Genomic DNA, 144,179 nt, shown 5'->3' on the forward strand with positions numbered 1-144,179 from the left:
AAAACGTGTTGAACAACATTTTCTTCCTCTTGGTGGGTAACTTTCCAAAATACAATTACTACTTTAAAAATTACTAATCAATACTTTTTCTTCATGAGAGATCCCTCCCCTTTGATACACAAAGGCAACCTCCTATATTTACTTCTTTCTTGGGACCCAAGTCAATCTCTAACAGTGAAAGTGTTTCTATTTTTACCTTTCTTCATCTTCATGAGCCCTCGCATCACCCTGACACACACCATGTGGTAAACAGCTCTAAAAAAACTTGTTAATCTTCCATACAAGCACCACATTTGGCATATATATAAACAAAAACTCCACAAAAGTTAAACCAAATGTGTAAACACTTTAACCTTGATATTTCACAATGTAGATCGAAGCATTACAAACATCCACCCCTCTAAACCTACACATCCTTTGGCATGTGGGAATCTATAAACACCCAATGTTGGTGATCTTGTAAACATATATTCCACCAAGATCATATGAGTAATGCAAAAAACTACTATTATCATAACATAACCTTCCAATAATCAATCAATCCTATGCATCACAATGCATAATGATAAGCTACCATAAATGGTGCACATAACAACATACTCCTTATCGCTTAAAAAGATACTACCCAACCTCTTGATCATCACGACACTCTTTTAACTTATGCGGCATCAAACACTCATAAATAGTTCTATCATGTATACTTCAAACAACATAGCACCATAGAAAACATCCAATATCTTGTAGCCATAATGAATATATGCTTCATGAGATCTTTGGATGATCCACTTGGTTTAAATGTCATAGACAATACATAGCATCGATGATCCATACAATGAATTAGAAATTTTCCTAAATCATATAACAACATCCATATCCCATTGATCTTTGACAACATTAGCTCTCTCTTAGCATGCATATAAGACATAAGACAACGTCCATATTCCATTGATATTTAATAACATTAGCTCTCTCTTAGCATGGATATAAGAGTATCCATTCCCTTATACTGGCAACCATAACATCATTGACACAATCCTTAATAGAGAAGGCACTATAAGACGACATCCATGTCGCATTGATATTTGAAAACATTAGCTCTCTCTTAGCATGCATAAAAGATTATTCATTCCCTTGTATTGGCCACCATAACATCATTGACGCAATCATTAATAGAGTAAGCCAACCATAGCTTGCATATTCTCCAAAAAGACTAGCAAATATCCACTTGTAGTTTCTCTCCCCTTGCAACATCAGTAGATGTGATAGTTTATCAACTTCACAATCATTCACCTTCTAGCAATCCATTTCCACACCATAGACATCTCCACTTGGTATTTAGAAATCGCCATGCAGAACCGCTTTAACTTCTGTATCTCCATACACACCATCACCATAAAGACATGCAAGGACAACAACATCCTCTTGAGTAGTAGAATCTTGCATATTATCATCATCTATCAAAAATCTTTGAGTGCTTGCTTTATATAACTCTACATAAGGCATAGGGGTAGAGCCCCCCTTGATATCTTCCACTACATCCATCACTCATCTATCCATAATTCCTCTATTTAGAATTCTTCAGAAATTTATGTGTCCCTTAGAGATCCATCTTTGCTTTGCAATAAGCTATCATGACCCTTCTAAATAGGCATTTTTGGTAGTAGGGGTATCCTCATACTGGTCAAATCATATGCATGATAGAAACCGGAGTAGCCAAAATTGCATATATCATAATATGTACATTGTTTCCTTTATTCTTGTGCATCAAAAAGTATAAAAATTGAGGTGAATAATTTTAGTTCCCTACGTGTACATAGCATGGCATGACAACACAATAGTGCATTGGTGGTCTTGAGAGATGCAAGGTGTATGCATTGCAAGCTCAACCATGTCTATTTCTAAACCTACTCAATTGGAATACTATGCGTACTCTTTCCTACAAGTGCACCATCAAATTCTCAATACCCCTCACTCAATGCAAGATAAAGTAATTTAGCTACTTCAAGCATGCACCAAGGAAGCAATGTGTGTGCACAAGTGATTAGACAAGTGGCTCACCGAGCACCACCATTCAACCAAATGGCACCACACAAAGATTAATCACTCAAATGAACAAGAAAACTTGATTAGATTTTTCAAATATTCTTGCACAAAGTAAAGGAGAGAGATTACTAGTTCTATTTATAATCTCAAGCATAATGTGTAAGGAAGCATGTGGGAGTAGAAGAATACAAGAGAAAAGCTCCTTAGAGAGGACGCGCAAGCTATGGATCTTCTTAGTGTTCAAAAATTTTAAGCTTAATGTGACTAGGTCCTTAACTTTTGAACCTTCAAAATAATCTAAAAGTAACTACTATCATAATGAGCTTATAAAAATAGCGTTTGCACTTGATTGTCCAAAGATTGCTTAATCAACGTCTCGCACCTAGGTTTAGGCTTTGTGAGTGTCACATAACTAAAGGAAACTTCACCAAGCTTCCCAATCAACTCCTATAATTTTCTATACCAAAAAATGGGGTTTACATATTCAAAGTTACATGGGGCTTTACTAAATGGGCTCTACTAGTTACCGCCACATAGTGGCTCGTGAGAAAGTGGGAGTGGAATTGGGGGGTTTGAGGGTAACATAATTCAAAATTAACTTCAAATTCTTAATGCACATAATCAAAATAAACCGAAATTGAGTTACACGCACTCAAAACCAATGGAATTAGTAGTGAGATTACTATAATTGTTGCATCCTCTACTCACTAGCTCAGGTTATCAATCCTCGACAATGGCACCAAATGTTGGGTACTGTAAGTCATAGCATAGGTAGGCCCGAAACCCAAGACCAACAAAATCATCAATCTATGGTGCAATAACCCAACTAGGGCTTGGAGGCACAAACATCATTGGATGCATTGTATGAGAGGATTCAAGGGATCCCTCTACTCCCATAGAGAGAATCCATGGAATGGGCTTCCTCTAATCAAGCTTTCATACCTACTCATCAACCTACATCTCATACATTATGCCATTGAAGTTAACCTCTACATTAATCCCCCTATCAATACTCTTAACCCTGGACACACAAGCATTGCAGTTAACATGCCTACATTGCATTAGCGTTGGTGCAACGGTCCAACCACTCAATGCACATGCATGCACAAATACACACACACTAGTGGAAACTAAAGATAGTAGGAAGTCATTGCCCTCACATACCACCGTTGATGTGGCTAGGTAAGATTAAATTATCAAAGATTAGAGATCTACAATCAATCAATACAACTTCACTTTTGCACAATTAAGCAGAAAGTAAATTAACAAGAAAGAAAGAGAATTTGATTAGAAGAATCAAGAGCTACATGGGCATGGAAATCCCAAGTACTTCATGACCATCAACCCTTCAAAGAGCATAGCTCACCCAAGAATACCTTATCTCTTAGCATATGCTACTTTTATGGGCATGGACTCCAAGACTTTCTACACTAGAATTGAATTGAGCCCTTTAGCCTATAGCTTAGTACAAATTGGAATTCAAATGAGCCCAAGAGCCTATACAAAATAAGTAGAAATATTATAGTGCACATCCTTTGCTTGTGCATAATTGGTGTACTTGTCAGCCATTGCCAGTACTCATCCTCTGTGTAATACTACCAACTTTTCAAATGACTCTTACCTATATAGAGTCACTTTGATGTGTGTCCCACTCTTCATTGATATTTTTGGCTCACCCACTTGAAAGTCTATCGATCAGGATGGTAGTTGGTAAAATTTAAAATGGTGAAGGGGTCCTAGGCATGGTGAGTGGTGAGAGAGGCCTAATAGGCTGGTACTAGTTACCAACAAAACTAGAAGAGCTCCCCAGGTTGAGGTACCTCAAATGGAGCATGAAGGCTATCAAGAGATACTAGGAGACTAGAGTGTGAAGACTATAAGAAATTCCATTATGATCGGGTGACTAAAGTGTGAGAGCTATCAAGAGTTACATCCTATGTGGTTGAGTGGAGTGTGAAGTCTCTTAGGAGGTATCAAATGGGAGGAAGGGATTGCTAAAAATTAGCACACTTGGATGCTAGGCTTGGAGATTGTTGGGGTAAAGGCGATGTGCCTCACCCCCGGCTGGGCGCCTAGTGCCCGACCGCCCACTGACACTGACCACTCGCACTAACCCTCATCTTATTCTTATGTACATATAGAGAATAAGGGGCTAAAGGGCATTGCCGCCTCCGAGAGCTCCACTGCATATTGTCTCCCTTGCACCTCACCCTGTCACGCTTGCACTCACCTCTCTCGCATGCACGCTTCACGGGCAACATGTGGCCTTTCAATTGGTATCAGAGCTACGGTGTAGCATCGCATGCGGACGCTCTACTGTGTTTCTTGGTGTGATGTGCAAGCTTGGTGTAAGCTCGAAGCTCTCGTGTTGAGCTTGGGGGAGAAGAAGGCAGATCAGTTCTCTGCAAGGCTCAGTGTGAGCTTGGGAGAGAGAAGTAGGTGTGCAAAGCAGGCCGCAAGCTGCATAGAAGCTCAGGAGTCGAAGCGACCATAGCCTACTGATTGACTTGGGTTAAGACTCAACACAAGAAGGAGACATCCTATGCAGGAAATGTGCCAAAAAGAAGCAACGTGCTTAACAATCAGCCAAAAAGGAGTAGTGTAGGCTTAAGCACCAAAGAGGAACCAAGGCGAGCAGGGCCAGGAGCCTCCAATCGGAGCTCGACCAGCCATAGTAGAAGCAATTCATACCATAGCCAAAGGCATAAGAAAATGAATTGCAACAGGCCGCTTTGCAGCAGGGGATTTATGCTTTATGCATGAGGAAGCCCTGCCCAACAGGTGTTGCAGCAGCAGCAGCATCATCGCTCAACGGCGGACTAGGCGGGCCAGATTGCAATACAGTAGCGTAGGAGCAGAGAAGCCAAAAGGAGCACTGTGCATCACAAGCACAAGGCAAAGGCTGAAAGCCGTAGAGGAGGGGCAGGTCTTGAGAAGGAAGCAAGAAGTACGTAAAGAGCAGCACCATTAGCGAGCAGGTGACCGCCATAGCGATGGCTCCAAAGCAAACAACGCCACACGCTGCCGGATAAGGCTCGAAGGCGTCAGACAAAGAATTATTTTTTGTTTTAATTGACTTAAACAATTCGATTACCCTGCAGATTCCATGGCATCCTGGAGAGAGAGAGAAAGTAAGAGAGCATTCATGCGTGTGTGTGTGTGTGTGTGTGTGTGTCAATTACATGTGTAAGTGAGAGAGCATTGATGCGTGTGTGTGTGTGTGTGTGTGTGTGTGTGTGTGTCAATTACATGTGTAAGTGTGTGTGTGTGTTTTACATGTATGCTATAGAGTGAAAGAGACTTACATTGTGTGTGTGAGTGAGTGTGTCTCATATACATTGTGAGTGTGTGAGTATTTTACAGTGTGTGTGCGCGTGCCCCACTATCGTGCGAACAGACATAGTGAGAGGAGAGAGAGCAACATTACCATACTGTGTGTGTGTGTGTGTGTTTGTCTCCTCGGATTTTGACACCGACGCGGCTACTCGGCTCCACGACCTCCTCCACCTACCTACATCGACACCATTTTGACCACTCTTATTTGCGAGACTGACTTTCTCGTTCGACGACGCCACTCTCTTACCGGCGATCTTTCCATTGATCCCGAGCTCCGACACACTTTTCCGGAGCGATCTCTCGACGATTGACATGATCCAGGCTTTCACGGATTTTTCCAGAGCCACTTCTCGACGATTTTCTCTGGACGGCAGCGTCACCATGCCGACTACTGAGCATGTATTATATTTGGACAGGTGCTCTTGGCATTTTAGTGGGAGTTTTGTCTTTCTCTCACGAGGTCTCTTGAGCGACTGTTCCTGAGTTTTCGACACTCAGAGGCGTAGTGTCTGCATCGACATTCACAGGTGGTGTGTTTGTTTTCTTAACGGTTCCAGCTGACGACATTTATTCCAGCTGAGGTGTATTTTTTCAACGACAACATCACAGGTGGTGTCTTCACAGTGACAGGCTTTATAGACATTGGTTTGTATGGTCTTATGTGGTGATGTATGCACTTTGTGGTTATAGTTCCAACTGACGGTTTTCCAGCTGATGATATGTATGTTGACTCTGTGGTTTAGCAGAGGATTCTAGCACAGGTTTTGTGCAGGTGAGCTTATGATAGCTCAGGATACAAGTTCACATGTATACTTGTTCAGGAGTGAGCAGTTTGCCAGGGTTTTGGTGTATGTATGCCTATTGTGGACTTGGTTGACAGGTTTTGTGCGTTTGTGACACTCCACAGGTTGTCTTGCCTCTATAGTCGTATAGAGAGCGTTTTGGTCGTGCTGACTTGATATTGGACACTTGGGAGTGCTAGACTTTGAGTCTGATTATGCGCATAGCCTCGCAGGGCTCACTTGAGTTGGATTACTACTTGTGTTGCCGGACTATGGCAGTTTTGGTTTGAATTTTCAATCATTTTTACAGGGGAGACTCTGCCGGATTTTCTCCAGGATTCTTGCCATAGTTTTTTGAGACAAGTTGTGATCGAGTTGGACTCTCACATTGACAGGTTTTTTGACAAATTTGGACAGTTTGGTCCATTGGTTCCCACTCTCGCAAGAGTGAGGTTTGGTTGGTATGCTCTAGTGGTTACAGGTGTTTACAAGTGACTTTGATTTTGCTGGACGTTCTCACGCGATGAGTTTTCCAAGCATGAGACCATAGCATGTGTGTTATGAGTATGCACTGTTGAGCCATTGGATGCATAGGGTTGATGCGTGATTTGTTTATGCATTGACATTATGATATGTGACAGTGTTGAGCCGACGCATGGGAGACGTAGATCTCGTTCTTCTAGGTATATGCGATGTTGGCATTGTGGTCACAGAGGACACATTAGAAGCTACTATTTTAGATGCATGAGACAGCAGTGGAGACAGATGCGTAATGCACAAACAGGTTTGTCAAATGCTAGAGAGATGGCTTCTTATGCCAGTGACGGTGATGTCACATTTACCTCTAGCTTACACCCAAGATATATGTCGTCCATAGGTGGCACCAGCTCTCGATGGTTGCTCGACTAGTTAGCACCATTTCATGTCACACCATGCCGTGACTGGTTCATCACATTTGCTAGTTGGAGTTATGGTCGTGTTCATTTGGTTGATGGTTCAGCGTATGACATAGAGGGTGCAAGAGATATATGTCTATTACTACCCAGTGGTGCATCTTATACGCTTACACATGTGCGCTATGTTCCTGGGATTGCACAGAGTTTGATCTCAGTGACATATTTGAGACAGCGTGGCTGTGAGGTACTGCTTCGAGAGGGGTCATTCCAGCTGCAGCTGGATCGCCTAGTCATTGCTCGAGGAGCTAGGTCTTCTGTGGTTTAACCACTGCATGTTTCTGATGTACAAGAGGGTAGAGTCTTAGTTACTACACTGACGTGTGATGAGCGAGAGACTAGGCGAGTCTCATTTGCGAGTGAGCTCCAGTATGCTCCAGAGACAGAGCATCTAGTTGTGCAAGACATGTGAGTAGACTCTGCAGCAGCAAAGGTGGAGCGGGTTTGCTTCAGTGAGTCACAACAGGTATTATCTCATTTTATGCAAAGAGAGGTAGAGCCGGTTTGCTCCCTAGAGGCATATGCAGAGATGACGGATATGGAGTTTTTTTATATGCTTATGCTAGATGTTGATGATGATTTGCCAGGACACAGGGTACCACCTATGGACGACAGAGACATGCATGTTCCAGTGTCAGATGAGACACACCCATATGTGATGAGTGTTCCTGATGATGCAGTGTATGCATATAGCGCGGAGGAAGCCAACAAAGCCAGGATTGCATAGATGTCATCAACATTCGGGTATCTCATGTACGACCTATTAGTGTCAAGGCCCGACTTAGCAGCTGCAATGGGAGCATCTGCAGTAGGGATTTCCAGTCTAGCGATGACTGATGCTAGCATGACGTTTCGTGGAGCATTGCAGACCATACAAAGATGTCTATAGGATTTTCATACAGGCTCTAGCGTTGATTCTCACGCTCGCCTAGAGCCGATGCGACTGCATGTAGATCGAGTGAGTGAGCCAGTGGACGTGGGTTGAGAGAGTCTCTTACCTATCATCTTGTATATACTAGTAAATAGCTAGTAGGGTCCACTTATCGGCACAGTTGCCTTTAACTAGGAGTATGTTGGGGTAAAGGCGATGTCTCACCCTGGGCTGGGCGCCTAGTGCCCGGCCGTCCACTGACACTAACCACTCACACTAACCCTCATCTTATTCTTATGTAGATATACAGAATAAGGGGCTAGAGGGCATTGCCGCCTCTGACAGCTCCACCACATATTGTCTCCCTTGTACCTCACCTTGTCACGCTTGCACTCACCTATCTCGCACGCAGGCTTGGCACACTGTACGCGCACTCTACAGAGATCTAGGGCCTAGTTGCATTACCTAGTGCACAGAGCGACTTGATGCTTTGCTCTGATTCTATCACCTGATTGTTGTAGCTTTAGCTTGCTAGATCTTTAGCTTGTAGATGGAGGGCCTAGATGCATTACCAAATGCACATACCTTAATGCTTTGGTATGATTCTATCACCTGATTCTTGTAGATTTATCTTGCTCCTTTTGATTGGTATCCTCCCTCTTCACCTATTGCATGAACTCTTTTTCATGCTTTGGGTATTTACAACATCCAGATCTTCATCAAAAGGATCCCCTTATTGTCATAGCTTTTCATGACCAAGATGGATTCCATCATTACTGGCTTTCCTTGGGGCTCCCACGTTAATGGATTCTACTTTTTTCATGATATTCAGCTTCTTTATCAGAAACTGATCCATGAATGGTAGCCTAAGCTCTCTTTGAACTCTTTTGTTCTGATCTTGGCTAACTCGGTGCACTAGTAAACTATGGCCATCCATCCTCTTTCTAATTTGTGACTATGGTGGATCGTACCATTAGAAAATTATGAGCCTCCCAAAAGACTGCACTGTCTATGGTAAATTTTTTTATTTTTTCATAGCCACACTCTATATCAACAATGTGTGTTGCATTAGATCATTGCACAAGCAAAGTAGGCATTGATGGCACTCTTTCCAGTCCATGAAGCTTTAGGACAATGCATCCACCATTCCTTACACTGCTTCCATGTCACCTGCTCGAGCCGTGGCTCTTGATTACCAAGAAACTTGGTCATTACCTTTTCATTTTCCTTCATTTGTACATGTCATTCTTTGAATCTTTCCACTGACTTGATGTAAGCTCTAGGATCAAGGGGCTCCAACCTATGTGGGAACAATGCTAGGTAAATGGCTTCTCTACCTCTTTGCTTGTGGAAAAATTTGAGGAAAGAATATTACTAGAGATTTCTCCAAACCTTGGATGCATCTTGGATTGAGCAATGGTGGACGGGGGGGGGGATTGGCATCTCTCATGATTGCATGGATATGCTCCTAGCCATTGAGGTGTTCTGAGGTGGGCAACAAGAGAGGCGACCTCTAAACACCCCTCAAGGCTCTCCAGTGGTGCTCAATTGGGGCTGGGACAACCACAGGCGCAACACAACAACAAACCTACAGCCAAACCCAAACAAGATTGAGGCACCACCTAGTTATGGTATGCGAACTAGGATGCAACAAAGATTTTGTCACAACCAAGAAAATACACCACAAAACACACACAAGCAACCTCACACCAAGACACACACAAAATGAACCAGAGAGAGCTAGAGCAAAAGAAAGAGAGAGAGGAATGGATCTTGCGTAATATCTTATTTGTGACTTACAAATGGAGATGGCTCGTTATGATACTATCGTAGAGCTTGTATAAAACTAACTCAATGCTTAGTGAATGCTAACCATTGCCAACACACACACACACACTGTCTTATGGTGTGGGAGACCTCTCACCACAATACCGTCTTACAATGGACACAAAATTGACACTGAAAACACACTAAAAACACTTTCTAAACCAATATCAAATCATAGAAACTCAAAATACACAAGTCACATGAATTCACCAAACCGTATTGCACAAATGGAAGGACCAAGATTTGAACGTCGAATCACGTCTTTCATGCAGCAAACCTCAATTTATTGATCATGGAGGAGCATATACAATAGTGGTTTTGAGATTTTTTGAACTCATGCTCTCTCACTTGCAATGTGTAACTTGAAAGCTTCTCTTACACCAAAAGTGAAGCTCACAAAGTGGTTGCTACGCCTAAGTTTCTCCTCACGCATAGAGTGTTGGGGTGATATGTGAGATATATGGAAGTTGTTTTACAAGAAGGTTGGAGACCCATCATTAAGATTATTTGGAAATCCTAATTTACAAGCTAACAAATCAGGATTATGATTTTTTCTGAACATCAAAACATTGCGGGCCTTCTTTGTCTGCTTGAGTCATGAATGTGGGCTCAAAAGTGAGCATTATTGATGGTAGATAAGGTGAAAGTAGAGTTTTAAGGAATGAGAGAGAGAGAGAGAGAGAGAGAGAGAGAGAGAGAGAGTTACTATGCACATGTCTTGAGGTGAGGTGTCTTTTATGGTTAGGTCAATGTCTATTTTCTGTTAGTATGTTAGTCGTTAGTGTTAGTAATCACTAGAAAGTTAATGTTATATTTACAATGGGTAGAATGAGATGGATGGTTAAATTAAGAGAGGGAATCCTTGTGATGGTGAAGTTTGAAGAAGGACTTACTTGTGTAGGTTCCCAAAATGACTATCGATCCTCTTCGTCTTCTTCTCTTCTTTATGCCACCGCCGCCAAGGTTGATTATCGCGATGAAAATGAAAATTCGATTGATGAGATCTCTTAATTTTCAGAGGTTAATCATGGTTTACATGCTGAATTTTATGTATATAGAGAAGTGTAAGATAGAATTGTACTTTGGAAGTAATAGAGAGAGACATAGAGATGGTGTATGTACATGTAGAGCTCATATGAAAGCTATGGAAGTAAGAGGGGAGGTTAATGGTGAAGAAGGTCAGAGAAACCATGGAAGGTGCAGGTTTGAGTGAGGGATTGAGAGGAATGAGTGTGTGTGTGTGTGTGTGTGTGTGTGTGTGTGTGTGTGTGTGTGTGTGTGTGTGTGTGGAAGTGGGAAAGGAGGTGAGAGAAGACTATGGGTTACTTTGTGAGAAAAGTGGGCAGATTGGGATCCACTCAAAAAATCATATCTCACCGGTGGTAGCTCCAAAAATCATGAAAAATTTTGAGGTGATTATTTAGCTTATGGCCTACATTTTCTCTGTTGACCACATATTTAAATTTCGAGCGGAGATAAGTGCCAAAAATCTCGCCAAAATTACCTGTTTTTTATATTGCAAAAGTCTTTTAGTGGCCCCCTCCTTTGTTGAATTTGCACAATGCATCCAAGATTGAGCCCCTCCTTTGCCATATCATGATACAAAGCATCCAAATTACCTTTACACATGCATGGAGGAGGATTATTGACGAAAGAAGAAATATATACATGGTGGGACTAGTATATGGACCATTCATGGATTTTAGCTCAATGAGCACATGGTGTTAGAATTATGAGTATATAATAAGAAAAAACATGGAAGAATTATGGATATGAAAAAAGATATTGGAATCATATAATATGGTCCCTCTTTTGTATTATTTTGGGTGAAATCGAAAAAGGTATGCAAGTAAATAAAAATAATATAATAAACGTGACTAAGAAAGTAGAAATCAATTTTTTGTTTTCTCGAGGGTGAAGGTGAAAATGTGGGGGTGATTTGTATTAAAAAAAATATGAGGTTAGAGTATGTACACATTGACAAAAAATATATTTATGGTGCAAGAGGATGAAAGAAGACATACATAGGTTTAATAAGACACACGCCTAGGTATAAATATTTAAATAAAATATCAGAATAATTTTAAAAATCCATATATTTAGGCCATATATACAATGAAATATTTACACACAAAAAAGGTCATAATATACTTTTTTTTTTTTTTGCTCAACTAGCCTAGTGATTAGCTAATTGAGGGTTTTTATGGAGACATGGGAAAAGTCCCCTAACTCACACGCGCCTATGTATAGTGAAAGGGTGGAGATAACCATAGTGTTTGAGTGATTTGATAGGGTGAAGTAGCTCACTATGACAATTTCGAATAGCCAAAAAACGGCTATCATTAGTCCTCCCCAGGATGGTGGTATATTCATGTACCATCATAGAGCATCTTTTTCAAAGAGAGTGCTTCAGAGTCCTTGACGAGATCTTCATTGTTTATCCCCTTAGCATTTTGGTTGGAGTTACACTCATGCTTCATGGAACAATACTTACATGATCATAGACCAATTGAAATGGTGTGAACTTCGTGGCTTCCCTATATGTGGTTCGATATGCCCACAAGGCACCATCCAAGAAGTCATCCCACAACTTTGTCTTGTTTTGCACCATCTTCCTAATGATGCCTGCAATGACACCATTAGCCTTCTCCACCAAACCATTTGACTATGGGTAGTAGGGTGTGCTATGACGATGTAGAATGTGAAGCTCTTCACAAACTTATGTGAGTAAACCCTTCTTGAAGCCTGGACCATTATCAAAAACAATCTCCAGAGGTGTGTCAAATCTACAACAAATATTAGTGTAGACACACTTGCTCACTATTTTCCCATTTACCCTTCCCACTCTTTGAGCCCTCCACCCACCTAGTCATGTAATCTACAGCCACTAGAATGTAGAGTTTACCATTTTTTGTTCTAGGAAGAGGACCCATAGCATCAATGCTCCACTTTTCCAAGGGTCCATTTGCAAGCACTATTTGCCTCGGACCATGCACCATCCTTTTATTTCCATTTACCTGACAGTTATGATCACCAATGTTGGACATCCACGTGCAGCCAAACATATCCCACAAGCAAAATCTTCTTCACGGTTAATTCTTGGGCAAAATGACCGCCACATGCCTCTTCATGCAAACCTTTTAGAATGGCTGGAATTTCCTTGATAGTTGGTACTCTTCTGCCCACTTGATCCTTCCCTCTTTGGTAGAGGGAGCCTTCTAGGAAGAGATAGAAACTTGCCTTCTTCATGAGTCTCCTCTTTTGCGCTTTTGTGAAGTCTTGTGGAAACTCGCCCTCCAAAATGTAGCCAATAATGGGAGCCAATGATTCCAATCCCTGGTATCTCGGTTGCTTGACAGCTGCTGCCACCATGATGATCTGCACTTCTTTCTCAACAGATATAACTGCTTGTTGTGCAAGTAAATCGGCATCTTTGTTTTGTTTCCTAGGGATATGATATAGTTTCACTTCTTTAAACTGATTAAACAACCTACAAATGGCATGAACTTTTGTCCTTAAGCTTTCATTCTTGCATGCCCAAATGCCCAAAATCTACTTCACAATGAGAAGTGCATCCTCCTTACCATGAGACGTTGTATACCTTGGCGAATGCACATCTTTAAGCCATGAAGTTGTGTGTCATATTCTGCTTCATTGTTGCTAGTTGAATCTGGTAGATTGATCTTCTCTTTCATGACCACCTCTCCACTTGGGTTGAGCAACACTAGCCCTCCCCCTGCTTTTCTTGTGGCTCGTCAAAAAGCTCCATCAAAGAACAAGGTAAAAGCATTAGGAATACTTTTAGGTGGTGGAAATGGTAGGGTTTTTATTTCAGGCACCTTAGTTTCCTTCTCATGTACCCTATAAGTGAGAATCCCTGCCAATTATGCACGCACATTATCTTCTACCTTGAAAGAGTATTGAAACTCTTTCAAATCCATAATCCACTTTGAGATCCTAGTACTAAGATTCACTTGAGATGACACCCAAGGGACTAAATTTTCTGCAGGGAGGATCACAAAAGGTTTTGGTAGCAAGTAGGATCTAAACTTTCTCACCGCAAACATGAGAGAAAGCATCATGAGTTCTACCTCCATGTAGCCTCTCTCCAAAGCATTCATGACCCTACTAGAAAAGTAGATATGTCGCATCCTGGTACTATGGGGATCTTGTTGTAGCAAAACAGCACCAATTGTTTCTTTCCCAACACTAGAGCTAACAAAGAATGTGTACTCCCAACAGGGAGGCATGAGTGTTGGTAGCTCTGACAGAATGACCTTTATGTTACAAAAATATACTTCAAGCTCATCAGACCATGCAAATTCTACTTGTTGTGTCAAATTTTGCAAAGGATGAAGCAACTCCGAAGCTAAGTGAATGGAGTCTTACCATACCCCAAGCAATCTTTTCCGAGCAAGCCCAAATCCGAGCAAAGTATGTGGGTTTGAGTGTACATGTAACCTATGTCTTTGATAACAAGGAAATAGAAAAATTAGCTTACATAACCAACACATCTAATACATAGTATAATGGAGAAAGCAATTCAGGTTGCCACGTGGTACCACTTTCTTCTTCTTCTATATTTTGTGCTACAAGTGCTGCCAGGTCTGCGTGGTGGGCATTGCCAGCGGTGCACACGTTGCCAATTGGTGCCTAAGCTAAAATATGCCGATTATATTTCTTTTAACGTAGACTCAATAGAAGCACTCAATTTTCAAAAAAAAAGAAAAGGGAGAATCTTTGGAGATACCTCTGAAGTCTATAGTTATAAATAAAGTTTTAGTGCACTAATTTTAGAGGCACAGCATCAATTTTTTAGTGCACTAATTTTAGAAGCACAGCATCAATTTTTTAGTGCACTAATTTTAGAAGCACGGCATCAATTTTTTAGGTGTTTTTTTTTTTGGAGAGAGTCTGTTTCGGTCTCTGTCACGAGTGGCCTCATCCTTTTCAATTAAGGTGTCATAGATGGGGGTGGCCATGGTGGATGGAGGTGCCTGTGTGTGTGTGTGTGTGTGTGTGTGTGTGTGTGTGTGTGTGGGTGTGGGTGTTAGTGGAGGCCTGACTTGGACAACGTTCCGTGTGTATGTGTGAGTGTGTGAGCGTGAGTGCAAGAGAGAAGAGTGGGATTATCATGCTTTGCAGCTAAAATGGGAGAGAGAAGGAAGCCGTTGCTTTGCGTGCAGTCAGATTTCTACGTGCAGTCTTGCGTATGTACCACTACGCTCTCTCCGCACCCTCTCTCTTCTGGCCACATGAGCCTGGGCACTGGACACTCTCTCTCTCATCAATGCATGATCAAGGCTCCTGGCTCTCTCGCCCGCTATCTCTGCATCAGTGAAGAGAGACAATAGTCTTTCTCTCTGATTTCTTTAGATCGGCACAGGAGAGAGGCAGCGTTGTTGTGTATGCCTAGAGGGCGAGGAGGCAGGGAGCGCAAGGACCGCACGTCGACGTCCATACCTACACCCCCCCTTTTTTTAAAATCATAGTAGCGATTAACTTAAAGATTTGTTGGTCTATATTTTTGACAATGGTGGGTATTTTTACAGCGCTTTAGTGAATAGATCGTCATCGTCCCTTCCTCTCCCTGTATTGTCCCTTCCTCCCCGTGTACCTGGGCTATAGTGTTGTTGCCATCGTTGCCATGGCAAAACACCATGCCTTGCTTGGGGTCAAATTTTACAATATTTAGTGTAAATACCGACAAAAGCTTCAAATTTTGACCTAAAAACCGATCAACTTTCAACTTTGCCCTTATTTCCTTTGGTTAGGAAAAATGTCTTAGGGCTTTAAAAAACCATTTTTCCTAACCAAAGGAAATAAGGGCAAAGTTGAAAGTTGACCTCTTGACACTCTTGTAGGTATGCACGTCAACGTGCATACGTACAAGAGTGTCAAGAGGTCAACTTTCAACTTTGCCCTTATTTCCTTTTCGCCCTTATTTCCTTTTCAACGTGCATACCTACAAGAGTGTGAAGAGGTCAACTTTCAACTTTGCCCTTATTTCCTTTGGTTAGGAAAAATGGTTTTTTTAAGCCCTAAGGTGCTCCTCTTGACCCTCTAGACGTGCATACCTACAAGAGGGTCAAGAGGAGCACCTTAGGGCTTAAAAAAACCATTTTTCCTAACCAAAGGAAATAAGGGCAAAGTTGAAAGTTGATCGGTTTTAGGTCAAAATCTGAAGCTTTTGCCCGTATGTACACTAAATATTGTAAAATTTGACCTATTTTTTCCAAGGCAAGCTCAACACTGAGCCGGGATTTTGCAACCTTAGCCGATTAAAAATACACTAAATCTCGGTTTTTTTCGAACACCGCTCAGCACCTCTCAAAAGTAGGTATGAGGACTTTCAAGAGGAGGCATCCTCTTGCAAAGTATGGTTGTTTCAACGAGCATGTTTAGTGAATCATTCTGTAGGAATGCACATCGACGTGCATACCTACAGACAATAAGCCAACATGAGAAAGACATTTAGTTTGTGGGGCCATTTGTCTTTGAGCATGTCTAAATATGTATGTAGGTATTTTTTGCACATACTATTCACTAAACATTCTAGTTGCTTCTTGAGAAACAACCATACTTTGAAGGAGGGTGGCTCTTCTTGAAAGTTGCCAGACCTACTACTTTTGAGAGGTGCTCCTCTTGACCCTTTTTTCTGAGAGGTGGGTTGGACTTCTTTGCTGACGTACATGCATGAAACAAGGATGGAAGTAGTGCAAGATGATGCATGTCCAATGTTTGGAAAGCAAACCCTCATACCTGTTGCGTTTGCTGGCCATGGTCATTGAGACCTTCAAGAGGTGGCGTATATTCAAGATGGACGAGGCGACGCGTGGCAGAGAGGGGATGGGTAGGAGAGGAGGGGATGTGTCGGGGAATACTAGTTAAGGAATCTAGCTAATATTTGAAATTTTTAGGCTTGTGGGCAAGCCTCTCCCTAAACATAAACATAGCACAAAACACTTCACGCCGGCGTGCAGTGTTTGTGGCAAGAGCCTAATAATTAATTGAGAAGCTAAACACTAAGGTGAGATTGCTGTTTCTAAGGACGCGCGCAGGCGTGCATGGATTTTGGAGATAGACCAAGCTTGTGAAGATCGCAATCGCAAATTGTATGTAGAGCTGATGCAAAGAACCTGTGACTTATCGAAGAAATTGGAGGGAGAGCACAAAATTCGGACGCACATGGGAGATTTTGAAGGATATCCATACCCACCCACACCCTTGTCTCGCGCTCAACTCCATGTCTGCAAATAGCTAGTGCTCTCTCTCTCTCTCTCTCTCTCTCTCTCTCTCTCTCTCTCTCTCTCTCTCTCTCTCTCTCTCTCTCTCTCTCTCTCTCTCTCTCTCTCTCTCTCTCTCTCTCTCTCTCTCTCTCCGCTTAGTGGACGCTCATGGAGCTCAAATCGAACCAAAGCCTCTGCTCGCACCGCCTTCACATGTTGGAGCGTATGAATACTTGCAGCCTCTCAAGGTGGAGTCTAGCCTCCACAGCCTTTACATACATGCATGCCAACGTTCATTGCATTTTTGGGAGAGATAGAGTGTGAGAGAAGCAAAACGTGCTCACGCCTACCTGCGTACCTTTTAAGACTAACAATTCATACATATCATCTACATTAGGAGCCATATTTTGCTTCAAAATTCAAAGATTTTTAGGGTAAAGAAGCCAGTTTAGAGACGCCCAAGGTAGACGAGCAATTGCTGACGGCATACTACACCACTATGAAAGCCCTCGACAAGGAGAATCTGCAAAAGAAATTTCACGTCAAATCGAGTTAGGTAGGGCAAATATTGTGGTTGATTTCTAATTCATGTGTAAAAAAGTGGGTGCCAATCGAGAACCTCTCAAGGGGGTATGTAAAAACAAATGTGCCAACAAGGTAAATATCATGGATCCAATGGTTAAGATCAAATCTAAAGTGAACTATCAAACCCAACACTCACCCAACCTTGACTTTAAATTGGCGCAAAGTGTAATTGAACTAGGCAAGACTTGTCTCTAACTTGTGTCCCTAAAGTGGTGACCAGTTTTTTATTGGCTCCTATAGATTATAGCTAGCTTGAGAGAGAATGAGAGAGAGAGAGAGAGAGAGAATTAAAAGGTGCACAAAATTCTCTAAAGAAAGTTCTATATGCCAATTTGTCCATAGAAGACGAATTATCTGACGATGCTTTAATTAGGTTTTGATAAAAGAATGTTGCAAAATATTATTAATTAGGGCTTTCGATAGTTTGGTCTGAGTCTACTACTCCCTTCCCATGGATGTATGTAATTTTTTGTGTTCTTTCTTAATACATTCACTCGTTCAATTGACAAAAAAAATGAAAATATTGTTAATATCTTTGTAATTGTCTGCTCGCTTTAGCACTCGCTTAGATTTACTCGCTCGGAGAGCGGGATTCTTCAGTGAATGAAGCATGAGATATACTTCACCTTTTGAATGAATGAGATGACCTCTTTGAGATTCTTGGGTGATGGGAGCTCAATAAGAGCCTTTGCCTTTGAAGGATCCACCTCAATGCCTTTATAGGAAACCTTGTGACCGAGCAAGATCACTCCATCCTCACCTATGTGACATTTATCGGGATTGAGCTGTCCTCCCATGTCGTAAAGTTTTTTTAAACCTTCTTCTACCTTTTGTACATGCAATGATTTTGAGCTATAAATGCAAAAATCATCAATAAAAACCCTGATGGACTTTCCAAAGAATGCTTGAAACACCATGTTCATGAAGTGTTGGAAAGTTGCAGGAGCATTTGTCAGGCCAAATGGCATGACTCTAAAAGCATAACAACCCCAAGGAGTGATGAAGGTTGTTTTCAATTGATCCTCCAATGCGATACCTATTTGAAAGTAACTCGAGTAGCCATCACACATAGTGTACCGCTCATGACCAGCTACCTCATTTAGTATCTCATCCTGAAATGGGAGGGGAAGGTAATCTCTTTTTGTTGCCTCATTCAGTGGACGGTAATCCACACACACCCTCCACTTGCCGTTTTTCTTGGGAGTGACAACAACGGGAGAGACCCACTCTGAATTCTCCACTGGATAAATGAAACCTGCTGCTAGAAGCTTTCTTACCTCCTTGAGTAAAGCCTGCTCCTTGATGACTCCTAACCTTCGTAGCTTTTGAGCCTTGTGGCCTCTAGCTTCAACTTGATCTTGTGTTGAACAACATCTACTCCACACACATCGGTGTAGTCTTTAGCAAAAAGTCTAGGAAATTTCCTTAACACACATTTGAACTCCTCTCTTTCGTCCTTTGTAAGTGTTGTAGACAACATACCTTCTAACATTCCTTCATCTTCCACATTTTGGTTCTCTTGAGTACCTACCTCTTCCAAACCTTGACAAGAGGTCTCTTGGTTGGTTGGATTAAACCTTACCCCCATGACTTTAATGGAAGACTCCTATTCAGTAATGCTGCCGCTACTTTCTCCTTCTGAAGTGTTATCGTTCCATTCTTCTTCCGTCTCACTTTAAGATGATTCTTCATGGAGCTCCCCTTGGCTTTGCTCCTTCATGTCAAAGACAACCTTCTTATGATTGTCATTCCTGCAAATTAATTTTCCACTCTCCCAATCTTACAAAGCTCGCATTTTCATTAGCCATGGTCTTCCTAGGATAAATGGGTAACCATTTCCTTTGGTAGATATAACATAGAAATTCACTGCCTTCTTAATGCCAAAGGCCTCCATAAAAACATTTTTGCAAATGCCTACGCACCTAGCCTTGCTATTGTCTGCCATTTTCACTTAATTTCAGGTGTTTCATGGATGTGCATGCCTAGTCTTTGCATGAGTCCCTCTGTCATGATGCAAATTTGTGCACCCCCATCCACTAAACCTTTCTTGACCAATCTTCCTTTGATGCAACAATCTAGCACAGGTGTAATATCCTCATTCATTTTAGCATGTGCAATTTTTACAACATGCACACTCTCTTTTATCTTTCTCCTAGTGCTAACTGCTTTCGTGAAATCTCTCCTAACTTGTGGGCATAATGCAAGAAACTGAGGCCATGAGATATCAGGACCGTTACCTCTCATGTCTTCCAACAAGTTGTATGGAGCCATACCATGTCCAAGAGGGAAGTCTTGGAAATTGATACGATGTCGAGTCCTCTTAGCTTCTTTGGTCTCCTTTGCCTTCTTGCCTCGTCCATGGTCACTCTGTGATGTGACTCCTTCTTTCTCTTTACCTTTTCCTCAGCCACGCTTAATGCCATTTGCTTCCATGTCAACCTCATTTGAATTTGTCACCTCTACCACATGCACATTTGGATCTGGCAAAGGTGGAACTCCTTCTACCCCTTGTGGAGGTGGTCTTGGTCCATTTGGCCTTTATAAAAGTCTTGGTTGTTGAACATTTCCGTCACCTGCATTCATCACTGGGTAATTCAAGTTAGGTCTCCCTGGCTCCCCACGGGGCCAAGGACAATTATACATCCCATGTCCAGACTCTCCGCAATTCCAACATTGCAAGACTCTCCTAGGTCGTGGTGGCTCTCGCTCTTCTGACTTCTTTGCTTGTCCCTTTGGACCTATAGCTTGTGCAAGGTGGATTGATAGGTTGCTTAAAGATTCATTTAACTTCTCAATCACTTCAGACGTTACTTCAGGAATCTCTCTAGATGTTGATGCTTGCAATTTTCCCTTAGGTCTAGGACCCTCTATTGGAACCTCTCCTCTTAGACACTTGAGTTTCCTATACTTCTCAACAGCTCTAGTTTTAGCTGCGTTAAAGGTAGCAGGTGCACCCGCCTCAACCTTTATCTTGAGTGTGGGAAAGAGACCGTCTATGAACCTCTCCTTCTTTAGGAACTCTGCACCATCACCAGGGTTAGCAACATTTCTCACCCATACAACCCAAAGACGTAGAAACTCTTGTTTATACATGTAGTAGTCATCTAAGTCTTTTTGTTTGTGAGAAACAATGTCTTGCCATAGCTTTTGAGTGTTTTGGGGATCAAAGAAGTATCTCTTGAAATGATTCACAACTTTCGTGTAATTCCCTTTAACTTCCTCAGGCAAAGAGTCAAACCAAGTGCTAGCATCTCTTCTAAGGACCATCTCAAACATTTCTACACATTCTTGATCTATTACTATTCTCTTGATACGGCAAGACATCTTGAAATTCGCTAAAAATAATTTTGCATCTCTCCAGGCTCTCCAAAGAAAAGAGGATATCCGGACATTTGGCGTTGGACCTCCATTAAATCAAGTTCAAAGTGACAACACGTTTTTGGTTTTCTTTCTTAAAAAGATTTACATAATGATGTTTTCTAAATTGCAATCTATTCTACAACAAAATAAAAATATGCACATGAAATGACCTATGATAGTCAACAAGTGGCAGGATGACAGGGTTTGGCGACGCAACAATTTCTCCTACTCTTTGGGCACCAAACATGAACACCATAGATTACTGAAAATGGATTTTTTTACTAATTGCAACGTTTATTCTAATGTGTGGAGTGAAATGGAAAGGGAAAACCTCTATTCCCGGGCCATTATCCATGGTCTATGCATGACCTAATTTTTAAAACAAAACAAAAATATAGACGTCCAAACTAAGGTCATACCTAATGAGAGGCAAAATAAAAGGATTTACTGAAGCGTTTATCTCAACCAACCTAAGAGGGCCCAAAATTCTATGAATTGCTCGTTGAAGCTGCAACTTAGTACTAATAATTATGTGCACCTTTTGCCTTGGAATGGGAATAAAAGGATTATACAAATTCTCGTGATTCATGAAAGTTACTTGATTATGCTAAAGGTTGGGCCTACACAAAACATACACAAGCCTTCCTCAATGGGGGCACCAAAATTGAGGCGATCCGGTGCGAGCAACAAGAGAGGCGACCTCTAAACACCCTTCAAGACTCCCGTGCTACTCAATTGGAGCTGGGGCAACCACAAGCGCAACACAACAACAAACCCATAGCCAAACCCAAACAAGATAGGGGCACCACCTAGTTATGGTATGCGAACTAGGACGCAATAGAGATTTTGTCACAACCCAGAAGATGCGCCACAAAACACACACAAGCAACCTCACACCAAGACACACACAAAATGGACCAGAGAGAGCTAGAGCAAAGGGAAGAGAGAGAGGAATGGATCTTGCATAATACCTTATTTTGTGACTTACAAATGGAGATGGCTCGTTATGATGCTATCATAGAACTTGTATAAAACTAACTCAATGCTTAGTGAATGCTAACCATTGCAAACACACACACACACACACACACACACTGTCTTAGGGTGTGGGAGACCTCTCACCACAATACCGTCTTACAATGGACACAAAATTGGCAATGAAAACACACTAAAAACACTTTCTAAACCAAGATCAAATCATAGAAACTCAAAATACACAAGTCACTTGAATTCACCAAACCGTATTGCACAAATGGAAGGACAAAGATTTGAACGTCGAATCACGCCTTTCATGCACCAAACCTCAATTTATTGATGATGGAGGAGCATATACAATAGTGGTTTTGAGATTTTTTGAACTCGCGCTCTCTCACTTGCAATGTGTAGCTTGAAAGCTTCTCTTACACCAAAAGTGAAGCTCACAAAGTGGTTGCTATGCTTAAGTTTCTCCTCACGCATAGAGTGTTGGGGTGATATGTGAGATATATGGAGGTTGTTTTACAAGAAGGTTGGAGACCCATCATTAAGATTATTTGGAAATCCTAATTTACAAACTAACAAATTAGGATTATGATTTTTTCTGAACATCAAAACATTGCGTGCCTTCTTTGTCTGCTTGAGTCATGGATGTGGGCTCAAAAGTGAGCATTATTGATGGTAGATAAGGTGAAAGTAGTGTTTTAAGGAATGAGAGAGAGAAAGAGAGTTACTATGCACATGTCTTGAGGTGAGGTGTCTTTTATGGTTAGGTCAATGGCTATTTTCTGGTAGTATGTTAGTCGTTAGTGTTAGTAATCACTAGAAAGTTAATGTTATATTTACAATGGGTAGAATGAGATGGATGGTTGAATTAAGTGAGGGAATCCTTGTGATGGTGAAGCTTGAAGAAGGACTTACTTGTGTAGGTTCCCAAAATGACTATCGATCCTCTTCGTCTTCTTCTCTTCTTTATGCCACCGCCGCCAAGGTTGATTATCGCGATGAAAATGGCAATTCGGTTGATGAGATTTCTTAATTTTCAGAGGTTAATCACGGTTTACATGCTGAATTTTATGTATATAGAGAAGGGTAAGATGGAATTGTACTTTGGAAGTAATAGAGAGAGGCATAGAGATGGTGTATGTACATGTAGAGCTCATATGAAAGCTATGGAAGTAAGAGGGGAGGTTAATGGTGAAGAAGGTGAGAGAAACCATGGAAGGTGCAGGTTTGAGTGAGGGATTGAGAGGAATGAGTGTGTGTGTGTGTGTGTGTGTGTGTGTGTGTGTGTGTGTGTGTGTTTGTGTGTGTGTGTGTGTGTGTGTGTGTGTGGAAGTGGGAAAGGAGGTGAGAGAAGACTATGGGTTACTTTGTGAGAAATGTGGACAGATTGGGGTCCACTCAAAAAATCATATCTCACCAGTGGTAGCTCTAAAAATCATGAAATTTTTTGAGCTGATTATTTAGCTTATGGGCTATATTTTCTCTGTTGACCACATATTTAAATTCCGAGCGGAGATAGTGCCAAAAATCTCGCCAAAAAAAACTGTTTTTTATGCTGCAAAAGTCTTTTAGTGGCCCCCTCCTTTGTTGAATTTGCACAATGCATCCAAGAGTGAGCCCTTCCTTTGTCATATCATGATACAAAGCATCCAAGTTACCTTCACATGCATGGAGGAGGATTATTGATGAAAGAAAAAATATATACATGGTGGGACTAGTGTATGGACCATTCATGGATTTTAGCTCAATTAGCACATGGTGTTAGAATTATGAGTATATAATAAGAAAAATGTGGAAGAATTATGGATATGAAAAAAGATATTAGAATCATATGATATGGTCCCTCTTTTATATTATTTTGGGTGAAAGAGGAAAAGGTATGCAAGTAAATAAAAATAATATAATAAGCGTGACTAAGAAAGTAGAAATCAATTTTTTGTTTTCCCGAGGGTGAGTGTGAAAATGTGGGGGTCGTTTGTATAAAAGAAAAATATGAGGTTAGAGTATGTATACATTGACAAAAAATATACTTATTGTGCAAGAGGATGAAAGAAGGCGTACATAGGTTTAATAAGACACACGCAGAGTATAAATGTTTAAATAAAATATCAAAATAAGTCTAAAAATCCCTATATTTAGGCCATATATACAATGAAATATTTACACACAAAAAAGACCATAATATACTCTTTTCTTTTTTGGGCTCAACTAGCCTAGTGACTAGCTAATTGAGGGTTTTTATGGAGACATAAGGAAAGTTCCCTAACTCACACACGCCTATGTACAGTGAAAGGGTGGAGATAACCACAATGTTTGACTGATTTGATAGGGTGAGGTAGCTCACTATGACAATTTCGAAAAGCCAAAAAACGGCTATCACCATTTCTTCATGAATTGTTTGATCCTTAATTTTACATATACCAAAAAATTTGGGCTACTTTTTTCCTCATACCATATGCTTTAGCATGAACTCTTGTTCTCTTTGGTGTATATAAAGAGTTACCTTCCTTTGCAATCTAGTCCATTTAATTCTTGCTACCTCCTCTTGTTTTTGAAATTCCTAGAATCAACACTTTCCCACCAATAGCTCCCAATATGTGTCCCAGTCAATTTGACTTCACGAGTGTGTGATTAGTGAGAGTAGTCACCTCTTTGTTTGTCGATGTGCCTATTACCTAGTAGTTGTTTGATGCCCTGAGTTGTGACTATCCATTAGGATTGAATGTCCTATAATGTTGCAGCTGCCTCAGAGGTGTGAAGGGTGCTAGATGACTTAGTATTTTGTTTCTTGCTTGGATTGGTTATCTATGTTGAGATGTCAAGCTCAGCATGTACTACTCCTGGATTGCTATCACCAACAATTATCATCACTGGCGTGCCTTGGTGGATACGCATATCTTTGTCAGAGATACTATAGTTGGACTACACCAACTTGGTCTACCTATCAAAGTGATAGCAAACATATCCATCAAGCTCACTTAGTAGCAGTTCACATTAGACCATTGTAACAGTTTTCCCTATAAATGCTATACTTTCCCTTTTATGCTTTGTAGACTTCTTGTCTTGAGTGAATGAAGAAGAAGAAGTTGAAGGTTTGCCTCCATCTGTGTGTGTGTGTGTGTGTGTGTACTTGAAAGAGCTCAAGATCTCTCCTTCTCTTTCTCTTAACATGGTATCAGAGCTCCGTTGTGTATGAGGAGCTTGGAGTAACAAGCAACAGTAGTAGAAAAGTCATGTCAAATTTCTCAAGGGCCACCGCCAAATGATCTCTGATTGAGGTGCTTCCGTTTGGAGCTTGTGCATCTCATCTTGGGCTTGATATTGTGCAACCAAATGTTGAGAATCTTTGTTTTGGAACTAGAGTGCATTCGTATGCAAAAGTTAAAGGTTTGGGATTCTATAGATCTACATTTTGATGGTGCAAAGAGTTTTGTATTGGTTGCAATGTTCATGAATATTGTTTAGTATTGTGAAATAAGTGTATCTATGCATTTTGTGGTTATAGATGGTAATTGAATTTTTTGAGCAAGCTACTCAAAAACTTGGTGAACTGTTGGAAACATGTCATCAAATAATGATGGGCTTAACCAGATTATTAGTGAGAAGCTCGACAAGCAAAACTCTTTAGGACTTCTACTCCTATCGCCAGAGCCTGAGCTATGTAGGAGAGGAAATGCAGGGCTCTTGGTGCTTGACACCCATACCCAACACCAACATTACTAGAGGAATGTGCAATTGCTGCATAGTTAAAGGTGTTTAAGGATTGGAACTTGGGAGCTCAAAAGGTCATGTATTGGTTTTCTGTGAGTGGGCAGGACACTATGATTGGGCACATACAAGCTACTCACACCCCTAAGGAGGCTTGGGACACTTTACTGTCATTGGATGTGACCAACACAAAAGCAAGAAAGCTACAATTGAAGACGTAGTTGAATACAATGTAGAAGAAAAACCTATTTATCAATGGCTATTCGTTCAAGATAAAGAACATACGTGAGTCCCTTGCGTCACTTGGTGTTAGAGTTGATGATGATAATAAGTTGGAAGTATGTTTACCAGGTTTGGGTCTAGAATACGAACAATTTAAGAATGGTATCCATCTTTGAGAAAACATTCCCGCATTTATAGATTTGGTGTAGTTACTAATTGTGGAAGAGAAGAAACTTGAGGAAGACTCCTCTAAGCAGGGCAAAAATAATTTTGAATAGGTACTCTTCAACAACAAAGGAAGAGGAAAAGGATGTGATACAAGTCATGGAGGTGGTTGAGGAAGAGGCAACCACCAAGCACATCAACAAAATAATGCTAAAAAACTAAACACAAGTGGTCAAGGAAATTTCCAAGGTAGGGGGAGTCCAAAAGGTTGTGGTATTGTGCATTGTAACAATACAAATCAATATGGGAATGTTCTATGCTAGGGTATGGGAGACATGGTCACTTTGACTGTGATTTTCTAGAAAGGAGGCACCAAATAATTATGAAACCACTAGCAAGAATGTAGATGAGCTTGGTTGTACCCGTGGAGTTTTTTAATAAGAAATAATACCTTTCTGTGCCATTACATGAAATTGTTCTACTTAAGTTTTTTTATCTTCATGGGAACATGGTAGCAGTTTACATTTTAAGTAGCCACGTGTGGCATTAAAAGAACCAAGTATTGTTGTTAACACAATATACCTAAATGGGATAGAGTGAACTAGATGCTTAGTGGCCTCAATTAAATGTGGGCTCATTACTTGAAGAAAGAAGGGTATTCATATAGATAATGGTAAAATAGCTTCCTACACGAAGCTCTGCACTCCTCCTCATCGCATGCACACACACACACACTCACACTATTGGTTCATTGTGGCATGAGTTGGTACATAGAATAGCTCCACCCGGGCAACATCGAGGCTGCTCGTAGCTGCGGTGTCTCTTGGTGATACGCTTCAAAACCCACGAGTTGGACAAAGGGATCGCTTCCTCCCAGGTAGATCCCCCTTGAGATCTACTAAGTGTTGCTTTCATTCTTAAACTACACTTCTAAAGATGAACACACACACACACACACACACACACACACACACACACACACAATTGTATGTAGTCAAAAACGGTAAAGTGAATGTTGATTTATAATAGATAAAATTGCATGTCTGGTTTGTATTGTATACACAAGGAAAGTGTGACTATACTGATTGGCACAATCACGGCTTGTTCTTGGTAATGATGCTTGGTGGGAGATTGCATGGTATTCATAACATACATCATAATGTTTCAGACCTTTGCACATAATTGGTGTAAGCAATTCTGTAATGCATAGCCAATCAATGATGATGAGCTTTCTAGGAAATCTAGAGGTTGATGCTTATGGGGTGATTTCTTGAGTTTTTAATCTGATCCAAAAGGAGCATATTTCCTAGTCCTATAAATTCAAGTATGTCTCTGGTGATACATTGAGGTGTTACTTTTGGTGGATTATATTGGGTGTTGACTCTACTTGCTTTTGGAACTACACTACTTATAGATGGAACATATGCTAGTTATGAATATATTCCTAAAGTCTAAGTTGTTCCATACAATTCCGGTATCTGAACGGTATCTGGCCCTTGATAGATACACCTTATTGGCTTGCATTTCTTAAAATACATAATGGTAAAACTCAAAAATTGTCTGCGGATTCTTGCGTATTGCACGAGCTGTCTATTTTAACACTATTCAACTATAAAAATGGCTTGGGTATGAGGTGGAAAACCTTATTGGTTGGTTCCTACTAGAACCTGTGGTTGAGGTGCCCCATTAGAGTGTACTAGGTCCTTTATTGTGGCTAGTGATGCTTAGCATCATTAGTAATGTATGGAGCCTTTTGATTGCATGGTAATGAGGGTTTATTGAAGCATTAAAGATGAGTTTTTTCTTGCACTTGAAGTGTGAGAATGGAGTTGAGTGACCTTATTGCTATGATGTAGTGGTCTCCTCACAAGAGGATATGACTCTCTTGCCTATTGAGAAATGGGTTTCATTCTTACACTACTTTATGACATGCATAAGTGGAACACAGAAAACGATCTACTGACTTCATAATACATGATCCACACAAACTGGTTGATGGACTTTGGGACTGTACTTACTGTGACCAATACACATGCACGCACACACACACACATACATGAATAAACATTTTTCTTGATGAATAAGGGAATTAAGGTCTACTTTGGGTGGCATTCTTTGGGTGTTTGCAGAGTAGCTAGAAGCTGGTTACTAAAATGATCATATTTTACTTTTTCTTCTACTAAGGATAACGTTAAATCTCTCTTTAAATGTGATATGGGTTACATTATTTGGTTGTCTGCAGAGTGGTTGGACAGGTTTAAAGCTGGTTACTGAAATGACTACATTTTACTTTTTCATTTGCTAAATACTGGTGATAAAACTCCATCTTAATTACAAAAGAAACAGGGTACTCATATGCAAGAAAATCTTAAACATATTCATAAGGTTTACTTGAAGTTATTCGAGACGCTTTGCAAATTATCCATTGCTTTTTTTTTGAATTTTTTTTGAAAAAAAAAAAGAATTTGGGCCAATTCTTAAAAAAGGTATACTATGATTGCCAATTTTCATGAAATGCATACTTATCTTATACAGGAATCAAGAAAATTAAGGATGACTGCACGGATTAGAGTGATAGCTAACCCAGAGAAACTTAAAGCAATTAATAGCAAGTTACAAATGGCCAAATTGGAATACAAATCACCACCAATAGAAACTTGTAGGACTAGAGAATTCTTGCTTAGAAAAGCTAAAGCCTTTGAAAAAACTGTCATTGTAATTGATCATAAATTAGGATTATAGGGGGTTGTTTTGGGGGTGTGAGTCACTTGGTGTTGGGTGCAGGCGGTTATGGAGGGTGCCATCGAGGAGATGATATGGCGTGGAGGAGCAGAAAAAAGCAGAGAACGAGAGAAGAGGAGAGTTTTGACAAAAAGAATAAAAACATTTGTTGTATTTTATTCAATATCCTTTTACATATAAAGCCTCATAGCCATGCAAACTTCTAAACATAAGTGAAGTCTATCTGCATGCTTTTAGGAGATGTTCCCACGGGATTAGACCACAGGACTTGAACCCAACAATCCCCCCCTCAAGCCCGAACTAGACAAACCACTATCATGATGCCTCGAGTTTTGGTGTACTCGTCAACCGTGAGTTTTAGGTTCTCTCACAACCAAGGATTTTGGTGTATCCATAACCTGGTGCTATGATAGTGAACCCCCCCTTGAACGGATAGGGTGTAGGTTAAAAATTAGCTACCAACAAACAGAGTTTTTGGTTCACTGCCAAACCTTGGGTTTAAGGTGTACCCAGTAACCTCATGAGAAGCGGGACAAAAATGGACTGAGAAAAAATGTTTGTGGGAGGTCTTACCACTTATGTATGTGTGGCAGTGTCTAACCCGTACAAGTATTTATCATGGCATGACTGACAATAGATAAAGTAAAAGAGGCTTTGACTGAAGAGTGTATGATGGTTTTGACAATAGACAAAAGATGACAAATCTATGACACTAAATTGGAAAAATAGTTTATGAAATCTTGTACTACATGTTGGGGTAAAGCTTCATGTGGCCGGTTATGCCAGGTGCCCGCCCACTATACTTATTCATTATGTACATAATAGAATAAGGGGCTCACCTGCAAACACAAGGTCTCCTCTTCTCCTCTCTTCCCCATTGTTGCACACACTCACACACGCTCTCGTTCGCACTCTTCAATTGGTATCAGAGCTCAGGGATTGGGAGCACCATTGGAGCTCAGTGGGGAAGCAGGCAGAGAAGCAACAAAAAATGTAAAACCTTTGTGTAGATCTGTTTTGACCTATCAAAACGTCTTCATTCAAGCCGATTTTCGTAGGCCCCGACCAATTTTTTTTCCTCTTCAACTTTGCAAAAGAAAGTTTTCTCAAAATCTTTGTCAATTTTGATATATGTCACTTAAACTGCCTGCACGTCTAGGGTACACAACTGCAGATTTTTACAGATTTGTTTCAACCTGTAAAAAAATCACATTTCAGGTCCATTCCCACGCTCCCAACCGTTTTCGTGTGGTCTACAACTTTGCAGAAAAAGGTTTATGCAACTTCTGAATGGTTTGGGAGATATGGGCTGACCGGTTGTAGGGTATTCATAAAGTTGAAGATTATGTATGCCTATTGTGGTGATTTGCTACATTCGGAGAGCTCGGATTGGGCTTTGTCATTCTCTTGTTTTGCACATTGATGTTTTGCTCTTGGTGAAGAGAGTGTGGGTTGATATTTTCAACACATTTGTGCGCATACGTTGAGAACACTTTGTGGATGTATGCATTCTTGTGGACTCTCAGGATTCGAGAGTGGATTCTTCACATGTTATGTACATTGACTGGTACGATTAAGCAGATTTCAGGAGTGTGGTGCACGGATTTGCAGAGAGTTTTTGCAAGCATTTTTAGCATAATGGTGAGCTGAATTTTTAGCTGATTTGGATGCTCTTTGATACACATTTGGTACATGCTTGATGCTCGTTTATATTGCCATGTGGATGCACCTGATGTGTGCTTTTCGGCGGATGGTATTCTTCGCCTTGCAATGGCATATGTAGGCTGATTTTCAGTTGTTTTGAGCATTGATTTGTGTCATATTTTGGTTGCTTTGCATCCAAGTTTATGCTAGTATATGCCTCGCTTGTAGAGTGCGGTTGATGCATTTTGTGTTTCGAATTCAAGATTGTTTTCCAAGTTTATGGAGTTGAGACTTTGGGGCAGCTCATGTATGCTTGAGTGAAGATTTTGCGCATGATTTTCTCATGGTTTTGAGCATGTTTATGGCATGTATGATTATTATGTTTTGATAGCCAAATACTGTCGTAACTCTGTCGGATTTTTCTTACAAGTTTATTTGTTTATGCGCATGGTTTGCAATCGTGTTTTGATTGCATGTGGCACTCAGTGGCTGCTTTGCAATAGTGTTTTGGCATCGCATTGTGAGAGTGTTTGCTCACCGGATTATGTCATTTGGTAATCTCTTCAAGAGGGAGATTGTTGATGATAGTTTCATCGATTATCACATAGTGCTCTTGGATTAGAGCGGGTGTTTTGGTATCATTTGAGCGGTTTTGCTCCCTTGTTTGTTACATTGATCGCCATATTTGCCGATACTTCTCTTAGACAGCTTATGCTAGCTTATGTTGTATTTTGACAGTACTTGGTGTATGAGTTAGCCAGCCTTTGGCTAGTGTCAATTGATCGATTTTTGCTTGGTCTTATAACAGGTTATCACCATGGATTTAGCATGTACATCATTGTAAGGGTTTGTGATTTTCCATACAAAGTTTGATGGTTTAAACTTTGAGCATTGGAAAGCAGGTATGCATGATGCATTGACTCAGTTGGGCCAAATGTTGTCACTACATGGCATGGATGCTAGGTCAGAGTCTATGACTGACGATGAGTGGGAGGACTTGGATGAGCTTGCACATTCGACGATCATGTTACACCTTGGTGAGTCTGTCTATCGCATTGGTTTGGATGCATGTACAACTAGACAGTTATGGCAAAGATTGTGCAATGCTTTTGGCACAAATGAGTCTAGAGAGATACCTATAGTCAAAGGACGATCTTGCAGACATAGAGATGTTGTGTGTTGGCATTGTGGTCATACAAAGCATGTACGTAGGCGTTGTTTTTGGTGGATGAGACAGTGCAAAAGACAGCACAAGAGGGATGCTATCACTTTGGATTATGTGGGAGCAGATGTAGTGTATGTGGCTACGCATGACGGAGATGTCGCCTTTGCTTCCATGTTTACTCTTGACTTTCTTATGTCGGTTTTTGACGACACATTACACCTTCGCATTGGATACTAGATGTGAGTGCTAGATTTCATGTCACGCCGAGTCATGAATGGTTTAACACATATGCTAGTGGTATGCTTGGACATGTGTGTCTAGCTAATGGTTCAGTGCATGACATAGTTGGTGCAGGAGATGTCAGACTATTGTTGTTGAGTGGTACATCATACGTGTTGCGAGATGTACGCCATGTGCCAGGTTTGACGCAGAGCTTGATCTCTGTGAGTCAGTTACGAGACAACGGATGCCAGGTAGTACTCGATGAGTGCAGTTTCACATTGCATCATGGACAGCTAGTCATAGTGAGAGGTGCTATTGTTGACACGATTCATGCGATGCGAGTAGGTCACGTACAAGGCGGCACAGTCTTCGTGAGTATGCAGCCATGCAGAGAGACGAGGCATGTCTCCTTTGCGAATAGGTTGCATGATGCTCCAATTTGTGAGCATGTTGAGCCAAATGTGCAGATAGTTGGGCAAGCAGAGCATGTCATTCATGGATACGATAACAGATATGGATGGCTTGAGTGCTGAGGACTCAGCCATGATTTAGTCCTTCATGGATATGCTTAGGCCAAAGGCTGATGTGTGTGAGTTAGAGCTAGGCATTGCTCTTGCCACACAGGGTTCAGGATAGACAAATGATCTTGGTGTGCATGTGACATGTGATGGATTCCAGGGATCGAAGTTCGGGTGTCAGGGTGATTTCCATGAGTGGAGTTCTGAGTTAGATTTGACTGAGATGGTCAAATTGGCAGATATTGCTAGGATTGCATCAGCATTCGAAAGTCTCATGTACGAGATACTCATCTCGAGACCCAAGGTTGCATTTGCAGTAGGTGCATTTCAAGTGGGAGCAGTTACTAGTGCAATGACTGACATTGGCCTTGAGCATAGGGGCACTTTGCAGCGTATGGTGAATACCTGCAGGATGTGTGTGGATTTGGTGAGGAGTATGGTGTCGATCGCTCTATACTTTTTCTACCATTAGAGCTAGATGCACACAAATTCAGTGAGCCAATGGGCGTTGGCTGAGGTCATACTTGTGATGGCCTTGTACAAGTTTTGTACGATTTTCTTTTCTCTCTCATGGCCACATTGGCCTTTACGTAGGAGGTTGTTGGGGTAAAGCTCCATATGGTTGGTTAGGCCAGGTGCCCACCCACTATACTTATTCATTATATACATAATAGAATAAGGGGGCTCACATGTAGAGAGTGATTTTTAGCCCCTGCAAACACAAGGTCTCCTCTTCTCCTCTCTTCTCCATTGCTACACACGCCCTCACTCGCGCTCTTCACTGCAATCTCAAAGCAGATCTTCATGTGTAGCATTTGTTGATGTACTGAGTGCTTGAAGCAAATCTTCATGGTCTGCATCACTTGCCTCATTGCTAGCTGTATCCGAACCACAAAAGCTCTCCGGATTTCCAACTGCATTAAAAAAATTTTAACAATCGAATGCCGATTGCCACTCTCTTTCTACCACAGCAACCGCATGAGCGAGAACCTCCTCTTGAATGGAAAGAGGGCCAATACTGTAGTGGGCGAACAAAGCCTAAAAATAAAAAACGAACTTTGTGGGTGATGGCTGATGGTGAATTTGTTGCAGACGACAGCACCGATGGCAGGAGTTGCTCACAATGAGCTTTGGAGGTAGTTTTAGCAGGAGATAACGTGTTGAGAAATCATCAGCATGCCAACGCAAATCGATTCAGGGTAGAGATGACGGATTCTGAGCAGGTCAATGACCATGTTTGTCCCTCTACAAGCGACAGTTTTCGCGAAGCTGTCAAACACAAGCCTTCGAGGTGCGATACTCCAAGCTCTGATATCGGTGTTGGGTGTAGACGGTTATGGAGGGTGCCATCGAGGAGATGCCATGGTGTGGAGGAGCAAAAAAAAGCAGGAACGAGAGAAGAGGAGAGTTTCAACACAGAGAATAAAAACACTTGTTATATTTTATTTAGTAGCCTTTTACATATAAAACCTCATAGCCATGCAAACTTCTAAACATAAGTGAAGTCCATGTGCATGCTTTTAGGAGATGTTCCCACGGGATTAGACCACAGGGCTTGAACCCAACACTTGGTACCTCTCTATCCATTCATTGTAGCATATTCTAATAAGCTTTTATGTTTGGATGGTGGCAGGTACCGATCTCTCCTTCACCTACCATGAGACGCAACTACTCCTCCTAGATTGCAAGTTGTACTTTGTATACTTGATGAATCAATTCATCAATTTAAAGAGTTGGATCAATTTTTCATATCGTGTCTTTACAATTGAGTCATTTTTTGAGGTCTACTTGTTAAGTTTGATAAAATTTAGTACAATTCAGTATATAGTTGTGTAAAGATGGAAAAATAAAGCAAACACAAACACACTATGTTCCAGATAGTCCTTGGTCGGGGACTGTCACTATATAGTGAATTGTACCAAACAATCAACATGTTATTACTTTTTTGTTCCTTCATATGAGGTTGGATGGATTTCATCCTTAAGTAAACTTGGCTATGCCGACATCAAGGACCTTTTGATTCCATCTTTGGGCACTCAATGCATATTGTCTTGTTTTAAAGGCCATGACTTTCATAAAAAGCTTTTGGACTCTGAAAAGGAGGCTATTTCAAGTCACTCTTTATCTGCTCTTAGCATAGCCTCTGTCAATGACTGGATTTTCCTTTTGGTTGTAGCTAGGAAGAACCTGCCTAAGCTTCTCTCTTCTCTAGATAATTTTCTTCTCACTCTTTGTTTCATTGATTTCCAAGATCGCACAGACTTGGAATTCTACTTTACTTCCCTCCCTCTGTTGTTAATAAGCTCTATTTCATTAACAATCTTTCTGCTGCTCCCCTTGAAATCAAGCATAATGAAAAAGTTGTTAACCATTGCTTGACCTCGATCTTCTTAACCCCGAGGAAAGAGAAGCCATAGAATCTCTATCTATTTTGAACTCTGATAAGACTGAAAATCCATCTCTAAGGTCTTTTCTGATGCTATCCCTCTTCTCCCTCCTAGGAAAGTTGAACTTGATGCTATTCGTCTTGATAATGAGCTTTGGGGTTTTGAGCTCATTAAAGCACGAGGTGTTGTTGGTCATGAGGTGGTAGACACACTGGAGTTAAAAAGTATTGCCACCACTTTTATAGTATTGTCTCGTCTGTTACAAAAGTTTCTCAACAGGAAGTAGAAGCTTTTTGACAAGATTGTTGCACATACATGCAAGGCTTTCTAAGCTCGAGTAGTGGGTGTCTGTGAGTTTGAATGCAATTTTTGGCCTAGGTGTGGAGGGTCTAAGCGGGATCTTTTGCAATTTTGTGTGTTAGTAATTATCATTCCTTGATTATCATTAGGAATATTCATTAGGTTTACTCTCCTATCGCATATCTCATGCCTAATTAGTATTCCATTGGTCAGCATGAGCATGTTCTTGAGTTAAAGACCCTTGGGCCACTACTCACTGGCTAATTGGAAGCCTAATTAGCATTAGAGCTCATTAATTTTCCATTAGGAACTTGCATTTGCATTCAATAGCTGCACCTCGCTTTAGCAAAATCGGCACTTACGGTTTGGTGTGTGTGCATAGCCTATCCCAAGAGCTTTCATTTGAGCCTATGCATGCCAAATTTGAGTTAAATCTCAATGAGATTTAATGCTCCAATTTGAGCGCTCAAAATTCCCTTTGCATCAATATTAATTTGAACTCCCAAACTCTTAAAACTAAGCCCATTCTCCTCCTCATCACCCTTCCATTATTAGATGTGTGTGCATTTGTGGGCACCCCTGCAAAGACTGAGAGTAAAGGGAAATTTTTTTACTTCTCGGTACAACCAAGGCTAGTGGGTCAACTTAAGGTTGTGAGGGACCCGAAGGTCTGGGGGTCAAGTCTTTTGGCTATTTTTAGGGGAGACCCGTCGAGCTAGAGACTTCAAAAGACGCATAAAACCGTTATCCTCAAACAAAAACAAAACTTCAATAGTTTCCTATGGGCATCAAACAAGAACTTCAAGGTATCAAAGGTCAATCCTTTCAAGCTTCAACAAGCGGATATTAGAAGGCCTTCCAAAGATATCAAGAGCTCCAAGTGCCTCTGACCTTCAATTCTCTCGAGCTTCAAGAAGCCTCAAAGGGGAGCTACATCGAACACATCAAAAGCAATCAAAGAAGACAATTTTTCATGAAGGGTGACTTCACTTACGTGAAGAAGTATTTCACATTGAAGGGAAATTTTAAAGTACGCATTAAAATTGAAAATATTGTAGCCAAGCACAATTTTTGCAATGTATGTCACTACATCCATCATTAAGGACGATAATGTCATTGTGCTATTGTATGGAGTCCAGACGTTGGCCTTAGAGAGTCTCCAAGTGCAAAGACCGCTCCAAGGCCCATGGGAAAAATTCAAAAAATCACTTCGAGGGGAGGGAATTTGGCAATAGCATTTGCATCCTCGTTAGTAGTTTTTGCATCAGTATTTTGCATTGCACTTGTTTTTCAATAAAGCCTGATTGCACAACAAAAGGGGGAAAGAAGCACTTGTTCAAGGGGAGGATACGAAGACAAAGACCATGAAGCAGTTGAAGACAAATCATTGAAGAAGACGAAGGTGCTCTTGGATTAGAGCGAAGCATACATTTTTCAGGATTTTGCTCTTGGATCAGAGCGTTGGTTTTGCTCCTGGATTGGAGTGTGGCTCTTGGATTGGAGTGTTATGTTGTTTGTCTCTTGGATTGGGGATGTGTGTTGTCTGTGCTCTTAGATTGGAGTGTTGTCTCCCTTCATCAAGTTGTAGCCCAAATCTCAAGGGGAGGATTCCTCCTTTGTTGTCATCCTGTGTGGATACCATGTGTCATCCTTAGTAGATAAAGAACCTTCATTGTATTGATCTAGTCCAAACCTCAAGGGGAGGATTATAAGGTGTGATCTTTGTCCTAGAGTCAGTAGGGCATGAGTCAAGGAGAGAAAAGGTGGAATTATCCCCCATGTATTGGTGCAAGGCTGTAGAGCTACTTAAAGCTCATTTCATGAATAAACAAGCCCGTTTCTTTTTGCATTACATCTCTCTCTTGTTTATGGTGAGAGTGTGATGGCTTAGCAACTACTCAAGATTGTGTTTATGAGTCCAAGTTAATTGATCTTGGAACCTAGTTCGCTTGAGTGATAATCTAGCCTACGCACACACTTGCACGACGTTTCTCTTTCATCCACCCTAGCTAGCACAATCCCACTCCCATCAAGTTTGTCAATTAATGTCAATCCTTTGGTCCTAGCAATGAGCTTAGAGTTGGAGAATTTGTTAGAATCCACATCTAAAAGCTTGACTTGAAGGAGATCAAAAGGTAAAACAGAAGAGAGGAGGTGTTTGGTTTGAAGAGCTAAAGTCTGACATTGCTCCACTACTTCAAGAGTAAAGCTACACAAGAGAGCTATAGCAAAGATAGTAAAAGGGTAACCACCTTTCCCTCATTCGACCCTCGCCTAGAGCAATGTTCGTGCGGATGGTTGGTTAACCACGATGCAAAATTCGTTTTGAGACTTGTTTCTTAATTCCTTTTGAGAATCTCGTCTTTCAATGTAACTGCCCAACTAAGACCACATCAGACATCCTATTGCATGACATTGCATATGTGTGTGTGTGTGTGTGAGAGAGAGAGAGAGAGAGAGAGAGAGAGAGGAGAAGAAGAAGAAGAAGAGATAGGGAAGAGTTGCACCAAGGCTACTTGGGGGAAAGACTTCTCCAATTCGTCATTATAGTAGCGAGGCACATTTCTCGTACTCTTGCAAACATCCCATTTACCCTTTCATTTTTGGAAGGGAGTACGCTTTCATCATGTTTCTCATTTCAACGGAATACGCTATCATGCCGGTGAAGAATACAGCAGCGCATTTCTCTTTTATGCTGCAGCCAATAAAATCGCTCCATCCCAACTTCATTATCGTTCTCCATTTCTGCAACAAGTTCAAGGTGCGACTCATCTATCCGACGAGTTTTGAACTCAAGACGGTTTCCGCAGGGGCGAGAGAGTCGCCAGTGTGTGTACGCAAAAATGCCGCGATTTGAAGATCGTAGCCTCCATGGAGCGCTCCCGCTTGCTCCGTCACGCTGGTCGCAAGCATCAAACCCACAGGCTCAGCGTCGTGTATGTCTTGAGCTCGGTTTTGCTCTTTTGCATGCTTCTTATCTTTCATTCCAAACTTTCTGCCGCACATGCTAGCAGTCTCGCTCGTCTCTTCAGCTCTCCCATCAATCAGCGAGCGCCTGATTTTACCTCACTGAAGCTGAGAAACGGGACGATCATCAGAAAAATGGCAGAGAGGAAGCTTGGGAAGAGGAACGGATCTCATTTTTCAAAGCAGGGAGGGGTGAAAGATGCAGATAGTGGTATAGAAATTGAAGCTGTTGCTGATTTGGGCATGGAAAAAGCTGTTGAGAGGGGCAGCATGACCATTGGAAAAGTTTTTCCAGGGGCTCAAGGTATAGCACAACCTATCAAAATGCATGCATCCGTAATACAAACCCTACCAAGATGGGACCCTCTTGAAAGTATAGGCGACAGAAGAGAGATGGGTATTGTTAAAAGAGACAAGTCCAGACAGAAGAGCCCAATATTTCCAGCAATGAAGTGGGATCATCTGCTTGGAGTGGTCCGGCAGATGGGTAAATTTCAAAGCTCATCGAATCTGCTGCTATCCAGACAAACGAGGTTGCACTTCAAATTTCCACACCTCAATGTTTCTTTAGACAATGTACATGGTTTTGGCTCAGATGATGAGCCTTTACATCAGTATGTCATCAATAACCTCGAAAAAATTGCAAGTATTGATGATGCATTGCTTTTTAGTATTGATAAAAGTGAAAATGCTAATTTGCGCTCATGGACTGACAAAAAGCTTAAGGCAGATTCATACAAGAAAGAAAGGTCAAGCAAAGGTTCTGTTGATTTGTTAAACCCCATGAACAACCCTCTTTTGCAAGACCCAGACACATCCAGTCCCAATGGCCTCAATGGATATGACAAAGTCATGTTGAAGGCATTGCGAAAAGCCAGTGGTAAGTCAAGTCTAGAAGCTGAACATGGCAATACTCATACTAAACAGGACATGCTTGCTACAGATAGGAAGAACAGAGGAACTGTTGAGATTTCTCGTGATTCTGATCATCAACTTGTAAATGCTGCCGAACGATCAATCCTTGAATTCTCAAAAATTGCTCATTCTGAGACTGTTCAAAGACAGGAACACACAGACAGCTTTATGAGTAAAAATCAAAGCCCATTATCCGAGTTGATTATGGAAAAGAAGTCAAATCCAATTCTGGACAGCAGAAAATGGGGATCCTATCCAGGATTGGACTCAAATTTGGCCTTTTCTGATTTTTTGGAACAGTTTTTAGAGGATGAAAAGTGCTCACATAGAGTTTTCATGGCTTGGACAACTCCTTCTTGGACCTACACTGTTAGATACCAACGTGGACTTGAGAGTCTTCTGCACTTCCACCCTGGAGCATGTGTTGTAGTTTTCTCCATGTCAACCGAGCTCGATGTTTTTACGAGTTTTGTGGAGCAGGGGTATGCAATATCATCTCCCAAGTTTGACTGATATTTCTATGCTTTTAACATATAAAGTACACTATCTCTGTCTGATGTTAGTTGGTTATTGTATGGATGTGCAGATAGTTACATTATTCACCTTAAGCTCTTGAAAGGCCAAAGAATGCATTTAGACTGGTAATTCAAGGAACAATTAAGATAATGATGGGATGCTCATGTCTAGTACATAGCTCTACTTCATACTACTATTGAGGTGGTGGATAGATAGCTTGTATGTGATCTACTTGTTTTTTATGGAGTTTGTACCCTTGAATTTCCTTTTGAATGCAGAGAGAGACCCAAAGCTGAGCATTAATCTGTGTTAACTCTCTCTCTCTCTCTCTCTCTCTCTCTCTCTCTCTCTCTCTCTCTCTCTCGATATTGTACACCCAAAAGAACAGACAGAGGAGCAGCCAACAGTGGAGAGGTCTGCCCGCACTACTGGCATTCTCATAGACTGAGCATTGGAGCTAGGGAGACCTAGACGACCCCGATGGAGAAGAGGAGCTACACAGTTTCGAAGGAGGCTTCAGCAAAGGATTCGAGCCATACTTTTTCGTCGTCCAGAGTGCACATGAAGATGGATCTCCACTTCCCTCCCATATTGTATACACATTGTATTGCTTAGTTCACACATTTCACGCCTTTCACCTTTCACACCTGTCAGCTTAGTTTAGGTTTCCGCAGTATTTATATTTTGTTATCCTAGATTAATTTATTTTGTTAATCTGACTTTGTATCAGATACACCGCATTGTAACTTTCTGGTCTCATAGGTCACTTTGGCCTTTTGAAGACGTTAATATAACATTTCATTTCATTTCTCTCTCTCTCTCTCTCTCTCTCTCTCTCTCTCTCTCACACACACACACACACACACACACACAAAACACACACACACACACACATGCACGCACGCACGCACGCACGCACGCACGCACAAGTGTGTGAAGTATAAATGGAATCTGAGAGTTCAGGTTGACTGTTCCTTTTTGGCTGGATTTCTCTTGGGATGCTTGTGGGAAACTTGGGCTGGCAGGTAGGCCTTGATCTCTTGATCTTACACCAGAGCAGCAGATTGCACCCCTCCTCTTGAGCAGTAGGGGGAAGCTTTTTCACTGGAGCTCGGTACAAATTTGTAGGGAGGAGTATAGTAGCCAACCAGCAGATGTGGGAGATCATCTTTGCTCAATCTCCCCAAGCTGGAACTTTTAGTGTGGCAGTAGCAAAAAGCATGCCCCACGACTTTTATTATGCTGGCCACTTATTAATAATATTAGTATTATTAATAAGAGTTGCTTCACATGCTTATAAACTACCTAGGCTAGAGAACTAATGACTAAATGCGACCACTTCCTTGTGCCTACACCTAGCAGACAGGGGCGGTGATAGTCTGCAATCAGAGGCTATGCAACTAACTATAATTGCTTGGACATGCACGTCCTGCGAGCAGGCTCACAAAGGTGCCAAAACACTTCCTAGGCTATCCTAAGCCCTAGTAGTAGGAGTTACAACTTACAGCTTGTCCACATGCACATAAGGTTAGATGTGCACGTGACAAGAAGGAAGCATACTGTAACATTAACGTGTATGGAGGTCTAGTAGATAGTTTAAAAGTGGGGAGGTGGTGGAGGAAAGGGGCAGTATGAGAAGGGGCAAGGTGAAGGGAGGGCCCCAAAGCAAAGTGTGGCGTGGGGGGTGCAGCTGTGGAGAGGCAAAGCTGGGGAAGCAGTCACAAATTGTTGACGTGTCAAGTCACCGAAGAACGGAGACAACCTTCAGATCTCGGCCGAGGGGCCTAAACCCTAAGAAGCAGAAGCAACAATAGAAGAAGAAGCGGAAGAGTTCACACCAACTTATTGGACCCCGTTCGATGGGGCCTAAGTGACTAAAGGCATTAAAATAAAGCATCCAAAGAACTTGCGCAGAAGATGATGATGTGGCAGCTGTACGAACGCCTGTGATTTGCGTTGGCAGTGCCACATGGTAGACTGTACAGATTTTTGAAAATTGCATGACAGGCTGTACGGATCTCCGCGTTTTACACTGACTGTTGACGTGGCAAAGCTGTACGGATTTTTGCTTTTGTGCTGGCAGCTTTTGGGCATCTGCTTTTGGGGTAGTTGCTTTTGAGTTTATAGCTTTTCATGTAAACTGCTTTTCATAGGCCAAGGGCCTTTAAATATGATCGAAGGGCTCATTCTCTAGCATGCCTCCTGGAGAAGGTGCAGAGTGTGAGTACCGGCATCGTACCGAGTTCAAGTAATATAAAGAAATACCGAAAGGGGCGCCAAGGTTTGGAGCAATGCTCTTTGGGGTGGAACTCCGCCACTCCCTGTCTCGTGTGTCGTGCATCGCTTTCAGTTCAGTTGTTATTGAAGTGCTAAAAGTCTGTTCTTTTCTATTGGCACATGGTGCGCGTCTTGTGGTAGTGGTATCATAGCTTCATGCGTGTGCTTTTCTGAAAGCATACCGGTCCCACCAAAGAGTAGATAGAGCAAACCGGCGCTTCCAAAGGCTACTGGAATTTTAATTGAAGAATCTTCGTGTCGTGACCCCGGACTTATTAGCGACTCCCACGCTTACTTCATCGCTCTGTCTTACAGGACATAAGCCATAAAGATCACTTGCAAGAGAAGGATCCAAGATTTATTTTTTTCGAGTCTGTTTTTCTAGAAGCAGTGTCATATAGAGGTTGATAACTACCAAACTGCACACCCCAAGGACTTTGCAAGCTTTCAAGAAAATTTTTGCCCAAAGTTATGTCTTGTTGTCACAAACTGTTGACGTGTCAAGCCAAGAGCAGTGCCAACCTTCAGATCATGGCCGAGGGGCCTAAACCCTAAGAAGAACAAGTAACAGAAGAAGAAGTCCTAGCAACTTATGGGGACCCGTCCGATGGGGCCTCAGTGACAAAGGAATTAAAATAAAGCAGGACCCACCAATACACAACCCTGATTTTCCGCCGATTGCTGACGTGGCAAAACTGTACGGATTTTCGCGTTTCACGTTGACAGTGCTGACGTGGCCGATTTTTGCAAAACACACTGACAGTGCTGACGTGGCAGCTGTATGGGATTCCGTGATTTACGTTGGCAGCTTTTTGGCATTGCTTTTGAACCAGAAGCTTTTGAGTTTGAAGGCTTTTCATGTAAACTGCTTTTGGGGCCTAGGGCCTTTAAATATGAGGCCATGGGCTCATTCTCTGGCATGCTTCTTGGAGAAGGTGCAGAGCCTGGAGTATTGGCTTGTACTGTGTTGATGCAATATAAAGAAATACCGAAAGGGACGCCAAGGTTTGAGGCCAATACTCTCTGGGGTGGAATTCCGCCGCTTTGTGTCGCGTGTCGACTCTCTCTCTCTCTCTCTCTCTCTCTCAGTTTAGTTGTTATTGAAGTGCTAAAAGTTTATTCAATCTGTTCTTTTCTATTGGCACGTGGTGCCCCAGAGACTACTGTAAATTGCTATTTGAAGTATCTTTGGGTCTCGACCCTGGACCTACTAGTCACTCCTACCCTTACGTCATCGCATATCGGGCGTGCTCACGTCTTCATCGCTCTATCTTACAGGGCATAAGCCATAAAGAACCCAAGACATGGAGTTCATGGATTCAACAGAATATTTGCAGTTTGTGCTCGACGAGCTTCATTACATTCTTTCGCGGCATCCTCGGCAGAATCTTTCGATGCTGCGAAGTTTTCAACAATTTTAAACTAGATGTTACCCCCTCTGATGCCCCAGGTGGTACCTCCTCCTCCGACACTAGAAAGTACGAGGTCTTGATGCACTAAAATTGCATACCCAGGCAATCTCATCCAATTAGGAATATTCAGTGGTTGGCACATCACAATGCAACACAAATGCTCACATATGCATGTTACAAGACATAGAAACATAAAGCCGCCGATGAACACTCCTCCCGCATAACCTAACAAGGTCCGGGCCTGGATATATTCAAAGACTCCCTCATCACTCCTCCCGCATAACCTGAAAAGGTCGGCCGGGAGATATAGAGGCCTTTTACAACCAAACGCCCCCCAGACCGCAGCCTGCGTCGTTTGGAGGTGCTGAGAGTAACCACTGCTCAGACTTCTTAATACTCCTCTCGCATAACCATCCAGGTTCGGGCCAGGAGTCACAACAACAATTATTTACAAGCATACAACCAAACGCTCCCCAGGCATCGGCCTGCGTCGTTTGGAGGTTTTCTAGCATACAACGGAACGCTCCCCAGGCATCGGCCTACGTCGTTCCTAGGTTCAAACAATACCAAAACAATATTTTTTTCACTTCTCCACCCAATCATTGAAACCAGTATTAAAACCAGAGTCAAACAGTTCAAATTGGCACCAAGACAAGTTCAAAACAGATACCATCCATTTCAAACACATTCCAAACAAGATCACCAAACAAGTTCAAACAAAACTCAAACTTAAAAAGTAGTCTCGACATTAGCCGAGCTCGAAAAGTCGACTGACTTTCCATCCTGAAACCTGCACCAAAAGTTAGGGTTAGGTTCCTTCCTTGAGGTCGTAGCCGAGCACAGCATGGGCCATCAGCTCTTGGACAGACAGTGTTTCTTTGGCGGCGATGGTAGTCCCAAGATAGCAATTGCACTGGACCTCCAAGGTCATCTACTCGTGAAGAGACATCTACTGAGAGATGTCGAGAAATTTCAAGTTATAATCGGTTTCCATGGCAAGCATTCAGGATACCCCATTCTGCCAGAAGTTGCACTCCGAAGGAAGATGTCAAAAACTATATAACTTCGGGCAACTTTTTTTCTTGAAGCTTGCCAAGTCCTTGGAAGTGTGCGGCTTGGTATCTATAGACATCTGCATGGTACTGTCTCTCAGAAAAACAGCAGCTCGAAACAAATCTTGGATCCTTCTCTTGCAAGTGATCTTAATAGCTTATGCCTTGTAAGACATGAGCGGTGAAGACGGGAACGTGTCCCCGATGCGCGATGAAGTAAGGGTGGGAGTGGCTGATGAGCCCGGGTTGGGGGACGAAGATACCTCACTCGAATAGAATTCCAATAGCTTTATCTGCTCTTTTGTAGGACCGGGCCCGGGTTGGAGGACGAAGATACCTCGAATAAAATTCCAATAGCTCTGTCTGCTCTTTTGTAGGACCGGTATGCTTTCAGAAACGCTCACGCCTGATGCTCTAATACCAGTGTCACAAGACGGGCTCCACGTGCCAATAGAAAAGAGCAGACTGAACAGACTCTTAGCACTTCAATAACAATTGAATTGAGAGAGAGAGAGATGACATGCGACACGAAGTAGCGGAATTCCACCCCAGAGAGTATTGGCCCCAAACCGTGGCGCCCCTTTCGGTATTTCTTTATATTGCATCAACACAGTACAAGCCGGTACTCCAGACTCTGCACCTTCTCCAGGAAGCATGCCAGAGAATGAGCCCTAACCTCATATTTAAAGGCCCTTGGCCTGAAAAGCAGTTACAGTAAAAAGCCTATAAAACTCAAAAGCTTCTGGTCCAAAAGCAATGCCCAAAAAGCTGCCAGTGTAAATCACGGAAATCCGTACGGCTACCACGTCATCAGCCAGAGCAAAACGCAGAAATCCGTACAGCCTGCCACGTTAGCACTGCCAGCGTGAAAAGCGAAAATCTGTATACAGTTCTGCCACGTCAGCAGTTAGCGGAATTTCCGGAAATTTGTTGCTGCTTCTTCTGTTGCTTCTACTTCTTCTAGGGTTTAGGCCCCTTGGCCGGTAGCTCCGTTCTTCAGTAGGTCGACACGTCAACAGTTTGCTACATCCTGAGCGTGCCTCGACGTCCTTAGTGCAACCTTCTGCTCCCACGTCAGATAGATCCCCGGGGCCACCTCCGGCCAAGGGGGCTAGACCTGCTATTGGACTAGTACCCGATATTTATGATATACACCTCGAGAGTTTTGATGAATTATGCAGAGCTTATGGAAAAGTCAACCGCTTGAAAGCCCTTATTCTCTTTGACCCCGGATCTATGGAGAACTTCATCCATCCAGAATTCTTGAAGCAGATGCACTTTGATTATGATGCAAAGGGTGGAGAATTGAAGTTGAGCTAGCCATGGGGCAAACTCAGAAAGTGGTACCGCTCATTGGTGCTCTTCCAGTGACTATACAAGAATATCATGGAAAAGCAGATTTCCACATTATGAAGTTGGGCAATTGCGACGTTCTCTTGGGCATGCCCTGGCACGACAAGAATGATGCAACTCTCCAGGTTCGGAACCGAACCATCACCGTGATGCAGAAGGGCAAGCCAGTTGTCCTCAAAGTTCGTTTGTCCGAACAAAGCCTTGAATGACCTCTTCAGTTGTTTTCTAGTTAGATACTTTTGAACATTGTTTGAGAAAGTATTGTTTGAAGTTTGTTTGAAATGGATGCTATCTGTTTTAAACCTGTCTTGGTGCCGATCTGAATTGTTTGACTGTGGTTTTAAATACCGGTTTCAATGATTGGTGATTTTACTCCCGGGTGGAGAAGTGAGAAATATTGTTTTGATATTATTTGAACCTCGAAACGACGCTGATCGATGTTTGGGGAGCATTTCGTTGTATGCTTGAAAACCTTGGAACGACGCAGGCCGATGTCTGGGGAGCGTTCCGTTGTATGCTAGAAAACCTCCGAACGACGCAGGCCGATGCGTGGGGAGCGTTTGGTTGTATGCTTGAACCTCCAAGCGACGCAAACTGCGGTCTGGGGAGCGCTTGGTTGTATAGTCCTCTGAGCTCATGGCCCGGACCTTTTTAGGTTATTTGCGTGGCGAGTAACGAGATAGTCGTTGAGTAGCTTCATACCGCAGACCGTTTGTCTTGGGGGAGTGCTTAGCGGCGCTGTTTGTTGTGTCTTGTAACATGCATATGTAAGCATTTGTGTTGCATTGTGATGTGCCAACTACTGAATATTCCTAACTGGATGAGATTGCCTGGGTATGTAATTGTAGTGCATCAAGACACCCGTGGAAGATCAGTGCGGTTTGGGTGTGATGGCTAATTTTACTACACAAGCATATCAAGAGTTCCGATCCTACTCGACGGGAGCTCGTTGCTGCCCGCGCGCGCGCGTCCCCCCCCCCCTTGCTGCACGCGCCACTCCCTCGCCACTGCTCCCGCCTCCCCCCTCCTCCCTCGCGCTGCCCTGCCCGCTGCTGTCCAGCCTCCAGCGCACTGTTGCGCTCGTCCAACCAGCCCTCGTGCCCCCATTTGCCGACGATTCAGCCTCCCGCCCCCTGGCCTCAACCCTCCTACCCCCCCCTGTCCCCTTTTTCTATCCCTTTTCGCCTTCTACGTGCTTGTAGGCTGTTTTTTCAGCTTGCTGGCACTCGCCTCGACACCAACGACCCTATCCTCTCAGTAGCAGACACAGAATGGCGGCCTCTGCTCCACCTCAGAGGGACTCTACAGAAGCCTCCTCGACTGACACCACGGAGCCGACCCTTCGACTTGCTCTTTCGCCAGAAGAGCAAGCTCGCTTGATGGCCGAAGTGGAGCGCTTGCAGGCCACTTCGGTTATCTGTAAAATCATTGGCACTCGGCCCAGTAGGTGCGAAGTTCGGGATTTATTGCAGGCCCGTCTTCTCTCCGATGTGGGCAAGATTACAGATGTCCAGATCCTCGGGAGAGGGTACTACCAGGTCGAGTTTGAGTCTGCAGATATGGCGACCAAAGTGATTTCGATGAGCCCGCTCGGCATCAGAGCAGCTCGAGCTTACTTCCGACGTTGGCATCACGGTTTCGACCCTACTACAGATGTGCTCGAGGAGGAGGCAAACTTGCCGATTTCGATTTGCTTTCCAGGCCTGAGGCGAGAGTACCATCCCCTCCTACACAGGATTGGTTCCATGTTCGGGACAGTTTCGGAGTCTCCACGGACGGCAGCTTTGGTTGTGGCCAAGGCCGCAGGTCTACCTACTGTGCGGGTTCTTGTTTGTGACACACTCCCTCCCCAAGGTGGTACTGCTGCCTAGGGCGAGTGGGGGATGGATTAGACAGAGTGTGGAGTATTTGGGTCTCCCGAACCAGTGTTTCATTTGCAGACAGATGGGCCATATGGCAAAGGCCTGTCTTTGCAGGAGGCCTCGACCCACAGCGCATGCGCAGCCGCCCAAGGCTGAGCATGCCAAGCAGCTAGGTACACAGGATACACAGGCTGGTACTTCGACAGAGACTAGTGACTAGCCAGCTGATGGTTGGCAGCAGGTGCCTGGCCGTCGTTGGCAGGGGAGAGCTCACCCCACTGCTCCCCCTGGTGGCCGACCTGCTGCAGCTCAGCAGGCCTGGGTTCCGACTGGGAACCGTTTCGACCCCCTTCAGCAGGTCCTGCCTGAGGAGGCCTCGTCCACTTCTGTTCCTCCACCACCGCCTCCTCCTCCCTCAGCTGCTGTCGCCCCGCCTCCCCCCCCCCCCCCCCCACCTCCACCTTCGCCCCCCGCCTCTCCCCTCTCCTCGATGGGGCCCACAGCCTCGTTCCCGGACCCCTCCGCCACTCCTCAGACACAGGGTATTGGCCACGCTTCTGCTGCGAGGCGTTCTCTTGGTAGTGCTTTCGCTACGAGCCGTGTGGCTCGTGAGGGACAGCGCCACTTGAGGCCGCCTTTTTTGGTGCTCACTTCTCCCTTTGTAGCGATCTCCAGAGGTCTGACCAGCTTCGACATTCGTAGACGTTGGGATTTCTTCGATTACAGCTTCACTCGATTTCTGGGTGATTCCTCTTCCGACTTGGAGGAGGCCAGCTTTCGAGTCCACGTCCTCTTTCTTGCAGCTAGAGGCAGTGAGGCCCTAGACACAGCGGTGGGTTTCTCCTTTCCGTTGTGTGGTAGGGATATCACGAAGTGGACCCAAGACACAGTCCTGGACTGGCTCCAGACACAGGCTATTGAGTTCTCACATCACACAGGGGACTTAGCAGTGACAGATCTGGTGCAGACACTTTGGCCTCTTGCCAGGTTCAGCATGACACCTCCAGATGTAGCAGGTTGCAGGCACATTGTGGTACATTTGTTTGCTGACACTCAGTGCCCTCCGTGTTATGTCTTTGTGCATGAGGATTCTTGGACAGAGGATGTAGCCCTTCGGGCTGCACGCTCGGCTTGGGCCTGGGCGGGACAGTCACTTCTTGCGCGCTTGTCTAGAGGTCGTTCGGATGCGGATTACTCCCCATCCAAACCGGCCTCAAAGATAGCGAGGTTGGCTGCTGTTGCACCATTTGCTTTCTCTCACTGACTCCATGAGGATCATCTCATGGAATGTGCAGGGATTAGGAGGGCCCCAATTTCAGTGACAGAGGGGTCGGTTGCGTCAGGAGTTGTAGAGATGCCTTGTGGGTGGTGAGATTGACATTCTTATGCTGCAGGAGCATCATCTTGTGAGAGCCGCATTCGGCGACACCGAATATGTGGTCAGATTTTGCGTGGTCACTATGAGACTTTTTGGTCAGCTGCTTTTGGACCTGGAGGCATCCAGGGTGGGGTATGTATGACTATTGCGGAGTCTCTACAGCAGGCCATTGTGGGTAGAGGGATTATTGTGCCAGGCAGGGCTCAGTGGATCACTATGCAGGTTCAGAGTTGCCTTGTGGGCTTCCTGAACATATATGCGCCCAATGTGGCGAGTGCACGAGCAGAGTTTTGATCACAGATTGTTGAGTCTCTGCCGCAAGCAGAGCAGTGGTGCATTGGGGGTGACTTCAACATGTTGGAGGACCCTTCTGACAGGATTGGTGGTAGCCACGCTACTGTGCAGGGAGTTGAGCTGGCAACTTGGAAGAGGTTTTGTATGACTGAGGGTTTCGGATGTGTGGCAGTACTCTAGCTTTGTGAGGCCCCCAGACAGCCTGCCTGGCCTTCTCTCGTTCGGACCACAGAGTGGGAGGAGTGAATCTATCGCGGATAGATCGCTTCTACACTAGTGACTTTTTCTGTGACTCGGGTGGGACAGTTGGCATCCTGCAGGGACTTTCTTCTCGGACCATGCTGTCATCAGGAGGTATATTTTTCCTGTTGCCTTCCGTAAATAAGTACTAGATATTTTTATTTATTTTTACTTGTTTTTCTCGGAACCCTTGAAAAGGTGTAAGTGGACATTGCATGGCCAGTGTGAAACGGCTGCGGCCGAATAGGTTTCTCACAGCGAGAGTCTTGGTCGGTTAGTCTGGGACTGGTCGGGCCAGTTAGCACTGAATTCTGATGAGTATGGAAGCTTGTGTGCGCCAAATGAAGTCTGGGCCACTCGGAAAGTTACTTATAACTTTATAAGTCAGTGGGAACTAGAAAATTAACTCAAAAGGGGCAAACTGGACACATGGCGGCTTCTGGGGAGTTTGCTACTTCCAGCTGAAGAGGGGGCGCCCAATTTGAGAGAGGAGGCTGATTTTTGATGATAAGTGAGCTACAGTGTGTGTGTGAGTAGTGGGTGCAGGTCTACAGCTTTAATGGAAAGCTTGCCTTCTCCTCTATCTCATGTAGCGCGATGATTTGCTCTCGTGGATCTCTCTCTCCCCTTTGGCACATATGGTAATGCCCCACTAGTTGGGCTACTCAGATGAACATGTACAGTTCTGGGGGTTTATGCGCGTTTGCCAAGGCAAGAGCCTTCTGAACAGGAACCGGATTAGCTAATTGCTAATCCCCCACAGGTACGCACACTTCCATTGCGAAAGATTGCGAGTTTGGAGAGTTTTCTCGTGTGAAAACTCGTCCAATTCATAGGGGAACTGTCCCATTGCGTGCGGGAGCCCTTGGGACACGCGTAGGCGTGTTCGCTCCGCTAAAAACGATCCGAAACAGCGAATTCCAGCCTGCTGTGTTTTTCTGCAGGTTTAGGGTTTCGCACCTAAATTGCAAGGGAACCTCGGGGGAGCCTCGTGAGAGCCTTGGGATGCATGTATAGGCTTTTGGGCACCCGGCAGTGAAAAACAGGGAATTACAGCCCGCTGAATTTCTGTGACAGCTCACCAGAAAGCTTCCAGATAGCGAGGGAATCCGTCCTAGACAGGTGCTTTTGACCTATAGGGGTTTTTGCGCCATTATGCTGCCAAAATCAGGTCGAAAACCTGCGTTTTCAGCCCTCACCAAGTTTGGACAGCTTTGTGAAAGCTTGTGCGAAGTGGTCAGATCGTCTACTTTAATTTGAATAAAGAAATACCGAAAGGGGCGCCAGTCTTTGGGGCCTATAGGGTGTCGGTCTCGTGTGCGCAGTGACATTCTAGTCGTTGGACGCAACTGTGTTCTCTTCCCTTCTCAGTGCTTTGTGTAAAGTTAACAGGTAATTGAAATAGTACCGCCCTCTACGTTGTACAAGCCGGTTATATGGTTCCATCGACGGGATAGTCACTTTTTCTTCAAAACGTGCAGTGTGGATTGTTGTGGGTGAAAGCAACACAGAGGCTTGTCGATATGGCAGAGAAGAGAGACCAAGTACCTGAAGAGGGATCTTCCTCACATGGCACAGAGAAAATTCCTTCAACTCTTCAAGAAGAGGACAGGTTGTTTAGAACTCAACTGCGTTGTTGCATGGACATGTTTCAGCAGTTGGCTAACAACCCAAGGATGCAGGAGTTCTTATAGACTCCGACATAGGGTTTTCAGCCTCCTACACAGGGCATGACTGAGCCGTTGCAGGAAAAGGAGATTTCCAATGCGCAGAGGACTCATGATGCTCGAGGGAAAGCCCATGTGGTTGAGCAACTAGCGGTGTCCAATGATCCAAAGCAACTTGCTTTAGCTGGACAGGAACCGTTTGTGAATGGTAAAGGTAGCAATGAACAGGCTATGCGTCAGACCCTTCCATTACCTAATACTTATGCTGGTTATTTTGGAGGTGGTTCAGTGTTTCAAGCTATGGATGGACCTTCCACAGGTTATATGCCAGGGAATGTGTTCGGGACAATGCAAACAGGCATGGGTAACCCTATTTACGCGAACATGGGTGTCCAACCAGGTTTTCAGGGTGCCTATGGCCAGTTTCGAGTGCCTGGAACACAATTTGGTATGGTTGGTTTTTCGCAGCCATACGTACAAAATGCAGATATGATAGGGAAAACAGTTGATGCGAGTGCTGGAATGAACACTCATGGAGCACCACTGTTACCTGTTTATGATAATGTGGCTCCTTTGAGTCAGCTTAAGGATTACAAGGAAGGTGGGCAGGGAGTGAAGTTTGAAACTTTCAGAGGAACTGAGGACCAATTGAAGGCTTTGACCTTCATACAACAGTTCGATGCAGCATATGCTGGAGGAAACTTCACGGAATCTTCGAAGATACGCAAGGCTGCCACTTTCTTGAAAGGGAATGCGCTTCAATGGTGGACCGCATTGTTGAACCAGGGTCAAGCCCCAACAACGTGGGTCCAATTCAAACAGCCTTTTGCGCCTGCATGGTTGACAAACACTTTCGAAGTGGATGTGATGACAAAATGGCACGAGTTGAATGCTAAACAGTGTGCGAATCTGGAAGAGTACAATAAATAGTTTTGGGCCGCACTGTTGCCAGTCACCTCTTACAGGTTTGTGCCATTGTCAGAACAGATCGAGAAGTACTGTTGCGGATTGCCCAAGAAAATCAGGGACTATTGCACAAAGACTACTGTCATGAATATGTTTCAGTTGATAGAGAATGCAAGAGTGGCCAGCAATCCGTCGAAGGGAGATTCTGATGGATTTAATAGCCACAAGAAAGGGGCCCAGGGCAAACAGTTTTCAGCCAAGGGCAATGTTGTAGCAAAGCCTTCTGAGCCTCCCGCAAAGAAGCCCTCCACTGAAGAAGGTGATACGTCCAAGAAGCAGTCTAAATCTTCTTCAGGACGAGGACAAGGGCAAAAAAGGCATTTTTCTGGCAAAACTTTTGAAGAAAGGAAAGCTCTTAGGGAGGCCAAGAAATGCTACATTTGTGAACAGGAAGGACATTTTGCAAATGAATGGCCATAGAAGAAGTCACAGGATAAGGATGACAAGTCAGACCATAAAGGGAAGAAGCCAAAGCCAAGTGCAGGACTTGTTCCAGATTTGGTTGGAGACCAGCCAAACACAGATGCCACGGAGCTGTGCAGAGCTTGGGGCAAAGTTAGAGACCAGACAGTGCTGGTTTTCTTTGATCTAGGAGCCCGTGCAAATTTCATATCACGAGAATTAGCATCAAAGTTGGGCATTCGTGTAGAGGAGATGGGTATGATAGGGGAAGCAGGTTTGGCATGCCGAGGTCATTCAGAACCTGTTACTCCCATCTTAGGAAAGCTTCGTTTGCACATTCAGAGCTATGTGGATGCGGAAGAATTTCATTTTATGCCACTTGAGGACTGTGATGTGTTACTAGGTATCCCATGGTGTTACAGGTTGCATGCTATGGTGGATACTTACAACAAAAAGATTACCCTTGTACATAGAGGAAAGACTCATGTCTTTGATGTAAAGCTTAAAGGCGAGTCTGTTCCAGTTGTTTCTGCTTCTAGCATATGCACCAGTGACCCTCACAGTGACAGATAGGCAGAGGTTGGGTAGCACGATGCTTCGCATCCCTGGGAGGGTCTTGTTGGACTCTGCACTCAGAGAGCGAGTAGAGGCTCTTTGGACAGAGAGCTTGGACATGCAGGATTCTCCTGCTGACAGAGTGGCCTCAGGACTAGCTCAGCTTAGTCGTTTCTTTCTCCAGGAGTCAAGGACTCGCCTGACTGCAGCGGGAGAGGAGGAGTAGCGTCTTAGACGGGGCGTTGCTTCCTTGCAGAGGATGCAGGAGCAGCATCCAGACAATCCTTGGTTGGAGGAGCAGTTACAGTTGGCTCGCCAAGACTCATTCCCAAGGAGGGTGGCTCCTTGGATGAGATTCGACAGTGGCGCCCCATCACCATCCTCAACTCAGCCTACAAAATTCTTGCCAAGGCTCTAAGTTTGAGGATCCAGCCACTTCTAGAGAGCCTTATACATGGGACCCACACTGGTTTTGTCAAGGAGCGTAGTATCCTTGATAACATATTTACTTTTTGGGAGGCTTCTGCCCTAGCGAGGCTTCGTGGTGAGGATCTGGTGATTTTTCTTCTTGATTTTGAGAAGGCCTACGACAGAGTTGACTGGGACTTTCTGGAGGGCACTCTACGCAGGATGGGCTTCTGAGATGCTTGGATCAGAGGGGTGTCAGCTTTGTACAGACGAGCACACGGTTAGGTACTTTTGTCAGGAGGTAGAGGCGATTGTTTCATGCTCACACGTTTGGTCAGACAAGGCTGCCCTCTTTCCCCCTTCCTCTTTCTGTTCTATGCTGAGGCGATGAGAAGGTTCTTGGTGTCGCAGCAGGTTGGTTTGCGGGGCTTAGCACTTCCTATTCGGGGAGATGAGCTACTGGACACTGAGTTTGCTTACGACTCAGCCTTGTACTTGGATGTCCAGGAGGCAAACCTTCACAGGTGTGAGCAGGCTCTTGAGACCTTCTGTTGTGCATCTGGCGCATTGATCAACTGGAGAAAGAGAGTGGCTTTCTCGGTTGGTAGTGCTCTTGTGCCCGACTGGATGCCAGGTGAGGGTTTTAGGTGGATTCCCCCAGGGACTGCTGTTCGGTACTTGGGCTGTCAGGTTGGTCTGGACTTGTCTCCCGAGCAGCAGATTGCTTCCCTCCTCTTGTCTATCAGGAGGAAGTTATTACATTGGAGCTCAACACGACTTTCTTTGGCTGGCAGAGTAGTAGTGGCCAACCAGGTGTTGTTGGCGACTATGTGGTACATCACTTCTTGTTGGATCTTCTCGAGTTCTTGTATCAGCCACATAGAGAGGCTGACCAGGAACTTCCTTTGGTCAGGACGTGACACTCAGATAGCCCGAGCCAAAGTGGCTTGGCAGGTCATCACTCTTCCTTGTTCACAGGGAGGGCTTGGGATCATTGACCCAGCACAGCAGAGCAGAGCCCTTCTTGGGAAGTTCATAGTCAGAGGACTTCTTCCAGGTGAGGAGCCCTGGAAGGAGTTCTTGCTACAGCGGCTTCGTGCTAGGGTGCCTCAGGTTGGAGGCCCCTGGCGACCTTCGACCAGATGGATCTTCACAGAGATGCGCAGAGTTGGTTTGAGCAGGAGACTGGAGGACCGCTTCGCTGTGAGTTTGCTTCGATCTTGGGAGCACATGTAGCGAGGCCTGGAGCAGCGACAGCCTACTTGCACGGAGGAGCGCCTACGACAGCCCCTTGTTTGGAACCCCATGGTTAGCACTCAGAGAGGCCACTTGGTTGGTAGTCGGACTCATGTTTCCTAGGGTCCCATGGCAGTGGGTCTAGCGCGCTCTCTAGTTGACTGGTTAGAGTTTTCAGGCTTGTCAGAGGAGTTGCAGGGTTTCCAGCTCTACAGGGCATGAGAGGGGTGCAGAGCATGTGCTAGGACATCTCAGAGGCAGTTCCAGCTGAGTGGCTCACTCCTCTTGAGCAAGTAGCACCCAGGTGGATGGGAGCCTTCACACGACTGGAGGTTCTCATCTCAGTCCGGGCCTGCTCAGAGACTGTTCCATCCCTTTTTTTCGAGTTACAAGGTGAGGGACGCTTACAGCGAGTTGCAGTAGAGACCCTGCGGGTGGCAAAGTGCTGTTTTCAGAGGATCCCAGTGGTGGGCATCTGTGGGAGGACTTGTGTCATAGATCCTGACCCAGTAGCTCTTGAGACTGGACACTGGAGGCTGTGGGCTTGGGAGTGTTGTCCATTTGGCACGAGTACAGTGGGATCCTGGTGAGTGGCTATGGAGGGATCCCTTCTCTTCTGCAGACCATCCAGGAGTCCCGTTCTTTCAGTACACCGTTCGTCTGGGACGTCTTATACTAGCAGCACAGAGAGAGGCCTGCCCCGCTGCAGCACCTCATTGGCAAGAGGAGGGTCTCACAGCTGAGTTCTTGACAGCATTTTGGGAGAGGTTGTGGGACTCCAGACAGCCGAGGCGAGTCACCTTGTTTCAGTGGCTGGTCGCACACAGAGCTACAGCAGTTGGGAGTTGGCTAGTGCATAGTGGTCTCTTGACCGCATGTGCAGCTTGTGACCATCTTGTTGAGAGTCAGCGTCACTGTCTTTGGGACTGTCCCTCAGCCCAGCAGGTGTGGCTACGAGTTCTTCAGCTGATGCCTGCTCTCTCCACGGCTCGACAGTACACTTGGGGAGCATCGACTTGGTCCATCCTCACGGGCCCGGCACTTAAGTTTGAGCTATCTTCCACCAGCAGGATGATAGTGATGCAGGGGGGGCGACCTACACTCCAGCCTGCCACAAAGCTTACTCCTCAGGAGTGGTGCAGTGAGAGAGAGGAGTGTTGGGAGCTCATCAGTGGCCTGACACTCTGGTTCATCTGGCGGGCCCGTTGCTTCCGCATCTTTGAGGCTCGCCTTGTGCCACCAGCAGAGACTGTTCGCGATCTTTGGCTAGAGATGATCCACACTCTCAGAGGAAAACTCGAGAGACTACAGGGCAGCTCCGACCACATGCGGGAGCGCATAGAGGCTTTCCTTCGACTCTGGCGTACTGGGCCTTTCTACACCATGGTCCAGGGTGTATTTAGATGGCACTACCGACCACCTGTGTGGCTTTTCCCTCCTCCCATCTCTTGATTTAGCCTCATTGTACATATGCTGTTTTTTCATTGGGAGAGTCTCCCCATCATGGTTGTTGTAGCCCTCTCTTGAAGAGGTGGTTGTAGCCCTATAGGTAGTTTCATTAACTAATAGAAGGATCTTTTTCTCGGGAAAAAAAAAAGAGTTTCGATCTGGACGAAAGGAGAAGCCAACTCCTTGATCAAAAGAGTCGAAAGGAGAAGCCAACTCCTTGATCAAAAGAGCCGAAAGGAGAAGCCAACTCCTTAACAAAAAAAAAAAGCAAACTGGAATGACCCTCGGAATTTATTTAAAGCTAACTTGAGTTGTTTTGCAGATATGTTGTAATCGCTGACGATTACTCTCGCGGACGATTACTCTCTTTCAAGAAGGGGGGATGTCACAAACTGCTGACGTGTCAAGTCAAGAGCAGAGCCAACCTTCAGATCACGGCCGAGGGGCCTAAACCCTAAGAAGAACAAGTAACAAAAGAAGAAGTCCTAGCAACTTATGGGGACCTCGTCCGATGGGGCCCCAGTGATATAAAGGAATTAAAATAAAGCAGGACCCACCAATACACAGCCCGGATTTTCCGCCGATTGCCGACGTGGCAGAATTGTACGGATTTCCGCGTTTCACGTTGACAGTGCTGACATGGCAGATTTTTGCAAAACGCGTTGACAATGCTGACGTGGCAGTTGTACGGAATTCCGTGATTTACGTTGGCAGCTTTTTGGCATTGCTTTTGGACCAGAAGCTTTTGAGTTTGAAGGCTTTTCATGTAAAGTGCTTTTGGGGCCTAGGGCCTTTAAATATGAGGCCATGGGCTCATTCTCTGGCATGCTTCCTGGAGAAGGTGCAGAGTCTGGAGTATTGGCTTGTATTGTTTTGATGCAATATAAAGAAATACCGAAAGGGGGGCCAAGGTTTGGGGCCAATACTCTCTGGGGTGGAATTCCGCCTCTCCGTGTCGCGTGTCGACTCTCTCTCTCTCTCTCTCTCTCTCAGTTCAGTTGTTATTTAAGTGCTAAAAGTCTGTTCAATCTGTTCTTTTCTATTGGCACGTGGTGGGTCTTGTGACACTTGTGACAGTTTCCTTGAGAGTGCAACTTTGGGACAGTTTCCTGAAATGCTTGCCGCGGAAACCGTAGCAAATTACAACTTGCAGTCTTTAGACATCTCTCAACAGGTGTCTCTTGTTGATAACCTTGGAGGTCTAGGGAGATTGCTATGTCTTGGGACTACCATCACCGCCAAAGGAACACTATCTGTCCAAGAGCTGATGGACCATGCTGTGGTCAGTTACAAACATATGAAAGAAACTTAACCCTATCTTGGTGCAGGTTTCAGGATGGAAAGCCAGTCGTATTTTTGAGCTTGACTGATGTCGAGATTGCTTTTTAAGTTTGAGTTGTGTTTGAGAACTTGTTTGATGAGCCTGTTTGGATTTTGTTTGAAATAGATGGTATCTGTTTTGAAGCTGTCTTGGTGCCGATTTGAAATGTTTGATTCTGGTTTTAACACTGGTTTCAATGATTGGTGATTTTACTCCCGGGTGGAGTAGTGAGAAATGTTGTTTTGGTATTGTTTGAACCTCAGAATGACGCAGACGGGATGTCTGGGGAGCGTTTCGTTGTATGCTTGAAAACCTCGGAACGACGCAAACGGGATGTTTGGGGAGCGTTTCGTTGTATACTTGAAAACCTTGGAAGGACACAGATGGAATGTCTGGGGAGCGTTTCGTTGTATGCTAGAAAACCTTGGAACGACGTAGACGGGATATCTGGGGAGCGTTTCGTTGTATGTTGGAAAACCTCCGAACGACGTAGACGGGATGACTGGGGAGCGTTTGGTTGTTTGCAGGGGGGGTGATGAGTTAAGTCGTTCAGTAGCTTCATACCGCAAACCGTCTGTCTCGGGGGAGTGCTCAGTGGCGCTGTTCGTTGTGTCTTGTAACATGCATATGTGAGCATTTGTGTTGTATTGTGTTTCTGCTTTTGCGCTGGCAGCTTTTGGGCATCTTCTTTTGGGCCAGTTGCTTTTGAGTTTATAGCTTTTCATGTAAACTGCTTTCATAGGCCAAGGGCTTTTAAATATGAGCCAAGGGCTCATTCTCTGACATGCTTTCTGGAGAAGGTGCAGAGTGTGAGTACCGGCATTGTACCAAGTTCAAGTAATATAAAGAAATACCGAAAGGGGCGCCAAGGTTTGGGGCCAGTGCTCTCTGGGGTGGAACTCCGCCACTCCCCGTCTCGTGTGTCGTGCATCTCTTTGAGTTCGGTTGCTATTGAAGTGCTAAAAGTCTGTTCAGTCTGTTGACACATTGACAACGGGGGCTGTGGGAGGGAGTGAGGGTGCAACGGGAGGTGGGACTGTGTGGATGTGGGAATTGGAGGGCTGTGGGAAAGGGGACAGGGCAGTTCTGGGAGGGGAGAACGTGGCAGTCGAGGGGGTTAGCAGGGGTTTGGAGTGGGTGAGGTAGCAGAATTGAAGGTTTATTGAAGGAGCGCACAGCTAGAGCAACAAGCTGGTGTTCCAGAATGCTTGTGGAATAGTCCACTCTAGAGTCACCTTGTCAATGCACAATAAGGTTGCAACTTTAATGTTCTATAATGGCTGCTATCTTTTATGTGGCGGTTGTCTGACTGGCCTTTTTTTGACTATAGTTTCAGAGTAGCTGTGGTAGTGCCAAATTTGGAGGAACTGCTTGCTGGAACTCCAGCTGATATCTTTTCCTCGTTCTGGCTCCCTTGGACAAAAACACAGTTCTTCCACATCCACTATTCTGAGCTCCTGCGCCTAGCAGCTCTTTACAAGTACTTTTCTATAGTTTCTTTTTAATTCATAGGGCTGGATTAGGATCATCATATTTGATTTGAAGTTTGTGGATGATACTTGCTTTTTATGGGATGCAGATATGGTGGTATTTATCTAGACACTGATGTTGTGCTTTTGAAGCCACTGCTTCCGCTTCATAATATAATTGGTGCAGAGAGAAGTGGATATGAGGCTCGCAAGTTGAATGGTGCAGTCATGGCCTTTGACAAGAATAGGTACTCAAAGGTCTTACTTAACTGGTTCAAACTTATGACTCAATTGTAAAATGTTGTTAACAGACGAAACGAGGTGTTCCATTAATGCACTTCTTTTCTGAAACTGTAAAGAGTACCCTGATAGACACTTTAAAAGTTCTTAGACCCAAAGCATAGTCGTTTACATTCAAATATCATGGTTTTGTAGCATACGTTGCTTGCATTTGTGCAATTTCCATATATTGCAGATTTCTGAGCTCTTAACAAGTTGTCTTAGCCTTTTGATCTGGCTGGAGAATGGCTGTACGAATGTTTATGGGGATGTGCATATGGCTTTCTAATCCTATTCAGTATTACTTATTGAATGCAGCGTGTTCTTGCTGGAGTGTTTACTCGAATTCACAGAAACATATGATGATCAGCTTTTGGAATTCAATGGTGCGGGGCTTGTTACACGGGTTGCTGATAGGATGGCTAACAAACAAAGAAAAACAAATGAGGATCATCTTACAGATGTTCAGATTGAGGAGCCGCATGCGTTCTTTCCTTTGACCAGAGAGGATATAACAAGGTTGGTTACAAAACTTCTAAAATTACTTGTAGTCAATTCAAGTATGAGCCGATTGCGTCAAATTTGGATGGAGGCCGTATGTTCTGTGCAAGAGGCCAAGATACATTACCCATTTTGGTTGAGAACCTCTTAAATTGTACATGGTTCCTATAAAAGATCCAATATTTAAGTATAAGGAATGTTGTTAGCAAAGGGGGGAATCACATTGGGAGGGATCATAGGGTTAACCATACACATACATATACATACTGACTTATGCTGCATGGGCATGCCATGCATGCTTGCTGTTCCCGCTTTCACACAAACACATTTGTTTGAGGAGAGATTATATAACGAAGTTTGTTTGACTAGAGACTATATATAACGAGTTTGGTTACAACAGTTTCAGTATTGCTTTTGGTTGTTTCAACTATTAGGTAGGTGGGATTTTTTAGCTGAAAGTGGAATTGAAGTGTGTGTGTTTCTTGCAAGAGGCAGGGTATAATGCCTGTTTTTGATGCTCGAAGGTCATTGCTGGGAACCACCGTAGTTCTCGTGTTCTATCGTTCAGTTTGCTAATAGTCAAAGCAGATTTGGGGGCTTCAAATAATAATGAGAGAGAAGAGAATTTTTAACATTGTAGGAACAATCCCACGAGACCTCAAAGATCTATCTGACCGGTCTTGAACTCAAGTATTGTCATTCAAGAGGGAACTAGAGAGAGAGAGAGAGAGAGAGAGAGAGAGAGAGAGAGAGAGAGAGAGAGAGAGAGAGAGAGAGAGAGAGAGAGAGAGAGAGAGAGAGAGAGAGAGAGCTTTATTAACCTTCTAGAGGCCGAAGTTGGCCTATGAGAAAAAATCATATACATGTGTGTATCCTCTAGATATCCAAAAGAGGAAAAAGTACTGAATTTTTTTTGATACAAACTGCTAGAGGTGGCTATGATAATCTCAAAAGAGGTGGAGTGAGTACATGTGCATTTTTAGTGGATGTGAAGAAAACTATATGCTCAGGGAGTACAATCGTGATATGCAAAACTAGCTCCATCCAATACCAAACTGGGGGTGTAGTATATAATGCATAGGTGGATAAGGTAAGATAAGTCCATGTAGTACAACAGTAGGGTCGAAGAATGCTCGTTGTATCTCTCTCTGTATGGCACGCTCATGTTGTGTTCGAATTTAGTGTGTGTGTGTGTGTGTGTGAGAGAGAGAGAGAGAGAGAGAGAGAGAGAGAGAGAGAGAGAGAGAGAGAGAGAGAGAGAGAGAGAGAGAGAGAGAGTCAGGTGCAGCGGAAGAGAATAAGGATTTGCTTGGATCTAGTACTCCGCACACAAACATAAGGGACACTTTACCTCACTTGAAAGAACTGAACTGAATTGAAAGAAAGAGAGAGAGACAAGAGAGAGAAAAGAGACGACACAAGGATGTCGGGTCCCAACCCTCAAGGGCCCCCTTGCTCTGTTGCTAGAGCAAGTACTTTCTTTATTCTTGCACAATGCTGAGACAATGACTAAATGCTGAGATGTTGATGCTAATGGAAACTGATGCTACTGATGCTGGGTACTGGGTACTGAGGTTCTATGTCGAAGATGATGATGTCGACGACGAGGTGTTGATGGTCTATGTCGACGACGGGTACTGCTCATCTATGTCAAAGACGATGATGTCGATGACGCGTACTGTTTTTCTATGTCGAAGATGATGATGTCGTTGACGACGACTGTCACAAACACGACGATGTCGCCATGACGACAACGATGACGCGAGGCTAGGGCTGAAATCTGAAAACGCTAGGGCTGAAAACTGAGATCACTGGGAATCTGCCGCGATCGGGTACTGTGCCGACGACGACGACTGTTGTTCTAAGGGGTGAAAACTGAAAATGCTGGCTAATCTATAAGGCTGAGAATTGGTGCTGATGTAAGGGCTGAAAATGCAATACTGTGTCGTGGCCCCGTCGTGGCGATGACGATGATGACGATGGGTGGTCGTCGACGACGGCGGCGTCAAGGTTGAAAAACGCTAAGGCTGAAAACTGAAATTTGTCGCGATGGATGGCTTTCATGCGAGGATTTGCTGCCGAGAATGGAATCGGGGATGCGACAAGGCTAAAGGGATGATACTGTCGTAAATAGGCTGATGGCTGAAATCTGCTCCAAAAACGCTAGTGCTGTTGGGGTACTGCTGAGAGAGAGACCACCTATCGGGTGCAACACTTGATGCACCACCTTGTGAAACCGGCCTGTTTAATCCAAAAAGGGCGGTAGACCTTAGACTTAAACCTTATTTGCTTTCACCCATTTAATTTGCCGCCCACTTTACCTGTATTTTCTAGACACAACAAAGGGGAAAGGGATACAGGTTGCTAGAGTGCACCTGTATGAGAAGATCGACACCAGATTGGCCCCTAAACAGGCGCCTCTTTCGGTATTTCTTTATTCTTTAAAAGAGGGAATAAAAGCCGTGGTTCCCTACAAGCTGTCCCGCACAATCTTGGCTGAATTTCAACTGTTTTGGCTCGATCTCGAAATCGAGAATCTGCAGCACGCTGAATTCTCTATTTTCTGCCCCGAAAATGCGCCAGATCACCTGTACAGCGGTCCCCTCGCGTCCCCGAACCTCCTGGGGGTATTAGGGTCCGTTTAGGGCCAAAACCCTAAACCTGCAAAAATACACAGCAGGCTGTAATTCACCGTTTCGGGCTCCGTTTCACGTGCCGGTCGCATCTGTAGCAAGTCCTCTAGCTCCCGCACCTGTAGGGCTACTTGCCCTTTGAATCGGACGAGATGTCGCATGTGAAACCTCTCCTAATCACCTGTACCTGCTAGGGATTAGCCGCTAGCTAATCCAGTACCTATGCAAGAGACTCTTGCCTCGGCAATCGCGCATGAATCCACACAACTGTACATTGGTCAATTGAAAAGCCCACTAGAGGGGCATAACATATTGCCATAGGGGAGAGAGAGAGCAGTGCGTAGCGTGCAGGGCATCACTCCTGACACTGCACTGTACATAAGAGGGAAAGGAAGCACTCCATAGCTCTCAACCTGTGACAGAAACTGAAAATGAGCCCTCTCTTCTCCAAAAACAGCGCCACTTCTTCATGCATGAGGAAAGTGCACAGAAATGTGCCACTTGGCACATTTACAGGCCATTTCCCGTTTCGGGGTTGCCGCCTAAAAATCTCCCGACCGGTTGCTCAGTTGACTTCACGGCAGAGTAATAAAATGTTCCCCTTGTCATTCCGGAGGTAATGACGCGAACACATTTTCAGGTCCAAAATAGCAGTTCCCTAAATTTTAGGAGATGCTGCCATTGTATCTATCTAGGTCATCTGATCCTCTTTGTACACAGCAGCCACACCAAGAACTGAAATGTAGCCTCTGTAGCAAAGGATTCCACTTTGGCTAGTCAATGATCCCACTTTGGCTAACCATATTCCTTGTCCAACCTTAGTGCTCTCTTGCCCTCAAGCCTGGACTCCCTCTGAACAGTTCCACTCTAGCTATGCAATGCAGGGCAGTTAGATTTCCAGAGGGGTGTTTCCAAAAAGTGAAAATGAATAAATAATAAGAAAGAAATCAACAAAAAGGATAGATAGTAGTCACATGCTGGTGACATACCCCCCTCTTGAAATCTCAAACGTCCTCGTTTGCATCTATGTCGTACATGCTCACAGTCAACACCCGGGTGTGCACACCTGTCGACACATGTACGACACATACATACTCATTGTCGACCCTGGTGTATTCAACACCTCGTTGACACATGTATTGCCTATGTGTAAACCCTGTCCCAATGACATAGTGGTAGCTTCGCACTCTGCCATTGCTTTGAGTCAATAACTTTCCAATGACAAAATGGTAGCTATGCATTTTGCCACTGTCTTTTAGTACACGTTGGATCCAGTAACACTTTCGAGCATACCCAAACCGACAGTTTAAGAATGCAGTTACACATGTACTCTTTAATAGAAGCAATTACTGAATCGTTGACAAACTGACAAGAAATACTCACTTCTATAGCACTAACCAAACTTTTGGACATTCCATAAGAGCAATTGCCAAACTGACAATCTATACAGCTCTAACATTCATGTAACATGTACTTCATCTGAGCTCACTTTAAATAACATGTACATCATTTCTTTCAGAAGCCATTGTCACACTGACAATCCATGTAGCTTTGAAACTCAAGGGGTCAAGGTAGGTTGCAAATCAAAGGCTTCAAGGTAAAGTGATAACACAATTGGTGACTCTGCAAGTTCACCTTCTTCCATCCACTTAGCATCCATTGGTGGATAGTTTCTGAACTTCACCAAGTAACGCCTAGCAACCTTGCCTTTCACTTTTCTTTCTTTATGTGCCAAAATCTGTTCCGAGACCAAGATCTCGTCAAGTTCCTCGACTTCTGGCTGATCTTCAGTTGGCATATCTTCTGGCACATCGCCCACATAGGGTCTGAGAAGACTCATATGAAACGCATTGTGAATCTTCCAACTCTCAGGCAATTTCAGCCTATATACAACATCACTAATTATGTCGCATACTTGAAAAGGCCCATAGTAACACATGCTGAGCTTTGGAAACAGTCTTTCCTTGCCCTTCATCTTCTTTAACCTTGCCTTTTCAAAGCGTAGAAGCACCCAATCACCAAGTGAAAATACCACTTCACGACGGTGACGATCAGCTGCTTTCTTTTGCTTTGCGTGAGTCTTTTCCAAGGCCATTTTGACCTTCTTGTACATTTTATCCATGTCCTGAACATACTTATCTGCTTCAAATATCTTGTCCTTTGTATGCAGTATGGGAGGAACTTTCTTGCCACCTTCAACTATCTCAAAAGGTGCCTTGCCATTTGATGAATGCACTGTATTATTGTATGCATACTCCACCAGTGGCAAATATTGCTCCCACTTTCCTTTATGCTCTGACACATAGCACTTCAGCAGATCTAGGACAGTAGAATTTGCCTCTTCTGACTGCCCATCTTTTTGAGGATGAAATGACGAAGAGAATTTGAGCGTTGTGCCCTTATTCTCAAACAAGCCTCTCCAGAACAAACTTGTCATGCGTGGATCACGATCACTAACAATCGATTGTGGCATGCCACGATACTTGAAAATATTGCTCATAAAAAAGCGTGCCATTTGATCTGGCTTTATCTTCTTCCTGACAGGAATAAAATGAGCCTGCTTGCTGAATCTGCAAATGATGGTCCAAATACCATCGTTTCCTGTCTGTGTTCTCTGAAGATCAAAGATAAAATCCATAGCAATACTTTCCCATGGTTTATCTGGAATAGGTAGTGGTTGCAATAACCCTGGTGCCTTTTGCCTGTCAAACTTGACCTTCTGGCATATTAGGCATTCTCGCACAAAGGCATCCATATCTCTTCTCAATGTAGGCCAGTAGAAGAATGTCTCAACCGCTTTAACTGTAGCATCGATACCACGATGCCCTGCATACGGTGGGACATGACTCTCTTCCATAACTTTGCGTCGCAATGGCTTTGTGACACACAATCTGCCAGGCATCATCATGAAGCCATCTTTGAGGAGATAGTGTTCATGACGTTGTCCATCCATTAGCTGCTCGAAGACCCTTGCAAAATCTTCATCATTTGCATACTGTTCCCTCATATCATCAAGCTCATGATGATAAGGAATTGACACAGCTGAAATTTGTGGCTTCCTTGACAAGGCATCAGCCACAACGTTCTTCTTGCCTTCCACATGCACAATCTGAAAATGGAACATGGACAAGATATTTGCCCATCGCATATGCTTCTCAGATAACTTTGCCTGTGTGAAGAAGTCTCGCAAGGTCTAATGATCCGTTTGGACAACGAAATCTGCACCTAGCAGGTAGTGTTTCCAACTTAAGAGGGCATGAATCACGGCTTGCAGTTCTTTTTCATAGACTTGCATGGTCTTTGCTGGCCCTTGCAATATTCTACTCTCATAGGCTACTACCCTGTCATCTTGCATTAGCACTGCACCAATGCTACTACCACAGACGTCACACTGGACCACAAATGACTTCCTAAGATCTGGCAACACAATGACTGGATCTGAAGTCATCTTTTCCTTTAAGAGATTAAAAGCTGAAATCTCTTTCTGTGTCCATCTAAAGGTGACTGCCTTCTTTTGAAGAGCATGTAAAGGTGAAGCAATCTTAGCGAAATTTCGGATAAACCTTCTGTAATAGGAGCATAGTCCCAAGAAGCTTCGGACATCGTGCACCGTCTTCAAATCTGGCCATGACTTGATCGCTTCAACTTTAGCAGGATCCATTCTGACACCATCCTTTGAGACAATGTGTCCCGGGAAGTGAATCTCTTCCAGAAAAAAATCACTTTTCTTTGCATTGATGAGCAACCTATGGCTGCGTAGCTCTTTGAACACAATGGCCAAGTGATGCCTATGCTCCTCTTCATTCTTTGAGTAGACTATCATGTCGTCAAAGAATGTACCAACAAACTGCTAGTGTAGACGAAAAATTCTGTCCATCATCCTATTGAACGTAGCAGGAGCATTTGTGAGACCAAAGGGCATCACTAAAAATTTGTAAAGGCCAAACGTCGTTCTAAAAGCAGTCTTGTGCACATCCTCTGATCTAATGTGGATCTGATGGTACGCACTCTGTAGATCTATCCTGCTAAACATAGCTGCTCCTTCTAATTTGTCTAGAATATCATCAATTCTAGGTATAGGGAACCTAGTCTTGATGGTATTCTTGTTCAGTGCACGATAGTCGATGCACATACACCATGAGCCATCCTTTTTCTGCACCAACAGCACTGGAGAACAAAATGGAGATGAACTGGGCTGAATCAGCCCCTTTTCTAACAGCTCCTGTACTTGGCTCATTATCTCTTTCTGCTGAGCCGCACTAACCTTGTACGGAGGCCTATTTGGTGGGCTACTGCCTGGCACCAAATCTATCGCATGGTCCTCGGGTCTCTCTGGCGGTAATTGAGACGGTAATGAATCGGAAAAACAATCACTATACTGTTGTAAAAACATTGACCTTTCTTTATCTAACACAGATAAATTTGATTCATCACAATCTGACACTTCACGTGCAAAAATCAAGTACGCAGAAAGATGCTTTTTCATTACAAAAGTAATAGCAGAAGCTGATACAGTGGGAATAGACTCCTCTTTAAGCTTTATATCCAGAATGTGAGTCTTTCCCCTGCTCTGTACAATGATCTTTTTGTTGTAGGCATCCATGATTCCCTGTACACGATACAACCAAGGAATGCCTAGCAACACATCACATCCGTCCAGTGGCATGATGTAAAATGATGGGTGTCACAGCCTCTGTATGGCCAGGACATGCCAAACCTGCCTCTGCTGTATACCCCATCTCTTCAGGTCCGATTCCCAACTTTGAAACCAATTCTGGGGAAATGAAGTTGGTTTTGGCACCTGGATCAAAGAAGATAAGCACTGTTTGATCCGTGACCTTTCCCCATGCTCTGCAAAGCTCACTTGCATCTGAATTTGGCTTGTCGCCCACCATATCTGGCACTAGACCAGCCATGGGCCTCTTTCCTTTTCTGTCCTCCTTGTCTTCAAAATCAGCTGGCCTTTTCTTTTGAGGACAATTCTGAGCAACGTGGCCTGGCTGCTCACAGATAAAGCATTTGTTCTCTGACCTCAGGACCTTCTTTTGCTCTTCCGACTTGCGAGGAAAAGGTCTTTTCCATTTCTTTGGTGGTCCCTTTTCTGATTCAGCCGTAGCTTTGCCTTTCCCTGCTTTGGCTGGCTCCTGAGTCGCTCTAGGAACCTCATTGAGAACGTACTTCTTCGCTGAATTTTTCTTGGCTGATCCTTCCTTGACGCCAGTATTAAATTCACAATCTTCTCCCTTGAGCAAACCATTGCGAGTGTTTGCTACCTCGATGAGCTGCGTCAAAGTAGTGACTTTGGTCTTCGTGCAGTACTTTCTCAATCCTTTGGGTAGGCCACAACAATATTTTTCAATCTGTTCTGTCAATGGCACAAACCTATAGGAAGTTACTGGAAGTAGAGCTTTCCAAAACTTCCGATTGTAGTCATCCAGATTCTTGCAAGTAGCAGCATTAAGCTGGTGCCATTCTGTCATGACGTCTGCTTCAAAGTCATCAGATAACCATGCTGCTGCAAAAATCCGCTTGGAGTAAATCCATGTGGATGGAGCTTGCCCTTGAAGCAATAAAGTTTTCCACCATTGTCCTGCATTCCCTGTCAAGAAAGTGGCTGCCTTGCGGACCTTTGAAGCCTCTGTAAAGTTTCCCCTTGCATAGGCCTTGTCAAACTGTTGGAGGAATGAGAGAGCCTTCTTCCTGTCATCAAATCCTGTAAAGGTCGTGAATGTCACACCTTTGCCACCTTCTTTGTATGGAGTTGGCCTCTCCAGCGGCGTTAAGTTGTCATATAGAAGTGACTGAAACATGGGAACATTGTTAGGGTTCATCTGTTTTCCTTGACCGCTATTAAGTTGACCTGGAAATGCCATATTTGGCTGTTGATTTGTAATTCCAGCCATACCAAAATTTGCCTGTGGCATCCCAAATTGGCCCCGAGTGCTTTGAAACCCTGGTTGCATGCCCATGACACCATACATGGGGTTAGGCATCATCGTTTGAGTTCCCCCGAACACTGTTCTTGGCGTGTAAAACTGATTTCCAGGTGCATGACCAACCATGCTCTGGAATACCGATCCACCTCCAAAATAGCCAGGATGTACTGAAGGTGGTGGGAAGACTTGTTGCATAGCCTGGAGATTGCTTCCGGGCCCATTAGAACCAACTGTAGGCTGCTGAAAGGTGGCTGGCTGAACTGGTACAGCTTGAAAGACTGGCATTTCAGCCACCTGTTCTTGCACCGTAGGCACAGGTTTTGAAGACCTCATGGTCTCCGTCAAGTGTACAGGTGTTTCCATTGATTTTGCGGTATGAATCACGTGTGCTTGAGCCTTAACAAGATTCTGAATATGATCCAGTGACCCAACTTGCTGAGACGGAAGAGGAGGTTGCAGAAAGGCTAAAAACCTCGGGTTCTGCATTACCTGTGTGAACATAGCCACAGCAGTAGCCAACTGGGTCCTGAATATATCATCATCCGTTTGTGGTGGTCTTGAAGACTCACCCACTTCATGTGTTTGTTGACCCTGTGAAGAGGAAACCTCTTTAGTCACATCATCTGGTCTGTCAGCCATAATTGCAATTCCCTGTGTCTGATCTATGATCCCTTGTGTCTTCAAGCCCAAACTGACCAAGGCTCACTTCTATGGGAAAAAGTGATTTAATCCCGGCAATGGAACCATGAAACCGGCCTGTTTAATCCAAAAAGGGCGGTAGACCTTAGACTTAAACCTTATTTGCTTTCACCCATTTAATTTGCCGCCCACTTTTCCTGTACTTTCAAGACACAACAAAGGGGGAAGGGATACAGGTTGCTAGATGGCACCTGTATGAGAAGACCAACACCAGATTGGCCCCTAAACAGGCGCCCCTTTCGGTATTTCTTTATTCTTTAAAAGAGGGAATAAAAGCTGTGGTTCCCTACAAGCTGTCCCGCACAATCTTGGCTGGATGACTTTCCCGACGCATATGGACACTTTGCAAAACCTGGCGAGAATCTGCAGCACGCTGAATTCTCTGTTTTCTGCCCCGAAAATGCGCCAGATCACCTGTACAGCGGTCCCCTCGCATCCCCGAACCTCCTGGGGGTATTAGGGTCCGTTTAGGGCCAAAACCCTAAACCTGCAAAAATACACAGCAGGGTGTAATTCACTGTTTCGGGCTCCATTTCGCGTGCCGGTCGCATCAGTAGCAAGTCCTCGAGCTCCCGCAGCTGTAGGGCTACTTGCCCTTTGAATCAGACGAGATTTCGCACGTGAAACCTCTCCGAATCACCTGTACCTGCGGGGGATTAGCCGCTAGCTAATCCAGTACCTGTGCAAGAGGCTCTTGCCTCGGCAATGGCGCATGAACCCACACAACTGTACATTGGTCAATTGAAAAGTCCACTAGAGGGGCATAACATACTGCCATAGGGGAGAGAGAGAGAGCAGTGCGTAGCGTGTAGGGCATCACTCCTGGCACTGCACTGTACATAAGAGGGAAAGGAAGCACTCCATAGCTCTCAACCTGTGACAGAAACTGAAAATGAGGCCTCTCTTCTCTAAAATCAGTGCCACTTCTTCATGCATGAGTAAAGTGCACATTTACAAGCCATTTCCCGTTTCGGGGTTGCCGCCTAAAAATCTCCCGACCGGTTGCCCAATTGACTTCACGACAGAGTAATAAAATGTTCCCCTTGTCATTCCGGAGGTAATGACGCGAACACATTTTCAGGTCGAAAATAGCAGTTCCCTAAATTTTAGGAGATGTTGCCATTGTATCTATCTAAGTCATCTGACCCTCTTTGTACACTGCAGCCACACCAAGAACTGAAATGTAGCCTCTGTAGCAAAGGATTCCACTTTGGCTAGTCAATGACCCCACTTTGGCTAACCATAGTCCTTGTCCAACCTTAGTGCTCTCTTGCCCTCGGGCCTGGACTCCCTCTGAACAGTTCCACACTAGCTATGCAATGCAGGGCAGTTAGATTTCTAGAGGAGTGTTTCCAAAAAGTGAAAATGAATAAATAATAAGAAAGAAATCAACAAAAAGGATAGATAGTAGTCACATGCTGGTGACACCTTGTGCTGCCTCCTCTACCTCTACTGAGTGCCTAATGGGTTTCTTTTATGGTTTCTGTAACAAACTTGGACACCCTAAGTCAAGATTCTACTGTGACACAACAGAGATTCACTTCAAAACAGTTCACACTTAACAATTTAGTCGACACGGCCCGACGTAGTTCCGTGCCTAAAGATGTTGGCCCCAAAGAGTGGCGCCCCTTTCAGTATTTCTTTTTGTATTAATCTGTGTTCAAAGTACAAGAGAGTAAACGGTGACGTGGTTGCCCATCACACACTCTTTGCCCTCCCGGGGAAATTAGACGTTGAAATGCTGACATGGCTGGCTGTACGGACTCCCGCGTTTTGGGAAAGCTTGGAATAAAGCTTGCGGCAGTTTTGGACAGCTTTTGGATGTTGCTTTTTCCTACGCAAAGGATGGGAGAGAGAGGGAAGCTTTTGCTTTATTGCTATTGGCTCAAGAGAGAGAGCTTGTGTGAGAGAGAGAGAGAACCTGCTTTATTCCTAAAGGCTTTTAATTTTCAGCTTTTGGGGGCTCTGCTTGTAGCATCCCTTTGTAACCTTTAAATACGTGGGTTGGCCTTTCACAACTCAGAGCGTTTGGACGTAGAGTCTGAGTGTGAGCGCCTGCCCGCCCTCTTGTACTTTGAACACAGATTAATACAAAAAGAAATACCTAAAGGGGCGCCAGTCTTTGGGGCCAATATCTCTAGGCACTGAACTCTACCGGGCGAGTGTCGAATCAATTGTGAACTGTGAATTGTTTTGAAGTGATTATTTGTGCTGTCGAACTTGGTGGTCCACGCTTCTTTTAAGCAAGACTGCGCCTGTTAAATTGTTGAAATTTAAGAAGCTTTTTTTTTTCTTCTTGGCTGACTCAAGAGTATGAATGCAATATTTGAGCTGCTTGGAACCATCTTCGGATGACCCAGAAAGATACAGTGGACGCTTATTGCGAGAGATTCTAGAGCTCTTTTCTACCCGCCTCTTCATTCAAGAAGATCTCGCTCAGAGAACAAATTGAGCGGTTTACCTTGGGTCTACCTACAGAGATCCGAGATCACTGCTTGGAACAGAAGTCAGCTTCTATTCAGGAGTTGATGAGTCATGCGAAACGGGGTTTTGCCATTCATTCTGGCAGTTTGACCTACCCCACCGATGAGGTCATGACACAACGAGCCGAACAGACTTCAGCAAATGAAAGTAGAAAGAGAAAGAGCAACCCAGAAAAGAAAGATGCACGACCCAAGCTTACTCCTCAGGAGAGAGCTCGCTTCATCAGGGAGGGGAAGTGCTTTGGGTGCGGGGAACATGGACATATCTCCGCGAAGTGCCCTAAAAAGGCAAAGAAAGAACAGAATGACAAGGACGACGAAAGGCCTGAGAGTTCGAGAGCAGCTGAGGAACGTGGAAGAAAACGCAAGATGAAAACAGGATTGGTTCCAGATTGTGTGGGTACCGATCCCAACACCATGGACGAGAGTACAAAACTTTGCCGAGCTTGGGGCAAAGTGAAAGACCAAGAGGGCCTAATCTTCTTTGATGGAGGAGGCAAGGCCAACTTCATTTCACCGGAATTGGTGGCGCGGCTTGAGATCACTCCCGATTGGATGGGACCACTTGCGGAGGCAGTTCTAGCGGCACCCGGCAGGGACGTAGCCATTACACCTGTCATTGGCCAACTTCGGTTGCATTGTCAGGGGTATTTGGGGCATGAGGACTTTTACATAATGCCTTTGGAAGGTTGTGATGTTCTCTTGGGAATTCCTTGGTACCACAAGAACAACGCCTTGGTCGATTATTGGGCGAGGAAAGCGACATTGACTACAGAGAAGGGCAGAACCATTGTACTTGACATTAAACTGAAGGGCGAGTCTGTCCCTATTGTATCGGCTTCGGCCATTTCTAAATTAATGAAATCCAGTCTCTTTGTTTACTCGTTCTTTATGAAAGAGTAGAGTGATGAGGATAGGACAAATATGTCTAAACTTGATAAAGAACGCCAAGATTTTCTCCACTCACGTCGATTGCTTCTCAGAGGGCCTACCAGGCGAGTTACCACCTGCTCGTTCTGAAGATCATACCATTGATCTGATACCTGGAAGCACCCCACTGAACCGGCCACCTTACCGTGTGAGCCGAGCACAGAACGAAGAGATTAGGAATCAAGTGAAAGATCTCTTGGAAAAGGGTCTTGTCCAGCCTAGTACTTCACCGTGTTGCTCTCCAGTGTTGTTGGTTTTGAAGAAAGACGGATCTTCGAGAATGTGCATGGATTATAGAGCTCTCAAGAAAATCACCATCAAGAACAGATTTCCGATTCCTAGGATCGATGATATACTCGACAGATTACAGGGATCCTTGTGCTTTAGCAGGATTGATTTGAAGAGTGGATATCATCATATCAGAATCGCTCCGGGAGACGTCTACAAGACAGCTTTTCGGACGACTTTTGGGGTTATTTGAGTTTTTGGTGATGCCTTTTGGCTCAACCAATGCTCCTGCGACATTTAATCGGATGATGGACATGATTTTTCGAAAGTACAGGTTATTTGTTGGCACTTTCTTTGACGATATCATTGTTTTCTCCAAGAATGAGGCAGAACATAGAGATCACCTGATACACTTTTTGGGACACATTGTGTCAACAACAAGAGTGCAGATGGATCCGGCCAAGATAGAGACTATCCGTGATTGGCCCGATTTGAAGAATGTCCATGAAGTTAGAAGCTTCTTGGGACTGTGTTCGTACTACAGGCGGTTCATTTGAAAGTTTGCAGAGGTTGCTTCCCCTTTGCATATCACACAGAAAGGAGTCCCTTTCTCGTGGGGACCTACAGAGGTGACTGCCTTTCAGACATTGAAAGAGAAATTGACTGCGGGACCAGTTTTGACTTTGTTGGACTTGCAAAAGTCATTTGAATATATTGTGATGCTTGTGGTGGTAGTCTGGGTGCGGTCTTAATGCAAGAAGGCCATGTCATTGCTTACGAGAGCCGATTGTTCTCAAGGCCGGAAATGACAACACAGGTTTATGAGAAAGAGCTTTTGGCGGTTATCCATGCTCTTACTTAGTGGCGGTTTTACCTACTCGGAGCGGATTTTACTGTCTTTACAGACCATCGGAGTTTGCGCTACTTATTGTCACAGAAGCAGCTATCGGAAAAGCAGATGCGGTGGGCGAACATCTTGTCACAGTTTCACTTCCAGAATGTCCATGTTCAGGGACAGAAGAATGTGGTGGCATATGCTTTGTCTCGGAAGCCGTTGGTTCTGGCTATTTCCGCGATACATCATAGGAGCTTCGAGGATATGGTCGGCCAGTATGTCACAGATTCCGGTTTTCCAGACGGTTTCACACGGATACTGGATGGGGAGACAATAGCGGGATATTGCGTTCGGGATGGCTACTTGATGAGAAAAACTATGCTGTGCATTACACAGCCGTTGAGGAAAAAGGTTATGACTGAATGCCACTGTCCACCTTTTACGGGTCTCCGCGGCATCGCTACCACCATGAAAGGGGTAGGGGGAGACTTCTTTTGGTCGAGACTCACGAAGGATGTGGAAGAGTTTGTGCGCAGTTGCTTGGTATGCCAGAAGGTCAAGTTTGACAGGCATAAAGCACAGAGATTGTTATAGCCTTTGCCCATACCCACCCGCCCCTGGGAAAGTATTGCAATGGATTTCATTTTTGATCTCCCGAGAACACAGAGTGGTCTTGATAGTATTTGGATTGTTATTGACAGATTTAACAAGCAGACTCATTTCATTCCAGTGAAGAAAACAGTCAAGCCGGATCACTTAGCAAGACTGTTTGTGGCCCAGATCTTCAGATTACATGGCATGCTTGAGACGATTGTCTCCGACAGGGACCCCAGATTTACAAGTTTGTTTTGGAAGGCAATTTGGGAGAACATTGGCACACGGTTGCAGTTCTCGTTATCGTTCCATCCGTAGACTGACGGGCAATGTGAGATTGCCAATTCAGTGGTTTTAGATTTATTGAAGTCTTATATCTCGGATCAGAAGACTCAATGGGAAAAGTATCTACCTTTGATGGAATTTGCCTACAGTAACACGATACACTCTTTGACGGGGAAGGCGCCATTTGAGAGTGTTGAAGGTGCTGCGAAGGTTCCACCCTTCCTAAGCACGAAAGATAAGATTTTTGAAGCGGATGAGTATACGTGCTACTTAGACACGGCTTTTGCCAAGGTCCGCGAGGCTTTGCAGAAATCTCAAGAACGAGAGAAAAAGGCAGCGGATCGCCATTGTTACGATTTGAAATTGAAGGAGGATGATTGGATGCTCTTAAGTTTTGAGAAGGCACGCCTGAGAAAGAAGAAGGGAAAGGAGAGGCTTTTTCCAAAGCTTAGTATGCGATACTACAGACTTTTCTAGAGCTCTGAAAAGATCAATGATGTCTCCTTCCAACTGAAACTGCCTGACACTTGGAGGATTCACAATGCATTCCATGTGAGTCTCTTGAAACCTTTTAAAGGTGATGTGCCTGATGATGGGGAGCCTGATGAGCAACCCGAAGTGGAAGAAAACGAGGAGATCCTTGTTCCTAAACAGATTTTGGCACATAAGGACACAAAGAATAAAGGTAAAGTCCGAGGGCGGTTCTTGGTTAAGTTCAATAACTATCCTGCATTGGATGCGAAGTGGATGAAGGAGGAGGACCTAGCAGATACTCCTCAGATTGTGAGACTTTACCTCAAAGCTTTTGGTTTAGCATAGTCTACTCCAAATGGAACCCAGAATTCAGCTTGGCCGGAGATCTGGTGCAGTGGGATACACAAGAGGAGAGTTACCCCGCTCCTTTGTCAATAGATGCCTCGATTTTGATACAAGAGTCACTGATGTCTCTTTGAGCTTCAGGGATACTGAGAGCTGACAATATTCTGCTGTATGACTTTATGAAATGGAATTCCTGAATATGAAACTGATTTGTTCTTGACTTGTTTTTAAGTGTAGGAACTGATAGACGAAATGATTGCTGGAACTTGGTCTAATTGATCCTGAATAGACATGGTTGCAATAGGGGTTAGTCAATCGGGCATCGATGAGGTCCCGATTGGATCTAGATGCGATTGCTAGCTACATTGCCGATAAATCATGGTCTAAGATCCGAATGAATGTTGAATGTCATGTGATGTCCTGTGATGTCTAGTGATGTCCTATGATGTCGTGTGATGTGACTGTCGATTGGTACATGTGCTAGATGTGTGTTCCTAGACGTAGGTACTAACAATCAGTGTCTGCAAAGACAATTTATAGCCTCTGTCTGTTTTGTAGGCGCAATGGAGGGCGATTACAATGCTTTCAAGAGGGGGTATGTCACAAAGTGATGACGTGGCTGCCAGAGAAAACCTAATTGCAGAAACCCTAATTTCTGCCAGAGAAACCCTAATTGCAAAAACCGTATTTTCTGCCAAAGAAACCCTAATTCTGAAAACCCTAATTTCTGCCAAAAACCCTAATTCTGGAAACCCTAAATCTGCCAAAAAACCCTAACTCTAGCATGACACGTGGCAGCAGTACGGACGGCCAGATTTTGCGGCAGATTTTGCACTGGCTGTACGGCAGCTTTTGGACAGTGCTTTTTCCACGCAATTTGAAAGAGAGAAGAGAAAGATCTTTTGCTTTAAATTTTAGGGCAAGAAAGAGAGAGGACAGAGAAAAGAAAAGCACATCTTTTGAGCTTTTGATTTTAAGCTTTTGGGGCTCTGCTTTTGGCATCCCTTGTAACTCTTTATAAGTGAAGTCGGTCTCTCACTTCTGAGAGCATCTGGACACAGAGTCTGAGAGTGAGACCCAAACACTCTATTGTACTTTGGCAACAGATTAATACAAAAAGAAATACTGAAAGGGGCGCCAGTCTTTGGGGCCAATATCTCTAGGCACGGAACTTTGCCAGGCCAGTGTGAATCAATTGTGAACTGTGAACTGTTTTGAAATGGTTATTTGGTGTTGTCGTTGTAGATTCTTGACTTGGAGTGTTCAAGTCTGTTACACTAGATTGCCCGAGTGTGTGGCAAAACCCGTTTTGCATGACCCATCAATTCTTGAATAGAATCTGACTTTTGCTCGAAGCAGTAGTCTCGGATCTCTGTAGGAAGTCTGCAGGAAAACCGCTCAATCTGTTCTCTAACGAGACCTTCTTAAATGAAGAAGCTGGTAGAAAAGAGCTCCAAAATCTCTCGCAATAAGCGTCCAAAAAATTTCTCCTGGTCATCCGAAGATGATTCCAAGCAGTTCATATATCTTGTTCGTACTCCCGAGTCAGCCAAGAAGAAATAAAAAGCCTTTTGAATTTCAACCATTTAACCGGAGCTTCCTTTCTCAGTAGAAGGGTGGACCACCATGTTCGAGCATTTCCCTTGAAGAAAGAGGTAGCCCTCCGAATCTTGGAGTGCTCTGAGTAATGCCCTCCAGAGAAAGCTATGTCAAACTGTTGTATGAAGGCCAAAGCCCTCGAAGCATCTCGGAATCTAGAAAAAGTGTCAAAATCCCTCGGAGTGTCACAAACTGCTGACGTGTCAAAGCCCTGAAGAAGGGAGCCAACTTGTAGATGTCGGTCAAGGGGCCTAAACCCTAAGAAGAACAAATAACAGAAGAAGAAGTCCTACCAACTTATGGCGACCCCGTTCGATAGGGCCCTAAGTGACATAAGGATTAAAATAAAACAAGACCCATACACACACAGATCGTTTTGTGTGGCAGTTGATGATGTGGCAGTTGTACGGAGATTTTCGGAAATTCCGCTGACTGCTGATGTGGCCAGAACTGTACGGATTTCCGCTTTTCACGCTGGCAGTGCTGACGTAGCAGGACTGTACGGATGATGCCCCCTCCGATGCCCCAGGTGGTACCTCCTCATCCGGCGAGAGCTTCCAACCGGCAACCTTCTCAGCCGTCTGTTCCGATCGGGAGAGTCTTCAGGATTATGGTGTAGCCATCTGACCCTCATCCAGTGCAACTGCCTTTGCCACCGCCATTGCCCCCGCCTCCACCACCACCGCCACCAGGCTACAATGGTTGGAGCCATATGGATACCCTTATTATCCATACCCGGGATATGCGCCTAACCAACCCAAAGATTTCAAAGATGGCGGCACGACAATCAAATTTTTCACTTTTTCCGGGGTGAAAGATCGTAAGAAAGCATTGCAGTTCCTACAACAATTCGACAACATCTATGCTTTGGGAAACTATACAGAAGAATCCAAGATTTCTCGAGCAGCGGGATTTCTTAAAGATAATGCTATGCAATGGTGCAGTTCAATCGCATGCTCCAAGGACCCGGCAAGCTTTCAAGACAGTTTTTGCACGTAGTTACATGACTTCTATGTTTGAAGTTCGGATTTTGGCAGTGGGGCAACTTGAAAATGCTTGCCACCGAAACCATGGACGAATATAACCAAAGGTTTCTCGACGTATACCTTCCGATGTCCTTCTTTAGATTTGTTCCCTTGGAGGCCGAGTGCGAGCGATACACCATTAGACTACCATCACCATTGCAGGAATATTGTCTATCCAAGGAAGTCTCTACCATGCAAGAACTTATGGACCATGCTGCAGTCGGCTACAAACTGATGAAGGGAAAGCTAGAGTTTACCACAGAAGAATCTCCGGCCGCTAACCACAACTCTCGGCAACAACGAACAAATTCTCGAGAGTCTCGTGAAAATCAACCGCAAAGGCCTTGTTTGACGCCTCAACAACGAGACACCTTACTACAAGAAGGCCGATGCTTTGAATGCTTTCAAACATGGCATAATCATTCTAATTGTCCCAAGCGCATTGATAGACCAGAGGAGCCGACGCCCGCATCAACGGTCGACAGAACCCCAGCACCACCTCCTGCTAAGAGAGCTAGACCCGCTATTGGACTATTTCCTGATATTTATGGCATACGCCTTGAGAGTATGTCACAAAGTGATGACGTGGCGGACAGCAGAAACCCTAATTTCTGGCTGAAACCCTAAAATTCCTGCAAACCCTAAAATCTGCCAGAAACCCTAATTTCTGGCTGAAACCCTAATTTTTGCTGGGATGCCACGTGGCAGCAGTGGTACGGATTTCCGTGATTTGCGGCGGGAATTGAGGGCTGCTGGGCGACGCCATTTGCTGATGCTTTTTCTACGCAATGAGAAAGAGAGAGAGAGGAGATGCTTTTGCTTTTTTTGTTAACTGTGTGTGAGAGAGAGAAAAAAAGCTTTTAGGCTTTTGATTTTGAAGCTTTTGGGGCTCTGCTTTTGGGCATCCCTTGTAAACCTTTAAATAAGTGGCTTGGGCCTTCACTTCTCAGAGCATCTGGGCGCAGAGTCTGAGAGTGAACCCCAAGTCACACCCTTGTACTTTGAATTGGTTAATATAGAAAGAAATACCGAAAGGGGCGCTAGTCTTTGGGGCCAATATCTCTAGGCACGGAACTCCGCCGGGCCAGTGCAAATCTATTGTGATCTGTGAATTGTTTGAAGTAGTTATTTGGTGCTGTCGCGGTTGATTCTTGACTTGGAGTGTCCAAGTCTATTACAGTGGTATCAGAGCACGGCCGATTTCTCTTCTACGGGAAATCCGATCCCCAAATTTTTATTTTTTTTCCGCGGCACCTATGGCTTCACGCAAGGATCAGTCGACTCCCTCTGCATCTGGAGACGCGGGCAGGGATCACAACGAAGATTCCGGCAAAGTGTATGGCCCGCCTTGGCTTACTTAGGCGGAGCGGCGAGAGATGGAGGGTCGCTAGTTGATCTGCGATGCAACGAAGATGATGCTCAATTTTGCGAAGGACCCAAAATTTGCAAAATATATGAGCGTGACTTCTTTTCAGGAAGTGCATGAGCAGTGGCAAAAAACCACTACACCCACTCTCAAGAAACCTTCTGCTCACAAGAAATATTTAGAGAAAGAATTACAAGAGGTGGTTGATGCACAGATTGCTCAGCTTTTTGACGCGCAAAAGAAAGCCAAAAAGCACGGAAAAAAGCAGAAGAAAGGCACTGACTTCCCGAGATATTTGGGTCGTCTGTCGACTTTTGATAAGGCAAAGAAATAGAAGAAGCGTGTTCGATTTGAAGGAGTACCGAGTTCTTCTTCTTCTTCTTCTGACAGTTCTTCTAGCTCTTCAGATTCGAGCGAAGAAGACAGAAAAGGTAAAAAGCGAAGCAAGAAACGAAGCTTCGGAAAGGGCAAGAAAAAAGGCAAAGAAGGCTAAATCTCGCCCAGAGCCTGGCAGTTCTACTGAGGACTTGTATACAGACAGCTCAGATTCTGATGATGGAAACTTCTATGTGAACAAGAAGAACTTTTACAAAGCCAACCAATATGACTTTCTCGAAGATAAAAGCAAGAAAGTCCGAGAGTTTAAGGAAGGTGGCCACTCGATCGAGTTTGATACCTTTTTCAGGATACTCAGATGCTTCGAAGGCTTTGTTGTTTATACAGCAGTTTGACATTTCTTTCGCGGGAGGACGCTATTCAGAGCACTCCAAGATTTGGAGAGCTACCTCTTACCTAAAGGGGAATGCTCGTACTTGGTGGTCCACTGTAAGGATTCTAGGTACTAATCCTTAATTAAGTATTTAAAGTCATGATTAAGACTTAAGAAACTTGAACTGAACTCAGAAACAAGACTTAGAAGACTCTGTGTTGATTGATTGAATGACTGCATGAAACTGAGTACAATAGGCTCCTTGTATAGGAGACGAAGAGACACAAATGAAAAGACACATCTCCTGGTGAAGAGACATGACTTTAGACGTGTCACGTAAAGACACATCCTTTCGGCGAAGAGCTACAACCATTGGGCAAAGAGTTGCACCCGTAGAGCGAAGGGGTGTCACCAGTTGTCGAAGGAGTGTGGCTTTTGGTGAAGAGGCACGTCTCTTGGGCGAAGGGGTGTGACCATCCAAGCGTAGGGGTTCTGCTTGGCATGGCACTTCGCATATCTGCAACTAGGAGTAGATGTAATACTGTTAACATAGTCACAATCGTGACATTTCCTCCCTCTTTAAATAAAACCCAGGGTAGTTGTAGAAACTCCGGGAGAAGGAATTGTATTGTTGTTGTGCTTCTGCATCCAAAGCTCTTTCTGTTAAGTCCCAACGGCATGGCACTGTTATTGACCATGACTATTTCGCCAAACTGAAAACTGATCGTATCTGCAACTTGATAAGTGCTTTTGTTGAAGTCATTTGTAACTACGAGCTTTGTTCAAGAAAAGATTGAATCTGTATCTGCTTCGAGTGAAATTATTGGTAAACTGACTTGAGTTTTCTGTTGAGTGATGACCACTGGTTGGAAATCTGTAAGGGATTCCATTGGTTTATCTGGAACAGTAAAATCTTCCTGAAGGGTTGTCGTAGACTGAGACAGAGTAGTGTCTGAAGGTATATCCATCTGTAAAGGTTTATCACTGGAACAAATTGTATCCAACGATTCAATTGCAGCGACCGAAGTCGTGCTGCAAGAGGCTGTAATTAAGTGATCCTCTGCACTTTTCGAGGTAAGGACTTTAGTCTTCAAAGGTAACAAAGAATTTTCATTCACCACGGCATTGGGTATCTGTTCAAAGACAAGGACTTTATTCTGCACGGGCGGTGACGAGGCTACTGTTTCTGCGTGGATCACGGCCAATGAAAGGGTTTTGTGCTTGTTGGGTGTTACAGAATAACCTGAGTCTTCAGCTTTCTCAGCGGGTATTAAGGCTTCCAATTGAGAAGGGGGAGGTCGAGGGAGTTGTTGCCTCTTAGACCTCTGAAGGATCCTCTTGCACAAGGAAAGGATCAATAAATCTTCAACTTTACCACCATCGAATAAGAAAGTCTTAAATATAGGGCATGGCTCGCGAGGGGGAACTTGTCCAACGTCGCGGCATTCACGACTGAGTACTTGACTAGGGTCGGATATATGTGCCACTAAGTAAGCCCATCTTGATATTGCTGATGATCCTTTGGAAGCTTCATATTGCTGCTTTTGTTGCTGATGATTCCGATAAGAAGTTGGTTGCTTAGAATTGTAACTTTTCCAAGAATATTCATGCCGAGACTTTTGCTGCTCGCACGAAGGTACTTTGCATCTAGTTGTCTCTGAGAAACCATGCTTTTAAGTGAGAAAATTTAAGTTCCGAAGGCTTTTGTTTGAGTGGTTCTTCTTGGTCGACCACTGAAGCGTCGGAAGAAGATGGCAGAGAAATTGCATGTGTAGTCCGAGAAATAGTACGATGGCTTCGGGAAGAGGTTTGTGTTTGCATCTGCTCCAATCAAGTGTTGATTGAGGCGAGGCTTATGGAAAGTGCTGCCATCTGCTCCTTGAGAACTGCTATCGGATCCTCGGGTGGAGTAGAGTTCATGCCATCTTGTGATTCGGCCATGCTGACTCCTTATAGAAAGTAATTGATAACTTGGAATAAGCTCACGCCGAGGCTCAAGAACTGGAACCTGTGCAGAAGTAGGGGTTGCTGCAGGAACAGGTTTTGGAACGAGAACTCCGGGAACAAGAACGGTATCTCGAACGAATTCGAGCTCCAGGATATCGGGAATGCTAATGACCTCAGGTGCCAAGAGAGGCTACGCCGGCAATTCGGTGTTGGGAACCTCGTCTTTGTACGGGAGATTTGGGACGGGTACATTGAATTCTCCGTTGGCCATGATGGCGAAGAGTCGCGCACGCAAAAAATGCACACAGAGCCAGCGCTGTTGAGGGTACTTTGCAGGATGGGGTGCGCAAAATCTAAACATTGCTTGCTGTGTGTCATTAGGCCTCACGTAAGTGAATTGGGGAAATTTAACGTCTCAAGAGAGTTCACATGAGGGTTTAAAAAAAAATTGTGGCAAGCCAGCCCACTTTGGCCGGCCAGTGGGGCATTAAAATTTTGGGGTTTTGTTTTTATAACTTTGCGCTGCTGGGTTTTTGGGCAAAATCTGCCAGCGAAGCGTTGTCAGCGCAAACGTTCAGCAAAGGGTGTGTGATTTCAGCATGTAGCGCTGGGGAAAAATATGCACAAGGGGAAGTGCGAAGAGACACCCGCGTGAAAAGTTCCAGAAGCCAGCGCTGAAGTTTTTTTTAAAATCTGGCTTATCATACGTTGCATAAATGTTATCCAAGGTGCCACGTGGCATTAAATATGCCATGACACACTTATGCATATTATAATGCGCATCATTAAAACGCGTCGTTTGCTGCTGAAGGGGCGCATCAAAGTGAAGCGGCAACCAGTAGGGTAGTGAGTGAAGAGGTGTTTGTGAAGGGATTCGGCTACTTAGTGGGGCATGGCACCACCCAAGGGCATCACTTGCGAAGGTTTATGTGAAGAGGCATAGGAAGGGGCAGGGCAGCGAGTGAAGAGCCAAAGGTACCATCCGACTATGAAGAGGCACGACCCGACGGAAAGGTGCAGATGAGGCAACCGGCGAAGAGGCACCTGGAGGAGCCATGGACGGCTACCAAGAGGCACAACCAGATGAAGGGGTGCCGATGAAGAGGTGCATCGCGAGGCTTCCATTAGGAAATTTCCGCACGCACATTGGGTATGCCATCCTTCCGTACATATATTTGTAGTCAGTATGTAAATGGTAGAGTTTAGGAATACCTCACATTAATGTGATAGTTGGTATGCCATCTTTCCTTTGCTGCCATACAACTCCGGAAAGGGGGGTAGAGTGTAGCGGCGAGGGTGAGAGACCCACAACCTTCGGGTCCCGGGAAAAAAATTGCTCTGATACCACTGTAAGGATTCTAGATACTAATCCTTAATTAAGTATTTAAAGTCATGATTAAGACTTAAGAAACTTGAACTGAACTCAGAAACAAGACTTAGAAGACTCTGTGTTGATTGATTGAACGACTGCATGAAACTGAGTACAATAGGCTCCTTATATAGGAGACGAACACACAAATGAAAAGACACATCTCCTGGTGAAGAGACATGACTTTAGACGTAAAGACATATCCTTTCGGCGAAGAGCTGCAACCATTGGGCAAAGAGTTGCACCCGTAGAGCAAAGGGGTGTGACCAGTCCATAGTTACAGGGAATGGCCATTTTTAGGTCCCCGTTCCCCTTTCCCATCCCAATTTCCCGTTCCGGATCCCCGTTCCGTGTTTCAAACGTGAGTATCCGAAACAGGGAATGGCATTCCATGCATGTTGTCGTTCCCCGTTCCTCGTTCCGATTTCCCGTTCCGGGTAACTATGGACCAGTCGTCGAAGGAGTGTGGCTTTTGCAAAGAGGCACGTCTCTTGGGCAAAGGGGTGTGACCATCCAAGCGTAGGGGTTCTGCTTGGCATGGCACTTCGCATATCTGCAACTAGGAGTAGATGCAATACTGTTAACGTAGTCACAATCGTGACATCCACGCTTCTTTTAAACAAGACTACGCCAGTTAAATGGCTGAAATTCAAAAAGCTTTTTATTTCTTCTTGGTTGACGCAAGAATATGAACGAGATATACGAGCTGCTTGGAACCATCTTCGGATGACCAAGAAAGATACAATCAATGCTTATTGTGAAAGATTCTGGAGCTCTTTTCTACCTGCCTCTTCATTCAAGAAGATCTCGTTCAGAGAACAGATTAAGCGGTTCACCTTGGGTCTACCTACAGAGATCCGAGATCATTGCTTGGAACAGAAGTCAGCTTCTATTCAGGAGTTGATGAGTCATGCGAAGCGGGGCTTTGCCATTCACTCTGGCACTCTGACCTACCCTACAGATGAGGCCATGACACAACGAACCGAACAGACTTCTGGGAATGAAAGTAGAAAGAAAAAGAGCAACCCAAAGAAAAAGGATGCACGATCCAAGCTTACTCCTGAGGAGAGAGCTCGCTTCATCAAAGAGGGGAAGTGCCTTGGATGCGGGGAACAGGGACACATCTCCGCGAAGTGCCCTAAAAAGGCATAGAATGATAAAGACGACGATAGGCCTGAGAGTTCAAGAGTAGCTGAGGAACGTGGCAGAAAAGGCAGATAGAAAAGCAGAACTGGTACAATGTCACAAAGTGATGACGTGGCGGATAGCAAAAACCCTAATTTCTGCCTGAAACCCTAAAATTCCTGCAAACCCTAAAATCTGCCAAAAATCCTAATTTGTAGCAAACCCTAATTCTGTCGGGATGCACGTGGCAGCACTGGTACGGATTTCCGTGATTTGCGGCGGGAATTGCAGGCTGCTGGGCGACGCCATTTGCTGATGCTTTTTCTACGCAATGAGAAAGAGAGAGAGAGGAGATGCTTTTGCTTTTTTTTTGTTAACTCTCTGTGAGAGAGAGAGAGAGAAAAAAGCTTTTAGGCTTTTGATTTTGAAGCTTTTGGGGCTCTGCTTTTGGGCATCCCTTGTAAACCTTTAAATACGTGGTTTGGGCCTTCACTTCTCAGAGCATCTGGACGCAGAGTCTGAGAGTGAAACGCGAGTCACTCTCTTGTACTTTGAACTGATTAATACAAAAAGAAATACCGAAAGGGGTGCCAGTCTTTTGGGGCCAGTATCTCTAGGCACGGAACTCCGCTCGGCCAGTGCAAATCTATTGTGATTTGTGAATTGTTTTGAAGTGGTTATTTGGTGCTGTCGTGATTGATTCTTGACTGGGAGTGTCCAAGTCTATTACAGTGGTATCAGAGCACGGCCGATTTCTCTTCTACGGGAAATCCGATTCCCAATTTTTTTTTCCGCGGCACCTATGGCTTCACGCAAGGATCAGTCGACTCCCTTTGCATCTGGAGATGCGGGCAGGGATCACAACGAAGATTCTGACAGAGAGTATGGCCCGCCTCGGCCTACTCAGGCGGAGCAAAGAGAGATGAAGCGTCGTCAATTGATCGGCGATGCAACAAAGATGATGCTCAGTTTGCGAAGGATCCGAAATTGGCAAAATATATGAGCGAGACTTCTTTTCAGGAAGTGTATGCATAGTGGCAGAAAACCACTACACCACCCCCGAAACCCGCTCTCAAGAAACCTTCCGATCACAAACAGTATACAGAGAAGGAATTACAAGAGGTGGTTGATGCACGGATTGCTCAGCTTTTTGACGCGCAAAAGAAAGCCAAAAAGCACGGCAAAAAGCAGAAGAAAGGCACTGACTTCCCGGGATATTTGGGTCGTCAGTCGACATTTGACAAGGCAAAGAAACAGAAGAACGTGTTCGATTTGAAGGAGTGCCCAGTTCTTCTTCTTCTTCTTCTTATGACAGTTCTTCTAGCTCTTCAGATTCGAGCGAAGAAGACAGAAAAGGTAAAAAGCGAAGCAAGAAACAAAGCTTCGGAAAGGGCAAGAAAAAGGCAAAGAAGACTAAATCTCGCCGAAAGCCTGACAGTTCTACTGAGGACTCGTCTACAGACAGCTTAGATTCTGACGATGGAAACTTCTATGCGAACAAGAAGAATTTTTACAAAGCCAACCAGTATGACTTTCTCGAAGATAAAAGCAAGAAAGTCTGAGAGTTTAACGAAGGTGGCCACTCGATCAAGTTTGATACTTTTTGAGGATACTCAGATGCTTCGAAGGCTTTGCCTTTTATACAGCAGTTTGACATTGCTTTCGCGGGAGGACGCTATTCAGAGCACTCCAAGATTCGGAGAGCTACCTCTTACCTTAAGGGGAATGCTCGTACTTGGTGGTCCACACTTCTTTTAAACAAGACTGCGTAAGTTAAATGGCTGAAATTTAAAAAGCTTTTTTTTCTTCTTGGTTGACGCAAGAATATGAACAAGATATACGAGCTGCTTGGAACCATCTTCGGATGACCAAGAAAGATACAATCAATGCTTATTGTGAAAGATTCTGGAGCTCTTTTCTGCCCGCCTCTTCATTCAAGAAGATCTCGTTTAGAGAACAGATTGAGCGGTTTACCTTGGGTCCAACCTTGGGTCCACCTACAGAGATCCGAGATCACTGCTTGGAACAGAAGTCAGCTTCTATTCAGGAGTTGATGAGTCATGCGAAGCGGGGATTTGCCATTTACTCTGGCAGTCTGACCTACCCCACAGATGAGGCCATGACACAACGAGCCGAACAGACTTCTGGGAACGAAAGTAGAAAGAAAAAGAGCAACCCAGAGAAAAAGGATGCACGACCCAAGCTTACTCCTGAGGAGAGCTCGCTTCATCAGAGAGGGGAAGTGCTTTGGATGTGGGGAACAGGGACATATCTCTGCGAAGTGCCCTAAAAAGGCATAGAAAGAACAGAATGATAAAGACGACGACAGGCCTGAGAGTTCGAGAGCAGCTGAGGAACGTGGCAGAAAAGGCAAATAGAAAAGCAGAACTGGTACCACATGGCGTGGGACCTGCACCGAATCAAATGAATGAAAGTACAAACTTTGCCGCTTTTAGGGCAAAGTGAACGATCAGGAAGCTCTTTTATAGGAGCCAAGGCCAACTTCTTTTCACTTGGAATTGGCGGTTCGATTTGGAATTACGCCCGACAGACTGACGCCACAGGCGGAGGTAGTTCGATTGGCACCCGGATGGGATGTTGCCATTACACTGAGCATTGGCAAACTTCATTTGCAATGACAGGGGTGTTCAGGGCACGCGAGTGACGTTCTACTCAGGATCCCTTGGTACCACAAGAACTACGCCGTGGTTGACTACCGGGCCGAGAAAGCGACTTTGATAAATGAAGGACTCAGAGATTGTAGTTGATGAAGTTCAGTTTCTTTACTCATTCTTTGGGAGAGAACTGAACGATGGATAAAGGTTGAATATGTTTTGACCCGATCAAAAGAACGCCAAGATTTTTCTCCACACTCATGCCGATTGTTTTTCAGAGGGCCTGAAGATCATACCATTGATCTGATACCTGGAAGCACACCACCGAACCGGCCACCTTACCGTGTGAGCCGAGTACAAAATGAAAAGATTATGAATCGAGTGAAAGTCCAAAAGGGTCTTGTCCACCATAGTACTTCATCGTATTGCTCTCCACTGTTGTTGGATTTGAAGAAAGACGGATCTGGGAGAATGTGCATCGATTATAGAGCTCTCAACAAAATCACCATCAAGAACAGATTTTCGATTCCTAGGATCGATGACATACTTGACAGGTTACAGGGATCCTCGTGCTTCAGTAGGATTGACCTGAAGAGTGGATATCATCAGATCCGAATTGCGCCGGAAGACGTCTACAAGACAGCCTTTCGGACTACTTTTGGGTTATTTGAGTTTTTGGTGATGCGTTTTGGCTTAACCAATGCTCCTGCGACATTTAACCGGATGATAGACAGGATTTTTTGAGAGTACAGGCTATTTGTTGGCACTTTCTTTGATGATATCATTGTTATCTCCAAGAATGAGGCAGAACACAGAGATCATCTGCTTCAGAGATAAACTTTTTGGGACACTTTGTCTCAGCAGCAGGAGTGCAAATGGATCCGGCCAAGATAGACGCTATCCGTGATTGGCCCAATTTGAAGAATGTCCATGAAGTTGAAAGCTTCTTGGGACTGTGTTCGTACTACAGACGGTTCATTCTAAAGTTTGCAAAGGTTCCTTCCCCTTTGCATATCTTGATACAGAAAGGAGTCCCTTTTCTCGTGGGGATCCACAGAGGTGATTGCCTTTCAGACATTGAAAGAGAAATTGACTACATGACCAGATTTGATTTTGCCGCACTTGCACAAGTCATTTGATGTATTTTGTGATGCTTGTGGTCGTAGTGGGTGCGGTCTTGATGCAAGAAGGCCATGTCATTGCTTACGAGAGCCGATTGTTCTCTAGGCCGGAGTTGACAACACAGATTTATGAGAAAGAGCTTTTGGTGATTATCCATGCTCTTACTCAGTAGCGGTGTCACCAGGAGGTGTATTTTTCCTGTTGCCTTCCGTAAATAAGTATTAGATATATTTATTTTATTTTTACTTGTTTGTCCCAAAACCCTTGAAAAGGTGCAAGTGGACATTGCATGGCCATTGTGAAACGGCTGTAGCCAAATGGGTTTCTCACATCGGGGATCTAGGTCGGTCAGACAGGGACTGCCCGGGCCAGTTAGCACTGAATTCTGATGAGTATGGAAGCTCGTGTGCGCCAAACTGGAATTTGGGCCACTCGTCAAGTCACTGCAACTTTATAAGTTGAAAGGGGCCAGTAAATTAACCCACATTGTAGATGTTGGTCAAATGGTAGTCTTCAATGATGGTCAGGAGACCGATAGGGATGCCATGGAAGCATCTCCTAAAATTTAGGGAATTGCTATTTTTGACCGGAAAATGTGTTCGCGTCATTAGCTCTGGAATGACAAGGGGAACATTTTATTGCTCTGCTGCCAAGTCAACTGACGCACCAGTTGAGATATTTTTAGCAGGGAAAGCCCAAACTCGGAAACTGGGCGACATGTCAGCCTGTGAGCGATTCTGCCACTCTGGGAGGCAAAAACGAGCTGCATATCAACAAAGGGGGCGCCATTTTCAGCCTCAGGTGGATTGTAGCAGGTACAGAAGGTATGGAATGCTTACCTTGCCCTCTATGCACAGTATGGTGATTGGAGTGATGCCCCGCACGTTACATACTGCTCTCTTTCTCCCCTACGTACAGTATGTTATGCCCCACTAGTGGGCTTCTCATTTGACCTATGTACAGTTCTTGGGGTTTATGCGTGTTTGCCAAGGCAATAGCCTTCTGAACAGGAACCGGATTAGCTAATTGCTAATCCCCCACAGGTACGCACAGTTCCATCACGAAAGATTGCGAGTTTGGAGAGTTTTCTCGCTTGAAAACTCGTCCAATTCACAGGGGAACTGTCCCATTGCGTGCGGGAGTCCTTGGGACACGCCGTGGCGTGTTCGCTCCGCTAAAAACGATCCGAAACAGGGAATTACAGCCTGCTGTGTTTTTCTGCAGGTTTAGGGTTTCGCACCTAAACTGCAAGGAAACATCGGGGGAGCCTCGTGAGAGCCTTGGGATGCGTGTACAGGCTTTTGAGCTCCCGGCAGTGAAAAACAGAGAATTACAGCCCGCTGAATTTCTGTGACAGCTCACCAGAAAGCTTCCAGATATCGAGGGAATCCGTCCTAGACAGGTGTTTTTGACCTACAGGGGTTTTTGCGCCGTTATGCTGTCGAGATCCGGTCGAAAACCTGCATTTTCAGCCCTCGCCAGGTTTGGACAGCTTTGTGAAAGCTTGTGCTAAGTGGTCGGATCGTCTACCTTAATTTGAATAAAGAAATACCGAAAGGGGCGCCAGTCTTTGGGGCCTACAGGGTGTCGGTCTCGTGTGCGCAGTGACATTCTAGTCGCTGGACGCAACTGTGTTCTCTTCCCTTCTCAGTGCTCTGTGTAAAGTTAACAGGTAATTGAAATAGTACCGCCCTCTACGTTGTATAGGCCGGTTATATGGTTCCATCGACGGGATAGTCACTTTTTCTTCAAAAAGTGCAGCGTGGATTGTTGTGGGTTAAAGCAACACAAAGCTTGTCGATATGGCAGAGAAGAGAGACCAAGTACCTGAAGAGGGATCTTCCTCACATGGCACAGAGAAAATTCCTTCAACTCTTCAAGAAGAGCACAGGTTGTTTAGAACTCAACTGCGTTGTTGCATGGACATGTTTCAGCAGTTGGCTAACAACCCAAGGATGCAGGAATTCTTACAGGCTCCGACACAGGGTTTTCAGCCTCCTACACAGGGCATGACTGAGCCGTTGCAGGAAAAGGAGATTTCCAATGCGCAGAGGACTCATGATGCTCGAGGGAAAGCCCATGTGGTTGAGCAACTAGCGGTGTCCAATGATCCAAAGCAACTTGCTTTAGCTGGACAGGAACCGTTTGTGAATGGTCAAGGGAGCAATGAACAGGCTATGCGTCAGACCCTTCCATTACCTAATACTTATCCTGGTTATTTTGGAGGTGGTTCAGTGTTTCAAGCTATGGCTGGACCTTCCACAAGTTATATGCCAGGGAATGTGTTCGGGACAATGCAAATAGGCATGGGTAACCCTATGTACGCGAACATGGGTGTCCAACCAGGTTTTCAGGGTGCCTATGGCCAGTTTCGAGTGCCTGGAACACAATTTGGTATGGCTGGTTTTTCGCAGCCATACGCACAAAATGCAGATATGACAGGGAAAACAGTTGATGCGAGTGCTGGAATGAACACTCATGGAGCACCACTGTTACAGGCACCTGTTTATGATAATGTGGCTCCTTTGAGTCAGCTTAAGGATTACAAGGAAGGTGGGCAGGGAGTGAAGTTTGAAACTTTCAGAGGAACTGAGGACCAATTGAAGGCTTTGACCTTCATACAACAGTTCGATGTAGCATATGCTGGAGGAAACTTCACGGAATCTTCGAAGATACGCAAGGCTGCCACTTTCTTGAAAGGGAATGCGCTTCAATGGTGGACGGCATTGTTGAACCAGGGTCAAGCCCCAACAACGTGGGTCCAATTCAAATAGCTTTTTGCGCCTGCATGGTTGACAAACACTTTTGAAGTGGATGTGATGACAGAATGGCACGAGTTGAATGCTAAACAGTGTGCGAATTTGGAAGAGTACAATAAACAGTTTTGGGCCGCACTGTTGCCAGTCACCTCTTACAGGGTTTGTGCCTTTGTCAGAACAAATTGAGAAGTACTCTTGCAGATTGCCCAAGAAAATCAGGGACTACTGCACAAAGACTACTGTCATGAATATGTTTCAGTTGATAGAGAATGCAAGAGTGGCCAGCAATCTGTCGAAGGGAGATTCCGATGGATTTAATAGCCACAAGAAAGGGTCCCAGGGCAAACAGTTTTCAGCCAAGGGCAATGTTGTAGCAAAGCCTTCTGAGCCTCCCACAAAGAAGCCCTCCACTGAAGAAGTTGATACGTCCAAGAAGCAGTCTAAATCTTCTTCGGAACGAGGACAAGGACGGGCATTTTTCTGGCAAAACTTTTCAAGAAAGGAAAGCTCTTAGGGAGGCCAAGAAATGCTACATTTGTGAACAGGAAGGACACTTTGCAAATGAGTGCCCACAGAAGAAGTCACAGGATAAGGATGACAAGTCAGACCATAAAGGGAAGAAGCCAAAGCCGAGTGCAGGACTTGTTCCAGATTTGGTTGGAGATCAGCCAAACACAGATGCCACGGAGCTGTGCAGAGCTTGGGGCAAAGTTAGAGACCAGACAGTGCTGGTTTTCTTTGATCCAGGAGCCTGTGCAAATTTCATATCACTAGAATTGGCATCAAAGTTGGGCATTCGTGCAGAGGAGATGGGTATGACAGGGGAAGCCGGTTTGGCATGCCCAGGACATTCAGAGCTTGTTACTCCCATTCTGGGAAAGCTTCGTCTGCACATTCAGAGCTATGTGAATGCGGAAGAATTTCATATTATGCCGCTTGAGGGCTGTGATGTGTTATTGGGTATCCCATGGTGTTACAGGTTGCATGCTATGGTGGATACTTACAACAAAAAGATTACCCTTGTACATAGAGGAAAGACTCATGTCCTTGATGTAAAGCTTAAAGGCGAGTCTGTTCCAGTTGTTTCTGCTTCTGCTATTTCATTTGTAATAAAGAATCATCTTTTTGCGTACTTGATCTTTGCAAAAGAAGTACCTCAAGTTGTATCTAATTTGTGTACCTTAGATAAAGACAAGTCAACTTTTTTGAGTGGTTTCAGTGATTGTTTTTCGGACTCTTTGCCAGGGGAGTTACCTCTTGAGAGACCTGAGGATCATGCTATAGATCTTGTGCCAGGTTCTAGTCCACTGAATAGACCACCATACAGGGTTAGTGCAGCCCAGCAGAAAGAGATTATGGGTCAGGTCAACGAGCTTTTAGAGAAGGGGCTGATTCAGCCCAGTTCATCCCCTTTTTGTTCACCTGTACTCTTAGTGCAGAAGAAGGATGGTTCATGGCGCATGTGCATTGACTATCGCGCCTTGAATAACAATACTATCAAGAAAAGGTTCCCCATACCGAGGATAGATGACATTCTCGATCGGCTTGAGGGAGCGTCATTGTTTACAAGAGTAGACCTAAAGAGCGGGTATCATCAATACACATCAGACTAGAAGATGTCCATAAGACTGCGTTCAGGACAACATTTGGTCTCTATGAGTTTCTTGTCATGCCATTTGGTCTCACAAATGCTCCTGCCACATTTAATAGAATGATGGACATAATTTTTAGACCACATAGAAACTTCGTGGGTACCTTCTTTGATGACATGATTGTCTACTCCAAGTCTGAAGAGGAGCATAGGGATCACTTGACCGCAGTTTTCAATGAGCTACGCAAGAATAGGCTACTCATCAATGCGAAGAAAAGTGAGTTCTTTTTGCAAGAAATTCACTTCCTTGGGCACATTGTTTCAAAGGATGGGGTACGCATGGATCCCGCTAAAGTGGAAGCAATTAGGTCATGGCCAGACTTGAAGTCCGTACAGGACATTCGAAGCTTTCTAAGCTTATGTTCCTATTACAGGAGGTTCATCCGAAATTTTGCTGAGATTGCTTCTCCACTCCATGCACTGCAAGGAAAAGGAGTTACTTTCAAGTGGACAGCCAAGGAAATTTTAGCGTTCAAACACTTTAAAGAGAAGCTGACTTCAGATCCGGTAATTATTTTGCCAGATCTTTCTAAACCTTTTGTGGTTCAATGTGATGCGTGTGGCCATAGTCTTGGTGCAGTTTTAATGCAGAATGGCCGAGTAGTCGCATATGAGAGCAGAATTCTTTTGAAGACTGAAAGGAACTTGCAAGTCTATGAGAAAGAATTGCTGGCAGTAATTCATGCTCTCACTAGTTGGAAACACTATTTGCTAGGGGCTGATTTTGTTGTCCAAACGGATCATCAAACCTTGCGATATTTTCTTACACAGACGAAGTTGTCTGAGAAGCACATGCGATGGGCAAACATCTTGTCAATGTTCCATTTTCAGATTGTGCATGTGCAAGGGAAAAAGAGCGTGGTGGCTGATGCGTTGTCACGAAAGCCCCAAATTTCAGCAGTGTCAATTCTGTACCATTGTGAACTAGACGAAATGAAGACACAATATGCTGAAGATTCAGATTTTGCAAGGATCTATGACCAGCTTGTTGATGGGCAACATCATGAGCACTATATGCTTAAGAATGACTTTCTCATGATGCATGGAAAGTTATGCGTTACTAAACAGTTACGGCCAAAGATTTTGATGGAAAGTCGTGCTCCACCTTATGCTGGGCATCGTGGAATTGATGCGACAGTGAAAGGGGTTGAGGCATTCTTCTATTGGCCAGCTTTGCGTCAAGATGTTGACACATTTGTATGATCATGCTTAGTATGCCAAAAAGTCAAATTTGACAGACAAAAGCAACCGGGATTGTTGCAGCCATTGCCGATCCCTGATAGGCCATGGGGAAGTATAGCAATGGACTTTATCTTTGATCTTCCAAGGATGCAAACAGGAAATGATGGGATTTGGACTATCATTTGTAGGTTCAGTAAGCAGGCCCATTTCATTCCTGTTAGGAAGAAGATAAAGCCACTACACATGGTCAAGATATTCATGAGCAATATCTTTAAATATCATGGGATGCGTCAGTCAATTGTCAGTGACAGGGATCCACGTATGACGAGTCTTTTCTGGAAGGCATTGTTTGAGAACATGGGCACTACGCTCAAGTTCTCTTCTTCGTTTCATCCGCAAATTGATGGACAGTCAGAAGAGGCAAATTCTACTGTCTTGGACCTACTCAAATGTTATGTCTCAGAGCACAAGGCAACTTGGGAACACCATCTCCCATTGGTTGAATATTCTTACAATAACACTGTGCATACATCAACAGGTAAGGCACCATTTGAGATAGTGGAAGGAGGAAAGAAAGTCTCACCCATTTTGCAGACTAAGGACAAGATATTTGAGGCAGACAAGTATGTGCAAGATATGGATGAAACATATAGGAAGATAAAGATTGCTCTTGAGAAGACTCAGGCTAAGCAAAAGAAAGCTGCTGATCGTCACCGTCGTGAACTTGTATTTTCACTTGGTGATTGGGTACTTTTGCGCTTTGAAAAGGCCAGGTTAAGGAAAAGGAAAGGCAAGGAACGCTTGTTTCCTAAGCTTAGTATGCGATATTATGGTCCTTTTCAGATTTCAGAAAAGATCAGCGATGTAGCTTACAGTTAAAGCTACCAGAAGGCTGGAAAATACATAATGCTTTTCATGTCAGCCTTCTAAGGCCCTTTGTTGGTGATGTGCCAGAGAATATGCTTGATGAGGAACAACCCGAAGTGGAAGAATTGGATGAAATCCTTGTTCCTGAACAGATATTGGCACATAAAGAAAGAAAGGGTAGAGGAAAAGTTGCAAGACGCTATTTGGTGAAGTTCAAAAACTATCCATCATTAGATGCCAAATGGATGGAAGAGTCTGAATTGCTTGATTCACCTCAGCTATTGCAATTGTATCTTGAAGCCTTTCAAATGGAACCCACAGTGACTTGATGCAACCTTTTTGGAGCAAGGCAAGAGCATGGTTCATGATGCTCAAGAGAGTAGTTAAGCAATTGTATCTACTCTTTCCATACAGAATTTAGCTAGAGAAGTTTGTGCTCAAGAGTACACTAGAAGACTTCTATGCTTGATATATGTGTCGTAGCCAGGTTGGTGGGATTGTTTAATCGTCCAACGCTACATTTCCGGAAGCATGTATATCGTGGATTCCCATCATAGAATATATGTGATATCAGGAGATATCTGCATGTATTATTGGCATGCAAGCGAGGTTGCTTGCAGTATTTCAAGGGTGGGGTGTGTCACCAGGAGGTGTATTTTTCCTGTTGCCTTCCGTAAATAAGTATTAGATATATTTATTTTATTTTTACTTGTTTGTCCCAAAACCCTTGAAAAGGTGCAAGTGGACATTGCATGGCCAGTGTGAAACGGTTGCAGCCAAATGGGTTTCTCACATCGGGGATCTAGGTCGGTCAGACAGGGACTGCCCGGGCGAGTTAACACTGAATTCTGATGAGTATGGAAGCTCGTGTGCGCCAAACTGGAATTTGGGCCACTCGTCAAGTCACTGCAACTTTATAAGTTGAAAGCGGCTAGTAAATTAACCCACATTGTAGATGTTGGTCAAATGGTACTCTTCAATGATGGTCAGGAGACCGATAGGGACGCCATGGAAGCCTCTCCTAAAATTGAGGGAACTGCTATTTTTGACCGGAAAATGTGTTCGCGTCATTAGCTCTGGAATGACAAGGGGAACATTTTATTGCTCTGCTGCCAAGTCAACTGACGCACCGGTTGAGATATTTTTAGCAGGGAAAGCCCAAACTCGGAAACTGGGCGACGTGTCAGCCTGTGAGCGATTCTGCCACTCTGGGAGGCAAAAACGAGCTGTATATCAACAAAGGGGGCGCCATTTTCAGCCTCAGGTGGATTGTAGCAGGTACAGAAGCTATGGAATGCTTACCTTGCCCTCTATGCACAGTATGGTGACGGGAGTGATGCCCCGCACGCTACATACTGCTCTCTTTCTCCCCTACGTACAGTATGTTATGCCCCACTAGTGGGCTTCTCATTTGACCTATGTACAGATCTGGGGGTGTATGCGTGTTTGCCAAGGCAAGAGCCTTCTGAACAGGAACCAGATTAGCTAATTGCTAATCCCCCACAGGTAGGCACAGTTCCATCACGAAAGATTGCGAGTTTGGAGAGTTTTCTCGCGTGAAAACTCGTCCAATTCACAGGGGAACTGTCCCATTGCGTGCGGGAGCCCTTGGGACACGCGTAGGCGTGTTCGCTCCGCTAAGAACGATCCGAAACAGGGAATTACAGCCTGCTGTGTTTTTCTGCAGGTTTAGGGTTTCGCACCTAAACTGCAAGGAAACATCGGGGGAGCCTCGTGAGAGCCTTGGGATGCGTGTACAGGCTTTTGGGCTCCCGGCAGTGAAACACAGAGAATTACAGCCCGCTGAATTTCTGTGACAGCTCACCAGAAAGCTTCCAGATATCGAGGGAATCCGTCCTAGACAGGTGTTTTTGACCTACAGGGGTTTTTGCGTCGTTATGCTGTCGAAATCCGGTCGAAAACCTGCGTTTTCAGCCCTCGCCAGGTTTGGACAGCTTTGTGAAAGCTTGTGCTAAGTGGTCGGATCGTCTACCTTAATTTGAATAAAGAAATACCGAAAGGGGCGCCAGTCTTTGGGGCCTACAGGGTGTCGGTCTCGTGTGCGCAGTGACATTCTAGTCGCTGGACGCAACTGTGTTCTCTTCCCTTCTCAGTGCTCTGTGTAAAGTTAACAGGTAATTGAAATAGTACCGCCCTCTACGTTGTATAGGCCGGTTATAGGCGGCATTACCTACTCGGAGCGGATTTTACTGTCTTTACAGACCATGAGAGTTTGCGCTACTACTTGTCACAGAAGCAGCTTTCGGAAAAGCAGATGCGGTGGGCGAACATCTTGTCACAGTTTCACTTCCAGATTGTCCATGTTCAGGGACAGAAGAATGTGGTGGCAGATGCTTTGTCTCGGAAGCTGTTGGTTCTGGCTATTTCCGCGATACATCATAGGAGCTTCGAGGATATGGTCGATCAGTATGCCACAGATATAGATTTTGTAGATATTTTCACACGGATACGAGATGGGGAGACAGTAGCTGGATACTCCCTTCGGGAAGGGTACTTGATGAAAAAAACCATGTGTGTTACATAGCCGTTGAGGGAAAAGGTTATGACTGAATGCCACTGTCCACCTTTTTACGGGTCACCGCGGCATTGCTACCACCATGAAAGGGGTAGAGAGATACTTCTGTTGGCCGAGACTCAAAAAGGATGTGGAAGAGTTTATGTGCAGTGTGCCAGAAGGTCAAGTTTGACAGGCATAAGGCACAGGGATTGTTACAACCTTTACCCATACCACCCGCCCCTGGGAACGTATTGAAATGGATTTCATTTTTTATCTCCCGAGAACACAGAATGATCACGATGATTTTCCGATTACATGGCACGTCTGAGACGATTGTCTCCGACAGAGACCCCAGATTTATGAGTTTGTTTTGGAAGGCAATTTGGGAGAACATTGGCACGCGGTTGCAGTTCTCGTCATCGTTCCACTTGCAGATTGATGGGCAATCTGAAAATGCCAATTCAATGGTTTTAGATTTATTGAAGTCTTGTATCTCGGATCAGAAGACTCAATGGGAAAAGAACTTACCTTTGGTGGAATTTGCCTACAATAACACGATACACTCTTCGACGGGGAAGACGCCATTTGAGATTGTTGAAAGTGCTGCGAAGGTTCCATCCTTCCTGAGCACGAAAGATTAGATATTCGAAGCGGATGAATATTCGTGAGATTTGGATACGGCTTTTGCCAAGGTTCGCGAGACTTTGCAGGAGTCTCAAGAACGACAGAAAAAGGTAGCGGATCGCCATCGTCGCGACTTGAAATTGAAGGAGGATGATTGGGTGGTCTTACGTTTTGAGAAGGCACGCCTAAGAAAGAAAAAGGGAAAGGAGAGGCTTTTTTCTAAGCTTAGTATGCGATACTACGGACCTTTCCAGATTACTGAAAAGATAAGTGATGTCTCCTTCCGATTGAAATTGCCAGATACTTGGAGGATTCACAATGCATTCCATGTGGGCCTCTTGAAACCCGTTAAGGGTGATGTGCCTGATGATTGGGAGCCTGATGAGCACCCGGAAGTGGAAGAAAACGAGGAGATCCTTGTTCCTGAACAGATTTTGGCACATAAGGATACGAAGAAAGGTAAAGTCCGAACGTGGTTCTTGGTTAAGTTCAAGAACTATCCTGCATTTGATGTGAAGTGGATGGAGGAGGAGGACCTAGCAGATACTCCTCGGATTGTGAAACTTTACCTCTATGTTTTGGTTTAGCATAGTCTACTCCAAACGGAACCCAGAAATTCAGCTTGGCCGAAGATCTGGTGCAGTTGGATGCACAAGAGGGGAGTTACTCCACTCCTTTGTCAACAGATGCCTTGATTTTGATACTAAAGTCACTGATGTCTCTTTGAGCTTCACGATACTGAGAGCTGGCAGTATTCTGCTGGATGACTTTATGAAATGGAATTCCTGATAATGATACTGATTTGTTCTTGATTTCTTTTGAGTGCAGGAACTGATAGATGAAATGACTGCTGCATTTTGGTCGGATTGATCTCGAATAGACATGGTTGCAATAGGGGTTAGTCAATCGGACATCGATGAGAACCCGATTGGACCTAGATGTGATTGCTAGCTACATTGCCGATAAACCATGCTCTAAGATCCGAATGAATGTTGAATGTCATGTGATGTGACTGTTGATTTGGTACATGTGCTAGATGTGTGTTCCTAGTACGTAGGTACTAACAGTCAATGTCTGCTTAGACGGTTTATGGCTTTTGTCGGTTTTGCATGCGTAATCACGGTCGATTACAATGCTATCAAGAGGGGGGTATGTCACAAAGTGATGACGTAGCGGACAGCAGAAACCCTAATTTCTGCCTGAAACCCTAAAATTCCTGCAAACCCTAAAATCTGCCAGAAACCCTAATTTGCAGCAAACCCTAATTTTTGCCGGGATGCCATGTGGCAGCATTGGTACAGATTTCCGTGATTTGCGGCGGGAATTGCGGGCTGCTGGGCGACGCCATTTGCTGATGCTTTTTCTACGCAATGAGAAAGAGAGAGAGAGGAGATGCTTTTGCTTTTTTTTTGTTAACTCTCTATGAGAGAGAGAGAAAAAAAAGCTTTTAGGCTTTTGATTTTGAAGCTTTTGGGGTTCTGCTTTTGGGCATCCCTTGTAAACCTTTAAATACGTGGTTTGGGCCTTCACTTCTCAGAGCATCTGGACGCAGAGTCTGAGAGTGAAACCCGAGCCACTCTCTTGTACTTTGAAGTGATTAATACAAAAAGAAATACCAAAAGGGGCGCCAGTCTTTTGGGGTCAATATCTCTAGGCACGGAACTCCGTCGGGCCAATGCAAATCTATTGTGATCTGTGAATTGTTTTGAAGTGGTTATTTGGTGCTGTCGCGATTGATTCTTGACTTGGAGTGTTCAAGTCTGTTACATACCACATGGCGTGGGACCTGCACCGAATCTAGTGAGTGAAAGTACAAACTTTGCCGCTTTTGGGGCAAAGTGAAGGATCAGGAAGCTCTTTTGAAGGAGCCAAGGCCAACTTCTTTTCACTTGGAATTGGCGGCTCGATTTAGAAATTACGCCCAACAGACTAACGCCACAGGCGGAGGTAGTTCGACTGGCACCCGGATGGGATGTTGCCATTACACCGAGTATTGGCAAACTTCGTTTGCAATGACAGGTGTGTTCAGGGCACGCGAGTGACGTTCTACTCAGGATCCCTTGGTACCACAAGAACTACGCCGTTGTTGACTACCGGGCCGAGAAAGCGACTTTGATAGATGAAGGGCTTATAGATTCTACTTGATGAACTTCAGTTTCTTACTCATTCTTTTGGGAGAGAACTGAACGATGGATAAAGGTTGAATATTTTTTGAGCTAATCAAAAGAACGCCAAGATTTTTCTCCACACTCATGCCGATTGCTTTTCAGAGGGCCTGAAGATCAAACCATTGATCTGATACTTGGAAGCATGCCACCGAACCGGCCACCTTACTGTGTGAGCCACAGAATGAAAAGATTATGAACCTAGTGAAAGACCTCTTGGAAAAGGGTCTTGTCCAGCATAGTACTTCACCGTATTGCTCTCCACTGTTGTTGGATTTGAAGAAAGACGGATCCTGGAGAATGTGCATCGATTATAGCGCTCTCAACAAAATCACCATCAAGAACAGATTTCCGATTCCTAGGATCGATGATATACTCGACAGGTTACAGGGATCCTCGTGCTTTAGCAGGATTGACTTGAAGAGTGGATATCATCAGATCCGAATTGCGCCGGGAGACGTCTATCAGACAGCCTTTCGGACGACTTTTGGGTTATTTGAGTTTTTGGTGATGCCTTTTGGCTTAACCAATGCTCCTGCGACATTTAACCGGATGATGGACGGGATTTTTCGAGAGTACAGGCTATTTGTTGGCACTTTCTTTGATGATATCATTGTTTCTCCAAGAATGAGGCAGAACACAGAGATCATCTGCTTTAGAGACTTTTTGGGACACTCTGTCTTAGCAGTAGGAGTGCAAGTGGATTCGGCCAAGATAGACACTATCCGTGATTTGCCCGATTTGAGAATGTCCATGAAGTTGGAAGCTTCTTGGGACTGTGTTCGTACTACAGACGTTTCGTTCGAAAGTTTGCAGAGGTTGCTTCCCCTTTGCATATCTTGATACCGAAAGGAGTCCCTTTCTCATGGGGATCCACAGAGGTGACTGCCTTTCTGACATTGAAAGAGAAATTGACTACAGAACCACATTTGACTTTGCCGGACTTGCAAAATTCATTTTAAGTATTTTGTGATGCTTATGGTCGTAGTCTGGGTGCGGTCTTAATGCAAGAAGGGCATGTCATTGCTTACGAGAGCCGATTGTTCTCTAGGCCGGAGATGACAGCACAGATTTATGAGAAAGAGCTTTTGGTGGTTATGCATGCTCTTACTCAGTGGCGGCATTACCTACTCGGAGCGGATTTTACTGTCTTTACAGACCATCAGAGTTTGCGCTACTTCTTGCCACAGAAGCAGCTTTCGTAAAAGCAGATGCGGTGGGCGAACATCTTGTTATAGCTTCACTTCCAGATTGCTTATGTGCAGGGACAGAAGAATGTGGTGGCAGATGCTTTGTCTCGGAAGCCGTTGGTTCTGGCTATTTCCATGATACATCATAGGAGCTTCGAGGATATGGTTGATCAGTATGCCACAGATCCAAATTTTGCAGATATTTTCACACGGATACGAGATTGGGAGACAGTAGCCGGATACTCCCTTCTGGAAGGCTACTTGATGAGAAAGACTATGTTGTGCGTTACACAGCCGTTGCGGGAAAAGGTTATGACTGAATGCCATTGTCCACCTTTTACGGGTCACCGCGGCATTGCTACCACCATGAAGAGGTAGAGAGATACTTCTTTTGGCCGAGACTCAAAAAGGATGTGGAAGAGTTTGTGCGCAGTATGCCAGAAGGTCAAGTTTGACAGGCATAAAGCACAGGAATTGTTACAGCCTTTACCCATACCCACCGCCCCTGGGAAAATATTGAAATGGATTTCATTTTTGATCTCCCGAGAGCATAGAATGATCACGATGATTTTCCGATTACATGGCACGTCTGAGACGATTGTCTCCGACAGAAACCCCAGATTTATGAGTTTTTTTTGGAAGGCAATTTGGGCGAACATTGGCACGCGGTTGCAGTTCTCGTCATCGTTCCACTTGCAGACTGACGGGCAATCTGAGATTGCCAATTCAGTGGTTTTAGATTTATTGAAGTCTTGTATCTCGGATTAGAAGACTCAATGGGAAAAGAACTTACCTTTGGTGGAATTTGCCTACAATAACAAGATACACTCTTCGACGGGGAAGACGCCATTTGAAGATTGTTGAAAGTGCTGAGAAGGTTCCATCCTTCCTGAGTACTGGTTGGCTTTATAGAAATGCTTCTTCTTTGCGTAAAACATGTGATCGTCGGAGTCCGAACTATCTGAGGATGAGTTCTCTGTAAAACTGGGCGAAATTGGGCGAAACTTGCCTTTTTCTTGCCCTTTTCAAAGCTTGCTTTTTGCTTCGCTTTTTCCCTTTCCTGTCTTCTTCGCTCGAGTCAGAAGAGCTAGAAGAACTGTCAGAAGAAGAAGAAGAAGAAGAACTAGGTAGTCCTTCAAATTGTACGCCCTTTTCTGCTTTCTTGCCGATGCACAAGTAGATTGACGACCCAAATAACCCGGGAAGTCAGTTTCTTTCTTCTGCTTTTTGTCGTGCTTTTTGGCTTTATTGTCGCGTCCAAAAGCTGGCTAATCTGTGTCTGAACCACCTCTTGCTTTGTAAACATCCTCGGAGAAGGAGGTTTCTTGAGTGCCGGTTTGATGGGTGGCTCTATGGCCTTCTGTTACTGGGCGTGCACTTCTTCGAAGCATTACTGAGTCAAAAATTTTGCAAATTTTGGATCCTTCGCAATGTTGATCATCATCTTTGTTGCGTCGTCAACCAATTGTCGACGTTTCATCTCTTCAATCTCAGCTTGAGAAGGCCAAGGTGGGTCATACTCTTCCTTTGATTGCTCATGAGAATCTTCTTCATGATCTCCTCTTGCACTGGCAGATGCAGAAGAAGTCGACTGCTTTTTGTTGGAATCCATAAGTGCAGCGAGAAAAGGATCAGATTTCCCGCTAGAAGAGAAATCGGCCATGCTCTGATACCACTGTAACAAACTTGGACACCCCAAGTCAAGATTCTACCGCGACACAGCAGAGATTCACTTCAAAACAGTTCACACTTCACAATTTAGTCGACACGGCCCGGCGTGGTTCCGTGCCTAGAGATGTTGGCCCCAAAGACTGGTGCCCCTTTCGGTATTTCTTTTTGTATTAATCTGTGTTCAAAGTACAAGAGAGTGGGTAGGTGCTCACTCTCAGACTCTGCGTCCAGATGCTTTGAGAAGTGAGGCCCTGCCCACTTATTTATTTATTGTCACAAGGGATGCCCAAAAGCAGAGCCCCAAAAGTTGTCAACTTTAAAAGCTTTTAAAAATAAAACAACTGGCCCAAAAGCTGACCCAAAAACAGCCAGCACATTCAGGGATTCCGTATTGTTGTGCCACGTCAGCAAGTTAGCGTAAAAAGCGGGATTTTCGTACGGTATTACCACGTCAGCCTGTCACCATACGGATTTTACGGAGCATCCATACGGTATTGCCACGTCAGCCTGTCACCGCATTTTGCGGGCCTGTACCTTGCAACCAGCCTTTGTGAGTGTGTCCGGGGGCCTGCTGCCACGTCACCAATTTGTGACAGTTTCTTTAGCAATTTGCCCTACCTACTTTTCTAGCAAAAGTCACTTATTAATAACTAAGTGAAAAATGTGTACTTTGAGTGAAAAATGTGTACTTTGGCAAAAAGGGTTCTATGCTCTGGAAAATGCTCATGCTGAAATGACTGTATTGTGCAAGAGAGGGTGACTGGCTTGGGCATGCACGTCCTGCTAGAGGCTCACAAAGTGCCGGGCTCAGTCCTAAGCTAGGCTATGACTCATGCTAGACTATGGCAGAAGCATGTCCACGTGGCACAGGTGAAGTGCGCACGTGACATCCCCCCTTGTTAATAGTGAGGTAGAGCTGCCGAACTTCTATTTGTATTTCTGATGTTGACTGATGAATGCTTCTGATGCTTGTGGATGCATCACTGATGAAAATTCCTCCAAACCGAAATCTGCAGCGATGGATGGCTTTCCGGCGAGGATCTGCTGTCGCGAATGGAATCAGGGATGCGACGAGGCTAACGGGATGGTATTGTGGTAAAAACGTTGATGGTTGAAATCTGCTCGAAAAACGCTAGTGCTGTTGGGGTACTGCTGAGAGAGAGACCACCTGTCGGGTGCAACACTTGGTGCACCACCTTCTGCTGCCTCCCCTGCCTCTACTGAGTGCCCAATGGGTTTCTTTTATAGTTTCTTTAGCAATTTGCCCTACCTACTTTTCCAACAAAACTCACTTGCTAATAAATAAGTGAAAAATGTGTACTTTGGCAAAAAGGGTTCTATGCTCTGGAAAATGCTCATGTTGAAATGATTGTATTGTGCAAGAGAGGGTATGCAACTATGACGGGCCTAGGCATGCACGTCCTGCTAGAGGCTCACAATGTGCTAGGCTCAGTCCTAAGCTAGGCTATGACTCATGCTAGACTATGGCAGAAGCATGTCCACGTGGCGCAAGTGAAGTGCGCATGTGATATCCCCCTCCGTTAGAAGTGAGGCACAAATGCCGAACTTCTATCTATACTTCTGATGCTGACTGGTGAATGCTTCTGATGCTTGTGGATGCATCACCAATGAAAATTCCTCCAAACCGGTGGATACTACGGATGTAGGTACCGCTGCGATGTAAACACGGACCATATGAGTTACTAGGTAGCCTTATTACTGTCGCAGAATACCAACCTTAATGCTGACTATGCCTGCGAGCAAGCATTACCACTTGAATAGTCGTGTCGTGAAAACATTGCGGGTGAAGCTGAAAGGTAAGGGTGCTCGGAGAAAAATCCAAGGGTTTCTTGTCAACAGAAGTGAATGCACGCTACATGCGAACGCAAATGCAGAAGAGGTTAGGGATCTTGTCTCCAAATCCTTCCATACCCGCATACAAGGCTAGGAGATCTTGAGTAGATCTTGGTACTCAAGATCTGGGTTTTCGTGTATCTGATGTCGATCTTCCTTCAAAGACATGGCAATGAAGATGGGATCTGGCAAGTCCATGGTCGGGACTCAAAGATTCTTCAAGAAAAAAAAACTGGGAGAGGTTCTTTGGGTACTTTGGTTCGACCTGGGTTCTTGGTTCTTCTGGCGTTCCTTCTTTAGGTTCTTCCCTTGAGCTCATGAAGCCGAAGCACGCATAGAGCTCTGATACCAATGCAAGGTGCAACGCACACAGAGCTCTAATCCCAATATCAAGTGCAACGCACACAGAACTTTGATACCAATGTCCGGTGCAGCAGAAGAGAATAAGGATTTGCTCGGATCTAGTACTCCACACACAAACAAAAGGGACACTTTACTTCACTTGAAAGAATTGAATTGAATTGAAAGAAAGAGAGAGACAAGAGAGAGAAAAGAGACGACAGAGGGATGTCGGGTCCCAACCCTCAAGGGCCCCCTTGCTCTGTTGCCAGAGCAAGTACTTTCTTTATTCTTGCACAATGTTGATACAATGACCAAATGTTGAGATGCTGATGCTAATGGATACTAATGCTACTAATGTTGGGTACTGGGTACTGAGGTACTAGGGTACTGAGGTTCTATGTCGAAGACGATGATGTCGATGACGAGGTGCTGATGGTCTATGTCGACGACGATGATGTCGACGACGGGTACTGCTGGTCTATGTCGAATATGATGATGTCGACGATGACGATCGTCACGGACACGACGATGTCGCTGTGGCGACGATGACGACACGAGGGTAGGGCTGAAATTTGAAAACGCTAGGACTGAAAACTGAGATCGCTGGGAATTTGCTGCGATTGGGTACTGTGTCAACGACAATTGCTGTTCTAAGGGCTGAAAACTTAAAACACTGGCTGATCTATAAGGCTGAGAACTAGTGCTGATGTAAGGGCGGAAAATACGGTATTGTGTCATGGCGATGATGATGACAACGATGGGTCGTGGTCAAAGTCTAGGACCTGCAATGACAATGATGATGTCGATGACGACGGCGTCAAGGCTGAAAAACGCTAAGGCTGAAAACTGAAAACTGTCGCGATGGATGGCTTTCTGGCGAGGATCTGTTGCTGGGAATGGAATCGGGGATGAGACGAGGCTAAAGGGATGGTATTGTTGTAAAAACGCTGATGGCTGAAATCTTCTCCAAAAACGTTAGTGCTGCTGGGGAATTGCTGAGAGAGAGACCACCTGCCGGGTGCAACACTTGGTGCATCACCTTGTGCTGTCTCCTCTGCCTCTACTGAGTGCCAATGGGTTTCTTTTATAGTTTCTTTAGCAATTTGCCCTACCTACTTTCCAAACAAGTCACTTATTAATAAATAAGTCAAAAATGTGTACTTCGGCAAAATGGGTTCTGTCACAAGATGGGCACCACGTGCCAATAGAAAAGAACAGACTGAACATATTTTTAGCACTTCAATAACAAGTGAACTGAAAGAGAGAGACGACATGCGACACGGAGTGGCGGAATTCCATCCCAAAGAGTATTGGCCCCAAACCTTGGCGCCCCTTTCGGTATTTCTTCATATTGCATTAACACAGTACAAGCCGGTACTCGAGACTCTACACCTTCTCCAGGAAGCATGCCAGAGAATGAGCCCTTAGCACATATTTGAAGGCCCTAGGCGCCAAAAGCAGTTTACAGTGAAAAGCCTTCAAACTCAAAAGCATCTGGTGCAAAAGCAATGCCAAAAAGCTGCCATCGTAAATCACGAAATTTCTGTACAGCAATTAGCGCAAAACGCGGAAATCCGTACAGCTTGCCACATCATCATGTCAGCGCAATTTTTGAAATTTTCGTACAGCTGCCACGTCATCAACTGCTACGTAATTCTTTGTGTGTAGGTCCTGCTTTAGTTTTAATCCTTTATGTCACTTGGGGGTCCATCGGATGGGATCCCCATAAGTTGGTAGGACTTCTTCTTTTGTTACTTGTTCTTCTTAGGGTTTAGGCCCCTCGGTCGACATCAACAAGTTGGCTCCCTTCTTCAGGGCTTTGACACGTCAGCAGTTTGTGACATCTCCCCTTCTTGAAAGAGAGTAATCGTCCGCGATTACAACATATCTGCAAAACAACTCAAGCTAGCTCAAAAATTTCCGAGGGTCATTCCGAGGGACATTTTGAGGGACAATCAATTGGCTCTTTTTGTTAAGGAGTTAGCTTCTCCTTTCGGCTCTTTTGATCAAGGAGTTAGCTTCTCCTTTCGTCCAGATCGGAACTCTTGATATTCCGGCGTAGTAAAATTAGCCATCACACCCAGACCGTACTAATCTTCCACGGGTGTCTGTATGCACTAAAATTATATACCCAGGCAATCTCATCCAATTAGGAATATTCAGTGGTTGGCACATCACAATGCAACACAAATGCTCACATATGCATGTTACAAGACATAGAAACATAAAGCCGTCGATGAACACTCCTCTCGCATAACCTAACAAGGTCTGGGCCGGGAGATATTCAACGACTCCCTCATCACTCCTCCCGCATAACCTAAAAAGGTCCGGACCGGGAGATATAGGGGCCTTGTACAACCAAACGCCCCCCAGACCGCAGCTTGCGTCGTTTGGAGGTGCTGAGAGTAACCACTGCTCATACTTCTTAATACCCCTCCCGCATAACCATCCAGGTCCGGGCTGGGAGTCAAAAACAACACTTTTCAACCATCAATTCTCACTACTCCACTCGGGAGTAAAATCACCAATCATTGAAACTAGTATTAAAACCAGAGTCAGACATTTCAAATTGGCACCAAAACAAGTTCAAAACAGATACCATCCATTTCAAACAAATTCCAAATAGGATCACCAAACAAGTTCTCAAACAGATTTCAAACTTAAAAAGCAATCTCGACATTAGTCGAGCTCGAAAAGTCGACTGACTTTCCATCGTGAAACGTGCACCAAAAAATTAGGGTTAGGTTCATTCCATAGGGTCGTAGCCGAGCACAGCATGGTCCATCAGCTCTTGGACAGACAGTGTTTTCTTTGGCGGCGATGGTAGTCCCAAGATAGCAATCGCACTGGACCTATAAGGTCATCTGCTCGTGAAGAGACATCTACTAGGAGATGTCGAGAAATTTCAAGTTATAATCTGCTAGGGTTTCCATGGCAAGCATTTCAGGATACCCCACTCTGCCAGAAGTTGCACTCCGAAGGAAGATGTGAGAAACCATATAACTTCGGGCAAAATAATTTTCTTTTTTTTCTTGCCAAGTCCTTGGGGTGTGCGGCTTGGTAGCTATAGACATGAACATCTGCATGGCACTGCTTCTGAGAAAAACAGTGACTCGAAACAAATCTGGATCCTTCTCTTGCAAGTGATCTTTATGGCTTATGCCCTGTAAGACATGAGCGGTGGAGACGGGAGCGCGCCCGATGCGCGATGACGTAAGGGTGGGAGTGGCTGGTATGTACGGGGTCCGCTCTGTCTGCTCTTTGGTAGGACCGGTATGCTTTCAGAAAAGCGCATACCTGATGCTCTAATACCACGGTCACAAGACAGACACCACGTGCTAATAGAAAAGAACAGAATGGACAGACTTTTAGCACTTTAATAACAACTAAACTGAAAGAGAGAGAGACGACACGTAACACGGAGTGGCGGAATTCCACCCCAGAGAGTATTGGCCCCAAACCTTGGCGCCCCTTTCGGTATTTCTTTATATTGCATCAACACAGTACAAGCCGGTACTCGAGGCTGTGCACCTTCTCTAGGAAGCATGCTAGAGAATGAGCCCTTAGCACATATTTAAAGGCCCTAGGCCCCAAAAGTAGTTTACAGTGAAAAGCCTTCAAACTCAAAAGCATCTGGTGCAAAAGCAATGCCAAAAAGCTGCCAGTGTAAATAACGGAATTTTCGTACAGCAGTCAACGGAAATCCGTACAGCCTGCCAAGTCATCATGTCAGCACAATTTTCGTATAGCTGCCACGTCATCAGTTGCTACGTAATTCTGTGTGTACGTCTTGCTTTATTTTAATCCTTTGTCACTCGGGGCCCCATCGGAAGGGGTCTCCATAAGTTGGTAGGACTTCTTCTGTTACTTGTTCTTCTTAGGGTTTAGGCCCCTCGGCCGACATCAACAAGTTGGCTCCCTTCTTCAGGGCTTTGACACGTAGTAGTTTGTGACAGATTCTATGCTCTAGAAAATGCTCATGCGGAAATGACTGTACTGTGCAAGAGAGGGTATGCAGCTATGACGGGCCTGGGCATGTACGTCCTGCTAGAGGCTCACAAAGTGCTAGGCGCAAGTGAAGTGCACACGTGACATCCCCCCTGTTAAAAGTGAGGCAGAGCGGCCGAACTTCTATCTGTACTTCTGATGCTGACTGATGAATGCTTCTGATGCTTGTGGATGCATCACCAACGAAAATTCCTCCAAATAGGTGGATACTACGGATGTAGGTACTGTTGCGATGTAAACGCGGACCATTCGAGTTACTAGGTAGCCTTACTACTGTCGCACAATACCAGCCTTGATGCTGACTCTGCCTGCAAGCAAGCACTACCACTCGAATAGTCCTGTCGTGAAAACATTGCGGGTGAAGCTGAAAGGTAAGGGTGCTCGAAATAAATCCAAGGGTTTCTTGTCGACGGAAGTGGATGCACGCTACATACGAATGCAAATGCAGAAGAGGTTAGGGATCTTGTCTCCAACTCCTTCCATATCCACGTACAAGGCTAGGAGATCTTGGTACTCAAGATCTGGGTTTTTGTGTATCCGATGTCGATCTTCCTTTAAAGACATGGCAATGAAGATGGGATCTGGTAAGTCCGTGGTCGGGACTCAAAGATTCTTCAAGAAAAAAAAACTGGGAGAGGTTTTTTGGGTTCTTTGGTTCAACTTGGGTTCTTGATGGTTCTTGGTTCTTCTGGTGCTCCTATAGGTTCTTCCCTTTAGCTTGTGAAGCCGACGCATGCACAAAACTCTAATACCAATGCCAAGTGCAACGCACATAGAGCTCTGATATTGGTATCAGGTGCAATGCTGGCACATGCACATCTAACCCTATGTCCACATCGCACACAGAGCTCTGATACCAATATCAGGTGCAATGCTGGCACGTGCACATCTAACCCTATGTGCATGTGGACAAGTTATCTTAGGTGTAGGGTTCAGGTTAGCCTAGGAAGTGTTCTGGCACCTTTGTGAGCCTGTGCGCAAGCCGTGCATGTCCAGGCACTTAGATTAGTTGCATATCCTCTGATTGCACACAGCATGATCATTAGCACGAAGACATTGAGTACCCATCATGAGCATTTTTCCAGAGCATAAATAAGTGACTTTTGTTGGAAAAGTAAGTAGGGCAAATTTCTAAGGAATTATAAAAGAAACCCAGTGGCCACTCAGTAGAAGAAGTTCTAGCAACTTGCACCTGACATTGGTATCAGAGCTTTGGCAGTGTTCTGTATCAGTCAAGCAAAGAACCACAAGAAATTTTTTGCTTGTTGTGATCGCACGTAACCCAAGTCCACTTGGGCGTGTCGATTCCTAATCGTGTTTTTGAAGAGTGAGAGGTAACCCAAGAAAGAAGGGCTTGTCCAGCCTTCCCTTGTTCCTCTTTTCACTCATTGAGAGCAGACCGTGCACTTAGCGGCCGACCAATCGACGTGAGGTGGGAAAAAGCAACTTTGGTGTGAGCGCAAGGCCGCCAAGGGGTGCGCCCGCAGGGAAGTGTCGAGCTCGGGTAAGAGAAAAGCCTTCTCAAACACCGATTGCAAGCTAAAGAACCCAAGAACCTCAAGAACTCAAGAACCCAAGAACCTCAAGAACTCAAGAACCTCAAGAACCCAAGAACTTCAAGACCCCAAGTTCCTCGAGAACTTAAGTACCCAGGTGATCTGCAATGCAAAACGCTGGCTGATATGCAATGCTGAAAACGTTGGGCTTTGTCTTGGCTGAAAACGCTAGGTTTTGCTGCCGGGGGGGGGGGGGGGTCTCTTGCTGAGAAGGTGCACTGCTGGATGTCTGGTCCCTGCTGCCTCTTCTGCCAGAAAGTGCTAGCGCTAGGTTTTCTTATATAGATTCTCACTCATTTTGCCCTACCAAGTTTCCCAACGAAAGTCACTTAAAAATAATAAGTGAAAATTGGCTAAAATAGGGAAACTAGATCTATGCACTGTAAAAATGCTCTTGATTTGTTCTGACTGTAATTTGATGGTCATGTTGTGCGCAACCAGAGTTAAGCACCTTCATTCACAGTGTTTGCCACTTATTTGTGATCATTTGCACTCTCTCACTAAAGGAACGAAAGGCTCTCCCTTCCGTAAGTAAAAGGAACCTTGAGCATAGTTCGGAGCACTCATCTTGAGCAAAGCTCAACATTCACTTCCGCTGCACCTTACAAAGAGTCTTGAAACGATGTAATTTCTGATGGTCCCCAAGCAAAGGGAACCCCTTTTTGAGTCAAGATATGCAATGGAGAAGCAATCTCTGCAAACTTTCGAATGAACCATCTATAGTAAGAACACATGTCCAAAACCTAGTGTACTTCTACCCTTTTTGAGTCAAGATATAAAATGGAGAAGCAATCTCCGCAAACTTTTGAATGAACTGCCTGTAGTAAGAACACATGTCCAAAAAGCTCCTAACCTCGTGTACATTCTTCAAGTTTGGCCAATCCTTGATGGTTTCTATCTTGGCCGGGTCCATCTGTACACCCTCTACTGAGACGATGTGTCCTAAAAAGGTAGAAAAAACTCGCTCTTTCCTGGTAACCACCAATCCATGTTGCCGTAGGCTTGAAAAACCTGTAAGAAATGGTGTCGATGATCTGCTTCACTCTTGGATAACACGATGATGTCGTCCCGTACTCTCTAAAAGTCTTGTCCATCATCCTGTTGAACGTTGCAGGATTATTTGTGAGATGAAAAGGAATCACCAAATACTCATACAAAATAAATTACACATATACATACCTTGGTTTTACCAACAAAAGGAAATGTGTGCGCATGCATGCACATGCGTGCATGTGCCCATGCTAGTGCAAGAGGCAGGGATAGGAAGGTTGAGACCAATGATCATGCACGTGCTTTAGGTGTCGTTCCATGTTTATTCTTTAATCTTTTACTGTGTGTGCTGCCATTGCATCTTTGGGACTGTTTGAAAGCCTTCTAATTTCAAAGTCTCTTTCTAAATTTGTGCGTGCCATTTACAGCTTTAGGCATGTGTTCAAAAAGCTTCTAATTTCAAAAGCCTCTTGTGTGTGTTGCCATTTATATCTTTGGGAACGTGTTTGAAAGGCTTCTGATTTTAAAGGAAATTAATTTTTGTGCATAGGTAGATACAATTGCAAGTAGTGTTGTTGACTATAAACATTGTCTCTTGGTGGCAGATATTTCAAAGCTCCAGATAGCAAGGCAGAGCAGCTAGAAACTGATCAACTTGTTGAAAGTATCTACAATCATTCAAGCATGTTGCACTTTTGGAATCAGAAAACTCAATTTCTTGTTCCTGAAGCTTGGAGTGTTGTAGAAACAATCCTAAATAGACATTGTATCAGATGTGATGAATTTCTCTAGGGCTCTCTCTCTCTCTCTCTCTCTCTCTCTCTCTCTCTCTCTCTCTCTCTCTCTGTGTGTGTGTGTGTGTGTGTGTGTGTGTGTGCACACGTGTCTAACTTGCAAGCTAATGTGCGCTGTTTTAGCGACAGTCAAAAGAGAATCATAATGCAAGAAATGGAAACAGCAAATGAAGAAAGTGATAATGGTTATATCCTTAAAGAGCATCATTGTAAATGAGATTTTGAGTATGTCCAGCAAGGATATGAGCAAGGGAAGTTAGGGAGGCCCCTTTCCTTCATGGTCATGGATGGGATTCAAATGTGGGAAATTAAGTCCTAGTACTGTGTGCGCTTCATAATTGTGTTGATGCTACACCGTGACGCCTGGTTTGGGTGGAATCGTTTGTGCACTTGCAGCAGTTTCTTCTCAGTCCCAAGGATGAAGTCAGCCTACTAGATTTGTGGGACAATGAGAGATTGTATCTTTTGGTGGAAAACCTTTTCAAGTTGAAAGAGTACACTCACTAGAGGTACAAAACCTTTCAAGAGGCAATGGGTTTAGTTTTGGTGGTGCATCTTTTTGTCGTGGAAATTTGGTATTATGCCAATTTCCATTGTCCTTCTATGTGTGGTCAATTATAGGTCTACTTTTCTGAATCTGTAAGAGAGACTTTCAAGGTGAAATAGATCAAAGCTTGTAGGTTCATGCTCTTTTTTAAATCCGAGGATTGTATGCTTTTTGATAACTTGTAGCCGTTCTTAGTGATGATCATTTGTTTGGAAAATATGGGAGGAAACATATAAGGCTCTTTAATGGATGCACTTATAGAATGCCCCCACTATGTCTTTCTTTGTCACGACTGTGGTGGTTTTTTTCTCTCTTTCAAACACGCATGCGAATGGTGATGCCACTATGGGAACTTTATGAGTGTTTCTTATGCCGTCTCAACCTTTTATGAACACATGTTGCATACTCCTTTTAAACGTGTATGGTCTTTGTGCCACTTTTAAATGGTGATTGGTGTGGCACTTATTACATACATGCATAAAGCAAGTTCGGTAGAAAATACCTCAGCTTGCGCCATAGAATCCAACATGTTAATATGGTATTAAGACCCTCTGCATGTGCCAAACTTTTGGTTATGTATTTGAATCACTCTTAAAAGAAGAGTGATAAGCCAATAGATCATAATTACTAACAGAATGGGTTACAAGCAAGTCTGGTTTGTATCAAATTGATAGGTTTTGGTTTATGAAGGATGTAAGGACTTCTTGTTGTATCTTCACTCAAATTAGGATACCGCTGTTGTAGGTTATTATCAATGCCATCTCAAGCAAATCAAGTGGATTGTACACACCCTTAAGCCCCTTGTTTGTTGTTGTTGCAACTACTCTTATTGTCTAACCACGCCATGCTAGGAACACTCTCTAACCTCAATTTAAGACAAGTTTGAATCTATGATTAGGTTTTGCAAGGAATTCTCTTGCCTTCTTGCAAGTGAACACCATGAATATTCAAATATATGAGTTATTTGAATCTTTTCTCGATGGTGGCTAGTCTTGCTCTTAAATCTCAAAACCTTTTCTTGTGGATGAATCATCTCACATAAGATGGTAATAGAATTCTTGAAGGTGTTATTTTTTGACATCATTGTTATCCCATGGGTGATACCGATGTCGACAAACAACTTATAGATTGGGCATTTGCCAAAGTTATTAGGAGTAGCTATATGGCATGTGTTGATGTCAAACTAATAATTATTCAAAATATTATTATCACTTATTTGATGTGATTTCCTCCCATTTTGGATTCAAGTAACCTCCAATAAAACCATTTACCCATATGCATTTAATATTTTTTTGGGAATCTAAAGAGGAGCCTTGTGCTTTCAGTAGGCGGGACTTCAAATCTAGGATTATATTGTAAGAAGCCTTTACAGACTTGTCTATAGGATTGAGAATTGCTTGTGGTCATCTTTAGGCGTGTGCACATGCTTTTGACCTCTCTTTTTTGCCTGGATAGAGCAAAGATCGAATGATATAATCTTACAATGGTAACTAGTGTGCCACGATGTCAAACGATTCAGTCGCGTCTAGAAAAGTGGTAGGTACAATTCAATTTTAATGAGTGACAATGATGAGCAATGATCTCCTATCGAATAGCCCTGTGGCAATTGCATTTGCTATGTTTTTGAAGTCGTAGAGATATCTATTATACACAATAGTTGAGCGTGAAGCTCGTTTGAGTTTAGAATACGACATGGATACTCTAGAAGCAATGCCATGGCACTTTGAATTTTAGTGGTTCTTTCACATCCGCATTGACTACATAAATTTCTTGCATAGTTAGATTGCATTATTTCGCTAGGGTTCTTTAGCTGTATGTTTACTCCAGCACAAATTAGGTGAGCTTGTGATCGATCGATCCTTATGCCAGTGTTGATTAATTGCTAATGCATTGCATTTAAGATTAAATAGTGTTGATCCTTTTGCTTTTGTCAAATTTTCCATTGGGCATGCACATGTGGCCACTACCCCTTGCAAACTTGACTTAGGAAGGAGCTAATCTATTAGCCTCACCAAGGTGTTTATTTTGAGTTGTGGGCATATCCAAGCTAGGTAGTGAGCCCAAAGTTAAGCTTCTCTAAACTTGGAATGATCCAGTTTGGCCAAGCTTCTCAACTTTCCCAGCCGCTGGCACCAAAGCCCTCAAAGCTAGCTACTTCTATGCTTAGCACCACCTGCAAAGCATCCAGCTCATCATCATCTCCAACACTTGGCGCGGCTCCATAAGGCAGCCCCGCCCCCGCATATGTTCTCCACACCATCTTCAAGACGGCCAAATTTTTTGTGTTATCATTGTGCCTTCATTGCGCTCGGCTACGACCTCGCCTGCAAAGGAGCAATCTGCCCCACTTACATTAAAAAGGAAACATTTGCACCAGGGGAGGTTTGTAAGGGGGGGTGTATCATATATCTCTTAGGTTACGACCATAATAGAGATCATTTATAAAACCATCCTCAGACTGCATTTATTCAAAACATATAAGTGCTATAAAGTGTCCATGCTCTATAAATGTACACCATGAGGCGACATTTTGGGCTTGTAAAGTGATCATTGATTAAAATGGCTTTACATTTTGTCATAGTAATAATTTTTGCTAGGAAAGATCTAAAGGATATGACCTTCCTTGATGAAGTCCATTCATGGCTAGAATGCGTATTAACCCTATAAGTTGTTTCTACTTTTTAGTAGTTTTATGTCTAAAAATTGGATGTACAGAGTAATTAAACATGCTTATTGGTAAACTTTAATGTGTTTTCACCCTAGCCTTTTGAGAATATCTTGAAAAATAGTGTCACATACTTTCAAAAAATCAACTACTTATGCTACATTCAATGGAAGCTACATTCAATGGAATGTAGTTGTATACCTAAAATTTGTGCTCTATGTTGATCTTGGTATGTGTAGAGAGCTTATCATTTGTCTAGACTTTGCAAAATTGGAGATATTCAAAGTTATCATATGTCGATAGGTAATAGAAGTAGAGAGCTTATTATTTGTCTACAGCTTCAAACATGTAGTAGCGAGGATGAAAGTGGCTTAGGGCTTACCAGTTAATGCCTTGGAATGGAAGCACATGGGATCTTTGCGGCTCATGCCATAGCCCCGAAGAAAGATGATAAGCATATATAAAAATCATCTGTCTAATTTGGGTAGGATATGTAGGGTGAAGAATGGGATGTTTCACACACATTGAGTAATTCTTTACACACTTAGCTGATAGGTGTCTTAAAAGGCTAGAAGTTTTACAATGAGAGTCTTATACGATGGATACTTGTTAACCTAAAATAACTAGGAATTCTAGAGAGTCTCTCCACCCCACAGTCCCCACTTACATTAAAAAGGAAACATTTGCACAAGGGCTAATCTTCTCCACCACCTGGGAACTTGGGGAAACACAAAAGGTAGCATCACTAGACTTTAAACCCATTGAACAAATGGGAGAGAACGACCTAGAGGAAGCGCTCATAGCTTACGCATGCCACAAGTTAAATTGGATACATTAAGAAGACCTCTTACAATGATCACTAAAGATCTAACATAAGTGTTATTGAATTTCAATGCTCTGATACTAGAGACACACATTTGAAGCACATATTTGTTTTGTTAGCCTACACGCCTTGTTGACTAAAGGTGAGGAGGATACACATTTCTATACCCTACTAGCACTAGTTCTCTGGGGGAGGATATTTGATTTTTATGCAGTGCTATATTTGACACACAAGGGGAGGTTTGTTAGGGTGTGTGTGTCATATATCTCTTAGGTTACGAGCATAACAGAGATCATTTATAAAAGCATCCTAAGACTGCATTTATTCAAAACATAATAATAAGCTCTCTACTTTTATTACCTATTGACATATGCTAACTTTGAATATCTCCAATTTTGCAAAGTTTGAACAAATAATAAGCTCTCTACACATACCAAGATCAACATAGAGCTAAAATTTTAGGTATACCACTACACTTCCATTGAATGTAGCATAAGCAGTTGATTTTTTGAAAGTATGTGACACTATTTTTCAAGAAATTCTCAAAAGGCTAGGGTGAAAACACATTAAAGTTTACCAAAAAGCATGTTTAATTTCTCTGCACATGCAATTTTTAGACATAAAACTACTAAAAAGTACAAACAAATTGTATGGTTAATACTCGTTCTAGCCATGAATGGATTTCATCAAGGAAGTTCATATCCTTTAGATATTTCCTAGCAAAAATTATTACTATGACAAAATGCAAAGCCATTTTTATCAATGATCACTTACAAGCCCAAAATGTCGCCTCATGGTGTACATTTATAGAGCATGGACAGGCTTCGAACATGTAGTAGCTAGGATGAAAGTGGCTTAGGGCTTACCAATTAACGCCATGGAATGGAAGCACATGGGAGCCTTTGTGGCTCATGCCATAGCCCCGAAGAAAGATGATAAGCATATATCAAGAATCATCTATCTAATTTGGGTAGGATATGTAGGGCAAAGAATGGGATGTTTCACACACATTGAGTAATGCTTTACACACTTAGCTGATAGGTGTCTTAAAAGGCTAGAAGTTTTACAATGAGAGTCTTATATGATGGATACTCATTAACCTACAATTCTGGAGAGTCTCTCCACCCCACAGTCCCCACTTACATTAAAAAAGGAAACATTTGCACAAGGACCGATCTTCTCCACCACCTAGGAACTTGAAACCCAAGAGGTAGAATCACTAGACTTTGAACCCATTGAAGAAATGGGAGAGAACGACCTAGAGGAAGCGCTTATAGCTGACACGTGGCACAAGTTAAATTGGATACATTTAGAAGACCTCTTACAATGATCACTAAAGATCTAGCATAAGTGTTATCGACTTTCAATGCTCTGACACTAGAGACACACATTTAAGGCACCTATTTGTTTTGTTAGCCTACACACCTTGTTGACTAAAGGTGAGGAGGATACATATTTCTATACCCTACTAGCACTAGTTCTCTGGGGGAGGATATTTGACTTTTATAGAGTGCTATATTTGACACACAAGGGGAGGTTTGTTAGGATGTGTGTCATATATCTCTTAGGTTACAAGCATAATAAAGATCATTTATAAAAGCATCCTCACACTGCATTTATTCAAAACATATAAGTGCTATAAAGTGTCCATGCTCTATAAATGTACAACATGAGGCGACATTTTGGGCATTTTGGGGAGGTTTGTTAGGGTGTGTGTGTTATATATGGTTACGATCATAACAGAGAGCATTTATAAAACCATCCTCAGACTGCATTTATTCAAAACATATAAGTGCTATAAAGTGTCCATGCTCTATAAATGTACACCATGAGACGACATTTTGGGCTTGTAAAGTGATCATTGATAAAAATGGCTTTGCATTTTGTCATAGTAATAATTTTTGCTAGGAAAGATCTAAAGGATATAACCTTCCTTGATGAAATCCATTCATGGCTAGAACACGTATTAACCATATAAGCTGTTTGTACTTTTTAGTACTTTTATGTCTAAAAATTGGATGTGCATAGTAATTAGACATGCTTTTTGGTAAACTTTAATGTGTTTTCACCCTAGCCTTTTGAGAATTTCTTGAAAAATATTCATGGCTAGAACACGTATTAACCATATAAGTTGTTTGTACTTTTTAGTAGTTTTATGTCTAAAAATTGGATGTGCATAGTAATTAGACATGCTTTTTCATAAACTTTAATGTGTTTTCACCCTAGCCTTTTGAGAATTTCTTGAAAAATAGTGTCACATGCTTTCAAAAAATCAACTACTTATGCTACATTCAGTGGAAGTGTAGTTGTATACCTAAAATTTGAGCTCTGTGTTGATCTTGGTATGTGTAGAGAGCTTATTATTTGTCCAGAATTCGCAAAATTGGAGATATTCAAAGTTAGCATATGTCCATAGGTAATAGAAGTAGAGAGCTTATTATTTGTCTACAGCTTCGAACATGTAGTAGCGAGAAAGAAAGTGGCTTAGGGCTTACCAGTTAATGCCATGGAATGGAAGCACATGGAAGCCTTTGTGGCTCATGCCATAGCCCCGAAGAAAGATGATAAGCATATATCAAAAATCATCTGTCTAATTTGGGTAGGATATGTAGGTGAAGAATGGGATGTTTCACACACATTGAGTAATGCTTTACACACTTAGCTGATAGGTGTCTTAAAAGGCTAGAAGTTTTACAATGAGAGTCTTGTACGATGGATACTTGTTAACCTACAAAAACTAGGAATTCTGGTCAAGCCAAATCCACTCAATATAGACAAAAGGCCATAGTCCAATCGCCCCAAAAGCATAGTACTGGCTAGATTGTTAAGAGAAAGAGAAGGAGAGAGCTTGAGCTATTGCAAGCACGCACGCACACACACACACACACATTACTTTCTCATACATCGTAATAAACAGTGAATCCCTTTGTTGGATATGTAAATAAATCACACCAGATCATAATTATGGTGAGGTTCATTAGTGGTTCTTACAGAAAAATCCTACTTGAATCTCTCTCTCTCTCTCTCTCTCTCTCTCTCTCTCTCTCTCTCTCTCTCTCTCTCTCTCTCTCTCTCTCTCTCGCTATTTACCCAGTTGCATGTGCATATCTAGAATATCTATGTATCCAAATTATATTACCTTACATGGGCGGGAGCTCATACCTTGCTCACCTACGCCGACTGCTCTTTGATTCGTTCTTCGATCTTTTATATACACAACAGCCTACATAGAATACCTTGCATAAGGCATTAATTGCACTCACAATCACTAGCGTATTACACCCCCACACTCGGCGCACATGCGACATCTTAACTGCTCGTCAACATATGCGTGCACACACACACTTACTTTTTTTAGTAATGTCGTGCGCGCACGCGCACACACACAGACACATGCACATAAGCTTGCATAAAGCCTTTCTCATGATATCGCATCTTCACCACCATAGCTATTTGCACATGTTGCCACAAATCTTTCCTCATGATATCTCTCTCTCTCTCTCTCTCTCTCTCTCTCTCTCTCTCTCTCACACACACACACACACACACACACACACACACACACACACACACACACACACACACACACACACACACACACACACACACACACACACACACACACACACACACATACACCCTTGGTCACTTCATCTGACTATGATTGCTACATCTAGCTACACTCACATCTATACTTGACTTACTGGGGTTGCTACTGGAACTATTGATGAAGTTGATGGATTTATTGTCTGTTGGGTTAATACTTTGGATAATTACTTTTCCTATATGGAGTACACACAAACACACACACTCACGCATGCCTTGTGGCTGTGTGTTTCTATTGTGGTTCCCCTAAAACTGTTGATCTGGCACTTCATCTGGCTGTGTTTGCTTGGGCACTTCATCTGGGGGTGTTTGCTTCATCTTGCTACACACTCACTTACACTCAAGCTACTGATGGAGCTGATGGTTTTATTGGCTTGTGGGAGATTACCATGAGTCTTTACCTTGCACTTCCATCATTGGGTGATTCTGGATTTTGCTTTACCTGATGTAACTTTTTACTTTACATAATGGAACTAAGGGTTTTATTGGCTTGTGGGAGATTACCTTGAGTCTTTACCTTGCACTCCCATCATTGGGTGATTCTAGCTTTTGCTTTACATGATGGAACTTTTTACTCTTATGGGTGCTTACCATGAGTCCTTACCTTGTTTAGGGGAACCAGTGGGTTCTATGCCCGATGAGATTATCCCATTAATTAAACTTTGAATAAATTAATAAGAGATTCTAGCCTATTCATAATGTAACCTATGATTACCTTGCACTTTCCTATGAGTTAAAAAACATGGGCTCCTGGATTTCTTCCTCCCTATGTTGTTAGTGATTTAATTGATTGGGTTTAGTGCTTGCTGACATTGTCAAGGGCTAGTCTTAGTAAATAGACAATACTTTGCATAATAAAGCTGATAAGTTGTACTGCCTTATGGATAACTACCTTGAGTCTATTCCTTGCACTTTCCTATTAGAATGAATCTGGCTCTACTATCTTGAGAGTGCTGATCTTGACGCCTTTGTGGCATTTACCTTATACCTCCCACCTAATGTAACAAGTGGGAACTAGCCCCTAAGGGTTGCAGGATTCTTTCCTCCCTACACAGTACTATGATGTGGCCCCCATTTTTGTTTCATTCCTGACGTAAATCGGGCATCACCTCTAGCATACAACCCTTGTCATGATGGTCTCCTGCCTTGATATCCCCCTTGTTGATATGATCGACGGGCATCGCCTAGTTGTCCCCTTAGTTTGTGTGCTTGGAGGGCAATGCTTGGTCACTTACATTCTCTCCCACCCCTCGAATCCGCCGATTGGTGTCCTAGATGTGATGAATGATCTGGTTTTCTTTCCATGCCTGGTTTGGGATTCAATGCTACACTCACACTCACACACACATACATACACACTTACATTCAATGCTTGCTCCTATGGGTTAGACCTACGGATTTTCCCCTTGTACTAACCTTGATGGATATACTACTTGGGTTCAATCTGTTTGCAGGATTCTTTCCTCCCTACACATACTATTACTGATTGAATTTGGGCATGACTGGGGGAGTACAATGCCATAAAGAACGAGGAGAATTCTCCTACCTTTTCCTTTAAAAAACAAGGTGAGGATTCTTCATCCCTCAGTTAGCTTGGTTACAATTTCTAGTTTCTGTTTTTCTTGGGAGAGAGAGAGAGAGAGAGAGAGAGAGAGAGAGAGAGAGAGAGAGAGAGAGAGAGAGAGAGAGAGAGAGAGAGAGAGAGAGAGAGAGAGAGAGAGAGAGAGAGAGAGAGAGAGAGAGAGAGAGAGAGAATGTGGTAAAGTAGCAACTGCTGAGACTCTAATGATATCAATCCCCTTGATGATATGGAACTTGTTGAGATTGCTTCCTCGTATCAGGTTTCTTTTTTATTGTTAATTAACTGGATATTTAACTTGAATTGAAATGCGCTCTGCCATGTTGCATAAACACACAGGCCCTTCTCATATGGGCTTCTGGTTTTTGTCATGGGTGATATACTGGTCATGAATTCATACTTCAAATTGGAAACTAATTGATAGTTCGACTAAATATATTATAAGTCTTGGTTTTCTTATTGTTACCGATTATTGATAACTTGAATAAGTAATACTTGCAAGGTCTTACTCTCATAAAAAGCCTTTATAGGTGAAGCTGGTATGTGATGCTTTTGCTTATGATAAAAATACAATGATTTTTTAGTATGCCTAGGTTGGATATGGCTACTGCTGAGATATAGGTGTCTTGACAATTATTCAAAACTACTACAGTACTTGGGGTGTAATTTTTACTAAAAATGAGTTAAGGAGGAATCATGCTCACTACCTTTGGCTAGAGGTTTACCATTTTCTTAATAGAAAATTGGCTCGAAAAAAATGGCTCTAAAACTTGATGATGCTTCTAAGATAACTCTCATTATATAAACGATGATATGATGTAACTCATAAGGTTCCCATTGCATATTCCTTTGACTCTTAACAGGTTTAGTTTTTTCAAATTTATTGATCTTATAAACCTAGCTGGGTGCTAAATCACCTTATGATTATAGGGAGTGTTAATCATGAAGGTAAGGGATAGATAGAATTATGACTAGGGATGTTACTTGTAGATTTTTTGCTAAAAACTTGAGGATTTCTTTAAAAAAACACCTTTTATGGCTCTGGGCTTATACTTCAGTTTTGGCTTTGGGCTGATAGTTCAGCTGTTACTTTGATTCCAAGGGAAATTCTTTATGGTACTTGTGTGATGCTAATAAGTGTATACATGTTCCATATTATTGGATTATTGATTGTCTTTTGGTTCTTGATGTCTGGCCTAAATTTGGTCTTTTTAACTGTTGGTAACCATATTCTTACATACATATTCTAGCATATCTGGTTCTTGGTTGAGGTGCTGCCATAAATTGTTGGTAACCTTATACATACATACGTATTCAAGTAGGATTGAAAGCTATTAAGGACTCCAATCCTATTTCATGACTTACTTAGGAAAAATCTGGCATCGGCAATGTTTCTGCCTTACTAGTTGTTATGTCTTGGTTTGTCACAAAGAGGATTAGGTTACACCTTTTGGTCTTCCGGTGATTGTTGATCATCCATACAAGGGTATAAATGGGAAGACGATATACCCGGATAAGGGAGATTAAGTTGGGTTTTGACGTTTAATTACTAGGTGTATTCATTTCTTTATTTGAAGGTCTGGCAAGATCTACTATATGGTAGTGCTTATTCTAGTAGTTCTGAGTTGAACTTGGGTTTTCACTAGTGATAATCCTAGATGATTTTGGCTTTGTTCACTGTAAAGCTGACTTGGCAAAATCTTTCACCTCTAGTGTGTTGACTTTGCTGATAATTTGTTGGCTTTGATCACTGTTATGTTGCATGGTTTTTTAGACTACTACAGGCTTTTTGGCTTGAACTTTTGATTTGTTACCCTTCTAGTGTAGTTCTAGAATTGTTCTTTAGCTTTACCTAGCTGAAGTTATACTACTATTCTGGTCAAGCATGCCGAGCCTTGGAGAAATTCCATCATGGTTTTTTGAAAATATGGTTTTTAGTGGTTCTTCACAACCGATTGTCAAGCTTGCTGGATTTGCATTAGCTATCCCTCATTTGTTTTGGTCTCTACTTGTTCTTTCAAGGTTATGATACTGCTGGTTACTGACTTTTGGAATACTCTCACTTATAGAGCAGGTTTTGGTTCCACTATTTGAAGGGCTCGACTTTGATCCATGCAACAAGATTATAGTTACAATGCAAAGCTTCTATAATCACTTTGAAGTTGTACTTACATGTTTTGGTTTAACTTAGGGCTGGTTTGACAGGTTAGAACTCTTTGGTACAATTTTGGCAAGATTACTTAAAATGTGGAAAATACTTGAGATTTGTTAATTACTTTAATATTTAGGACATTAGCTAGTCTAATAATTTTTAAGTTTGACATGGATAACAACTGATAGGTTCTTTGAAGCCAACCATATGTAGCCAAGTCTAACATATTTGTTGTCTTGAATATATGGATGCAGGTAAAAAATTCTATCTTGACTTAAAAAGGTTTAGTGTGTTGTAGTCCAACTATGAAGACCCATTAGAAAAAATATGAACCCTCTAGGGGCCCTTTGGGATTAAGGTTAATAAGAGGCCAGCCAATGAGAAGAGGGTGGTGGACACACTCTATGTCCTCAAAAATGTAGGGGGACAAAGTAGTGTTACACTTCTTAATGGCCTCTTACCTAGTGAGAAGGTGGGTTGGGGGGGGTTGGCCTTATGGAACCTCCAACTTCCCTCCTTTTTTATCTGGTTTTGAAAAAATCCCAAAACTTTGAAATTTTTAAAAAAATTCTAAACTCAAATTTTATTTTTTTAAACACCCCGTAAACACATTTTTAATACATCATAGTTTGTCGATAATTGGATTCCTATTGTAATGAATGTCCGTAGATTGGGAAGAGAATGGAAGACAAATTGAAGGTCGAGGAGGAGTGGGGCATGGAAGGAACTATTCTATCGCTCTTATAGCTTTATAACTCTTGCAATTTTGAAAACAATCCCCGATGTAATCAACATGAGTTGCTTTGGCAAATCATGTCTTTGAATATAATTTTTCACATTGAAATAAGAGATCATTTTTTGGTGAAAGTGCATTTTTTTTTGTGGAAAAAGTGTCTTTAAAAAAGGGACCATTATAAAAGGGGGCGGCATAACTCATTCACACTTTTCACTTTCACAACTCTTGAGCTCCTCCACTCTCTATCTGCACTCCAGACGAGACATGGACGCCTCCATAGCCTCTGCATCTGCACCCACATCCACCCCTTTGTCACACTTCATCCTTTTCCTCGAGGACACCAAATACAAAGGGAAGTTGGACCTCCACACCATCTTTACTCGTCTCCCTGACCTTGATGCCACAATTGCCCTTCACATGGATGCATTTACCTAGATTTCTGCGTTCATGGAGGAGCACATCATAAAATATTATGTATCCATCTCCCCACATGGAGGGATCTGGGTGCCTTGCAATCTTTTGCGCTACATACACAAAGGTGAACGCCCATTCTCCAAGCAGTTGTGATGGTTCCAAGAAATTGCCACTGACGCAGGCCATTTCTTGGACGAGCAAGTCCCAGGGGTGTCAGCGATCAAGAAGCGCAAGTTGGGGGTGGAGTACCTTTCTCTGGCAACATTCATCTTCTTGGTGAGCAAGGAACCTGATTTGGAGGAGCTCTACCTACCACACCTTCAGGTTGGGTCCTTCATCAAGGACACCAAGGAGCAGGTGGTTGACCCCATGAACCTTGGAGGAGAAGGACAGAAACCTCAACTCGAGTACCCCAAGGGGCTCGAGGAGGTGGTAGAGAAATCCATCATCGTGGCTGGCCCTAGTGATAGTTCCACTATCATCAACGGATGAGGCTATTCTAGAGGTGTAAATAAACCACTTCTCCTCAGTGGTAGTGGATGGGGAGGAGTATGTGTTTATGCATGATTTGGAGATAGCATTTGGCCTGCACATGGATGGATGCTTGAGCGTGCTATGCAACAACACTAAATTTCCCTTAGACAATACGCCAGATGCCCTTGAAAGCAAGCTCTTGCCACTTGGAGACTCTATTGCTAACATTATTGCAGTTGTGTGTGTAGAAGGTCTTGGCAGTAGAGCAGTTGCACGTGGTTGAGGAAGAATACCAAGCCACACAAGCCAAGGTTGAGGCCGCTAGGATGCCTATGCCACTATTTAACCCCCATCTGATGATCCAAATCTTGTAGGTGCGGTGCACGAGAGCATTGACTTGGATGGAAAGGGAAACATGGAGGAGGACAACAAGGAGTAGGAGGTAAACTCTATTCTAATTTTCATGTTTTTTTTTAAATCCATCTTGTGTCTTTTTTCTCAATCTTGATTGGTTTATGATAGGATGCCGTGGAGGTTGATGATTTTGCAGCAAGGACAGGTGGCAGGCGGCGGACGGGCTTTGGACCTCAGCCTTCCCTTGCGCATTACCTAGGACAACTCCTCCTTGGCGATGTTGCCATTGTCCATAATGGATTTACTCCCCAAGGCCATTTTATGACGTGTTCGTTGAAAGTTTTGAGCAAGGTTTTGTGTTTATGCACCATTGCTCAAAACTGTACATCTTGTGTTCCTAGTGCGTAGATCCCTTGTATACACAGCATTTGGCACTGGCTTTCATGGTAAAGTGCTTGCCCAGATAGGGGTACATGTTTCCATTGGCTCAACTGTCTCAAAGGCCATAGCGCAGTCCCTCTTGACTGGGGAGTTGCCTTACGCGCAAAAGAGGCATCAGGAAATGGTCAATAAATTATGAACTCCTCAGATGTATGATGTAAAATCAACTTTTGGAAGTAATTAAAAATATTTTGAATTGTCTCTTTATCTTGTACATTCTTCTAAATGTGACCTATCAATCTTGAAAATTGTTGTAATTGGTGATATGTTTCAATAAGCTGTGTCTTTTTTGCTTGAAGTAACAACACAGCGGAAGTTGGATGCACATGATTATTCTGGTGACAATATCAAACACATCTGAGTGAAAAGAAGTGGTATCTCTACAGTAATGCTGCAAACACAATTACTTTCACTTAATCTATATTTTTAAAGTATCCTAGGGGGCAAAGAAGCCTACAAAGTGCAAAAAAAATGGTGTCCACAAGGGCACGCAATGGCCCATCCATCATTTTTGGATGGTTGTCCTGAGAGCCCTTGTCGACACCTTTTTTTTGCATACGGAACCTATGTACTCAAGGACACTAGAAAAGGTGAGATCAACTTAGAATTTAAGTTTTCAAGCACACTATCACCTCCTTTAGCTCTACCTAATAGTTCCCTGCACCAAAAGGCCCAATTACTTTGGACATTTTAAAAATCTAGTTTAATGTTGCATAAACACCTGGTTTCACTATATGTTAACTTTTTTGGTATCCTATGAGGTAAACAAAGCTACAAAGCATGAAAAAAATGGTGGCCACAAGGGCACGCAAATGGCCCATCATCAGTTTTGGATGGCTGTCCTGTGCGCCCTTGTGGCCACCCTTTTTTTTGCATATGGAACCTATGTTTGCACTCAAGGACACTAGAAAAGGTGAGATCAACTCATAAATTTTCAAGCACACCATCAGCTCCTTCAGCTCTACCTAATAGTTCCCTGCACCAAAAGGCCCAATTACATTGGACAATTTAAAAATCTAGTTTAATGTTGCATAAACACCTGGGTTCACTATATGTTAACTTTTTTGGTATCCTATGGGGTAAACAAAGCTAGAAATGCAAAAAAATGGTGGCCACAAGGGCGCACAGGTCAACCATCCAAAACTGATGGATGGGCCATTTGCGCGCCCTTGTGGCCACCATTGTTTTTGCACTTTCTAGGCTTGTCTGCCCCATAGGACACCAAAAAAGTTAATATTTTATTGATATTTAACTCTTCATGTTCAGAAGCAATAAACTCAAAACACATGGATTATAGACACAGTAGACACAAATTGTTAATAATTTTATCATTGCAAAGTCATGTAATTACAAAGATAAAGGTGTGCAATACAAAAAGAGGGGTAACTTCGGCTAATGCTCAAAGTCCCGTCGCAATCGACGTGCAAGCTGCATATCTTTTGGCTGTATTGTCACTCGCTTTGCATGTATGGCGCATAGGTTGGTATCTTTCAACACCGAAATGATGTGAGCCTATGCAGCTTCTTGAATAGCCTCTAACGCTATTGCTTGCATTCTATACTAATTTCCATAGCTTTGAAGCACCTCCTTCACTGTGCGAGCAAAGGGGGCGCATCAAATTAAAAGCTCTGTAGTCTTTTGGTAGTGCCGGATTTCTGCAAATGCCCTTGCTATTATCTGACGCCGCTGAGGTTGTCTTGGGGGCACTTGCACATTTGCTGGCTGGCGGTGTTTAGGCTTCTTGAAAAACTTTGACTTTCGCGTGTTTACATGCTTAGGGGCTGGATCTACAGCCTCTTCTGATTCATCCTTTGCCCTTGGCTCCCGATCTTGTGTTGTGGGGAGAGCTCCCTGGCCTCGAGGTAGTGTCTTTCTCCCAACGTGTGCGCAGTATATCAACTCGCTACCATGGTGGCTCTGTCTCTGATTCAATGTCTGTATGGACCACGCGAGTTCTAGATGGTCCTGCTTGTAATATGTGGCACGGCGGCTCCTCCCTATTGGACTCTGGTGTTTGTTGGGCCTCTTCATCTCTCCAGTGCCGGGCACGTGGTTGTTTGTAGCATACATATTGATTCACTATTATTGAGGGAATGTTGGTATTTCATATGACGATTGGGTTGTTTTTCCATGAAACTTGGGTTCACTTTCTTACCTAGCTAAATAGGCGCCTAATCATAAGTACACTAGGTCACTATGCACCTACTTAAGATGATTGGGCTACACACTGAACGTGTGGATATTGGGTGTTTTGATTTTTTTCGTTTATTGATACGTAGGCCGAGCTGGGTGTTTAAATGGTGTTTTTTGTGAATTATGTTATACTTATAGTGATTTTCTACTAAGATACCGAAAATGGTTTTTTGGAGTTCTGTCCGAATTATGGAATGGATACTACAATTAGATTTTTGGTTTTGATTAAAAATAGAAGCATGATACCTCAGTCACTTAATAGGTTTTTATAAATTCTTAAGTTCAAGGCTATTTTTCCCAAAAAAAAAAGAGGGACTAAATTGAGGGGTAAGACACTTGGATCACAAGGGGTGGTGGCCTTCAATTGTATTCATCTAAATACTTAAGGTTTTTTGTATAAATCGGGTACGTAATAACCCTATTTATAACTACAATAAAACACTTAGATTACAAAGGAGTGATGACCTTTTTTTTCTCAAGTTATACAATCAATTTTTTTAAAAGAGGGAGAGAGAAAGAAAAATTTTATATTGTACAAACACTAGATTCATAATTACTATGGAAATTGGTTTTGAGTTTTAAAAATTGTAAGACGGACATGGATAACAATTATAGGTCCGTTGACACCTATAAGACACATTCAACGCTAACATATGTTTTATCTTATTTGAATGGATGCAGGTGAGGACGCTATCCTTTCTTGGAGTCTCTTTGGCTTTTCTATTTTCCATCCTTCATTTACCAAACTAATCCCACTTTTGGAAGCAGACAAATACAAAAGTTCCCTTCTACTTTTTCACTTGAATGAGACTTCATTCATATTACAATGTACAAAAATAATTCTAAGACTGAGTAGTTGTTGTGCTATCCTTGGTCACTTGTCTAAAGCCAGCTGTCTTTTGATCTGTTTGGTTCTTTTGTGCCAGGATGTTGGCTTTGGAAACTAGTTTGGACTATAGGGCTAAGTTGGACACATTGTCAATAATTCATGTTTTGGGTTGGTTGGTGCTAGGTGGTCCCTCTTAGACTATGATTCAGGAATCCTACTCATGGCTATCATAGTCCTTTTAAGGTTGCAAGGATTTCCAAAGATACTAACTGTGATTTATATACATTTTTTCAAGAACACACTCAATACAAATGGACAGCTCGTATGAGAGATATCCAAGACCCGAAGAAGCATGGGAAAATTTTAGAGCAAATTAGACTTTACTTAAAAGACCACCACGCAAAAAAAAAACCTTACCCTTAGAACCTGGCACTTTCTTGCCAGAAAGGCCAAGAACTTAGTTTCCCCTTACCCTAAGTAATCTCTTTCTAACCTTACATGTTGCTTGTTACAGGCCCTTGCTCTTTCAAAAGGCCTGGAGTTGCCCTCTGAACCCCTTTCTGTGGAAACCTCCCTTGTCCTAAGATGTATTAACAATTTGGAAGCATCTCAACTAATCTTTGAATCGGCCTCAACCTCATATAAGAATTCTTCTATTTTATACACGTTATCTTTTAATGATTGGGTCAAAATCTTGGCCACTTTAGACAAAGATAGCATGCTACTTATACAGGTGATGGATTTATGCTCCCTTACTTAGACTTGGGTTTGGTTTATTTCAAAAGAGAGAGAGAGGGAGGTTGGAAAAAGGCTTTGCTCTGCTTTAATTGACTTTTGCTACCTAGATGTGTAGTGGGAAGGCTTCTGCTTCATAGGTGCCTTATTTTATTGTCCATTGGATTCTACTCAGACTTGGGCTTTTTCCTTTTTGTCTGCCAGTAAAGGAAGGATTGGTTGAAGTTTTGTTGCATAGTGATATTGAAATAACTCAATGATAGGAAATATTTGCAAATTCTATTTTAGTTATGAAAACATTTCATTGGGATTACATTTTGTTGATGATACCTTGATTAGTTGTTTGTTATCTAATTTAATCTCTTTTCTGTGGTGGTAGAAATGATGGACACCGGTTTTTAAAAAAAACATAAGGGGGGAGCTTTGCTATATTGTCTTAGCACACATGGGCTCCTCATATAAGATCTCTAGTCTTCAGCTTGAATAACATACTGGTTAGAACTTTCGAAGGCTATGGATATGCAATAATAGAAAGACTTGGGCACAAAATAGGAGGAGGCTTTTCTCTGGCTATTACTGACCTTTTGTCTAATAAGGCTATTTTCTGGTTTGTTGAACTCCTGGCATGTTCACTTTCCTGTGCTTAAGAATTTTTTTAGAGAATTGGATTATTGATGTTATGTTCTACACTAGGAAATCTTTGTATTACCTTATGCTTATCATTAATGGTTTTGGTGGCTTATTGTGGGGACTTATGGAGAAGAAGGTGGTGGATTCTAGCAGCAAATTTTTTGCCTACATATCATTATTGATCTGGTTTTGTTGCTTTACTACTTGGGATTTGGTATGAGATTTTTTGCCTACATATCATTATTGATCTGGTTTTGTTGCTTTACTACTTGGGATTTGGTATGAGATAGACAAAAGTTGGGGTATGATGCTATGTTTCCACGGAGCACATTGACTAGGGTTTGCTAACGTTTTTCCTTTGTGTATATGTATTTAATTCAATACTACAACACACACTTAGTCACTTCATTTGACTATGATTTTGACATCTAGCTACACTCACATCTATACTTGACTTATTGGGGTTGCTACTGGAACTATTGATAAAGCTAATGGCTTTATTGTATGTTGTAGGATAAGTAATTTTCCTCTATGGAGTACACACACACACACACACACATGCCTTCTGGCTATGCATTTTTACTTTGGTTCCCCTAAAACTCTTGATCTGGCACTTCATATGACTGTTAGTGTAAAGGCGGTGTGCCTCACCGTGCTTTTTTTGTGTCTGTCGGCCAGTGTCCAACCGCCCACATTTATCTCCTCATTCTTTATACATACAAAGAATAAGGAGCTCTCACTCATTCTCACATTGTGCTCATATAGTGAGATTTGGGAGCTCCAACCCACATCTCTCTCTCTCTCTCTCTCTCTCTCTCTCTCTCTCTCTCTCTCTCTCTCTCTCTCTCTCTCTCTCTCTCTCTCTCTCTCTCTCTCTCTCTCTCCACCTTTTCTGCACAGACGCATGTCTACGATCCATTCCTTCATAATTGGTATTAGAGCTTGGCCGGGGAGATGATGCAGGCACAGATCCGCAACGCTATGATCATAGCAGCTGTTGGAGAGCTTGGACAGGTGAGCAATCATACAGAGAGCTTATAGAAGATTTCTACTGCTCACAAATCAACCCTCACTGTAGTAGGTTTGCAGAAATTGATTTGTGCATGTCATTTTTCGAGCTCCAAAACAGTGTTTTTTGCGTAACTTTTGCATAAGGAATGCGATTTACGCAAAATTAGGGTGTACCCTAGGGTTTTGGTACGCTCCAGACGCAATGGTGATGTCCATTTGGACTAATTTTGACTTCTAATTTTTTTTGCAGCAGCAAATGTTTATTGTGTGTCGAGGATTTCATACATGGTTTGCTCTCGGATATGAGAGTGGTATTGGCTGCAAGTTTGCTCAAAGGTGGCAAGATATGATGTATGATCTGTGTGGTCAGATGCTCAGGGAGACTCATGTAATATTGAAGTTTGAGCTCAGCAATGTATGCCTCGAGCATGTTTTTTGGAAGTCACAAGTAGAGCAGGTATTTGTGTACTAGATTTGCAGGTGTTTGCAATGATCTGTGTGGTCAGATGCTCAGGGAGACTCATGTGATTGAAGTTTGAGCTTAGCAATGTATGCCTCGAGCATGTTTTTTGGCAGTCACAAGTAGAGCAGGTATTTGTGTACTAGATTTGCAGGTGTTTGCAATGATGTATGCAAAGCGTGGAGATTGGTGCATGCATTTGGAGTGTGGTTTGATGCGCTTTGGTTGCTCATGGTTTTGAGCATGGTTTTGTAGCCGTTTTGCTGACAAAACTCTGGTGACATTTTCCCAGCAATTTTATGCGCATCATTGGTGCGATCGAGATTGCGATTGCTTGTAGCACTCAAGATTTGCTGCAGTGCATCGCGAGCGTGTTTCGCTTTGCATTTTTTATCTTGAGCTGTGAGTGCCCGGCCCTTTGGAGCTTCCAGTTTTGACTCCCAGCTACAGGTTGAGTCTAGTACTCCCACAGGTGTTGCCATTTGCAATTGAGGACATCTTCTGGAGTGTTTTGGCTTGCATACCGGTTTTGAGTAGCAGATGTTTTGAGCTTTTTCTTTGTGTAGGCTTTTGTGGCATAGTGGCTAGAGTTTACTCACCATAGTTTGTGATCGAGCTTAGCTCTCACATTGACAGGTTTACATGCATGTTTGAGGGTCATTCGTAAGCTGAACTTTTCAGCCATTTTTCCCTCTTTGCAGGTGCCTATGTACGGCTCAATTGTATTGTCTCCATTGCTATTTATTGTTGAGTTTTTTTCTCCAGTTACAAAGGAGACTCTGCCAAAATTTTGACAGATATGTATGTCTATTGCAGAGGCTAGTGAGCTTCATTGTTTACTCACCTTCTTTGCTTGAGACAACGGTTTGCTCTTGGATGGGAGAATCTTGTGATCTTGAGCATTGTTTGCCACAATTTTGGCATGGATATGGAGACGCTTCATGTTAGAGGCGATTCTCACTCATGATTGCGACTGATATGTTGGCATTGTGGCCACGAGGGCATATTAGGTGCCATTGCTTTAGGCATAGGAGGCAGCAAAAGAGGTAGATGCATGGTGCTACTATGAGGACAGATGCTAGAGAGTATGTATGTGACGGTCATGTCACTTTTGAGTCTAGCTTGCCTTCAAACTACTTCGTGTCTTGGGATAGCACATTGTCTATGCATTTTTTACTAGAGGAGCATGTAGTTTTTCATGTGACACCACGTCATGATTTGTTTTGCTCTTTCTCTAGTGGGAGACTTGGTTGTGTGCAGTTTGCGGATGGTTTAGCATATGACATAGAGGGTGCTAGAGATGTATGCATGTATTTACCTAGCGGTGCATTGCTTATGCTACGAGAGGTACGTTATGTACCAGGACTCAACCAAAGTCTCATTTTGATACGTCAGCTGTAGAGTAGTGGACATTGTGTACTGCTTGGAGAGCGGTCATTTCAAATGCATAGGGGAGGCCAGAGGTGCTAGGATTGGTCTGGTATACCCTTTGCATATTCTTGACACACAAGGCGGTGTAGTCTCTGTGTATTTGCAGCCATATTTGGAGCAAGAGATGATGTGTGTCTCTTTTGCGGATATGCTGCATGGAGAGCAATTTGTGCATTTTTCTTATGGTCACGTTCACGAAGATAGTGGTATCTCTAGGGATGCATAAGCTTGGGCAGTCATCAGTTGAGGTGACATCAGTTGAGCCAAAGATAGATGCATTGTTCTATGATGCATCTGATACGTTTGAGGGTGAAGCTGTGTGTGATTGTAGTGGTGTTGATTTTTTGATTTTGCAGTCATATCTTAGCAGATATGCCTTTGCCACACGATGTTGACATGGTAATGCATAGTCAGGTGGTTCCTGATGAGGATGCAAATGGCATTGAGGTTGTTGACAAGGATAGGTTGACACACATAGTGCATGTTTCATTGGCTTTTGGGTCTCTCATGTCTGAACTTTTGGTCTCGATACCTGATCTTGCTTATGCGGTTGGTGCATTTGCAGTGGGAATTGTCAATTGTGCGATGGCTGACACTGGCATTGTGCATTGTGGAGTTATGCAGGTCGTCACTCTATACCTGCATCAAGAATGTCATCGTGGCTCTAGCCCTAATGGTGTGCATGTTGCATTTCCACTAGAGTGGTTATAGTTGCACTCACGTGTATGGAGTGAGTGGGTGGGCATAGGTTGACAACCGTCTTCTCTCACATCTTGTATATACTAGTTGTAGGCTAGTCTTCTCGCCACTTATCGACACAGCCTTTAGTGGAAGAGTGTTGGGTAAAGGCGGTGTGCCTCACCGTGCTTTGCTCGTGTTCACTGGCCAGTGTCTTGCCACCCACATTTATCTCCTTATTCTTTATACATACAAAGAATAAGGAGCTCTCACTCATTCTCACACTGTGCTCATACAATGAGATTTGGGAGCTCCACCCCACATCCCTGGGTCATGCTCTCTCTCTCTCTCTCCCTCTCTCTCTCTCTCTCGCACTCTCTCCATCTTTGCTGCACACATGCACGCCTACGATCCAGTCCTTCACACTGACAGTGTTTGCATCATCTTGCTACACACTCACTTACACTCTAGCTATTGATGGAGTTGATGGTTTTATTGGCTTGTGGGAGATTACCTTGAGTCTTTACCTTGCACTTCCATCGTTGGGTGATCCTGGCTTTTGCATTACATGATGGAGCTTTTTACTTTACATAATGGAGCTGAGGAATTTATTATCTTATGAGGGCTTACCATGAGTCTTTACCTTGTTTAGGGGAACCAGTGGGTTGTATGCCCGATGAGATTATCCCCTTAATTGAACTCGTACTAAACTAATAAGATATTCTAGCATATTTATAATGTATCCTATAAGTCGTTACCCTGCACTTTCATATAAGGATGACTTAAAAAACATGGGCCAATGAATTTCTTCCTCCCTATGTTGCTAGTGATTTAACTGATTGGACTTAGTCCTTGCTAGCATTGCCAAGGGCTAGTCTTAGTAAATAGAATACCGTGCATAAGGCATTATTTGCACTCACAATCACTAGCCTATTACACCCCCCACACACGACGCACATGCGACATCTTACCTGCTCGTCAACAAAGACGTGCACGCACACACACGCACGCACGCACGCACACACACATACACACACACACACACACACACACACACACACACACACACACACACACACACACACACACACACACACACACATGCACATAAGCTTGCATAAGGCCTTGTTCACGATATCGCATATGCACCATGATATTTACTTGCACATGCTACCACAGATATTTCCTCACGATACTCTCTCTCCCCCTGAAGTAGTATTACCCTATGGCAATGCGTTAAAAAAAATTTATCCATATAATTTAAAAAAGGCACTTAAAATATACACTTGGGTTACGATGTTGTATTACCCTGTGGGCACATGCCCTTAGGCCTTAGTAAAACAACGTGGTAATATCTTACATATGCCTTGAAAGGGTACCATGGCTTTTAAAGCCACTCCCCTCTCTCGAGCTAGTGTATTAATACCCTCACTGAGTAGCGTGCCCATTCCTTCACTCTTTCACACCTCGTCCTTCACAGCCTATGCAAGTCTAGCATCGACCTTTCCTCACTCACTTTGTGTCTCATGAACGTATGTCAATTTTGGTGGCTCATCGGGGAATCCTTCAAGCCACTCCTCTCTCTCAAGATGGTGTATTAGTACCCTCATTGAGTAGGCCTTAGTAAAACAACATGGTAATATTTTACATATGCTTTGAAAGGGTACCATGGCTTTTAAAGCCACTCCCCTCTCTCGAGCTGGTGTATTAATACCCTCACTAAGTAGCATGCCCACTCCTTCACTCTTTCACGCCTCGTACTTGACAGCCTATGCAAGTCTGCCATCGACCTTTCCTCGCTCACTTTGTGTCTCAGGAACCTATGTTGTATTTTGGTGGCTCATCGTGGGAATCCTTGCAAGCACTTTGCAAGGATAAATATGGGTTTTCATACTGTGTACAACCCGCCTCTCTCTAAGGTATTAAGCATCTTGGTTATTATAACCTACTCCTTGACTTAGCTTACTCTCTGTAGCTTTTTGCCTTGGATACTAAACCAATTTTGGAAGCTTTATTGGTGGGATTCTCTGCCCTCTTGAATGTTGTTGACCACTAGTACTACTCCCAAATGCTATAAAAATAGGTGAGGGATGCCTTTCCCCTCACTTAGCCTTTACATACTTGGGTATGTTTGTGTTTTGTCAAGAGGGAGAGTGAGTGAATGGTGGTTCTTTATTGTTGCACTATCGCTTGATTTCTCATACGTTATGGAACTAGTTGAACAGCAATCGTCGTCACAGGTCTGTGTCGTACTTGCTGCATAAAAATGTTTTTTCTGAGCAAAAAATGTCGCATGTTGTTCTTATTGTACTGCTGTTCAATAATTGTTGATATATATATATATGTGTGTGTGTGTGTGTGTGTGTGTGTGTGTATCCTTGTAGGACACTAATCTTTGGGATGACATTTGGATTAGAAGGGTGGTGGCCTTCTGATCTGAATTTACTTTATTTAGATATATTTAAACTCTTTTTCTAAATAATGGAGTCACATACTATTTTATTATAACCTATGATTTCATTAAAAAAAGAAACTGAAGGAGTAATGACCTTTAGTTCATAAAAGGAGTAAAAAAATGGTGATGATACCCCTTCATGATAAGGCCAATTTTTTTAAAAAAAATTGATGGTAGGTTTAAGGTAAAAAGATTTTAAGTAGGACATGGATAACAATTGATAAGTTTATTGACACATGTATATACATATTCAAGTCTAACGAATCTATTAACTTGTTTATATGGATGGAGGTGAGAACTCTATCTTTATTTAGGGTCTTTTTAGCTTAAAAGACCATATTAGGTAAAGTGGGAAAATCCCAATTCCCAGGTTGGACAACTTTCAATATATCATGTATAAAATATAGAGATTTTGTCAAAAATTTGAGTTTTCTTAAGGTCTCATTCCACTTTATGCACATACAATACACAATGAAAACAACTAAAATATCATGGTTTCAATCAATTGGATTATTAGGAGAGGAGTATATTGCATCCATTATCGTTGTCTATGTTCTACTGTCCTACCTACAACTTATCTCAACATGGAGAGCTTGGTTTCTAGGTCCACCACTTGTCCAAGTTAATGTAAAAGTGACTCAAGGTTCACAACTTGTGAAAGCAAGGATCCATTGAGGAATACAATCCACTTGGATATTTTTCCTTAATTTATTGCATGTGACATTTAAGCAAGGTCCACTTCTAATCTATAACTTCTTAATTTGAGGCATGGGGCATACATAAAATATGTAGCATATGCTCTATTGCCTCATAGGAAGGTTGGTTTCAAGGTGCACTTATCCATGCTAGCCTATCTTGGAGAAATGATGGAGCTTGCTTCTCTCCTTGTTTCAATGGAGACTAGCTTGGACAAGTGGTGGACCTTTGCTTCTCTCTATGTTTCAATAGAGTTAGCTTGGACAAGTGGTGATCTTGGAACAAAACCCCCATGTAAAACATATCATGGGTATTCCAAGTGATTAGAAAAATTACCATTTAAGATATAACCTTATAGGTTGGACAACTAGATCTTGGCTTGGAGAAATGGTGGACCTTTGATTCTCTCCATGTTTCAATGGAGTCTATCTTGGAGAAATGGTGGAGCTTGCTTCTGTCCATGTTTCAATGGAGCCTAGCTTGAATAGTTGGTGGACCTTTGCTTCTCTCTATGTTTCAATAGAGTTAGCTTAGACACGTGGTGGATCTTCAAAATAAACCAACTACTATCAATGTTGCCTAGCTTGGACAAGTGGTGGAGTGTTTCTCTACTCCATGTTTCAATGGATCTTAGCTTGGACAAGTGTTGGACCTTTAAACAAAAACCCCATGTACAACATAGAATGGATTTTCTAGATTTCAATGGAGTCTAGATTTAACAAATGGTGGAGCTTGTCTTCATCCATGTTTCAATGAAACTAGCTTGGACAAGTGGTGGACCTTGTAACAAACCATCCCATGTACACATATCATTGGTTTTCTAAGTGATGGGAAGGAATACCATTCAAGATATAAACTTATAGCTTGGATAAGTAGTTGACTTTAAAACCAAATTCATCATAATACAATGAAATACAGGTCAGCCAATTCCTAAATCTTGAGACCAAACCTCCCATGCTATTAGAGATAATATATTGGATAAGTGGTGGACCTTCTATTATTTTCCCATGCCTAGTTTAGACAACCGGTACACTTCGCAGCTATAAAGGTTGGACGAGTTGTGGAGCCTTGTTTCTATCCATGTTTTAATGGATCCTAGCTTGGACAAGTGGTGGACCTTGGAAAAAAGCTTCCATGTATAACATATATGAGGTTTTCCATGTTTTAATGGAACCTATCTTGGACAAATGGTGAAGCTTTCTTCTCTCCATGTTGATTTTGGAACTACCTTAGACAAGTGGTGGAGCTTTTCTTTTCTACTCTTCATAATACAATGAAGTATATGTTGGTTACATGGTGAATCTTAAGGCCAAACCTCCCATTTTACTAGAGATGATAGGTTGGACAAGTGGATCAACCTTCTATCATTTCTCCATGACTATATTGGACAATTAGTAGACATAACATCTCTCTATGTTGTCTAGAGATGAGCTTGGACAAGTGATGGACCCTGCTTCTCTCTTCCCTTGGTTTACTAGTTTGAAGACTCAGTATATATACTTTCTTAGATCTAGCTTGAACAAGTGGTGGACCTTGCATCCACAATCTTAATTCAGTACAAAAAAGTATATGAAAAAATAACATAGGAATCTTGGTTTGAAGGTCAAGCAATTAGGTTCCAAATGCACATAATAATATATTTTCCACCCATATTAAAAGAAAGTTAAATATGTTATTACCAAATTGACAAAGGTAACGTCCAAGAATTATATCTTTCCATCTTGTCAGATCTAAATCTTCATCAAGGCGACATGCATGTATACATCAACTTTCAAGCCATTCAAGAATACATGCACTTAGATTCCATAGTTTTGTTTTCAAAGTCTTTTAGGTTCTAAAACTCTTTCACATAAAGTATGTAATGACAAAATTCTTGAAGCAAACATTTGTGCCCAAGAAAAAGATCCCTCTCACATATTTAAAGTCCATGAATTCTCTGATCCACACTTACAAGTTTTATTTTGACATCAAACATCAATTCTTTCATAGTTCCAAATAAATGCAACCTCGATATGAATTGACAAAAAATGAATTTCTTTTACTATATGACCCAACATAGGCCCCAATCAAATAAAAAATGAGTCCCCAAAAATTTGGGTGCACTCTAGCAATACATCAGAGTCCCCTTACAATAGGATGCACTCCAATAGTACATTGAAGTCCCCTTAGAGTAGGGTGCACTCCATTCAAGTGTTCATAAAATTGACACACCTTTAAAAAAAAAAAAAAAGACTATATCAAATTATACAAATGTTGAAAGATACACACTAGAATAAAAAAAGCATCTTATAGCCATATTTATTCAATGCTTTCGTGTTGACAAGTACACACCAAGGACATAATTTGTCTCAGAATCACTATACTGATTTACAATTGTGTTGTATGTATAGACTCTCTTATCTCTTGCATACAACCATCCTACCAACCATGGAATTATGGTTCTCTGCAAGAAGTTTTGAAGTTGCTCGGAAGTTTGCCTCCACATCTTTGGAAATATAAGATATGTCCCTGGCATGTTCCACATCACCCTATATGGAGTGTCATCAAAAATTAAGGTATTGTTTGCATCCAAATCCTCAAATATCTTCCAAATATCACTCAGATTTTTGTGATAAACCCTTGTAAATCCTAACATGATATTTGGATTTTGGCAATTTTTGTTACTCATAAACACCTTGAACTTGGTATACTGCTCAGGAAAACACTTTTGTGTGATGCGTTGCACCCTTGTTAAGTTATAGCAACTCCATATCCATAGCTCAAAGTATTCAGCACAAAAATCCAAAAAACTTTGTGCGTCTGGTCGCACCACATGATAAACTTCATCTTTGTCCTCCACAAGTCGCATGTGTTGAGCCCAAGATGGCATAGAATCTCCATGTTTCATTTCAACTGTCTTGAGAAGTAACCCCTCTAGATCCAAGATAAGTACTCTTTTGATGTCCTTGAAAGCAAGTGGTAGGTGATAAGGAGGTGATTCATTCCTTGGACAAGGTCTTGGAGGAGGTTGGATGGGTAATTCAATAGTTTTCTTCAATTTATGCCAGCATATAGCCAATCCATTTTTCTGTAATGGTTCTGAAATTAAAGAACAAGAACACTTAATGCAAACACAACAATAGACATGAGTTTTACATTGTCTACCCTAAGGTTTTATTAGATACCAAAATCCATCTATGATCTACTCATTAATAGAAAGAAAGTCAAATTAAAATCCTGACTCTTTTTTATGCTACACTCTCTCTTAGTCTCAATACCATGGAGTTCAACTAGACTTAAGTCAACTAATAACTACTACTTGTTGTTAAAGGTATTCTTGAAGTGTATAAGGCTTAACCAATGCTCTAGTGTAGAATGGGTATTTAGGTCTCAAGGTCTACCACTTATCCAAGCAAAGATCCATTTAGATATGGAAACCCAATTTTTCTTAATATAATGATATAGAGTGGACAAGTGGTGAATCCTGAGACCAAGCCACTCATGCTACTAGGGATAATAGGTTGGACAAGTGGTGGACCTTGAATGTAAACCCCCCATGTACAAAGTATCAGGGGTTTTGGGTATTTCAATGGACTCTAGCATCTTGGAAACATGGTGGAGCTTACTTCTCTCCATGTTTCAATGGAGTCTATCTTGGATAAATGGTGGAGCATCATTCTCTCCATGTTTCAATGGAGCCTACCTTGGACAAGTGGTGCACGTTTGTTTCTCTCTATGTTTGAACAGATTTAGCTTGGACAAGTGGTGGACCTTGGAACAAAATCCCCATGTAAAACATATCATGGACATTACAAGTGGTGAGAAAAAATACCATTCAATATATAACCTTATAGGTTGGAAAAGTGGTGGACCTTAACACCCAATTATTATTAATATAATGACATAGAGTGGACAAGTGGTGAATCTTGCGACCAAACCTACTAGGAAAAGTACGTTGGACAAGTGGTGGACCTTGAATGCAAACCCCCCATGTACAAAATATTACTCATGCTACTAGGAATAATTTGGTATTAAGGTCCATGTTTCAATGGAGCCTAGCTTGGAAAAGTGGTGGACCTTTGTTTCTCTCTATGTTTCAATAGAATTTTCTTGGACAAGTGGTGAACCTTGGAACAAAACCCCATGTAAAGCATGTCATGGGCATTACAAGTGGTGAGAAAAAATACCATTCAAGGTATAACCTTATAGGCTGGACAAGTGGTGGACCTTAGCACCCAATTCCTCTTATTATAATGACATATAGTGGAAAAGTGGTGAATTGTGAGACCAAACCTACTAGGGATAATAGGTTGGAGAAATGGTTGACCTTGAATGTAAATCACCCATGTACAAAATATCATGGGTTTTGCGTATTTCAATGGAGCCTAGCATCTTGGAGACATGGTGGAACTTACTTCTCTCCATGTTTTAATGGAGCCTATCTAGGAGAAATGGTGGAGGTTCCTTCTCTCCATGTTTCAATGGAGCCTAGCTTGGACAAGTCGTGGACCTTTGTTTCTCTCTATGTTTGAATATGGTTAGCTTGGACAAGTGGTGGATCTTGGAATGAAACTCCCATGTAAAACATATCATGGGCATTTCAAGTGGCGAGAAAGGATACCATTTAAGATATAACCTTATAGGTTGGACAAGTGGTGGACCTTAACACAATATAATGACATAGAGTGTACAAGTGGTGAATCTTGAAACCAAACCACTCATGCTACTAGGGATAATAGGTTAAACAAGTGGTGGGCCTTGAAATAAAACCCCCTAGAGTGTTTCAATGGAGCCTAGCTTGGAAACATGGTAAAGCTTGCTTCTCTCCATGTTTCAATGCAGCCTATCTTGGATAAATGGTGCAGCATCATTCTCTCCATGTTTCAATGGAGCCTAGCTTGGACAAGTGGTGGACCTTTGTTTCTCTCTATGTTTGAATAGAGTTATCTTGGAAAAGTGGTGGACCTTGGAACAAAAACCCCATGTAAAACATATCATGGGCATTACAAGTGGTGAGAAAAAATACCATTCAATATATAACCTTATAGGTTGGACAAGTGGTGGACCTTAACACCCAATTATTCTTAATATAATGACATAGAGTGGATAAGTGGTGAAATTGGGACCAAACCTACTAGGGAAATAGGTTGGACAAGTGGTGGACCTTGAATGTAAACGCCCCATGTACAAAATATCACTCATGCTACTAGAAATAATTTGGTATTAAGGTCCATGTTTCAATGCAGCCTAGCTTGGAAAAGTGGTGGACCTTTGTTTCTCTCTATGTTTCAATAGATTTATCTTGGACAAGTGGTGTACCTTGGAACAAAACCCCCATGTAAATCATGTCATGGGCATTACAAGTGGTGAGAAAAAATACCATTCAAGCTATAACATTATAGGTTGGACAAGTGGTGGACCTTAACACCTAATTCCTCTTAATATAATGACATAGAGTGGACAAGTGGTGAATCATGAGACCAAACCTACTAGGGATAATAGGTTGGACAAGTGGTGAACCTTGAATGTAAACCCCCCATGTACAAAAAATTATGGGTATTGGGTATTTCAATGGAGCCTAGCAACTTGGAGACATGGTGGAGCTTATTTCTCTCCATGTTTCAATGGAGCCTATCTAGGAGAAACAGTGGAGGTTCCTTCTCTCCATGTTTCAATGAGCCTAGCTTGGACAAGTGGTGGACCTTTCTTTCTCTATATGTTTTAATAGAGTTAGCTTGGACAAGTGGTGGACCTTGGAATGAAACCCCCATGTAAAACATATCATGGGCATTTCAAGTGGTGAGAAAGGATACTATTTAAAATATAACCTTATAGGCTGGACAAGTGGTGGACTTTAACACATATTTCTTCTTAATATAATGACATAGAGTGTACAAGTGGTGAATCTTGAGACCAAACCACTCTTGCTACTAGGGATAATAGGTTGGACAAGTGGTGGACCTTGAATGTAAACCCCTCATGTACAAAATTATGGGTTTAGGGTATTTCAATGGAGCCTAGCTTGGAGACATGGTGGAGATTACTTCTCTCAATGTTTCAATGGAACCTATCTTGGAGAAATGGTGGATCATCCTTCTCTCCATGTTTCAATGGAGCCTATCTTGGACAAGTGGTGGACCTTTGCTTCTCTCTATGTTTTAATGGAGTTAGCTTGGACAAGTGGTGGGTCTTGGAACAAAACCCCTTTGTAAAACATAGCATGGACATTACAAGTGATGAGGAAAAATATCATTCAAGATATAACCTTATAGGTTGGAAAAGTGGTGATGGACCTTGACAAGTGGTGAAGGATACCATTTAAGATATACCCTTATAGGTTGGACAAGTGGTGGACCTTAACACCAGTTATTCTTAATATAATGACATAGAGTGGATAAGTGGTGAATCTTAAGACCAAATCACTCATGCTACTAGGTATAATACGTTAGAGAAGTGGTAGACCTTGAATGTAAACACCCCATGTACAAAATATCATGGTTTTAGGGTGTTTCAATGGAGCCTAGAATCTCGGAGACATGGTAGATCTTGATTCTTTCCATGTTTGAATGGCACCTATCTTGGAAAAATGATGGAGGTTACTTCTCTCCATACTTCAACGGAGCCTAGCTTTGACAAGTGGTGACTTTGCTTCTCTCTATGTTTGAATAGAGTTAGCTTGGACAAGTGGTGGACCTTTGCTTCTCTCTATGTTTGAATAGAGTTAGCTTGGACAAGTGGTGGACCTTTGCTTCTCTCTATGTTTGAATAGAGTTAGCTTGGACAAGTGGTGGACCTTGGAATGAAACCCCCGTGTAAAACATATCATGGGCATTTCAAGTGGTGAGAAAGGATACCATTTAAGATATAACCTTATAGGTTGGACAAGTGGTGGACCTTAATACATAGTTCTTCTTAATATAATGACATAGAGTGTACAAGTGGTGTATCTTGAGACCAAACCACTCGTGCTACTAGGGATCCTAGCTTGGACAAGTGGTGGACCTTGGAAAAAAGTCCCCCTGTACAACATAGATGAGTTTTTTTCATGTTTTAATGGAAGAGAGATTCGACAAATGGTGGAGCTTGCTTATCTCCATGTGGATTTTAGAACTAGCTTGGACAAGTGGTGGAGCTTTGCTTTTTTACTCTTCATAATACAATGATGTATAGGTTGGTTACATGGTGAATCTTAAGGCCAAACCTCCCATCTTACTAGAGATGATAGGTTGGACAAGTGGTCAA

At 43.3% G+C, this 144,179-nt stretch overlaps 1 protein-coding gene and 1 pseudogene across 1 annotated transcript; one reads left to right on the forward strand and one right to left on the reverse strand.

Annotated features, from left to right (window-relative positions):
- Window positions 1–4,728: 4,728 nt before the first annotated feature.
- LOC147449999 (uncharacterized) lies at window positions 4,729–5,186 on the reverse strand (annotated as a pseudogene).
- Window positions 5,187–37,808: 32,622 nt separating this feature from the next.
- LOC147450000 (alpha 1,4-glycosyltransferase family protein) lies at window positions 37,809–112,066 on the forward strand. Its single transcript, XM_086522345.1, has 5 exons — window positions 37,809–39,404; window positions 58,641–58,790; window positions 58,890–59,027; window positions 59,377–59,577; window positions 111,861–112,066. Exons 1-5 carry the CDS (start codon window positions 37,912–37,914, stop codon window positions 112,045–112,047), a joined length of 2,169 nt encoding a protein of 722 aa, XP_086378471.1. The 5' UTR covers window positions 37,809–37,911; the 3' UTR covers window positions 112,048–112,066.
- The last annotated feature ends 32,113 nt before the right edge of the window (window positions 112,067–144,179 follow it).

Source organism: Adiantum capillus-veneris, chromosome 10 (assembly GCF_014529385.1).
Source record: "Adiantum capillus-veneris isolate H3 chromosome 10, ASM1452938v2, whole genome shotgun sequence".
Lineage (NCBI taxonomy): Eukaryota > Viridiplantae > Streptophyta > Polypodiopsida > Polypodiales > Pteridaceae > Adiantum > Adiantum capillus-veneris.

What these genes read in the sequence shown, in the direction of transcription:
- LOC147450000 (XM_086522345.1), top strand. Translation starts at nt 37,912, where the DNA reads ATGGAGCGCTCCCGCTTGCTCCGTCACGCTGGTCGCAAGCATCAAACC. An exon ending in ACGAGTTTTGTGGAGCAGGG is followed by an intron (nt 39,405 to 58,640) that starts GTATGCAATATC and finishes TTTTGACTATAG; the next exon opens with TTTCAGAGTAGCTGTGGTAG. An exon ending in ATGGCCTTTGACAAGAATAG is followed by an intron (nt 59,028 to 59,376) that starts GTACTCAAAGGT and finishes TATTGAATGCAG; the next exon opens with CGTGTTCTTGCTGGAGTGTT.